Below are 144,179 nucleotides of genomic sequence, written 5' to 3' on the forward strand. Positions count from 1 at the left end.
TGAAGTCGTAATTCTGCGTAAATTCTTGTTCTGTACAGTTTTGGGAAATTGTTTTTTTCCATAGTAACGAAGTAATGGTTAGGAGAAATACAAACTTGTTAAAACACTGTCATTTGTTACACTTGTACTCGCGCGTTTCTGTTATGTTTTGCAGTCAAACCCATGTGTTGCTGTCGTGCCATTCCAGTGGTGTCACGAGATTTCGTCAAACTACAAGAATGCGACAGCACAAAGAAAATACCAGAACATTGTGCTCATAATTTTCATAAGACAATTTAATGATTTTCACTTGTTCCATTCACCTATATTTATACTCGAACTGTTATTGTTATTGTTGATGTTTGCTTACAGTTTATACTTAAAGATTGTTAGTAGCATATATTACAATATATGTTTGTACTGACCGTATATTTTAATAAGACTAATACTTAAATCCCATAAACTGTTGCTTGTTGTTTTTACAGCTTATTATTAAGTTATTTTTATTGTCAATAATGAGCCTTTGCACACACTTTTTCGAGCCAATGTTTGAAACTTAAACGGAAAAAAACGATCGCTTACATGTAATTTTACTTTGATTGATCGTGTGTTCATACTGTTAAATGACAAATGGTCGATAAAGTGAAGTAAGATCAACAAATAATACCCACTGTAAGAACGTGACCGTCGCGTTTAAACGTGAACTCAACGAACGTTTCTATTGTGGTTCGCGAACGTTATCTACATCGTATGCGTTAAAACAAGTTCTATCAATAACTGCATTAACCAAAATTAAAGTAATATTTTCATAAAATTATAATAGTTGATGACTTATGCATTTTTCAAAGAACAGAATTTAAAACAAAGTACATTAAACAAATCTTCGTTTATATGTTGCTTTGAACCAAAACAAGAATCATTTGTGGTTTGGCACGAGATCAGGACAGCACCATCTTGTCAAGAGATGACTTCATCATTATACAAGTGTAAAATTTGACACATTATAATCTGAAATTTTAGCTCTGAATTCCCAGGTGGGGACGAATTTGCGACACTTGTCATGTTTAGTCTTTAACACCGATTTCGCAAATTTTGTCAATAAAAGCCAAACGATTTTATGATATGCAGTGCATGTAATGACCTACCTTATGACGATAAGCCTCGCCACAAATGCCGTTGTAAATGGTTAAACTGCTTAACACGTACATTGGGCCGCAAAATGTAACAGGCAAAAAAAAACATAATGATATCATGGATGAAATGAAAAGAAAAATCCATCGTATTTCATAAAAAAAAATAAGATCATTGAAAGGCCATTACATAACATAACAAGGTATGTGTTTGTAAAACACAATACACAATTCCCCTTTTGAGCGATTTTGACCCATATATTTGACCTTTGACCTTGAAGGATGACCTTGACCTTTCACCACTCAAAATGTGCAGCTCCATGAGGTTCACATGCATGCCAAATATCAAGTTGATATCTTCAATATTGCAAAAGTTATGATTTTGACCCATATATTTTACCTTTGACCTTGGTGTTTTTGTAAAAAAGTGTGACATGTGCATAATACACCCCATTTAAAATCAATGGATGCAATGTAAAAAAGTACATTATTCACAGGGAGCTAGAGACAGACAGATTTGGAAACTAAAACAAGCAAATTTATTGACAATGTGTAAACAGTGCTGAGTGAGCATAGAATTTCTTGTATTCAAATGCTTGTGCAGAAACAACATAACATTTCTACAGTATATTCCCTTAAAATACTTTAGCATGCTTAATATTCATAATTATGGATGAAAGGCTGATTAAAAAACAGACACAAGATATACATCAATGCCATTATAACCACATATTCACCCTTACAAATAAAACTTTATTTTTAAATTCTTTGATGAAAACTGACCTCTTTAGTCTTCAATTAAATACTTGATATGTTAAAAAGGTCCATCACAAGACAATTACTGGGCAATACATGTATATAGTCCGTGTTACCACCCACACACAGCTCAAACTGACGGTTAGATGTAAACATGGTAAGGTAAGGTTGCACCAGGATCTGCCAGGTTCATTTGTGAAGATCTGCAATGAAAATATATAACAATGACTGATAATTATGACTGCAACGTTCCACAAACACATCAATAATACATCAATACAGTGGTAACCACATGTTATTTTTCCCTGCATTGTTGTTTTTCTTATTGAACTTAATATTTGTAAAAATAACACAACACATTATTAATCAAATGATACACTGTTATCAACATGAAAATAAGATTTTTGCTTTGTACATAATTTATTTCTGTCCCTCCAGATATGCATAGTGAAAAGAGCTAAGGCATTTTTGTTTAATAAATTCTGTTAGTTTTTATCTAAACATCCGCATGCCATGGATAAGATAATCAATAAATCATATGTTGTTTTACTAATGAAAAAAAATAGAATAAATACTAAACACAAATGAGGTAAACAATACATGGTGTGAGTCATACCATACCTGCTAATTACAGTGTAAGCACATCTTTTGGTACTATGTCATTATTCCCAATCAGTATGTTATGATGTGGATCAGCTTTGGACACATGCCCCTACATGTATATCATTGGAGTTCTTCACTGAAACAACAAGATACAGGCCTTAACACAATTATTGCAAAATATATATGTGTGGTTTTAGTTATATTTAAACATAATATATTACAAATAAAAAAAATGCCCGCACAAGTATTGAATCTGGTAACAATCTTACCAATATTCCAAAACATATGAGCAGACAACCTTTAAATTGTCTAAAACTGGAAACTATAGTCTCTAAAGTGACTTCCAAATTTGTGTTTTTCTACATTTTTTATTTCTATATTTGTTTTAATGAATAATTATCTTTGCGCATCACTGTTTTAATTTCAACTTGATCATGAACACTTAACTGACATTGACGCATTCATTAATCCTTTCAGTGCGGGAACCGAATTTTGAAGGCCTTTGCAAACAGTTTAGATCCAGATGAGACGCCACAGAACGTGGTGTCTCATCTGGATCCAAACTGTTGGCTATTCTGATAGTATTTTTTGAAAAAAAAATCGAAGAAATGCTAATTGTAGAAATTCAGCAGACGACATTTTAGCAGACGACAAATTTCCCAGCATGTAAAGGGTTAATTCTGGTGTTACAAATAGAATTGCGATTGCTTACAGTCCATTACAGGATTGCACACAGATTTGCAACACAAATTTTATAATACATGTACAGTCAAGTTACCATTACCGGATCAGTAGCATAATAAAGTTGTTCTGGTGAAAAGCAATAAATGTTTTGAGACTTCTTTTACATCAGTTTGATTAAATATTACCTTTGCTCACTGATTCAGCATATAGTCTTATTTTTAAACGCAGGCAAAATGTATTTGTGATACCTTTTTTTCGCTGCAGAATTCATGCATTAACAGATCAGTTGTAGCCATAACGGATCACGTGATCGAAACCACTCAGGGGGCTTCTACCACGCTATTTGAACTGTCGAAACATGAACTGTGTTGTTTACAATGCCCCAATTACATTGCCAGTTATAAATTATATTCATTTGTTTTTGTTATAATTGTTTTCTATATGTGATTGAAAATGCTGTGTTCAAAATATCATCCAAAACTGACAACTATTTATCGGGAAGCGCATTCTTGAACATGAAAGTGATCCTCTATGGGTAATGATCCGGTAATGGTAACTTGACTGTATCTTCTACAACCTAATTCCATATTCATGGGTCACACCCCAATTGATCAACAGTTATACAATCATCTTAAAAATAAATAAAGTGAAAGTAGAAAACTTTGAGAAGCATATAAGCACTAAAATTTATCAAAGATGTGTTACTACAGTTGATGTCATTTTAAAATCGTATAATAAGAAATGATTTGACAGATAAATTGTGAAGCGTTTTAGATTTTTGACAACTGTGTAACAGACAGAAATATCCGTTAAAATCGTCATTATGAGAGCCAATACGTCTCATAAACACGTTATGATTGATGAAATATATTCTTTTTTACAGGAAATGTTTTATCCACATACTACTTCTTGAAGCAAACACACTGAAAATCTATGAAAAAATATACCTTGGCAAAATCCAGAAAGTTTATCCGAAAATTTATGTTGATCTGCCATTCCACGCCCTACTGTTTTGATTGTTATATTAACTTAGGTTAATCTACACCATAAAATATCAAAATAAAAAAGGTAAACATAAATATTTAAGTATCCATCGTGTATTTTTAACATCAAAAAATAAAATTAAAATAACTAAACCATGATAAACACCATAATAACGGACAGCGATTACCGTCTGCAATTTCCTTCTTTGTTCATATCGTATGCAGTTTTCAACGTTATCTATATTGTATGCAAATTCCGTAAGCGTTTTAGTGAGACCCTATAGAAACACATGCCTACATAGAGTATATTTGTTTGATTTCGGGGTATACCCGCGCGAAGTGAGCCAATTCATATTCAACATGTTTAGTGTTCGCACTTTACCGAGAAAATAGTTCACGAGTATTCTAAAAAAAACAAACCCATTTTCCTTGTTATTGCTTTTCATTATTAGTTTCATATTTAGTTACGTAAACGCCGAGTTAAGCCCATACTATTTCCTCGTTGATAAGTTGTGGTTAAACCATCCGCATTCCAGCGCTATCTAGAATGTCACTTGAGTTATTCGTACGTAACACCAGGCACAAACTCAACATATATTATTGGGAAGACACGGTACTATATGACAACGTGCGTGGCGTAACACTATTATGTCATGAACGTATTCATGTAAATGCAATTATAATTGTAATTTAGTCCAGTATATATCCTACCAGTTAAAGAGATCAATTTGAATGTGATTTAGTTTTTGTATAAGTATGTTTAGGTATGAATGAATTATATCCGATACAAATATATTTTGCCGTGTATTTTTATCACTTCTGGGAAGAGTTATATCCAGACAAATTAAATTATCTGCATGTACATAAAATAAAACATACGCACTTTAAATATACATAATTGGTTTAAACTTAGACAGTTCCGGCTAGGCATTCAAAGTTACGCATGTTTTTTATACGTTCGAAACTCTCCAGTACGACACCTATTAAAATAATAATTACGATGTGTTAGTTCAGTGGATTTTTTTGTTTATTTCGAATTTATACGAATTGATTTAGTGTTGTATGTAGATATCACTTAGTATAATTAGATGGAATATGGTTCAACAAGGTCTTTCAGAAGGTCTGTACAAATCAGCATGGTACACAGACACAGCATATTTTACACATTGCGGAAGACATCCAACAAGTGAGATGCACATCGAAAGCAACTACTATGAGCCAGTTATGCGTTAAAACCTATAAATTGCTAAGATATGTACACAGCTTTGCTGTTAAAAAAATGTTTAAGTACATCTTTATCAAAACTTTGTTATTTCGAAAAAGCCGTAAGCAATTGCGTTTATCTTAACTTATTTATCCTTAAACAACTGTTTTAGTGTCAGCATTAAATACCTGCCATCTTTATATGGAGGCTATTCGTTGCCAAAAATCCAGCCTTGTCAACATGACAATTTATACTTAGATCGCACTGAATAGATGTGTTTAAATATGAAATATGCTTGTAATTGGTCGTTTGAATATCTTAGTTTTACATGTTCAATAACCACTTTTAACTTTGAAGTTGACATCTTTCAAATTAGTACTGCAATTCGCTTTTGTGACTTTCAAAACCAAATTCGCCACATGTATCAAATGTACGTACACGGCACGCTTTACACAGTACACCTTACCGTTGGTGAAATGATACTGCATCAGCTATCACTCTCAGGTTGACAACTTCACACTTGACTTTTACAAACATACGCGATCAACAGTAGTAGACGATTTTGCAACTTCAATATATGGCAATTTTTACGGAAATAGCCGAGGATAAAGAAGAGGAGCCAACATTCATGACATGAAAGTAAGGAAGATAACTCTGAAGTATTGATAGTGGTCGCACACTAATGTGACAAAAACCAGGTATATGTTTATTTATCAGATTATGGGTAGCGGGTAAAACTGTATTTGTTATCTCCCGTATCTTGAATAAAAGTTTTAAATCGAAAGTACGGTGTTTATTATTAGACCCAAAATTGCATTGTCCCTGTCTGATTAGCGTGTGTGGATTGAACAGGCTAATCTGGGACGAAACTTTAAGCACATACAGTATGCCTCGTTTTCTCAGAACGCAACTCAATAATTCACTTTAATTCACTCTTGTGATAATAAAATTGTTGTAATTGAGTGAATGGTTTACTCCGTACATACTCCGGCAGGTCGTTTGTTACAAGGGTTTGCAGAATAAGCAGACATTTTCTGACATGAATCAGTTTAAATGTGCTAAGTGAAGAATAAACCACATTTGAAGCATTCAGACGAGCTTTAGTGGAACCTCGTTTTCTTGTTCTCACCCCCAAACCAAAAAAAACAGCAACAAAAAACTGTTAAACATCCTTCAAACTCTATGGCACTGGTCAGACTGGGACGAAGGGTGTACAATATCCATTTTTACATTCCTCATAGTTTTTAGAAGGGTAAAACATATCCATTATGACATTGATCACAGTTTATACAAAGAGATACCAATTCACACACATCAGTGTATTAATATTACACACACTCACTTGTTGTTATCAATATTGCCTTGAGTTAAGCGAAAAGACTTTTCAAACTCAAAAGTGCGAACGCACTTACACTATTATTTAAGGGCTCAATACAGGAAACTACACAGGTCACTCTAGGAGAACGGCTCTAGGATAGGTGCCCCCCGGAGAAGTGAACCTTCAAAGATTTTTCACTGGGCGGAGAACTGCCCCCATCACTGTTTTTCACTAAGCGGAGTACTGCCCCCTCAATGTTTTTATTGGGCGGAGAACTGCCTTCCTGCTGAAAAATAGGGGCAGGAGAAGTGCCCCCTTGTCAGAATTGATAGGGAGAAGTGCCCCCTACATAAAAAAATTCGCGGCGAGTAAAGTCGATACAAAGAGCGAGTATTACACTAACAAAAACGCCAGTAAATTGCTTGCTAATATAGCTGGAAAGTGTGCAAAATTTCCAAAATAATATACAAGTAATAAAAGGTATAAAACGGCAAAAATACCTGCCTCGGTATGGACGTCGCCATATTGATAATCCCGTGATTATCCCCTACGAAAAAATCTCTGTTTGCTAATAAAATGTTTCGCTGAATAATTTGATATTTTCCCCGTAATTAAAACAAACAATTAGTATGCACTTTATAACATCCTTATGCAAGCTGAAAACAATAATTTATTTGTTTGTTTTTAACAATTACGGATTTCGACGGTTCAAAATAATTAACCCGTATGCGGCTTTCTTCAAAGGTAACAAGTGCTGAACAATTAAAGTCGGCCCGGTCTACCAATTAGTAGATTAAAAGATCGCGGTGCTTATCACTAAAGGTAACACGTTCTCAGCCTACATAATTAGATGCAAATTAATTAAATCAAACTGAAACCGATTTTGTTTTTTGGAAATGCATGACACACTCAGCTTTATATGCAAACTGTTTCCGTTAAATGTATAAAATACGACATAGACTTTCAAATATTACTAAAATATATCCATTTTGCCTATTGAATTTTATTTATTATTAGTAAATTAACGGATTTTTTCGCTATTTCAATTGGTCAATACTATCTTTTTGTGTACATTAATTCCGATGTAATTTTTCTTTCATAAGTACTACATGTACTTACATTTGTAGTTGCACGTCTTTATTTAGTTACGACACATGGTCTGTATTAACACACAGGCTTTTTCTGCGTGGACTATGTTTTGCGCTCTTATTAAAACACGACTTTTACATGGCATTCATGTATACTGATTGTTGCAGATGCGTACTCGCCATTAGTAATTGATTGCTCACCATTTGCATTGAACGTGTCATTAGAAACCATTGTTGTTTTAGTAACTATTTGCGGGAAAAACGTGTGATGATGATGCCCGACGTTATTGGAACATATTGGTATTAGTTGATATATGTACTTATTTACTTACTTATTTATTCGTTATATATTTTGCTTGTATTCTTATTCACTATCTACTCTTCTTCATTCTTGTATTATTATTCATTATATACACTACTTGTATCATTATTAATTTTCTAAACCACTCGCAGTAATTTCTATCTACTCTACTGAACATCTGAAGGTATTTAATCTATTGAACTTGATATATTTTGAACCCCGGGTAAGGAAATTAACTGCTACACTGCGCCAAACGAAACACCAAAATAACCAAACATATTGGCAGGGGCAACTTTTACACTAGTAAATGAAAAGTGAATAAAGAATGAACCAGGACAACACTACTTATGGCAAAGTCCACATTATTGCAAACAATACATCTAGATACTATTGAGTCAACTTTTATCAAATTTTAAAGTTCACGTGCCGCGATTAAAAAAAACCCGTAAAACACCTTTATTCATCGAATTAGTGCATATCTAAACTTTTTCGCACCTCACATCCTTTCAAATACGGTGTTATTAGCGAGAACGAATAGAACAAAGTCGCGAATTTTCACACATTCCGATGTAATCGCCATTTTCATTCAAACCGGAAGTGACGTCATAAATCTTCCATTGTTCATGCTTTCAATAACTTAATTCGTTTATTGGCAAAAACGGCAAAAGCATTGCCTTGGGCCATTTACAAAAAATATAAAGATTATGGCCAAGACACACAGAAAAATATCATATATATACACACAGTCATACATACATAAATACATAAACCCACATATTATATGACTATTTTAAACATCAAAATATATACATCAAATAGGTATATTCAGAGTTCACACAGCAAGCAATGCATCACGTAAAATCGAAGCATTATAACAATATTTAGCAACGCTGCTGATTTTTCGTTTAGATCTAGATGACATGAAATAAATAAACATATTCATAGACGGCCAGGAAGTATTTACTAGGTATTTTTTCCTAATGTTAGTAAAAGCTGTACAACATAGCAAGAAATGGTATTCGGATTCAATAGTGTTTAGTGAACATAATCTACACACTCTATTATTGCGATCTACTTTTCTGTATATTCCCGTTTCGATTTCAAGATTATGAGAGCTCAGACGAAGTCTTGTAAGTGATATTCTTGATTTTTCGTGTGATACATAGTCTAAATAGTCCTCATATTCAAAAGTTCTTTTAAATTTACAGTAGTAAGATAACTTAGGCATATTTGAAATGGATTCTAACCATGTTTGTTGAAACTGGTCACGGATCCGTTGTCTCACTGAGGCAAAATTAATGCTGATATTAGAATTTTCAAAAAGATCACCATTCCCCAGATAATCAAAGTAGGATTTGCATGCTTTAAACCAGCAAAAGGTATTAATATTTCTTTGATTTGTGAACACACTATACATAATGGAATCTGTCTTATTCATTATTTTTATATAAAATTTAAGAGCTCTTTCTTTACACAACACTGCTAATGGATATTTGCCGGTTTCACCTAGTACAGCCATATTTGGTGTTGATTGTTTTACACCAAGAATTATTTTCAAAAATTTAAAATGTAAGGCATCAATTTCCTTAAAGTTATATATTCCCCATACTTCTGAGCCGTACAGCAGAATAGGTAGAATCATACAATCAAATAGATATAATTTGGTCTTAACATCCATTTTAACATTATTAAATAAGCACAAAAGATTATGATAAGCTTTCAGGGCTTGATCAGAGAGAGCTTTGACAACATATCGCATATTACCTGTATAATACAATTTTACACCTAAGTAGCAAAAACTGTCAACAATTTCAATGATTTGTTCATTTAAAGTCCACTGATAATTATGATGGCTTTTACGCGTTTCAAAGATACATACTTTAGTTTTGTTAACATTAATTTTTTATCCACATGATGTGGAGTATTGCGATATACTATCAAGTTGTGCTTGAAGACTTATCGGATTAGTGGTAAACAGTGCGATGTCGTCAGCAAATAACAGAAGATACAATGATAACTGTTCAATATCTTTGTCTGATAGATTTACCATATCAATATAATCAGTGATATCATTAATGAAAAGTAAAAATAAAAGAGGTGAGAGTGGCTCACCTTGTTTTAATCCTATTGATATGTCAAAAAACTCTGAAAAGTTCATGGTCGAGCTTGAACGGACACATGCTTTTATGTTTGAATAGATTGACTTAATAATGTTCATAATCTTACAGCTCAGGCCTGATTGCACCAGTTTTACCCATAATATATCGTGGTTTACAGTATCGAAAGCCTTTTCATAATCTATAAAAGCAAATAACAAACCGGCGTTTTAAGGCTTCGAATGTATTATCTCTCGAAACTATAGTTACACAAATTGATGGAAAATGGAGTATGATAAAGATTGTGATGAGTTTTCCGTTCAACCGTGCATGTATGAGTCAGAATTTAGCGACAGTCTGTCAGATTTTTTATGATTATGACTCGGACAGCGAGGTTTATTTTGTGAATGCTCAAGATAACCATCGTGTTGGGAACACGGATTAGTAAATACATAACTGTGTTTCATGCACGTGTCTGGGGAAAAAATAATTTTTTTATTGTTATTAAAGTACAAGCTTGTTGAATATGACTTGGTTTCACAAAGCACTGGTTAATAATAAAAGATAGAGCGGATACTTGCACCGGTTTTGATTAGGAAGGAATGTTAGTATTTCTAATGACATGAATTTTAATTTAAAACATTGTTTCCAGTAATAATAAAAGAGTTTAAGTGTGAACACTTATATTAATTCATTGATAAATGTAACTTCCGTTATAATCACATGATAATTAAAACAATAGCATGGTGTAGGTCAAAGTGGGCAGAGTGTGAAATTTATGGGACATGGAGCTGCATCTCTTGGTTAGCTAAGCTGTAATACTGGTCTGATAGTAATACATTTTATGACTGTTTGTTGATATAATTGACCTTGAGATAATCTCTTATCTAAAATCATACTGTGTCTGCAATAATCAACTGTGATATATCCACAGATAAGGCACATTTCATCAGCCAAATAGCCATAAACTCCATGACACTCTGTATTGACTAATACACAACATTGGTAACCGATGTCAATTTGACTGGTAGCCAAGGAAATTCTTGAAACGTAAGAAGCATAGAAATCAATCACAGTGTCTATGTATATATTGTTGTCTGAGGCTATTAAAAACTGGACATTCGAGTAAAAAAATGAAAGATCGTTACATTGTTTACATAAAACCGCTTGAAAAGTCGAAATATTGTTCAACTTGTATTTCTGATAGTACGCACAAAGTAAATTTAATTTTCGGCTAATTATACGTGTTAACATTTGTTTGGCGTATACAATGTTTTAAGGTTTTGCATCTAATTGTATGAACCAATGGCCGTGGTGTCAAAATTATGTAGGAACGAACGTCCGCCATGCCAAAATTAGCGTGAGAGCGATTGTTCGTGGGAGCGATTGTTCGGATACCGATTACAGAGAAATACAAAGCTGTTATTGTTTATGAAATCAATAAATTGTACTAATAATTACAATCCATGCTCAAATCCTCCTAAATTAACATTTTTATCTGAATATTTCAATATAACATAATGAATGATGTTAGTAAATAATATTACTATTTTAATTAATACTTTTTCAATTCAATTCAATTCAATTTTTATTTTAAGGTAGCGCACCTCTAATGATTTCCCGCGATTTCTTCGAAGGTTGAAGAGCCTACTATTAGGTGCCGTAGCCTAGTGGTTAAGGCGATAGACTAGAAATCTTTTGGGACATTCCCGCGCAGGTTCGAATCCTGCCGACGACGTATACTTTTTTGCGACGCGTTTTATTTATTTTTTAACGTAATTTGATTTAATATGGCATGTAAGCTATATTTATTGTTAAATATGTTGCAATTTTTATGCACATTCTTCAATTATTAAAATTAAAACAACGTTATGGCGAAATTGGGTGATTTACTGTTGAAAATATGAACCATGCATGTTGCATTTTTATTTTTATTTAAAAAAGTAAACGGTAAATCTGTCTAGTTCTTGGTATTTTTGCTGTATATAGTGTTTCTATAAAAACTAAGTTTAAAATATGACTTAATTGATACTATTTTGAATTTTATGACACTTTGTTTTTAACCGACCCAATTTTTACTTGGCTGAAATCACTTACATTTCATGGCGCTCTTCCATAGATAAAAATTTGTAAAAAATAAATGTCTGTAAAAGAATACTTATTTCATTTTGTTTAAACTTTAAACACCTTTACAGCATCTGTACACACCAACTGCATGCCCATATTTGGAAATTTGAATGAATTATGGAACTTTTATATACCCCAGGGGTGAAAATAAACTGGAAAAAAGCCGAGCATGGGGGTGGTTTTGAAAAAATCGGTATATTTTTTTAAAGCATGGAAAGCCTACCTACAAATTTGCATGTAGTTCAGTGAAATGATGCTGATTAAGAAAATACTTAATTAGATTATATTTGGATATGTGCCCATTAGAGGTGCGCTACCTTAAGTAGGTGCATATATGTCAATATAAACATTAGCTATGTATAGCTATTTACCGACATATCATAACAACATAACATGTAACAATTAAACAAGCATATGCGAGAGTCAAAGAGAATAAATAAATAAATGACTATAAAACATCGTAGTATCATATACTGAAATGTAAGATCAAAGGTGGGTTTAAAATAAATAACATAAATACATTGTATGAATAAAAAATGTGTGTTGTACCTGCTGATCTTGACTTATAAATGTATAAAAGCTGCCTTAAAAGCAAATGGGTAAAAACTGAGTGAGAAATATGAGCACAAAGGTGCGACAGATACAAAATTGATTTAAGAAAACTGCTATTCCCTCAGGTCAGATCTGCGAGGAAATGATCAGCAGCTACATCACAAAGCACATAAATGAATGAATACATAGTATATATACCCAGACTCATCTTAGATATAATGTGAGTGAGTGTACATATCCTCAATAGCATACATCCATATAGTGATTAAGTTTTAAAGCTAAGTATAAAAGGCAAAATAAAAGACAAAGCAAATAACAAAACAAGAATGAACTAATCTAGCAGATTGCATAGGAAATGCAAAAAAGCAAGGTGGAATGAATGAATGAATACATTCCAATTCCATTTTAAAATGGCTTTTAATAATCTGTGTAATAGACAGTAATTAATTTGAGTCAAATATCAGTACTAAAATGTTATTTTTGATACTTTGTTGGTTATTTAGCTGTAGCTTAGATTGTTTATTTATCAAATGAAATGTATTTGTCCTTTTTATCGCGGTTTTACTGATTAACATATTTGTCCTTAATAATAAGAGCAAGGTTGTAATTTATTGTTTGTTACTAAGCCGTTAATACATACATGCGTGTAATATATTATTAATCCATTTCTTACGAGTAACATCATCTTTGGCCAAACCGAATAGCCCCTTGTTTCCCTTTCCGCACGTTCTTTGCACCCGAAAAAAAACAAACACGATTGTCATGCAAAACACACACACAGAAAAAGCACACGTTTTTAATAAAACTTGTATAAAAAGAACTGTATTAACATAGCACGATATTGATTGTAAAAGTTGACATAAAGCGCTAAGTGTTCACGTTTCGATCCTTAATAACAATGGACAAGTTTCCGTGTCATGCGCGTAGAGTGAATGTGACGTCACAACCAAAATAGGTGGCGGAAATACCCGGGCGGTTTACGGAAAACAAGATCATTGTTTTGTTTTAAGTATTTTAATATTTTTTGCAATAGTTCTTGATGATACCACTCGTTTTAGAATATAAATATTCATAAAAAAGCAGTTTCTGTTATAAAATCGGCATTGGACCTCAAGATATTAGGTATAAAAGAAATAATATTATTTAAGGGCTTAATGTATCCGATAATTAATACCCTGATGTTGATCCGCGACACTAAATGACTGATTGACTGAGTGAGTGACTTTGTTATTGAGCAACTGACTGTGAGTGAGGGAGTGAGGGAGTGAGGGAGTGAGGGAGTGAGGGAGGGAGGGAAGGAGGGAGGGAGGGAGGGAGGGAGGGAAGTTAGCGAGCGACCGACCGACCGACCGACTGACCGACCGACTGAATGAGTGAGTTAGTGAGTGAGTAAATAACGTATACGTGCAGTATAAGCACATGCTGATAGCCACGTGCAGTACTTTGATTTGTTTGTATTATTCGGCGTGCATTGATATGCATCTTTTTAATATTCTTTACTTTTAAGTTACATCATTATAATGAGCGTATTTGGTGCATACTTTATAAGCACGTGCTGATAGCCACGTGCAGTATAATTCTTTAAAGGGTCAATATATTGCAAAACTAGTACCGCAATCAGCTTCAGGGAGACAAAATCACATATAATGGACCATGTTATTATTTATTTCATTTGAATTTAAGTTATACTGGATTTTGAGCTTGTGTTAAAAGTGTGCTGCATTCTTATCGAATTTTACCATTTAAACTCAATAATTCTTTAACGAGGTCAAGATCTCGGAAATTTAACACCGGATTCGGCTTCAGCGAGCCAAATGCATATAGATTTCACTATCTTATTGTTTGATTTCAATGGAGCGACCGAGCGAGCGTATTTTGTTTTTTCACGTAAATAGAACGTAATTAGAAAATGGTGCTTAATGCAAAACATATATTGATTATAACTTATTTATCTTATCTTATTATCTTATAACAAAACTATACACCTTTTATGTTTTAATATAAAATATATATGGGTTTTTTTTAATAAATAAAAATTTAATAACTTATGTGTGTGTTTTTTTTTATAGTTTTTTCAAACTTTTAAACAACACTATAAACTAAATTGTTCACGTTTTATTAACATCGTTGTATTTCAAGCATAAACAAAACTGTTATAAATGTTGTTTTCATTAGGCGACTCATATCTAATGCAGATATTTCTGTGTACACTTTCCACCAGAGTAGACAATGTTTACAAAAACTTGAGTGTTTAAGTGCGTGGGAAAAGTATAAAGATCACGACTTCTATATGCATGCAAACAGCTGTTCAATCTGCTGCGGGTTGACCTAGTTTTCAGACCGATGCACGGAGCGTATATTACAGTGAAAAAGGGCAGCGTCAGTATTAATTGAGTGCCATCAGTAATATGTATAGTCCATTCGAATGAATTTATATCCTCAAGAGGCATCGTCGGTACAAATGCAGGGATATGTGCAAGAGGCAGTGAATTTATGTACTGATATCATCAAAAGAGAATGTCAAAACAAATGCGGTGACATCATCAACAGGCGCTGTCAGCACCAATATAGTGACATCATCAAAATACAGTTAAGAACGAATGAAGTGACATCATCAAGTCTCAGTGTCAGTGTTAATGCATTGATATCCTCAAGAGCATTGTACCACTGTAATGACATCCTCAAGAAACGGTGTCAGTAGCAATGCATCTTCAAAGGAATCGTCGGTACGCCATTCAATAACATCATCAAGTGGCAATGTCAGAAAAAATACAGGAACATACAAACGCGGTAGTTTTAGTACCCATGTAGTAACATTCCCGCAAGGAATTTGTGGCAATCCATTAACATCCTCAATAGGTAGTCTCCATTGGAATGCAGCGATATCCTCAAGAACAAGCGTAAGTTCCAATGCATTGGCTTCATCATGAGTTGGTGTCTCTACCAATTAAAAGACATCGCTTTAGCGCAGTGTCTGCACCAATGAAGTGACATCCTCAAGAGCTAGTGTCAGTGTCTGCACCAACGAAGTGACATCCTCAAGAGCAAGTGTCATAAAAAATCAGTGACTTCTTAAAGAAAAAGTATTACAACCAATTTTAAGACATCTTCAATAGGGTCACCACAAATGATGTCACATCCTCGACAGTCAGTTAAGTTACAAATACAACGTCAATCGAAAGAGGCAATATCAGTAACTCCACAGTGCCATCCTCACAATGCAGTGTTAGTATGTTTAAAGTAACATCCTAAAACGGCAGAAGTGTCATCCAAATAAATATCATAACTTATACACTGACATCCTAAAAGGACAGTGTCAATACCTATACAGTGACATCCTCAAAAGCTGTGTCAGTAAATATAACATGAAGTGTCACTTCCTGTACCATGACACCCTCAAAATGAAATACCATTAACTAAACAGTGACATCCCCAAAATGCAGTGTCATTATCTATACAGCGACATCCTAAAAAGACAGTTTCAGTACCTATACCATGATATCATCAAGGGGCAGTGACAGTGCTTATACCGTGCCATCCTCAAAAGGCAGTGCAAGAACCTATACATTGACATCCTAAAACGTCTTTGTCAGTATCTGTAAAGTTACATCCGCAAAATGCAATGCAAGTACCTTTATAGTTACATCCTAACAACAGCAGTGTCAGCATCTACATGTTCACAGCGATATCATCAAAAGGCAGTGTCATCACCTATTCAGTAACATCCTAAAAAGGCAGTGCCGGTATCTATAAAGAGACATCATCAATAGGCAGTGTCAGTACTTATACAGTTACATCCTCCAAATACATTGCAAGAACCTATAGAGTGACATCCTAAAAATGCAGTGTGAGTACCTAAACCATGTCATCCTTAAAAGGCAGTGTTTATACTTTGACAGTGACATCGTAAAAAGGCAATGTCCGTACCTATACTGTAACATCCTAAAAAGGCTGTGTCAGAATCTTCACAGTGTTAACCTAAAAGGCAGTGTCAGTACATAAACAGTGACAACTCCAAAAGCTGTGTCAGTATTTTAAATGCTTTGTTAGTAAGTACCGTTTATCTTATTATCGGGGACAGTGTTAGAAACGCTGTTTATTTAAGGGATTTGTTTTGTTGATTTTAAAGAGCGAAACATTTTTTTAATCCAAAATCAGGAGGAGTGTTATTTCGCTTCGTTGATTTAATGCTAATATTTAATTCGAATATATGAGAAATGTTTTTTTTTAAACTGTGAATGTATCTCATCGTTCACGAGTCTCATTAAAGCTGAGTGTTATTTTCTACAGTAGTTTAAAGAAATATCTAATAAAATGCATCAATGGTCAATACTAAATTAAAATAAGAAGCATAACGAAACAATAAACACGTATAAATATTGATCATCTCTGTTATATTTTTCAGTGTACGTTAAGACAGCTACGTTACAAAATTCTCATTTCAAATTTGGCTAAATGTCAAGCTATTTGCACATTAAGATACTTGATCTTGTGAAACACATTAAGCGAGGTATGTTTTCCACGAAAAATAAAACCATATATTTTCCTTCATCCTTTCAAAGAAAAACGGTAAATGATACAAACTATTCATCATTTTATCCGTTGGGGTAAAGCATTGTTCACGTTAAAAGATATGACTCAACATATCAAAGTTCAACCACGGTCATTATTTAATATCACTGTGTTATATAAATCAGGTTTGAATTTGAACTTACTTTACTGAAGGAGTTTATCTCATTCATAGGGACATGGTAATGATTATGCAGTAAAATGCTAAATATAAGAACAACGAAAGTATGTTGCAACAGCGGTTTTTTAATCAACAATTAAAACACACAACCAATTATAAATAGACAGTATCACTTGCCGAATTTTGCGACGCGACTTCAGAGTATTAGTTAATAATTTATCTATCCATCTGTGAACGCAAAATCAATAACAACATACATCAGGTATCATCACGATTATCATCATCATTCCCTTGACCATGCTAGGGGGACATTATTTACGACAACATAGATATACTCCGCAAGTCAGGTCGGTTGTGGATTGCTGTGAGTAGCTCAACCATGGGGATGGACTTCCACTCTTTTAAATTGTTCATCCAGCTTTGCCTCTGATGATCTCGACGGCGACCACCCTTTAGCGTGTCTTAGAGAACAGTATTGCCTGGTGAGTCGTGCCTGGTGACATGTCCAAACCAAGCCAGCTTTTAACGTTTGATGGATGCCAGGATAAGATCTTGTGGGCAAATAATTGCTACTGTCATGATCTGGAAACGTTGGTCGTGTGCTTCATGTAGGTGATGAGGAGCAGTCTTCGGAGATATTTGAGTTTGGCTAGTATCCTGCGTTATGTACCCGCGTGAAGCGTCTATGTCTTGCAGCCGTGCAGTAGGATGAAGACTACGAGGGACTTCTTAAGCCTGTACTTGAGGGGGAACTTGATGGGTCTGCATTTCTAACTCCTGCTCAGCCTGGCCATCGCTGCGATTGCCATGGCAATACTTATTCGGTTCTAAGCGGTTCGGGTGTCATCTTTGGAAAGGATTTCACCCACGTACTTGAAGCTGGTCACCTCTTCAGATTATCGCCGTTCACGGTAACGTCTGCACTGGTGTAGTTTGTGCTCATCATCAAAGTCTTCGGGTTTTCCATGATAACCTCATTACCTATTATATTGATGTTTAAAAACATTTTTCTTTGTTATTTAAATTGTGCAGTCAAAAGACGTAAAAATGTAGTTAACATTTAATTTCCATTGTTTTGATAAAGGCATTATGCCGAAACGTCAATTAAAGGAGTATAATCAGAACCTCATTACCGTTAATTTCGGCTCTTGAAGCCAGGTATTGGATTTCACTGCTGGGGCCACCCACGCGGTCAATGTTGGCAGAAATCTCTGGCAGACGCCCGCTGAAATCCTAAAAAAGAAACTCATCTGTCCATTAAGCAGTACTGCGCCTCTTGTGTTGCCTTACAGTTATTGGATGACTTGCACCTGCCCTTTGTCAATTTTGAAACTTATCAAAGCATTCAAAAGGCCATCATGCTACTCGCGGTCGGACGATATATTAGAATCGATGAAGTTGTGAATGAGCTGGTAATGTAGGTGTTTGTATATAATAACCCTGCAGTTGTCAATCTTTTCAAATGTGCTCTGACCACTCTAAATCCAGCTTCCTTTTCCGCCAGCAGTTCCTTGGCTTTACTGTTCAATCGGTTAACAATGATTCGAAGCTTGTCTTTAATGATATGGATAATAAGGCTGATGGTTCGGTAGTTCTAGTACATCTTGTGGTTGCCCTTTGTCGGTAGGAACATGACCAGATACTTGGTCCATTCCTCGAGGCTCCTCTTCTTCTAAAAGATATACGACATAGTACCGTCATTGCTGCAGTCGTTGCCTCCCATCCTTGCCTTATCAGCTTCACAGGAATGCTATCCATTCCCAGAGATATCCCTGCCTTAAGACACTGCCTCCTCCGCGTCTTCCTTATGGACGGACGGATTCTGGCTCTGAATCGTGCAAAACGAGACTGGGGTTTTGAAGAAGAGGTTAGTTATAGAGGTCACTGAATTATTCGGTACACCTCTTCAGGTAAAGGCGTTTCCATCTTAATATTACACCTGTATTGTTTGAATACCGACGAATCTGATTACATCAACGTCGGGGGATTATTTGTGATGGTTTTTGTTCTTCGAATTAATGCGAATATTATGACATTTCACGTGGATGTTTCAGTCATAGGTAGTATGAACAGCTATGCTTACTTATTATTCCAATACACAATCTCAAGCTTAACTACCAGACAAACGTGTTACACTTATACGAATGTTCATACTATTATGACCGACAACAGTTACATTCACGTATAACCGTCGCACATTTTCATGCAGGAATGATATTCGCTATTTACATAAAAAATGACCTGAAACATTTTCATATAGCTAGTCATTTTATAGACTCAGTCAGTAAAGATCTTCAACATATTAATATAATACTTTAATTTAATGCCCATACACACCTTTCTTTAAATGTAGGTAGTAATATCGGATACCACGTTCGGTTTACTGGTTATTACGAAATACACGGAGGCCTTGTCATTTGTGCTTGATTTCTGACGTTGGTTGTAAAGCCGTTCAAAAGGAAAGTGAGCTGTATTCGGCAATAATTTGATTATGGGTTTAGTAGCTGATGCATTGCGCAGCTGCTCCCGAACGACCACCCGTTTAAGACATGTCAACAGCATAATCGGACTATTAAATTCAGAAAGGACTTTATACATGCACGCATTAATTTAATGTGCTAATGAGTATTTGGTTCTTCGTAAACGTTTGGCATTGACCTTTTCATCCAAGTATTACCATGACAGTTCCTTATTCTATGACTTTCGATAACTTTTCACTAATATTATTCACAATTAATATACACCAATGAGCTTTATTATTAAACGCCATATACAGTACAGCTCACGCAAAATCAACAAAGTCCGCGGCTATGCCGCGGACAGATTGTTTTGTTTTCGAAGTTTCTCCGCATCCACAACGAGTATTCACTCGGCATGCCGCCGGAGCACTCGGCGATAATTCGCGGAGTGACGCCGCGTCTGTTTCTGCCACGGCATCGATCCGCCTTATCACGCCGAGTTTAATACGCGGCGATTCGCCGAAACGAAATATTTACAAATCTTGTATGAATTATAACAAATGTTAAATAATGTTCAAATTAACGAATATTAAAAACAGATACAATAATACCCTGATATATTAAGTTGTTCGCTTGCAAAGAACTAAGGTTAAGAGCAAGTTTTTCAAGTCGGTCTGCTCTTAACTACGCTAAGAACGATGACCACCGCATCTGCCTGTGCACACTGATTAGCCAGTTTATACTTCACCACTGGTACACTGCAGACAGTAAGAGTTAGTGTTTGTATGTAATCGAAAGTGTTCAACAGCTTGTGCGACGACATTGGCCAGTTTATCATTGAAATCTGTACATATTTGCTGCTTTCAGGGAAAACGGGACTTAATGCATGTCAAATAAGTGGTGTCCTTTGCACACTGATTAGCCTGTGCAAAGCACACAAGATAATCATGGACGAAACTTTCTGATTTATGGGGTTTTTCGTTAAAAGACAGTCTCTGGTACTGGGATGACAATTAATGCATATGCATTAAGCCCTGTTTTCTCAAAATGAAGCATGAATTATCTTATTATTAATGATTTGAAAAAAAGGATAAAAGTGATAATAACTTCAAAGTAACCTCGCTAACAAGGCAAATAAACAAAATCACTTTTAAAGCAAATACACAACCAATGAGTTCTACTTTTTTACCTTGTGGCATTTTAGTAAACATCTAAAAGGGACTTTTTTACAGTTTGTCATTAAATGCTTAATAATAATAAATGTAAACATTGGATCTTAAAAGCTCCATTAAAAAACAAGAACAAAAATAAAGAACCAAAAAAGTAACCCTCAAGTGGTCTCGAACCACTGACCCCTGGAATAAAAGTCTATCGTTCAGACCGCTCGACCATCCGTGCTCATAAAATGATAGATGTATTTTATACTCTATATAAGCAATCCTCATAGTATGAAAAAATATAAAGACAGCAACAGAACTCTCAAAATTATTAAATCTTTTAATTTTGTCAATTTACCAAAATGTGAAAAGGTCCCTTTAATGTCTTCAGACTTGCAAATTGAATGAGTTCAATACACTGTCAGATATTATATCATGAATAACTTACATGATTTTTGGTTGCCTGTTAGCCTGGGGCCAGTAGATTTCAGCCCAGCAAATTCAATTTCAAAAGTTGGATACAGTTAGGCTAAACATCAGGGCAACTAGCTTTTTCAAAGCTTTAAAAAAATCCAATTAAACGTAGAATACACATTTGCTACTGTGGATTAATTAGACATAGGTAATCATTCAATTCCGGCTCACATGATGCATTAAAAGTCTGTCATGTCGGCAAAATTGTTGCTCAATAATTTAAAGAAAATGAATGAAGTATTAGATACACATTTCACAACATGTACATGATTCTAGGCTTGTTATCTTTTAGCAAGGCAACCAAAATTCTTAAGATGGCTGCCAGTGCAGCAACCTTCTGCGAAAAAAGAGAGACATATTGTTGTTGCTTTGTCTAAGTTATCTCTATAACATTAATATGAGGATAAACAGTGCACCCACATCTAAACCTGTGCTTTGCGACACACTCTTTATAAATGTGAATGGGTTGTGTGCATTTCAAACTTGCGGTATAAAAAGCTATAACATAATTTTGAAAACTAAGATTATGCAATAGCGAACAACTTCAGTGCCTTCAGCGATTTGATATAATGTTTTATTTGACCGTACGATTATTAAACCTTTCACATAACATATTTTTTATAAATCTTAAACGTGTAAAAAAATCCAAAGTATGTATGTTATGTTCAAATACCCGTTATAATATAAAAATGAAGCTTGCACTCTGGTATATATTGTTGGGACGTTTTGGCCATGGCATGTATTACTAGTATGTATTTGTCTATTGTTGAAGATCGTGTACCTTAAACATGATGAACGGGAGGGCTTGTGCGCTTGATATTTCGTTTATGTTAATACACCCAATATTTATAAGACCCATGGCGAACACCTCATAAGTTTAAATTGTACTTGTGAAATCTGATACGGCTTTGGAAAATCCCGGTCTGTTGCAATCGATACCCCTGCAAAGCTTGTTTTTGTATATGATAATATAGGTTTGCAAGTACGTCCTTTAATTTTTGGGCTTGCTGTTTTAAGATTTTGTGTAATGGGAAGAACATATTTGCAATGCCAATTATTTTCAATGAATAACTTAAGTCGGGCAGACATAGCTGATATCTTATTAACTACTTTTATGTATAAAACTTCCGTGTGTAACACAAATGCTTAATATATATTTGTTATTCCAATTTTAGGACCTGGACATACCAATCGTTAAACTGATACTAGATTTGCACACTCTTAAATAAACAAAAGAAAATTCCCCTACAAGCTGGCCATTATTTACGTTATTGATAATACACTTAAAGTTTTTAGATGTGTATTTATATTCTTTTCCTACGAGACATGGTTTACTGGGATATACACGTAATATGATGAGTTATTTTATTAAGTGCGATCAGTTATCATTTTCTGTTTGAAACAAGCATCATAAAATCGATTAATTGTATAATAGAAACACATAACATATTTTTATTATATATATTTATGGTTTTGAATTCATGTTGCATTTTATTATGTTTGTTTTTTTAATAAAAAAGTGTATATCCTATGTACTGCAAATGACATTAAGTCTCGTCTTATTATCTACCGTGTTGTACTTTATATAATCGTCTTTTCCATAAACTCATTATAAGTATTATGGATATGTGAATAATAAAGCACTAAAATATAGTACCACATATAAATGGGGGACACACCTTCATATATTGGCAATACACCTCATTCGTTTTCTTATTTCATTCAAATGTGTAAGCTCCCTTTAACAGGCCTAGTTTTTTTTCCCGCGGATCATATTACAAGCGTAATGTTTACAGCACGCAGCGGTTACATGTTATGAAACTGCAACTAAATCGCATGTTAAAACCCTTTTAAAAATGCAATAATTTAGGTCAAGGCCTCAATTTCATTGTGGGAAAGTATACCGTACTTAGGCATGGCCTACGTGCATGTTAGCGCTGAAAACATGACAGTGCGCCCTGAGTTTGCAAACAAACATTTGAAAACGTATTGTATCTTTGCAATCTGATACAACGCCCGGGAATGGCGGTCTGATAAAATCAATATCCGAGCCAAGCCTGCTCTACATTAATATATTTTGCATACCAGCAGGCTGAGTATAGTTTCTTAATTGTCCATGACAACAGGAAGATAAGTATCGAATGTGTAGAATTTCCAACGACTAAACAAGAGAGTATTAACACTTAAGAACAAACAGGTGCATGTCATGGTGGTCCGATGTGTCATTATGCAAGGATATTTAATACGTGTTTCTTCCGATCATATTATTTTCCTGCCATTGTAAATGTTTTGCAATATGCATTGTATTATACATCAGGCCTTTTCAGACAACTATTTGTATGATCAAGAATAAGGAACATTCATGAACAACACGCTTTACATTGTAGTTTGATCTTTAATCCTGTTACTTGCAAACGCCTATGCGCCATAGTGTGGTTTTCAGTAGTTATGTGAATCACATTATATTACATGTTAACTTGTATAAACAGCCATTGTATTTAAGTAGGTCATGGTTGTATTGATTGCTGAATATTTGCTTGGAGAGGCTTCTTAAGTTACAGGCGCGATTATGTAAATTGATTATTTAAGTCTAAAATAGTGTTCAGATGATCATTTTCGTCGTAATTTTAAAGCTTTTTGGTAATGCGATCATTTTAAGTGTGGCAGTAAGAGCAGGTATAAATGCCAATTTTTTCAATGCATATTTTGCCAAAAAATCATGATAAAGGTTTACCACTGAAAACTTCACGTATCATTGCTTTCGATACGTATATGTAAGGCAAACGTATAATGGTGTTACGATTACAACCTTTTGGTAATTCATTACACGCAAGGAATTTTGTAAGAATAATGTAATGACAGTGTTCTTATTTTCTTAACGTTATGTTCAACACATGAATTTGCGGGGTACAGAAATAGCGCTATTTTGATTGCCGATGTGCTCCTGCGGTCTTTATCTTTAATACCCAGTCCATGTGAAGAAAAGCTACTTATTTTTAATCAGAACACTCGTTTAAATTGAAGCCTATTATGCTTGTTCGATGTACATGTATACACGTCAGTTCTAATGATTAGGGGTCCACTTCTACATCTATGTTCAAATGCGGTCGTGATATTGAACATAATCAGCAGCATCATCATCATCAGCAGCAGCAGCAGCAGCAGCAGCAGCAGCAGCATCGGCGGCGGTGGCGAGGCGGCGGCAGCGTCGTGGTCGTCGTCGTAATTTTCATCATCATCATCATCATTTGCATTTGATACGTCACGTGTCTGAGATATAATTATGTGGTTCCATTAGCTGAAATACAATAATGTTCTGTGAACAGCAGTATTTGGCATACGTACGTGTTTTTTTATGCCCCCGAAGAGTGGCATGTAGTTTTTGAACTGTCCGTCAAGCCGTCCGTCTGTATGTCTGTCTGTCCGTCCGTCAGTCCGTCCGTCCGTCCGAACACTTTATCATTGGTCATAACTTTTGCAATATTGAAGATAGAAACTTGATATTTGGCATGCATGTGTATCTCATGGAGCTGCACATTTTGTGTGGTCAAAGGTCAAGGTCATCCTTCAAGGTCAAAGATCAAATATATGGCTTCAAAGCGGCGCAGAAGGGGACATTGTGTTTCTGACAAACACATCTCTTGTTAGTTGTTCGCTTGCGAACAATTAAGGTTAAGAGCTAGTTTTGCAAGTCGGTCTGCTCTTAACTACCCTAAGAACGATGACCACCGCATCTGCTTGTGCACACTGATTAGCCTGTTTATGCTTCACCACTGGTACACTGCATACAGTGAGTGTGTGTTTGTAATCAATAGTGTTTAACAGCCTGTGCGACGACATTGGCCAGTTTGTCATTGAAATATGTACATATTGGCTGCGTTCAGGGAAAACGGGGCCTTATGTATGTCCAATAAGTGGTGTCCTGTGCACACTGATTAGCCAGTGCAGTTCGCACAAGCTAATCAAGGACGACACTTTCTGATTTTATGGTGGTTTTCTTTTAAAGACAGTCTCTGGTACTGGGTTGACAATTTATGCATATGCATTAAGCCCTGTTTTCCCAAGAAGCTGCAGTCAGTATACAATACACTAATTGTTTCAGTAATGAAGGAACTGAAACAGCGTAACGGTAACGATACAGTGTGTTTAAATTATATTTTATTAAGAGGAATTGTCCGAACTTAGTTTATCTACATTTAATAAACATCATGATTTCGGAACTTGTAATCAGTTTCTATCCCAGGTAAATTATTGCTTATAAGATTGTTCGCCGAGTGACTCAGCGTTATATCACCAACAATTTCCTCGGCATTATGCCGAGGCGTGCCGCGGCGTGTCTCGGCGAACATATACGGCGACTCGGCGAACAATTGATGTCGTCAAACTCCGTGGATCGCGGAATTTGTTGGTTTTGCGTGAGCTGTACTGTAAAGGTGACGAATCCAATTATTATTCATATAAACTGGTCTAATTTTTTACCGGAGTTCAGTTACTCTTGCATAAAAAATGCACATAACACAGCTTACGTGCAACGTTGTCAAGAATTATGGAAGATATACCCGTTTCATAATTGGAACAAATGTTTAGAACTTTGCAACTAACGTGTTGCGTAGCCTCAAAGCAGTGACGTATGCTTAAAATATCCGAAAGACAATTATTTAATTCTGATTCTATTTTAAACAACTTATACCAGCACAAAGTAGCTTATTATATCACTACAAACGTTTTAACCATTTAGAAGAGACCTACTTTGTTAGTGATACCATAAAACGTTGAAAATCAACGATATATTTTTGGTGACCTGAGTCACTTTCACTTTCGCTTTCGCGAGTAAACAGCAATGTAAATAAACTGCTTGTTTGTAAACACAATTGATTTGGAGGACACTGTATCTTGAGCTCAAAACAAGTTGCATTGTTCATTTGTTTATTGTAATGTCAAATAGTATATATATGTTGTTTTTTGATAACCATTATAAATAAAATAATGAAAACAATATTTAAAAATCGGTAAATAATTACGGATCGTCACCTTTATAGGGCCTTTAACATTCAATGATGATCTCAAATGTATCCATACAAGACTTATGTTTGCACTTTTAAACAGTGTTCATCATTGATACTGTCATTTATTCTTTAAGTCAAATATTTTCTTGTATTCGATATATTCAAACTATTATGACAGTTTCTTTTCACTTAAATTTAGGTTGTTTGAGTCTCAAACGTAAAAATCTAAAAGTTTCATTAAAAGGTTATACATTGAAAGGCATTTCTAACGCAACACTTCCGTTTAGCATATTTGCTCAATTATGAAACACCAGATGTCGTCAAAATTTGAAAAATGAACAAAGTAGTCATATTTTTATTTACACTTAGAAAATGTGTTCCATTTCATCCATGATTCGATGGCTTATCTGACAAGCAATTTTCACGCTAAAATGATTTAAATGTTTCATAAATGATGTATTAAAATACGTGAATACCAGGTGAAAGTTTCAATAAACCATTTTTACATCAGCGTTTAAAATTTTAAAATACAAATTTTTAAACGATTCGCAAGTGACATAAAAAAGTAACATATATTTATGTATAATGGCATTGCAATATACAGTTTTTTTTTATGAAGTATCGCCTATATGTTCTGCAATAAGGGTGTACCTTAAAAACATATTTTGCCATTATATGGTGATCCCTTGAAGATCTTTTTTATTTCACCCCATGATAAGATCACATTTCGGCATATAATTTAAGCAAAGACACTCAACGGATAAGTATTCACTTATGGTAAACATATACAACAAGGTTGTAACATTTTCACTTGTGTGCTTAATAAATCATATGTATTTGTACATTTGCAATAACTAACGCGTCAGAAATCGTTCAAAAACGATATGAATAATTTGTGTAGACTTCTGAATGAGTCAAAAGTATATGTTGTCTCTTTTAAATGAAAATATGTGGTCAATATTTATGCCCGCATTTTAAGGTTCAATTTCGAGAATGTGTGCACATTATAAACGCATGAAATCCCTTGTTAAAAACAAACATGACGATTGCTCTATATATACTTATGTTTATGATAGTGATCTGATAAATAATAATGGGATGAAACAATAATGAAATATACTAATGCATACACGAACTTTTCAATTGGATAGTTTCATGAACAATAAAACTCACATAATGTATAATTGTCATATCGGAAGGTAAACACCTTAATTGATCGTTTCAGCCATTTAAAAAATACAGCTTCATGCATTGGATATGCTTTAAAAATTATTGCAAGTACATTGAAATATACACAAGGCGTTGCTCGTTTAACTGTTATATCAGATTAACCGATAGTGAGACAATTATTAAGTGTATTACTGTAGCGTTTATGCAATTTTAATATAGCGAAGCTGTAACCCGATCAGGGTGCTGGATCACTTGAATTTGTGGGGTTCACAATTAAACGGCAAGTAAAACTGAATTGTATGCACTAGCTTTAGCTATTTGCAAACATTCAGTTATTAACAGTGTGTTTACAGTCTGTCCAGCCGGTGTGTAAATCCCGGAAAACCCCCGCTGATGCTGCACCCTGGATACGTTCGTAATTTCTCTAAAAGAGGAAAGTCTACCTGACCAATCAGTAAAAAGTAGACTGATCAAGTGTTGATGGTACGTGGTTTGGTGCACACTGCGCATTTGGTTTGTGACCAACGAGTGTGTAGGTCGATTACGAGTATTTATATTAATCCTTGAGAAAGAAATTATTATTCCTGTTTAAGGTAAGTACACTGTTTAATTAACTCTTCATTTTTTAACTTTAAATTTCATAAGTTGTATTTTTAATGAAACAAAATTATCAATGTTTTGATAAGAACCAGCTAATTTGGTTTGTCATTGTCTCAGTTTTATACAAAGAGGGTTTAAGTATCTTAAAACTGTTACATCACAGATGATTCGACAAATAAAGCCAAGTATAGGTGTATGCTATGTAAATAATACGATACTCATCAAAGTTTGTCAACGAAGTTTGACATATTAATATAAATGCTATATAATTTATATCGACACAGCCCTTACAATAACAATCTAAGAATATGTGGTCTGCGATTGGGCGTTTGTACTTTCGTATATTTAACGGCATTCCAAATAAGTTCTAATTGGTCATTTGATATGAAAATTGTATACAATATTTTTTTTTGCGACAGAAACTCAAATTAAAACAGCTATTTTATTAACGTTGCAGAATTGTTGCATTAATTTGCGCCTTTTTTAAAAGAAATTTTCTTAACGTTTAAAGCCACGTTTACACTCAAAATCAACGAATATTTCTTAAAATCAAGTTAACCAATATGCAATCAGTTTTTCATATAGCAATCGCCAAAGTTTCAACGTTAGATTAGTTCTTGTAATATAATCAGGGGTGGCGAAATCAAATGTCCGAGTTGCCCGAGTCGTATATTTGCTTGTCTGGGCAACTGATTTTTTTCAATTAAGTTGTCCGTGGACAACCAGTCGGGTTGAGAAATACAAAAAATAGATTGTATAAAAGCCGTTATTAAGTTTTACAAAACCGGATGTTGACACCCGATAAAATTGTCAGTGCTATTTGCGGAGCAATCAAGCTAAAATATGGACACTCTCCTGCACAGTGGTCTCGCTTATTCTATCAGCATGATAAGAGACCAGGAGGCTAGCATGCTGCATTTTCAACATTCGGCCCGTCTGTTTAATAGGCAGTGTACAGACTGGTTTGCTCGTTCATTCCGTACCTAAATGTTGAACGTTCGTCTTAAACTTGAAAATGCATTATTAATAACAAAGGGGAGGTATAAAACCCGGAAATGTCCGGAAAACCCAGAGTGTGTCACATCGCTCCTACCTAACTAAATTTCTAGACTCACAAACGTCGGGACGTTGGGACGTGAAAAGCCGAAAGCCTAGTTGGATTACGTACAGTTCCGTTGATTGGGTGAAGTGTTCCGTTTGAATCAACTACAATTTATATTAAAGTTGAACAAAGACGGTAAAATAGTCATTATGTATATATATAATGTATAATTTGAAGATTACATTTCCTGGCTTATTTCATCTGCAAAAATGAAAAATAAATATTGAAATACTGTTTTAAAACTCCGCTAAGGTTTTAACCGAGTGTAATGGTAGAACTCACTACATACAATTACGACTGACTTATAACATCATGACGTATTTTCAGGTGAGCTTATGAAGCAATATTATACATTTAAAGCAAAATCACACTTCTTCCTGAAGTACAACTCACTCGCGTGTGCTTGATTGGTTTTCCAATTTTATAATTCAAACCCGAAACTAAAAAAGACAGGAAGAAATTTCATTCAAATTCAACTGACATGGATGTAAAGACCGGAATATTATGTTGAGATAAAACACCAAATAACACGTAAACAGGAAAAAATAGTTTTCTCTGACAAAGAAGAAAACTTGAACAATTGATCATATGATACGACACAATTGGACAGGAAGAAAATTCATTCAAATCCAACTGACATGGATGTAAAGACCGGAAGAAAAAGTTTTCCCTCACAAAGAAGATAACTTGAACAATTGATCATATGATACGACACAATTGGACGCGTTTGGCCAATCCGAAAGCAATGGCGTAAATATTGAGCGGAGATATTTGGTAAACAAAATAATTATGTCAGCAATATATAGTGTTTTACTCACACTATTCCGCTTATAAATCCGGTTGTGTACGCAAATATAAACACGTGTAATGTTTCAAGACACTTCATTTTTATACTTTGTTAATCAGTGCTTGCTAGTCTTCCTAATGCTTCATTTCTTATCAATGGCGTTGATACCATTTTAAAAATACTGTAGTACGTGTTAACCATGTAACCAACAACCCAATACGTTATAACATAATACTACTGTTCTGAATGGTTTGATATAATGCAACCTTTGTGTCATAAACGCCTCATAATATTGTGAATAACCAGGATGACTGACCAAAAAGGTCAAAACACAAAATGCATTTGCAAAATGTGAACTCCGTTAGCCTGATGACAGGTTATCAACAACTATGCTGGTTTTGCAAGTCTATTATTTTAATAAAATACTTTTAAATACGGTTGCTCAAAAAGATACAGGGCAGCGTATACATACAAGTAGTATTTAAAGACGAATGGGCTGTTCATGTATAACTTGGTTTGAATAAATATAAGATAATAACAATGTCAAAACAAAAGCTAAATGGAAGAAGTTCAGGATTTATTTCGTTATTTCATTTAAAAACTTGTACTTTCGTAGTAATGGCAGTCATCACAGTTTTGAAATTAACCTGGAGATATGGTATGTATGTGTCTTGTGTTAAACAAATTTTATTTACAACTTATTTTATTTGTTGTTTTTAAACGTGTATTCGAAAACAAACCATGCAAAATACGAAATTTAATATTGATCAAGTGTTACATTAATAGCTGTAATTGTATAGGTTAATAACATTTAAATGATGTGTCAATATTATATTCATGTTATTACGAAAATATGCTATGACGTAACGTCAAAAAGTCCGCCCATCCAGAAAATTGCGCATGTGATGTACATGTTTTCTTAATAAAATTTTAATTTTTTAGCATAGCGTCATGATAATTATATCAAACGATTAAGCTCAAAAATGCGCATTTCACAATATATAAAACAAAAAAAAACCAGAGATACCGACATTTAAGGAAAACCTATGTTTAAGTGATTATAAAAGCTATATTATTTTTTCCAGATTAATTATAATGGTATCCTAGTAGAGAGGCCCTCTAAGGTTTGTAAAACATTCAACAATAATGTTTTACAATATCAAATTAGCACTCTTGTTAGCGTCCAAAGTTGGTAAAGTTTTATGATTTCTAATGCCTAATTATGTTTTGCGTAAAATTCGGAAAAGATAAAAGTAATTATAAAAGCAATATTTTCTACCGACTTGAATTAAAATAATATCGTTGTGAAGAAAAATTTATGACGTTCCTAAAATATGCAAAAGTATTTTTTCAATATCAGATGTGCGCTGTAGGTTGGTATAAGTTGTTTGATTTCCCTGCCAAATTATGACATTTTCTGTTTTAAAGGTACAGTTTTAAAGCGTAAAATTGTTTCCGGTAACCCGACCCTACGTTTTTTTCTTCCCGACCCTAAAATTTAGTTTGGAGTATTTAAAGTCGATTTTCGTGCAACACGCTTTTCTTTCGACATTATCACTTTACATGCATATAATAGGGATATAAGGCATCCGGATAAAAACCCTCCTGTCAATTTTATAGGGGCGGACATAAGCTCTCCCGTCTTTTATTCGGAAATTTAAATATCGCTTACCGTTAAACTGAAATAATGACCCTTGGATTATTTTTTCAATATACTAAGTATAAGAATAATTTCTTGTGAACGCATCTCCTCTTATAATTTCAATGGATTTTCATTTATACTCGTGGACATTCTTCAGGGCGACATGCAGTTGTACGTTAATGCCGGAAGTTATATATTGCCTATTATTTAGGAAAGTCTGGCCCTTTTAATATTTGCCTCTATTAACCTAAATTGTACAGGAATCTGTCGGACTCTACCTAATTCCCCCATACAGAGGCTATATACTTATGTGTAAAGCTAATTCATGCTAACAATTCACTGTCGCAGTAAAACGCTATTACCGTCAAAAACAGAATGTACATTAAAAATAAAGTTTTCATTTTGGAATGCATGTATGTTTCCTAATTAATAAAGAACACAATAATTTATATGTTGAATAAGGTTGAGAATGTAATTTTGATCGAGGAAATTTAAACACCCGCTTGTAAGTGATAATGTTATTCTATTATATCATAAAAATATCCCTGTAAATGTTTGGCAAATATGATGATCTTCTAAACACATCTAGAATATCAGAACAATACTACGGAATTTAAAAAAAACTTGTTTTTTTTTTTAAAGATCGATTGCGTATATTTGTAAATACTTATATTAAACTATGTACAGTGTAATCCGTATCATCTCGCCATGTCACTTAAGTTTCTGTTTCTGGATTTATTTTCATTTGCATTGTTTAGTCGTACAATGTACGGTGTGTCATACCAGCAATAATGAGATTTGAGCCATGAATACACTGTATCAAAAATGAACACACAAGATTCTTATTAGTTAATTCATTGGGAATTGGTCAACACTGGCCTAGCTGCTGATAGGATCTTCTCCAGAAATGAGATACACGGTAGATTCGCTGCAGCCAATACACAACTCATAGTGACACATATTTGTTATTGAAAAAAAACATAAACACCATAGAAACGTCATTATAACGATCATGTGTCTTGATATAATTTGTTCTATCGCCCGTAATGAAATGAGGACGAGATTATTAATGGCACTATACGGATTCCGTACTTTGATAATACTTGTTAAGATTTTCAAATACATTTTTAGAGTCCCCCAAACCGAAATTTTCATAAAGCACCACACTCGTGTCACTTATATATAACGTTATATATGCCCAACTAACGATCGTTTGGTCACGCTTTGGTCAAGATTTGTGCCCGCCTCCGCTCCTCCCCTGTGATAACCCCAACAAGTTCATGTAAAACTAAAGCGGTGGTATGCATGCGCGATAAGGATCTTCATCCTGCTTTGTCCCCACGACATAAAATGTCACATTTTCACGAGACTGAAACTAATATTTCTCAATTTCTCTTGTAAATACGGAAAAGGGATATATTATCTTTTATTCACATCAAATCCTGTTCATTGTACATTAAACCATCATCACAGGTTGTTGTGTTCGTTATCGGTTCAAACGACATCGGCACAAAGACCCCGGTAATTGGGCAATGTTTTACACGTGTTGTGCATGACGTAAATTACATTAGCTGAGGTTTCTTTAATCTTAATTGCTGTTTTCCACATGTTACAGTAAGTAAGTAAGTAAGTAAGTAAGTTGTTTATTATCGTGACATGTGCAATTTAACAAAACATCATATTAATATATATTCAAATATGCTTTGCACCCGACCCGATGGGTCTATATGTTACATTTAAGGGACTTGTGATATCGTCGAAGACATATAAACTTACTTATCTTCTTTTTTACTATCGGTTACAAGTACCATCTTGGAAGTATAGTTGACTCAATAAATAATACAACTCGAACAGAGGTGGCGCTAGAGATAACTGAACGTGATATGAAGCTCAGTGTTTTCATCAATAATAACGAAAAGCGGGCAATACAAGTCGTTTACGCAAATATAATTAGTTAACGCGTCTGTCAGGATTGTACAAAATATCGTCATACTATCATAATGTACGATTATTTTGGAAACATACACAATAGGGTTTGAAAATTCTAATAAGATACATCGCTTCATATTACGTTTAGCGAATTTATGCTGATGAATGTACGCTGTTTAATAATTGTGTATTATGGATGAACTAACAGATTCGAGTCCAATATCAATTATAAATAACGTTAATATCAAGTTGCATCTGCAGGAAATTATTGTATCGTCAAAACAAAGCCGGTCATTTTAGGCATGTGGCCAATTGCAATTTGATTAGACACAAGACAAAAAACACGGCACACACTGGGATCACCGCATTAACATGGCCAATGCAAAGCAACGCATAGCCTGAGGTTAAGACCCGGTTTAAGGGCGCCGAAACATTACACTTTGCCAAAAGAAAAAAAACAACTTCAAAAGCAAAACACTAATTAACCTAATTGCATGACAATTTCAAACAAACTACAATAAAAGAGAATACGCTTAATTTGATTAAACTATTCAACTACTCAATGGTTGTATGTTTCCTCTAAACCACTTTTACCTTTTCCGGGTTTTCCATTAGGCATTTTTTGTGTGCGAAAAAAAAACACTAACAGTAGACCGACTTTGACCGCGATTTACAGACCGACCCCGACCCTGCCATACAATATGTTTACATCGTTAGAAGCTTTGGAGGCTCTTCTTTCCAACGGTACCATTATAATTCATATCGGACGAATAATAATGCATTTATAACCATTTTTACCTTTTCCGGGTTTTACCTAAAACAATTCCGGGTTTTCCGGACATTTCCGGGTTTTATACCTTCCCATACCAAATGTTGGCTAAATTCTAGCATCATTTTTCTCTCATGTTATTTCATACCAATTCGAGCATTGCCGGATAGTTACGTTGCATATGGAAATGGCTGTCATTAAAATTCAGAAGTGTTTGTCGGATTACACATTGACTTATGCTCATTTGAGACTAAAACAAAACGTTAACAGTTGTGTGTAATTAATTCAACGAGTCAATGACTGCCATCATCAGTTTTCTAAGAAACTGGCCACTATTTTATCTGATTAGAATGGTACATGTGTAGGTATAACAATAAATTCGTTAATAATTTATATAAACATTAAGTTTAACGGACAAGTGCAGTTCAGAAACGGACAAGTTAAATTTCCTAAATTGTTGTCCGTGGACAAGTATAATTTTTTGAGATTTCGCCACCCCTGGACACATACATACACTGAAAGGAACACTTGACATTTAGGAAGCAGCACCGGAACAGCACACACATGTTATCCGGTTTAATCAGGAATGATTTGTTGATATAACAGTAAAAAAAAATGTTTATCTCTTTCCTTGGCTATGAAGACGTATCCTGTCTTTTTCTTTTTATCAAACTTATTTAAAATTACCATACACCGAAAAAGTGGTTACTGATTTTTTGAAATCCATATTTAAAACGTTCAAGTCAAAACTCAATCAATTGAATAATTCACTTATTTTGTGAATCAATCACTTTCCATCTTATTTTAATTAATGTTTAAAATAAGAATTTTTCTTTCTGATCAGTGAGATGTTCTTAGGCCATGCGGAAATTTGGATATTATTAAAGACAAATGAACCTTCGAATAAATTTACATGGCTTAAAAAATGGAATTATATTATAAGGACAACGAATCTCTCTTAAGTATGTACAAAGATATGACAATACTACAACATCATATTTTTTGTTGTTTACAGGTATTGAGTATCACATGATTTATTATGTGTGTAAACCAAGACCTCTGAAAATAAAATTATTTACTCATATTTAAATACTAAAACCTATTGTATTTTGAAGTCATTGCCTTTTCAGATAAATTATTCACTTTAAATTGATTTTACAATCTTAGAATTATGGGGCACTTACATACCAAAATTGTATGGGTGCTATATTTTAATATAATTACACATTAATTTGGTCCGTTAAAAGTATGGTTTTCATTGTGTCTAATTTGTCAAGCACAGTATCATGCTCAGAGAAATCCCAGCTAATCAGGTTTTATTATTTTGAACTGGTGTTTCAGGACTAGCTCTGCTTAAAATGTTAAAACACGGCAACCAAAGGAACTAGCTTACCAATATCTTGAACACATTCACGCCGATTTTCTGTGTGAGGAATGCCTGCTAAACGATTGAATAAACGTGTTCAAAATGCACGCCAAAATTTTAGTTTGATTTAAATCTTACAGATTTTTTGCAAACGTGCGCGTGTTATGAAATGTATATAATATATATTGCTAATTGATAATCGAGATGAAAGTCGCATTATTGAGATACATAGAAAGACCCAACGCATATATAAGTTAATATGACTAAAAAATTACAATGATTTTCGTAACATAATATCAACAAAAAACAACAAAATCGCGTATTTAGGGTATTGCGGAAGCTTTCAGACAAAACATATAAAATTGGCATAACCTCATTGTCCCAATAAATGTAACCTTTATCATGAGTTGGTACTTGTATGTATTTGACAATTTAAACAGTTATAATAACAAGAACTACTGGAAATATATAGAAAACTATTAATTTCGCAACAAGTAGTTTTTGTTCTTCTCAATCATTGGTTATATTACGGTATGTAAATGATGTTATTGAAATGCCTTATTCGGTACCGCGTGATATATTAAAATATGTTCTTATATCGAATAAACCATATTGTAAACTACCCAAAGAAATTTAACAATGGTGTGGCTGACGTCAGGCGATATTGAAGATTTGAATGCTACATAATGATATCTCTAAGTGCTCATATTACAAGTCTTTATAAAGATCTGCGTTTGCCTATTCGCTTTGTATTGAACATTTGTAGACTGCTGGGTAAAGATCGAACAGTGTAATATATTGAGAATTAGGAGTGCGCAGGTAGGTTTTGTGTTACTTAATGAATTCGTCTTAATTCTACTGTTAATATAATTCGTATTCTTTAAGGGTAATATTAGTGATTGAAACTGTATTCCGGCTAAACCATATCAATTTGAACTCAATTGTCCATAAGTTCTTAGTACACTACGAGTTTTTGTCTTTTGTTTAATCGCTGACAAATAAACATAAATATCTCGCTTGACAAAATTTATATTTTTATTCAAACACAGTGTTGTGAGCGTTTTCAATAATAAATGATGTCTTAAAACGAAGTTAATATCATTTGCCTATAACGAAATTGTTGGTTTAAATGAGCATTGTAATGAGCGTTCTTTTATTCTTTTAAAACATTATGTTTGCATCTTTCTTCAAGAAGAAACGGTATTGCCAAAGGCTTGGTCTTTATATTATGTTAAATGAGCGTTAATAATATGCGTTAAGTCAGTATTTAAGATTAACAAATAAATGCCACATCATAGTAATATTTCGATGGTATCCTATTACTAATAGGCCATTGTGCCGACAATCAGAAACACGTATCGCAGTTAGATGTCGGCAGACAATATCGATAACGTTTACTATGGTTGATTTGGTTCGTAACATAAGTATCATGAAACGTTGTGGGGCACAGTTGTAGTCCACTCGCTTACGGAGATTGACGACATGGGTTCGATTCCAGGCAGCATCAGATTTTTTAGAACTTATTTCTAATTATAAAAATTAGTTAACGCTATTGAAAAATATTTAATATTTTTATGAAATTTTATTTGTTTAAATTTGAAAAAAATCAGAAATCTGTGAACATATCTCTTAAAGACGTGGATGGGAAAACGATTTTGATTTTTTTCCAAATATACTTTAAAAACATTAAAAATATGTAAACAATCACATTTAATGATATTGTAAAAAGGGCCAAAATCAATTAACTATAACTCAAACTCAACTCAGTTTATTAAGTAAATAAAGGCCGTTGGCCCAAAATACACAGTATTTTATACAAAATATAACACATGTTTGTAGTTGCGAACACATCATCTTAATACTAAGACATGTTAACATATTATATTGTGTTAATATTACACCAAAAAATGTATCAGCTTATTAAATTTTTTTCAAAAGATGATACACATACAAACACAATTTCAATAGTGTATCATTATCTGTTTTGCTCATCAGATTATAAAAGTCATGTACAGTATTTCCACCTATATACCAGTTATATAGGAATTCTCTACGGATAACGTCATATTTACTACATTGAAAAAACGCATGGTATTCACAATCAATAATAGATAAATTTTTCTCGTTAAAACAAAAATTACAAATCCTCAAATTATGTGAAATATGCAACTGCCTACCAATTTCAATAGTTAATTTGTGATTGGAGCATCTAAACTTGGCAAAGGCTATCTGATATTTTAGCGGAATTTCCAACTGCAAATATCTTTCGGTGTTCAGAAGAGATTTATAATTTTTATAATGGTTACCTCTAGATGCATTGTTAATGTCACTGTGCCAATTTTGAGTGACGCAATCAATTATACGCTGACGAAAATTACATACAAATAAGTCTACGTTGCAAACATCCTGAGAGATCCAGACGAAACCGAAACCATATCTAAATATTAAAGATTTTACATGTGTTGCCCAGCAAGTACGCCCGGCGTTATCTATTGATATTTACATATTATAGCATTGTTTAGGAAATCTGTTATTAGGCATCATTACCAGTCTACACCAATTGTTAATGCAATTAACAAAATATGTAATAGATAAGGGTAAACGACCACATTCGCAAAGGGCGATACAGGTATTAGAATTTTTTTCTTACATGGAAAATACGTTTACAAACTTTATTTTGGACAGTTTCAATGTCATTTACATATTCATATCCCCATATCTGTTAGCCATCACACACTATTGGCTTAACCATGCTATCAAAAAGTAAAAAAAGTTCTTTAATAGGGAAGTTTCCAAGAGTCCCTTTATAAATATAAATTGAGAATATTGCTTTTTGAGCTTGTGAACTCAGTTTTTCTTGCGCCGCATTCCACGATAATTTGGGTGTAAACAATATTCCCATGTATTTATAAGCGGGAGTGGTATTTATTTTCGTACCCCGATATGTCCAGCGCTCGTAATTTATTAAAGGTCCGCAATTTTTAAAAACAATAATTTCAGTTATATCTAAATTAATCTCCATTCCCGTGTTAATGCAAAATTGATCAACAACGTTTAACTGTTGTTGAAGCTTAAATGCCGTTTCCGCACAGCTAGCAATATCGTCCGCAAACATGAGGCATAAAATGTCAGGTATTTCATTTGACATAAAAATTCCGGATCCACATGTTTCACGTAGCATAATTGAATTGTGTCAATCGCCGCTTCAATATTTGTAGTAATGAGATTCATTATTATATTATAATTTTCATTAAAGAGAGTATTTATATTAACGCGAAAGACATCAGCAAATCTTTCTGGCCATATGTATTTATTTACGCGCGAAACTTCTTTATTATTACCAAATTCATTGCGGTTGTTATGTATGCGTTCCAAGTTTATTCGACAGTAAATTGGAAAATGATCAGACTCTGAGCGGTCAAGTAGTTTAAAGTCAATAGTTTTCGAAAATAATTCTTATGAAGCAATCATATAATCTAAAACACTTGCCCCTTCGTTTGAAACACATGTGAAATGGCCTTCCTTATCGTTCGCGAATCTTCCATTTAGAATATGTTCATCAAACACACAGCATAAATTGACTAACGATTTTTGAAATTATTTCCTCTTAAATTATCTCTATATCAAAATCACTGCCTTCATAATCTATGTCTCCAAATATATAATATAAATCATCGCAAGGTATGAAATCTAAGTAATCTTAGTTCTAGAATTTAAGTCTCCTGATAAGAAAAATAGAGCATCGGGATATGCAAATTTTAGCTGTTCTAAGTTAGAAAACATACGATGTATAACATTCTTCTCATCTGTTAGGTTTTATATTGATGACCCTTCTGGAGAGATATAAGTGTAATACATAATGACATCTTTTGACTTAAACAATTTAGAAAATTTACAGTACAACACAACACAATCATGAAAGTGAGTATCAATACGTGAGATTATATTTAACTTCTGTAAATGGCTAGAAATAAAAACGCATATGCCTCCACTGTTGCGTTTGGGTTTAACTCTCTTACATGCTCATAAACATGTGTAGGATTCTAATAATGAATTAAATTCATCACAACAGTTTCCACAAGTTTTACATAGACAAATAATATCAAAAGAAGATAAATTAGTTTTAAATTCTAGATTTGTTATGTGTTTACGTAAGCCTGCAATATTCCAGCTAGCGATATTTATATCAGAACATATTTTATTCACGTAAACTTTACAGTTTTTTGTGTTATATATATATATGCATACATATAATAATTAATACAACAAGATTATACAGTGAAGTATGGGTCATTATTTAACAAATCTATTTAACAGGATGAACTTATATACAACAATATTCATGCTTATTTGGTACAATGATTAATTTCATATGGTAATAAATATGTATTGTTGGAACGAAAATAGCTTATAATCAAATAACTAGCTGTTATTGTAATGTATTCTTTCAATAAATAGTCTTGAGTCTTGTATACAATGACCAGTGTTATAAATCCGTCAATGCTACGTTGCGAATTTTAAAAGCTTCAGATATATATTTACTTAACATAAACAATTCTGATTTGTTGTTTGTATTAAACAGTTGTATCAACTTAAACATACTAGGTCTATTTCTATAATAATGTTTTAAATAAATTGGTCTTAAATGAGCATATGCTGTACATTTAAACATCAAATGAAATTCGTCCTCGATCTCATTGGTAGAGCAGATTTGACAAATACGTAAATGTCTATCTAATTTTTCGTATCTACCAGTGTGTATTCTCAAGTTATGGGAACATATGCGTAATTTCGTAAATACAACTCTGAGATCTCTCGACACAATGAGATCTAGATAAGATTCAAATCCATGTGACATGTTAAGTGTTTTATACAAAGTTAAAATTCCACTATCTGTAACATTTTCTTGCCATTGTTGCAAATATTCATCAATTAGCCTTTGCCGAAATGTACAAATAAACTGGTTAGTATTTATAGGTATGTCACTACACCAAACATAGTAAAAACCGTAACGTGTAAGAAGGTTCTTAACTTTACTAAACCATTTCGTTCTATTTATACTAACATCGCACAAAGCATCTTTAACAACTGACTTGGTAATAATGTTATCACTATCCTTTAACTTTAACCAGTATTTTATAATACGTACATAGCGGTTTATATACAATGGGTATCTACCCAGTTCACCGTATACAGCTACATTAGCTGTAGATTGTCTAACACCAAGCGTAGCTTTGCAAAATTTTAAATGCAGCCTTTCTAACTGTGATGATTTGGTAAACCCCCATACTTCACACCCATACGTAATAATAGGAGAAACAAAAGCATCAAATAACTGCAGTGCTACTCTTGGTTTACATTCGTATTTTTTCAGATTTGACAATAAATTATTCAATGCTTTTAAGCCTTTAAAAGCATTGAATAATTTATTGTCAAATCTGAAAAAATTATATCGAGCGATTTCCTCGTGCTGTCATTGTTTGTTGGGTTACGGCCAAATTCCTAATCCATGAATGAAGTGTCGGAGCGTACGTCATCCTCGTGAGAGCCTATAGATGTCATCACTCCAAAAGATATTCTTCGGTTACTGCGTCTCGAGCGGTTAAGGAAACGAGTAACATAATTTCCGAATCGACGCAAGCAATGCAACAATAAACGATTTATCTTCAAATATTTATATAATTTCGGTTAAATCGATGTCACAATTGTTTATTTACAGCGTGTTTTACCACACAAAGCCGATCGTTCCATACACACCCGAAATAACATTCACTACGTGCGTGGTTACCTCGTATGGAGATTTCACACTTAAAATGGTAAGTTCGCGATTGCTATAGGCATTAGGCTAACTAAACTAAACAATTGAATTCACTGAACATATTTATATTAACTTACACAGTTGAAAATGTTTTAATAAACTGACTCGATGTGCGCGTGAAGTTCGTATGCAAGATTTTTTTATTAAACATTTTCTGAGAATAATGAGGCAGTAAAAGTATATTTTTTTAAATAAATGAAACTTGCTGCCGTCTGCTTCACTTTGCAATTTAAATGAAGAGATCCAATAAAATGTATGGAATATGGATACATTTGGATTACTTTTGTTGAAGTAAGATTTTGGAAAAGCAATTGTACCCCTTTTCCCCTCACTGTGATTGTGTTTGTATTTCTTCTTAAGTGTAATATAAGTGAATCAAAATGTTCTGAGCGCATGCGTGTGACGTCATCATGAGTGCTCCTTAATGCCAGAACAATTATCGGTATCAGGAGACCGTACGATTGGTTACTAATACTATAAGCTATTTGTTTCCACACTTAATTATGTGTTTTAACAAGGTGAATCGCGTCGTCTTTGATGCTTTGATAACATACTTTTTCAAAGTATTTATTAATGAGGTACGATACTCTAAATAGTTTTAACGTATACATAATTGTTATTGTTTCTTGCAGAAGAATGGCGAGTTTTTTTAAGGGTTAAAGTGTCGTTAAACTTTGTGACGGTAAACATTTGTGATGTAGGGTGGCAAGAGAGGGTGTCAAATAGAAGTATTTTGGTATAAATCTGCAAAATATGTTGCATTGTATTTGAAATTCTTTGAATACTTCAAATAAGGATAAAACACTTTATAACGTGTGCTCAAAAATACAGCGTGCAGGTAATTTTTTGCGTTAGTAACGCGTTGAGTAGTTGTAACATCAACAACAAGAACTCAACAACAACGACGAAGTGTGCCTTTCTGCTTAATGAAAAGAAAGCGACAGTTACATTATAATGAGAAGTAATAAACACAACAAGAAAAAGAAAACTAAAACTTTGACCTTAGCTTCCGAATGAAAAAGTCGTTAAGTTTCGTAAATAATAATGAAGCAATGATAACGTAAATTACCACCTATTATAAATAGTAAAAAGGGGCCTTTACAGGGACCGTCAATCACAAACGACGAAAAAAGAAAAATAATAAAATACCGTACTTTTTTACAATTATTAGTTTATATTGATTAAAATATCATGACTGGTATATTACATTATTTTATAAAAGTTAATATTTTTAGTATATTCGGTAATAAAATTTAGCGATGTGAAATCGAAAATACATCGCGAAAAGAGGTGACATAACGATATACACACACACACACACACACACACACAATAATAACGCAAATATATTGATCATATATATATACAATTTACTACGCATGCACTATTTGAATTCCTGGGTTTACCATGTGACGATGATGATCAATCTACTTGCGCTATCTATAGTTAATTGGTAATTACATGGTACCTGTACCCAATACAATTATACCGAATATACTGAAAATATGAAAACTCAACAATGTTTCAAAGAAATGGAATATACCAGTCGTGATATTTTAAGCAAAATGAATTAATAATTGTTAAAAATACTGTATTTTAGAACTTTCCTTTTTTCGACGTTTGTGATAAATATTGACTTCATCGTTTCAATTAAAACACAACGGACATGTCTGTGGAGGGAACTATATTTCTCCAATTTCAAACAAGTGCATAAATAAACGTTTAACAAATCAGAAATAAGATACTTATCTCCATGTATACGTGTTTCTGATTTTCCGATTGAATTAGGATGGTTTGTAATATTTCATCACTTCTTGTTTAAAGTATTTCGACTTCATCTTTAAAAGAAAAACAAACTATTTTTAAAAGCCTTTTAGATTTTCATTCAGTCAACTGTTCCTTTATTCTTTACTTCAGCAGAAACTTCCATGTATCTTGCCAATAGACTTTCGACGCCGTCGGTGCTTTGATGATGTTTATGTTTTTAAATTAATTAATTGTATTTAAAAACACGTGCGTCATGCTCAAACATGGTTATTATCCTTCTTCCGATTTCAATTATAAAATGCTTCATTTGGGTAAATACAATAGTCGTATACTACCTATAGTTTCCATTATAATCTACTGGTTATATGCAGAGAATTTGCAACTAATATATCAAAATCGGTTTAAAGATTTTAATAGTAAACAATAGCCTCAACTAATAACGCAGGTTTTCTGAAAATACATGAAAGTTAATACATGAAGCTATTACTGCTTGCTTTCAAATAAGTCTTAATGTACTTTTTTAAATCAGTGTTGTTTACCGTCCAATCAGTTCTAATTCTGAGAAATATGTTCACGCGAGCTGGCTTTAGATAAAAGCTGTATGTTTCAATGGCAATGCTCATATGTATAAGTAATAAAGAGTGCAAATTCTGTTATATTAATTTATTATACAGCTGTTTAAGGCCTCTTGTCTGTATGAATGTGACAAACAATAAATAGTTCCCCTTAAATATCAAAGTAACGCATGTTAATTGACATCTCGCCTTGACGATGATCGCTCCGCCCACTTAGTCACGTGGCTCAGCGGTTAGAAAACCTAGTCAAGCTAACACCAAAATGGCTTCTTTGTCAATAGACTGCATATAGATTTACGAGATATTCCGAATGATTTGTATAGAAACTTTACCACCTATAACACTGGTAAAGGGGTTTGTGTCATATATCAATAATGCAAATGCAAAAACATGAGTGTATAAAGAACATAAGATTTGTATAACGGGTATTTCGGTACTTTAAATACGCTCCACAACGCTTGAGCGCTTATCGAATTTTAACCTGTTACTACGTGTAATAATGGTATACGTAATAAATTAACACCTTTACACTGGTATTAACCCATGTCATTTACGAACATACGAAACATTTTGTCCACATGTATTTGACACGAATAGCGCTTTGTAACTGGAATTTCGCTTGAGTTTTACACGCTTTCTGACGCCTAGCGTGTACCGATATCCCCGCGGTTATTATGTATAAAAGTGATATTAATAATATCTAACATTACTTATGGGACAATCATCAATGATTTTAACAGAAAGTGCAGAACAACAAAATGGTGGCATAGATACGTGTTTATTAAAATAGTAACATTAAATAGTTTTCAGTTGTCTCCGACATAAAAAACGATTTATAAGGTCGATTTGTTTAAGTAACGCAAATACCAATATTCCCTATTAGTTTACATATACACGTGATATTTATATTTAATATTGCTTATATGAAATTTTCAGTTTCTGATATAAATTTATTTTGAGTATGGTGAATTTGGTAATTTTGGTAATTCTACAAATTGAAGCTTCCACTCGCACTTGCCAAGACCCTATTTCAGCGTTGTAAATTGTATAAATTAAATTCGTCTAACTTGTCTTTCTGGCTACCAACTTTCCAAGTTACATAAACATTATGTACACCGTTTCTTTATATTTCATTTATTTTTTTCGAACAAAATAAACAACACTTGTTGAATAAATGAGAACTAGGCATTCGGATTGTCTAGAAAATGGCGGACAGGTCGTTAGAAACCGGCGCGAATGATTTATCGATCTCTGATAAGTCGATCGATATTTAGATAAGAATGTGACTGACCGTTTCTAAGATTTAAATTGTCCATGGCAATGGAAACGTCTTTTTGTTGCAGTTATGTAATGTATTTAAATTAACACTGACTTACATAATGATTCAATGGAGCCGCTATCTATATTTGTACACATAATTAGATATTGATACGTTAACAACCAAATCTTCCTTTTCAGATTGGCCTTAAATAATCTCTAATAAAACCTAATTAAATTGAATTTGAAAGAATGACGCGTTTTTTTTATAAATAAATAGTTTACAGGTTCGCCCAATTACTTAAGAAGTGAAAGACGTGTGTATATACATGTAAACGCTATACCATATTTGTTAAGCGTGTAGATTGCTTTATAATACAAATATTAAAATATCTAATATGACTAACGCTCACAATGTACACATTAATTGCGAATATTTCAAAGAATAATACTACTTTAAGTGAAATTGCGCATCAACGGTGTTTATCCCTGGTTTTTTGCGTGGAGCTGCGTCACGCCACCGTTACGAAGCGCCACTTTTCCATTTTCAAAGGCAAAAGCCGACACGCGCCCTTATCAGTAAATTTACATGAAACACTTACCCTGTTTTTGTGTGTTAGTCTACCTACATGCCTTACAGAGAAAGTTCGAGTTTTGTTCGTTCCATTGTTTTTTTTTCGAGGTTACGTGTCTTGGACTTAATGATATCTGCTGTCCGGCCTCAAAGTGTAGTTGCTGGCATATTGTCACACAAACATAGCTCTTGATTATATTTGAAATTATTTATTGTATAATTATACAAATCCAACTCGAGGCTATTACACGTTCAACTAGCGACTGATTAGTAACTTAGTTTAATTATTGTTCAAACGCAACGTCTTCTGGAAAACAAAGATCAGCGAAACCGAATTTAACATTCTATTTCTAGTTCACTTAAACGTATTTCATCATTAAGAATAGAGCAAAGTGTTCTTTTCTTCATTTAAATAGCAACAAACAATGTTTATTATAAAGCAGCATGGTCTGTTGATGGTCCCAAATGCAGAAGCAATATAATATGTGGTGTCAAAAATGCAAATATTGAATACATAATCGTACTATCATGACATGATTGAATGAAGCAGAGCTCATATGGATACAGTCAGCCAGTATAAACTGAGTAAAAAGATAAACTTAATGCTTATGTACCAATAGCATAAACAATTTAGGTTAGACGGTTGTGATCTTTACCAAGCTTATAAGTTTTGTAACTGAACGTATTTTATTGTAGATGATGAATTCCACTCAAACGGTCGTATATTCGGATTCTATGATGAAAAGATGAATGTTACATATCAGGGAATGAATGTTGTGTTTATGCTTGTTGGTTAACAAACTCACCGGTGAATGCTAATTGTGCAGGATGGCCGCTAACACAAACCTGCTCGGCGACAAGGAGACCAATAATTGGTTCAAAGCGTGCATAGGACTCAATATTACAAAGGAAGGCCTCACTAACTTTCTTTGCACAGAACTACAGAAAGTACACGCCGTTGTTGGTAGAAGTTGTGGAAATTGCCCAATTGAAAAACTCATACAATGTCCAACAAACCCATATTGTAACAAAAGAAATCGTAATTATTGTCCTTTTCACAAATCCCAGAAACCACAGCCATGCGCAATATGTGATAATGTAAAACATAATATCATATTACAACACAGATATGGTGGACCTTCCTGGAGGAATACCTGTGCGGAAAAGTGGGCACTAAATTATTGGGAAATAGGCAAATGCTACCTCCCTCCGGACGGATATAGCAGCATTTCCTCGGTCCATGAATCAGACTTTAATGGTGTTATAAGCATCATGTTGAATTGCCTACATTTCCAGACATGTCTGTCCTCTTCGTGGGTATCACCTCCACCGCCTGATAAACAATGTCCACTAGAAAAGGTAATAAAAAGCACGAGTCAAGTGGTTACACAGTAGTGTGCCTTTTTATATGACTCATAACGGAATGTGTATGCGAGAATTAAAGAGTAATTAATAAGTGGTTTCATTTTATACAAATTTTATGTTATAAACTTCTATTGTATGACTATCTAAATATTGCATAAACGCGTACTATGCATTCCAAGTATGTGTACACCAAAGCGAGTATTGACGATCTTACAACTTTTTTCCAAAACTGATTTCATTTATAGAGTGTTGATTAGTTTTATCAAACATGCATCCGTTAGTTTGATACGCTGGTATAAGATTGTGAGAGAAAAGTGTTGACATCGAAATCCTAAATAGTCGGTTTAATGTTTCAAATGTTATAATTGTATTATATTTACCACGATGAGTTTTTTCTTAGGTCCGTCAGATTGGCCGAGATGTACGACACACATCCGACTGCAAGGTTACAGATGCTGATCTGCAGGACTATTTGCGGACTCTGTCCGCGCTCCTGGCTGACCCACAATACTTACAACATGATCCTTCAGCAGCGATAGCATTCGCGAGACTTAGTGATGTTAGTCAGAGGGACATGTTTATATATATTTACAAACTCAAAATGGTTTGTGACGCCTGTCAAACATATTGCAGATTATTAAACTACATAAAAATGAACAAAACTTACCCTCAGGCAATATTAATGTTTTATAACATGCGGCTGTCTTCTCAACTGAGATTTTGCAATAAGCATTGCACGTATCGGTCCGTACGTACGCTGTCAACTTTCCAAAATCTTATCCTGATATGATCAAAATATTCCCAGCTTAATTATATAAATGATAACTTGATTGCAGAAACAGTAATTTCGTCTGCGAAAATGTTTGGCAGAATTATGGTTTCATGTCTGTGTTTAAGCTATACTACTTGGTTGAATTCGCTTAAACTTGTATATTGCCACAACACAAACAACACATAATATTTTGAATTTTGCTTGCAGGTGCAGAATGATTGCATTTCAATCGAAGAACTTGGCGATCTATTGAAAGAGGTCTATGAAACACTCGAAAATGCACAAGAGGTCGTCGAACGTTTTTCTGAGGAGGCAGAACGAACCTTGTCAAATGCTCTTCAGAAACTAGATGCTACCATACTGTTTGGAAAGAAACGCCTTGAAAGGGAGACACAAGTTGGGGAACAACGCATCAAAATCAAGACAAACGTTGGGAAACAACGCCTTGAAAGAAAGACAAAATTTTGGGAGCAGCATCTTGAACGCAAGACAAAAGATGGAGAACAATTCATTGAAAGCAAGGTGCAGGATGGAATTGTGCGCTTGGAACAGACAGCAAACAAAACTGCACAAGCAGCATACGAACGAGCCGTAGCAGGTTCGTAAACTTTCTTTTGTTTCACACCAGTTCGCCTCAATATTAGTAATAATTATCTTATATACCTTTCATTTCAAAAACAAAACAAAACCATTTGGACTTAAATGTGGACATTGAGAATACATGGTTGGTGCCGAGATGGAGAAAGTGTATCCGGTGAGGCTTAGAAAAAGAAAGCTAAAGCTCGCCCTATTTTTCTTTTTTCTCGGGCCGAACCGGATTAACTTTCTCCATCTCGGCACCCATTATGTATTCTATGTATCCTGCTTCATGTCGTTGACACATTGTATCAAAAACAAAAGATAAATTGAAATAACAATATAATTATTCTTGTCGAGCCTCCTACATGTACACAACATTCCAGACGATCGAATAACTACCGATTAATTGTGTCACGTAAAAAAGTTCCACTTTAAACTGTTCCTTTTAATACTTTCCTATTGAAAACATGAGAAGAAATAAAAAACGAATCGAGAATGTGATATTTTTCTTGGTAAAAAAAAAATAAACAAAATGCAGCAGCAAAACAAAAAATAAATTTTATTTACCTTAATGACAACTTTAATCCATTGGTTATAACAATAAATTCACAACGATATACACATCCATTTTCTGTTATTATATTTCTTTTCGAAATCCATTTTCGGTTTTCAAATCCCTATAATCGAAATTTATTTTAAACCACACTATTTTTTGATAGCGTTTGTATTGAATGCTAACCACACTGACCCAAACCCCGATTTACGAGATCGTATTCCTGCCGTAGCGAATTATTTAATTCCTATCGAAATTAACAATTATGAATGACAAACACGCAATCCGAAATACGTATATTATTCGTTCATTGCTTTAAAAATAAAAAATAAAAATACTATTAAAACACCTTGTCCAAATCGTTGCCCCAAAAATCCTGAGAGAAACTAGTTAGTATGTTCCTTCTGAAAAATAATGTCACACTAGATACGTCATAAATTGCGTAATCAAGTGCATGAAAATGATAAATACGGAAAGCTGGTTCGGTAATATATTTTAATGAAAAAAAGGATGATATAAAATATAACGATAACATTCCCAATAAATTTCAAATGTCAAATATTAGAACATAATCGTCACAGCGTGCGTAGGAATACACTTCTTCCTGTTGACCGGAGATAGGAAAATTAATTCAACCCTGCTTTATTCGGTCAATGTTTGCAACAAAGGCAGGATACACATGATTTTTATATGAGATGTTGGAGCATGACTATTAACATCTTCGTCAGCCTTATGTTCTGGTTAAGTTGATTTTTCTGATTTTTTTTAATATATATTTTACTCACTGGGAACTAAAATATGTCTTATGTTAGGTCTCTAAAAAGGCGCTTACATATGCCATGCAATTAAGCAGCACTATCACATTTTTTAGTTCGCTTAGTATGTATCATTGATTAAAAATGATTATTAATATATACATGATATGAAATTGTCATCTTTAACTATGCTTTAGACTGTAACGAACGACTTTGTTTGCGAGTTTCACTTTCGTGTTTTGCAAGACATTTAAATAGCGCACTTTACGTGTGTAAATGTTAGTGATTGTTATATTATTATTACAGATCTTCGCCGTCGTTTGGTGGATCATTACCATGACAATGCGAGCAATGTGCCTCTTTCAGTATTGGATCAGAGTCTTGATAAACGTATAGCAGATATATATGCAACACCAAAAATTCATCGAATTGAAATTACAAAAGATGGAAAACGCGTTAAAAAGGAGCAAGTACTGGCATACAAAGAACTCTTTTGTTCAGACGATTCAAAGTCAAATCGACGTTTATACGTACAAGGCGAGCCCGGAAGCGGCAAGTCTACGTTTGCAGCTAAGTTAGTTCATGTTTGGTGCGACGGTTATCGGCCCTCAACGGCAGCTCCCAACGTAAATGAATCGTTTGATGACGTGTTAATCATTCAAAAGTTTCAGTTTGTGTTTTACATCGCGTTGAGAGAATCGAGAGGTACAAAAGACCTAACGCATATGGTAAAGAAACAACTTATTGACACATTGTATTCAGATGAAAAACGTGATGCAATGTACAAACTTCTACTCCAAATTATAGAGACGGAAGTGTGCCTGGTAGTGCGAGACGGTCTAGATGAATGGGTGGCACCTGACGGTAGTAACCTTGCTGAACCTTCTATGGCGGGGTTTCCAAATGACAAGTGCACGGTACTTACAACATCTCGACCATGGAAACTGGCTGAGGAACGAATCAAGAACTCACAGATCGACATTCTTGTAGAGATCGAGGGGATTAATGACCCAAATACATTTTGTGAAAGGGTACTGCGCTGCATACTTGACGAGAGCAAAAATCTTAAGACAACGGCTTTTGAAATTAGGCGCTTCATATCAGATCGTAAACTGACCTCATTATCATATTCACCGATGTTGTACACGCTTGTTATTTGCACGTGGACGGACACTTTGGAGGATATGGAACATTTGAAAGGATTTTCACTGTGTGCATTATATACTTCTTTGCTTGAAAGCCTTTGTAAGAAAACGAGCGATATAATTGGCTTTTTTAATGATTTAAACCCGCCTCAGGTGAAGTGTTTTTCACGCTCAAGATATCTGCGGCCGATCATTCAAAAAGTAGATGTCATTTCAAAAGCTGCTTTCCATCTTTTGTTTTCTCCTGAAAAGGAACAGTCTATTGTATTCAACGATCACGAATTGTCAAACTATCTTACACAATCTGAACAAGAGTTTGCCCTCAAAGCAGGACTGATATCAAAAAGGAAAACTAAAAAAACTTTTAATTCGTCTATATCATTTCTCCACAAAAGCATTCAGGAATTCCTGGCTGCTTATCATATTGCCCTCAATGCTCATTTGATTGATGATGTCATTTTCGGATATGTGGGTCGTCATTCGAATGCATATCTCGACATATCCCAGGTGTTCATATTCCTATGTGGACTGAACATATCGGCTGCCAATAAGCTATCTGGCATGATGAATGAACATAATAATAAGTGGCATGACTACCGTTCGTGGTTTAAAAGTACGTTTCAAAGCATCATAGAGGCAGGATACACAGAAGCTGTTTCAAATGACCAAACTGACATTCTCCTCCGGCTCGATCAATTGGAAATCCATGAGGACAACTTAATGGACATGTACAACATATGGAGAGAAAACAAGTCAAATGTCCTTCGTTTGGGCATACATGTAGGCGACAAAACTTATCGTGACATACATAGTTCATCTACACATAGCGAGGCAACATCGCAGGTTGAGTTTGACCTGTCATCGTGCATCAAACTGAAATATTTGACACTTAGTGGAAGCGGCATGCAAATAAAAGGTAATATATACAACAAAACAACATAGTAGGTTTTCGATCAATTTTTTATTTCTCAAAAATGAACAATAAATAGAATATCATTTAAATGTATATCAGAGTGTTTTGTTGTGCTATGCAATTAAAATCAAAAGTTCATAAAGCCATTCTATGCATGCATAATTACGTGCTATGATCGCTATACGTAAAGTGGAAAGAATAATAATATCCCGTATCACGTAAATCATGTCAAATGAATTTTCCTGAACTGGATCAATTACTTATTTCTTGTTTTGAACATTATTTTCTGGAAATACACACCGTGCTTTTTAAACTTTTGATCATAGGCACCATAGCGCTTGCAAAATGATACTTTTAGAGATACGTGTTTGTACAGATGGAGTCGTCTGCCATTTTGTACACGTTTTTCGTGCATTTCTTATTGCAGTTTGTGTCGATATCTTAATGGGGTTTTAAAAGATTTGAGAATGTATTGAAGTTTGGTATTAAATGTTTAATTGATAAATGTAAACATTTTATCTAAAACGCTTCAGTAAAAAAAAAACAAGAATAAAATAAAAGAAAAAACAACAATATCCCTTAACTGGAATCGAACCACTGACCCCTGGAGTAAAAGCCAAACTATTAGACCACTCGGCAATTCGTGATCATACAAAGATTGTTGTATTTTATACTTTATATAAGCAATCCTCATAGTGTAACAAAACAAAACGATAACAACAGCACTCTCCAATTTATTCAATCGTTTCGTGTTGCAATGCTTTATAATTTTCAGGTTTTTAAAGCGTAAAAAGATTCATATTATGGATATTTTAAAGCATGGTAAATGTGCATTATTACTGTTTACTCACAAATATCATAACTACAACGAATATTTGCGAATCCGATTTTTCATTGTGTCAGATAACCAAAATGTAACAAGGTCCCTTTAAAATTTTAGAATATATTATTGAATGTTTATGGAATTGATGCAAACATTTCACGTTGCGTGCAGCATTATCGTTTATACATGTATGAATTGCTGTTTACATCGATTTTTTTGCCAATTACACAGGATAATTAAATAAAGTAATTCGGGTGGTTTTCACATAACCATTAGCTGCATAAAAACTGTAATTAATGCACAAGTTAAAATTCTTTTGAAAACATAGTTTTCAAACGTTATTTGAACAAAGAAAGCAACACTTACCAGTGTATCAACAGCCATTAACATCAATTTGTGAACCCCATAAAGTTATGTGATCCTGCCTTCTGGTACAGCACAATTTTATCCGAAATCCAGAGTTACCTTATGCGAAAACATTCAGCTATGTGATAATATATCAATTCGTTGTTATTCCATCTGCATGCATATTATTTAATGTCGAATTTCTGTTTTGTTTTAAAAGTTGGTTTGTTATTTAAAACACACACAAATACACACGTCGTTTAGGGAGTCATTTAAAACCTCACTCATACTCCATTCTTGCAATTGATACGGTCAGGTTTCGTTATTAGCAAGAATATTTGGCAATTAGGAAATCCTTATTTTATTTAAGGTAAATTAATGTATAAATCGGTATTTTTTCATTCAAAATTTCAGTTATCAGTGTAGATATATGTTTTAAACGCTTAATTTACCACCATAATAAATATAATTGCAATATATGATTCAAAATACAATAACATACTCATCTGATTTATTGGGATGTGTATTGATTAATTTATTTCGGATATCTCAATATATATTTATTTAAAATTTATTATTCGATTAAGAGATGTCTCTCAGCCTTAAAACAAAGAGTTTTGTGTCATGTTGGGTACAATAAAATCCATATTGAGAGTAATTATGTGATATAACTACATAATTCAGTCCGTCAGTACGCCCACCTTATTATTGGAAATTAACTTGTCTTGGGAGAACTAACACACTTTATTGTTGGGTTATTTGTGTTAACATTTCCAGTAACTAGTGCAATATGTTCATATTACTTCAGTTTAAACTAGCGCAGAAACAGGACATTCTATGAATGAATTGCTCATGTATTTAACATGTGTATGACAGTAACCTCTGCTAAGTATTGTACGTACATGTATTTAGTGGAAAGGTCGGAACACAGAAAGAAATTATCGTATCGATAACTTTATAGCTTGTTTATTTAAATGTTATTATGAACCAAATAACGTCATTTAAAATGATTTTTGTGAAAAATATCAATGTAGGCAGGGGGCACTAAACCCATCCATAATGTCACTGGACGTTTGAAAAAACAACCTGTGCAAAGCCCGACATAGTGTTAAAAATACGTCCGTTTCTTATCATCTGTACGCTAGTGATGGAACAGCAAATAAAATATATATGTTTCATATCCGTAATAAATGCACATTCACAGTAACTACTGCATAGAGTTAAAAAAACATAAGTTTTTTATAAGGTGTAAACTTTCGATCAAACATGTAATTATATTAATGGTTCCTACTTGTTAAAAAATTACGCTGGTCCTTTACTACCATTCGTTGATATTTGGCATATCTAGAAACGAATGAGCATAATCCAATTACGGACTCTTTAACGCTCGAAGTGATCGGTGAGGTGAACCCTATGATTATTGGTATGAAACGAATTTTTGATCATGCCAACCTCATACATTTAGAATTCGAGATAACCACGCGTTATCTTACGATATGTTTTTTAATCTAGAATTGTACTTTTATTTTTGTGTTCGAGAAGAAAAATGTACGACATAATAAATGTCCAACATGTATCTTTCCAAATAGAGCTCGCAATCTCGACCGATGAAAATGCGATAATACACGAAAGGACGATGCGAAACCGTGATAATTCATGACGCAAATTAGCATTGGGTTGACTGGAGTTTATATCGTATTCTAGCAATATTGCGTCATACACAAACATAATCTTGTGCGCGAAATTATATTCGCACGTGATAAAATGTTTAGACTCACAATGCGATTGGTGAATGCGAACATACGATGGAAGATCGCAAGATAATCGTTTGCGTTTACTATAATATGATGCGAGATTGCGAGATATATTGCACAACATACATTCGACTCCGTGCTGTAGGGTTTTCTTTAAGAGAGCAATCGACGTATTTTTATTCAAGATCGTGTTATTAATTTTAATGAACTTTCTAGGTTATCGGGAACTGTCGCATCGCTCCACATTCATACCATTTTATGATCGGTTCTTTTTCTTGTACTTCCGCGTACCAATACAAATTATTGAAAGTTAGACTAGGTTAGGGTGTTTTTCAGCTCATCTTACCATCACGTGCTCATAGTGATGTATTGTACCTGCCTTTTGTTTGTTATTCGTCCTGTGCCTTGCTTCTTCCGTAGACAATATTAAATTTGTACACTGTTTTTTTCCAAAATTTCATGAAACCTGGTCAATATGTTTGTTCCAGAATATATTCAAATTGGTCGAGTTGGAAACTTGATCACACAGGCAAAGATTAGCCACTACGTATATATGTCAAATTTGAAAAAAAAGCCTGTTAACGCCATAGACGTCACAATTAAAGTCGAATCGTCATGAAACATGGTCAGAACATTTGTTGAAATGATGTCTCAACTCAGTTTCGAAATGTGTCGTGCTTTTCGAAACAAAAGGCCGACCGGGGTAGGCGCAAATTTCCTCATACGGCTATAATGATACAATGTTTACTCTCTAGATGCCTCATTTTAATCTTATTTGTATGATACGGTGTCAGAACATTTTTTGAATAGTAGCGCGCCCAAGTTAAAAAAAAAATTGGTTTGGTCCATTTAAAACGTGCGCGCCAGGAAGCGGCGCAGATGTCCGTATATGTTCATAGTGACACCGTGTTATGCGCTATAAATGCGCTATTTGCCACACTAAATGTCCAATATGTAATAAACATGTTCAGAACATTTCTCCCGTTACAACTTTGACCATATTTGAAACCAGATTATCTGACGTAAACAATTAGGTGTATAGTTCAAAATAACAAAAGGTCACATTAACATAAACTGCTTTCTAATTCAGAAGTTTTAATCGGATCATCATTTATTTTGGTAAAAAAGTCAATGTCAATCATTTAAGTACGGAACATCATGACATATAGTGAACATTAATTTTAGCATACTATTTTGACAAAATTTGATTATCTTAACATTGCCTGTTTTCAATAGGATAATTAATTATTTTGGCGAACATGTTTGTGTGCGTATTGTATCAGTCAAGTTCGATTATGACACTTTTATCTTAGAAAACTCTTTTGAATTATGGTTCGTTGATTACAAAAATAATTTGCCAATTTAAGCAAGTTTCATAACCAGCATGATTGCCAAAAGTACATCCGAATTATTGCCCCTTAATAATTTTAAATTTGTTTTGTTTATTTGATTGCTTTTTTGCTAAAATATTTGATATATTATTATCATAAAACTGCATCAATGTTAGTTGGTATTCTTGCTTTTTAAATCTAAATCTAAAACATTAACGCAAAAATGATTGATGATGATGATGATGATGATGATGATGGTGGTGGTGGTGGTGGTGATGATGATGATGATGATGATGATGATGATGATGATGATGATGATGATGATGATGATGATGATGATGATGATGATTATGATGATTATGATTAAGATGATGATTATTATGATTATTATGATGATGATGATGATGATTATGATGATGATGATGATGATGATGATGATGATGATGATGATGATGATGATGATGATGATGATGATGATGATGATGATGATGATGATCATGATGATGATGATGATCATGATGATGATGATGATATTGATGATGAACAGTGCCTTTATTGGATCAAACGCACACTTTAAATATGTGAAGTATGTTTGTTTATTGCATATTGACCTTTAACTAATTCACAACTTTCACTTAAATGAAATATGATATGGTGATGTATGAATGAGTACTATGCAATCGTATTTAGTCTTATTAGTTAATCGAATTAAACCTTAAGTAGCTGGGAACAATTTGAAACTCGACTTAATCAGCCTAACACTTAACGCAGCTCTGTTTGTTTACGATCTTCTCCGATATCACACTTCAACTTCTGCAGATTGTTATTTTTTGGTTTTGTTATGATAATTATTGACACTGTGTGCTTATTTTGACAATGTATAAATTTAACGCGGTGAAACAAAAAGTAAATCTAAATAATTAACTGAAATCATACATAATGAAACAAATATTATACTTGATCACCACCACATGGTTACTTACACATCTGGAATTTGAATGAGACCTAGTTGTAGAACAAATCAAAACTCTGTGCGGACGTTAAACCTTCCGTTCTCAGTTTATTTTGTGTTTTTTTCAGTATACACGTTTTGCATGGGGTATACACACATGCTTTTCGATAAAGACAAATAAACGCATAATTATTAATAATACAAAGTGATCAATAATAAAAAATGACGTATTTTGCGTTAACAGCACAGGAAACTGTGTATTTTTAACTCAATAAGAGTTACTTATACTTGTTCACACTACTTCGTGATTTGTCCCATTTTACAATTGTGTTCATTTAAACTGCGTTAAGAATGGAAACGTAGGCGAAGTGAATTCGATGCCATATTCGAAAAAAAATACACGAGTGAGGTTAATATAAACACAACATTGCGTTATCAGAAGAATATCTAGATAGTATACATGGATGTTTGTTAAGTGCGGTATGTTAACTCATAATAAGGTAAGGTTAATATATACACGCCCGAATACATGATATTAAACATCAACAAATAAGTTTAATATAACAGTAAAAATGTACATTTTGTTTACTCCGTTTATGGCTGCGTAATGCACTTGTTAGGATTTATATCTACGCTGTTATTTGATTACCACGCGATATGAATCTATTCAAATTATAATTCTATTATAAAGATGTTAACAGTGTTTACTTATATTTCTTTGTTTTACATTTTGAAGTGCAGACAGCATTCTTTATTAGCCAACTATTTGTTTCCGATTCGTATTTAAAAAGAGCACATTACTTATTAGCAATCGTTTCATATCTGGAAGGATTGTATTTGTAATGGCAGTTGTAATGTTACAATTTATAGGAGACGTAACCTTAAATTATTTGTGTTGAATAAGTCGTTCAAAAACTAATCACATATTTAAAGCATTTAAACAATTAAAAGTGTGTTGAACATGTTTACAGACGGATATATGATAACTCTGTTTTTAATAAAAACATGAAAAGACAAGCATATACTGACACGTATGTTATATCCGTTCATGTTATCCACGTAATAATTCATAAGCTAGTACATAAATTTCCAGGTAAATGATAATAAACATCTAAACAAATATTAGAGTAAAAATGTATAAACCGTGTAGCACATTTCTTTAAACTTGCTTTACATGTTGAGGATTTGCTGTCTACGTTTTCAGTGAGACTACAATGTGAATATATGCAGAGTTTATTCATTTTTTAAATTGTAATATGTTTTTATATTCATATGTTATTCATAATTTCGAAGTTCTGATTGAATTGTGTAAGCTTCTTTCCAATAATTACAAATCTTTTACTTGTAATGTAAGTTGTAATGGTACAACAAATAGGGGTCATAAGCGTTATAAAGAGTTTGTTAAAAAAATATTGTTGTCTCCTTTGGATAATACTATTTCATTGAAAACGAATATGTGTTGAATAATTCGTTTTTAAATACTGATCAAACAATTACAAGTATGTGAACATAGTTCACGACATATACACGGGAAGGACAATTTGATAAGAAACATAAACAACACGCATATGATACTTATGAACCGATTGAAAATGTGAAAGTAGTATTGCTCATTTCAAATCAAAGGTTATAATGCCCAATGCATTGTATTTTGTTATGATGATAGGTTCAACCGTTTTAAATCTATCAAAATTATTACCTACGTTAACACTTGTTACCGAAGTAAATATGTTCGTAACTGTTATAAATGTAATTACATGTTTACAGATTCGTCGAGTTCGGTCTCATCGACACTTCCGGTGTGTATCGTACTAAATAGTGAAAATCCAGCCCAGTGTGCAGATCCTCCTCCAGTGCTGCCGTGCATAGAACACATTGAATTGAAAATTATTACATGTTCGTCTACCTGGCTACGCAGTCGTCTCAGCACACTGCTGACACTCGGTCATGTCGTGTACTGTGAGCTGACGAAATGTTACATAACATCTTGTAAATCTGATGCAGTTCCATGGACAGATACAGCGACAAACGTAACATTAATGTGTTTCAAGAATGCATTAAAACTGGTGATCATTGAAGGTTGGTATGTCAGTCGCAGTCTGTGGGAGGCTCTCCATGGTCTGAATATCAAGAGTCTGAGTCTGAAAGTTGCGTATGGAAGTGTAAACGTAAATTATCCAGACTCGATGTCCCAGTCACTTTCATCGCTCACTCATCTTGACACGCTTAGTATTGAAGTGAATGATGACAGTCCCGGTCTGTGGGAGGCTCTCCATGGTCTGAATATCAAGAGTCTGAGTCTGAATGGTGCGTATGGAAGTTTAAACGTAAATTATGCAGACTCGATGTCCCAGTCACTTTCATCGCTGACTCATCTGGACACGCTTAGTATTGAAGTGGATGATGACAGTCCTGGTCTGTGGGAGGCTCTTCGTGGTCTGAATATCAAGAGTCTGAGTCTGAGACGTCGGTATTCAGTGTTAAACGTAAATTATGCAGACTCGATGTCCATGTCACTGTCATCGCTTACTTATCTGGACAAGCTTAGTATTAAAGTTAATCATGACAGTCCCGGTCTGTGGGCGGCTATCCGTGGTCTGAATATCAAGAGTCTGAGTCTGAGTGTTGAGTATGTTGGTTTAAACATAGATTATGCAGACTCGATGTCCCTGTCCCTTTCATCGCTCACTCATCTGGACACGCTAAGCATTTACACGGATGGTATAAGTTCCGGTCTGTGGAAGGCTCTCCATGGTCTGAATATTAATAGTCTGAGTATCAGTGACGGATTTTTTTATGATGATGATGATGATTCGATAGCACAGTCACTATCATCGCTTAAACAGCTTGAAACGCTTTCTATATATTTTTATTCTATATATTTCGACATTTGGCTACCTCAGTCATTGAAGCATTTAAATAGCTACTGTATGCAATTGCTTCCATCCGAATTACGCGAACTTGTGGATGCACTGTCTGCATGTACTCAGACAATTGAGAGTAACCTAGACTTTTGTTGTGCGTCTATGGACGATTCAACTTTAAAACGAATTCCACCTGAGGAATACATTGTCGTCAAAAAGGAACTAGAGATGAGGAAAAATGTTGCAGTGAAGCGATTCCGAATATATGACCGGATATGTAAAACCTATAGGTATGATCATGATCATGATGATGATGCCACATCTCACTGGTCTGTACGTGACATGTGTGGTGTCCATGACGATAATCCGGATGATGATACCGTTAAAGATGAGGCATATAAAAGATTCGTTCGCGCAATTAGTAATGAAATCATTAATCGAATTTCAATGCGTCTTCTGATTACCCCATCCTCAAACTCATGAATCGTCAATAAATTCGGCAGCAGCATCTGATTATAATGAGTACAATTGTATTTATAAAGTCTCGAACATTTCAAATAAGAATGATATATCCCTCTTGGATATCATACATAGACAGTAAGAATTGTCAAACATTAATTTAACAAGTATAAATAATCTTAAACATTTTTGTGACGTTTTATTGGTGTATAAAGGTTAATGGAACATGTTTGATGAATTACATGCAATTTTGTTTAAAGTCTATGAATTCCAAAACGCCACGCAGTTTCATTTCATAGCCAATACACGATATCATGTACTGTTGTTGTTGTTTTTTTGCAATATTTATGTGCGAAGCAAATTATATGTATGCGTTGTTTCTAGTTCGCGTTAAAGCACATATATATATATATAGATTCTACATCTTGTGAACAAATTCCAGAACTGCTTTTTAAAAATGTTGCTATACCCATGACTAGTGCAGAATATCAAATACATTTGATCATTAATTGGCTATCGAAATCAAACCGTTTGTCGTCTTAGAATAAATCTTGCAGACGGAGCGTGTCATGTTGATCTTAATGTTTGTCATTACAGATTACAGTAACCACATATTGTTGTACATATATATATGCTAAATGTTTAGATGCAACAAGAAAAATGTGCAAACCTTTAGATTTCATTTAGTTTCAGATTATTTTCAAGTATGTAATAGTATATTATTCTTTTTTGTATTATTGACTAGAATGTATATCTATATTTTTGTCACGCATGTACTTTCTTTATAAACACATGTTTTGGCTGTAACTCTGAGTCAAATATTAGTTTTTGACTCCTTACATCTGGTCTGCATTATAAGGTTTGGACTCCTTACAACCGGGTTTGTATTATAGGGTTTGGACTCGTTACAACCGGGTTTGCATTATAAGGTTTGGATTCATTACAACCGGGTGTGCATTCACCGTTCAGAGGCGGTGACCCCTCATACATTCATGTGTGTTTTTGTTGTGTTTTTGTGCATTTTGTCTATCACATTCGTACACTTGTGTTTTGCCTATACATTTGTAATATAGCAGCTATGTAGTTTCTACTGAAAAAATCAATTGTGATGTGGTCTCTTGTGCTGTGTGGAGAAGTCGGAATACACATAGGAAATTCAAACTTTCACCTTATTTCAGTTACCTATATCACATTCGTTATTGGTGACTTCCGATTCAATGCCAACGTTGTTTATTCTGTGGTAAAAACGAACAGCCTGCACACGAGAATTTCTGATTATGTATGTAAACGGTTATTTGTTTATATTATTTACTTGATATAGATGACATCATTATTAACTTTGTTTGTATATAACATTTCGTCGCTGTCGTTCTCAAACCTCGTAGCTCCAAACTTTTCAAAACAGTTTTTTCGTCTTTTCCGAATATATGAAGTCTGTCGCGTGTTTTGTGCTATATCTCGTAGCTCTACGCCAATCAGAGCCCTTGAAAAATGCACGTGACGAAATGTTGTAGCTTGACTGGTGGCTTTTTTCCGGCGAAAAGTCGTAGCGACGTCAGTTCACCTATAGGTACGTCATTTCGTTTTGGACAAATTTGACAAAAACGTTTTTTTATATTTGCATCTACCAGGTTTCCTATCAGGACGAATTGTCGTACCTCATACCACGGACGCTCCGTGCTCATACAAATGACAAAACTGTGGTGACAAAATATCGTAGCTACCATTTCTGAACATCAGTATGACTTACGCGTCTACGGCTTATACCGTAGTTTGCGGCTTCATTTGTTTGGTATTTTTACAGAATTTTAATTTATAAAACATCGTTATAAAAATGAGACGGTTTTTTTCTCTCTCCTGAAAACTTGACATTTTGGAGCTACGAGGTTTGAGAACGACAGCGACGATTTGTTAAAAGATGTTAACCATATATAAACTACAATATAAAGATTTACGTTGGCTAAAGCGCATGCGATAAAATGCATTCAATATAGATAAAGATTGAATACCCATATATATATTAAACATTAACATGTTGTCATACATTGTAGGAAACTTATGAGCATATATTTATTTAGTTTCACATCGTTTTGTAAGAATAGATATTTAAACGAGTGGGAGTTTTATATATCTGGGTTTTATTCAACGAACGAAAATTTACAAATTAATAATAAGTCTGTAAGTATTCAAAAAAACAATTGAATACAAATGAAAAGTGTTTGTTAATATAAGTCTGATTAATCATTTTATCATTTTTTTTCTCGGCGCGGGGTTATTTCTTTTTATGTGTGTTTGTTTCGTTTTTGTCGTATATGATCATATGTAAATTAATATGGATTTCTGTATTTTGCATTAAATGACACCGTGTTGCAAATTTTAAATTATTGTTATTATTATTATTATTATAACTGATTAGTATAGCGCTCTTTTCACACATAGTTGTGCGTTCAAAAGCGCTTCACATGAAATTACATGACATAATTCAGTATAAAATACAACACAAGCATATAACAAGATGTATAACATAATAGGTAAAAACATACAACACGATTGAATGAATTCATCTAAAAGTACTAGAATTAAACATCAATTGATTAAATGTACATTCCATAGATAAAACGGACCCTTAAAAGAGCATGATACACTCTGATAGTTGTTAAAACAAAGACGTAACCCCAACGGTAGCAAAGCGGGTCCTACACAGAGAGCTAAAATGTGTACCTTAACGAATAAATCATTACCTTTACAATCAAAACATCTGTGTCTTACTCAAATACCCTAAAATTATGAATGGACGTTTACTATCTTCATATCTTAATCTTAAAAATAATTTTAAAATGTTTTTGCATATAATATACATTAAATACATAATATTACTCTCAACAAGTGAAATATCACATACAACAAACAAGTTGTAATTGTGTATACCATATTTCTTTAGAGAAGTAAACGATGTAGACGATGTCAAAAACAACGTTATTACAGACAATTTATAAAGTAGCAATTAACACCGTAGAAAAAACGTATATAATATGGAAAAAAAACAGCAAGCGCAAAAGTAACAAACCTTTTAAACTTGAAAATTAATTAATACAACGAACTTTTTACTGCAATTTGTGTTTGTTTAATTAATATTGTTTGCAGAATAATAAAAACATTGTAAGTAGTTTTCGCATGTTTATATACAGACAAATATGCAGAGGATATAAAAGTGTAGAAAAACGCATGCGATATGAAAAGAGACAGACACAATCAAACGCAAAGAAATCATCCAGCGCCGTAAAATTAATATAAATAACAGTTTTCACTAATTGTATGTGTAATGCTTTTTTATTATGGATTATTGCACAACAAGTATTATAATTATTTAATCACAGTATAAGATAATTGTTATTCATTTTCGAATTTCGCTTCTTAAATGACCGACTTTCTGTGATATTGCTGATATCTTAATCGCGGTCGCCATATGATACTTGTTCTGGGAAAACTGGGCTTAATGCATCTGCGTAGTGTCGTCCCAAGTTAGCTAATGAGGGAGACACTTTTCTGCATGAAGTTGATTTTAGGTAAGAAGATACTTCGTTTAAACAAAACATTCCATAAAAGCGGAAATTGCTGTCTGTGATTAGCCCGTGTGGACTGCACAGGCTAATATGTGATGACACTTAACGCACATGTATTAAGCCTAGTGTTTCCAGATCGAGGTTCATAAATGACCAGTCGTGTAGAACAGCGGTGCTATTTAAATGGCTTAATAATTCGGCCATAGGTGGCCGGACTAGAATACTGGTGATTCTATTAAAAAAAAAAGTTATTTTAAATTACCATGAATGCATAAAAATCGCTATTGACCGAAAACAAATTCTTTCGTTACCTTTTATTAACTGTCTTTTCAACTTTTATTTATTTGTTAAAGGGTTATATTTGTGCGTAAAAACAAACATTACAAAACTAAATGTATCGATATTTATACTGTTATCCTGCATCTGCATGCAAGATCACCTCTGACATTTCCAGCATTTGCATACATATCATCATAATGTCAGAAATGAACATATTGGTTTATTGGAATAGTAGTGGGGTTTTGGGAAGAAAAAGGGAGCACAGGGACAAATGAGACAGCCACACATGATACTACAGTTACAGTGTGATATAAACCTTCAAAACTGTTCATTTGAACGAAAAGTTGAAAAGATTTAACAGTGTATATAACCCATTATTGATTAAACAGGCTTTTGCCTATGGTGTGGTTTCTGCAGCAGATGTTGTTTCCTAAAAGATAGGCATAATTTTAACCAGAAGAAATTTCTACGCACATCGACGCGTGGTAGAGCCTTCTTGGCTAACTAAACTTATAAACAAGATAAATTATCACACACCAATAGGTATGTTAAGAAGCAAAACACAAACCAACACAAATACATTGCCAGTGAGGTAAGGCGGTTGAAGTATATTCGAGATCCAATAAAATACGTAACATTTTCTCACCAAATTCATTTGATGTAAACTATAATATACTGACACAGAAACTTGCTACTTTCTAGCAAACACAATTGCAATTGTAACATTAAATTTAATAAAATGTGTTAAATAATTAGCTGAGATAAAACTTGCACATTTTTCTAAATTTCATATATTTGAATAGCTCATTGTCTTTTAAAGCATGTTTAAGTGCATTGTATTAAGTTGCCGTTCAACCCGAAAACAAGAGTACCCGGGTTGATGTCTTCCGCCGCATGTATTGAGCGTCCGTGCTACTTGAACACTAGTACGTTCAAATGACGAAAAAACGAAGCATACGTGAAATACAAATGGCTATTATATTATCAAAAGGAACTGCGTCCAGCCAGAAAATGCTAAATGTGTCAGTTATATTTGCCAACAAAATACACGAATCATACGTTTCGAAAATCAACCAGTAAAGGAACATATATGAGCATTGAGAAAGAGCAATATAAACTACAGCATCGCAAAGTTCAACAACTGTCGTGTTAAATAACGAAATACTGTGCTGAATAAAATCATCGTGCTTTTAAACAGTTTGTTACACGTAAATAAACGAACGTTTGACGAGTAATAACGGGTATTACAGCTCCTTATTATTGAGTTTAATGTCAGTTAACTATATTTGTACCCTCAGACAGCGGACCATACGGACGCATGATCTTGATGTTCTACATGAGAAGCCGCGTCTCGTTTATGGATGCAGACTAGCATAACGGTTTTGTGCTTTGATAAAAGCCCTGACATCTCTTGCAGCCAATGCTTATTTATTAATAGAAATTCCACATATAAAATTAATACTCTTTTGAGCGAAACATGTGTTTCATATCATTCTATAGTTTTAAGCAGTCACCGAATTCGATTATTGCGTTCCCGGCAGTTTCCAAATTTTGTAAAGATTGTTATCAAACCTTGTATTTGTTTAGTGCAAGACTAAATCGACGATGCTACTCCAATAATCTGGCATTCCAGTACATATTGTTCAATTTAATATCTTACATTTGTGGATAAGTAATTTTCACTCGATATAGTTTTTAAATCGTATAGTTTAACACGCGATATATCGGGTTTTATACCTTTTCGTTGTTGCCAAAATAAGTTCTCAAGTAACGCATATTTTCATTTCTTCCAACAAACATGTAAGTTGGAGTGTAGGGAAGTGTAATCCAAAAAGGGTGGTCGTGTACGTAATTCTGGCCTGTACGTAAAAAATCGGCCACCCTATTAACAATGTTTCAGCGATACCGACTACAATTTTTTTATCCGTATTATCAAAAGCACTTACCATAGCAACAAAATTCCAAAGATTGCACAAATCATGTAAATATAACCATATTTCCGTTTGGGTTGAAAAGTCAATTTCATAACAGGAAATATTTGATCACGTGGGGAATATGACGTCATCGAGCGCGCGCACTGATAATGAGGTGCGACATGCGGGCAAACTTAACTTGTCTTCTAACAGTGGACCATTATTCATTGCCGACGTAGACAACCTTATGATATACAATTTTAATTAAATATATAAAGTCCTTTTTCGCAATACGTATTTTTGTTTGAACTCGTTTATCTGGTGTCAAATAGTACTGTTATCGCTAAATATTATGCACTTGAAAAGCTAAATGAGTACCGGCGAAGTCAAGGGAGGCAACTCCAACATAAAACCTTGATTAATCATAACACAATTCACTCCCTTATTAATGCGTATTATAATAGAGAATGGTTTATGCAAACCTGTTGAAGAGTCGTGCTATTTTATTAAACGTGTTCTTTATACTTGCACCCATCGAAATATGTCTTACTCATACAAGACATTGTATGCTTCGGAAAACATGAGTATGGCGATAAGTGCCGTGCGCAGGAAAAGATTGACTTTACGAAGTGCGGCCAAAGAATATGGCGTGCCGCTGTCAACACTAATGGACCGGTTGAAAGCCCCAGCGATGGTTTCAGAAGGCCGTGGGCGTCACAGGGACCTCACTGACGAAGAAAAGGCCGCTCTTGCCAGAAATCTGAGATACATGGCTGGACAGGGGTTACTGGCGAGCCGTAAAGTGTTGAAGTCCAAAGTTAGAGACATAATAAATGCATCTGGTAAATATAATATATACTTTGAGAATAGAGAAACAATGCAACTTCAGGAACGTTTTCGGGAAGGAGGCCCTTATTTTCCACCACCAGTCCTTTATTTATCAATGCCATGGAACGGTCAATGCAAACCATCTGAATGATAAAGTTATCATTTATATAATTTTACAATTTATCAATTCATATTACTAGACTTTTGTGATAGTGCTTTATGTTTTTAACAATTATTGATCTTCGTTAATTGAAATATATTTTCATTTCATTCATCCCTGTAATTATCCTGTTGTTTTTTTTGTATAAGTCACATATGTAATTTGTAATTTTAGACAAATCCTGTCGTATCAACCGCACGTACGACCTTTCTCTGAAATGGATTCGTAAATTTCCAACTCGCCACCAGCTGTCAGATCGGTTAGCGGAGAACATAAGTGCATCAGCGCGAGGGCAGCGATGTCCACTCAGGCTGTCATAGACGAATTATTTGACTTGTTTGAAGCAGTGTTGGACGAACATGGACTGAAATACAAACCTGGACAGGTAAAAACAAATTAAACCTAAGTGTGTTCATGTAAAAGTAGAAATATTCAAATTTTTAGAAATGAGTATTATCAGTATTTGCATACTAATTGCATGGAAATTGGTTATTTAATTTAAATAAAATTTAAAGTCGAACATAGTTTTGCTGATATTCAACGTCGACGAAACGGGCTGGACTGGAAAAGAAAGTCTACACGGCGTGTTATCGCTCCGAGAGATTCCAGCCATGTGATTAAGAGGAAGACGTCCGTGAATGGTAACATCACCGCTCAAGTGTGCGTCAGCGGCAGTGGCAGATTTCTTCCAACAATGGTAGTGTACAAAGTAAGTCAGAATAGTCATTCCTGCTAGTAATAAATATATTAATTATAATAAACTTTTAAATATGAACACACACGTAATTACACAAATCTCAAAGATAAAACATTTATTAAGAGTTAAAATACTAGTATGATTAATCCATCGTATGACTTTTTATAACCATTGTAATGCTACAACTCTGGCTTGTTAATATAACGTGATTGTTATGGATGCTTTATATTTTACAGCGATGTCTCCCCCATACAGAGATCGAACGGCGACTTATTCCACAAGTGGTTTACCCACATATTCGTCCCGCACTGTGGCAATGCACGACCAGTCTTATTGGTCATGGAAAACAACGAAAGCAACGTGACGTTATCTACGATTGAAGAGGCCATAACAAATGATATTGTGTTGGTGGAATTGCCCGGCAACACCAAACACATTCTCCAGCTGTTAGATGTTAAGGTAAATTTACAAAGCTGTAAAATAAAACGTTTTACTATGATTTTTGTAACATGGTGTGGTTTTCTTTCTGTACTGTAATTATACAAATAAGTCAAACACGTGTTTGGTTGGTTTAGTTCATACCAGTTTTTATTACCTGTGTTTATTTTGATATTGTTTCTGTTTTACTAATTTTCAGATATTTGGACCTCTCAAATCCAGAGTGGACACCATCTGCTCCAGCCTTCCATACGCCAGAAAGGGGTAACTGGTCACCAAGGCGAAGTTTCCTGCGGTGTTGAGGCACGCAATGGACCAGGCAACCCCGGCTTCCGTACAGAATGCGTTTGCTGTGTCGGGTCTGTGTCCAGTCAACCGCGGAGCTATCAACACGTCACAACTGGCGGCTCCGTCATTCGTCCCGACAAACATAAATCGTAAGTCAAAACGCACAGGGTTACGTATTAAGCATGTACATTCGTTAGGCATTGCATGCGTTGCTGGTATATTTTAGAACTTTAAAGGGATCTTTTCACGCTTTGGTAAATTGACAAAATTGAAAAAAATTGTTTCAGATTCGTAAGTTTTCGTTTCAGTTATGATATTTGTGAGGAAACAGTAATACTGAACATTTACCATGCTCTAATATAGCCATTATATGCATCTTTTGACGATTTTAAAACCTAAAAATTATAAAGCGTTGCAACGCGAAACGATTGAATAATTTGGAGAGTTCTGTTTTTGTCGTTAAATTTTGTGAAACTACGAAGATTGCTTATATAAGGTATAAAATACGTCAAGCATGTGTACTTGGCGGAATAGCTCAGTTGGCTAACGCGTTTTTACTTCAGGACTCTGGCAGGACTCTAGGGGTCACAGGTTCGAAATCTGCTCCGGGCAATGTTCTTTTCCTTTTTTTATGTTTTTTCTTGATTTTTTACTGGAGCTTTTACGATCCAATGTTTACATTTATCAATATAAAGCATTTAATGAATAAGTTAAAAAAATGCCAAAATCTGTGAAAAGGCCCCTTTAAGACCAATGTCTTGTAGTATATTATTATGAATTGCTTTAACTGGAAAGACGGAGGTGGAATCGTTTATTGTTTTTGCACCGGTATAAGGTGGTGAATAAATGTCAATTGTTCAGAAGCGCCAACATTCGTTGCTGAGACGTGTCCAACGTGCGGGAATTATACAAAAAAAACACTGTTTGAGATGGGCATTGTTCCCGCACGGTTGGGCAACATCCTGGCCCCAACTCCAGTGGCATCAATGGAGAAGAAAAAGGCATGTGCACAAAATCTGCAGAAAGGCCGAGTTTTGACTAAAAGCCAGATTGTTGACGAACTGAGAGTACATGACGTAAAAATATCGATACAACATTGAGTTATTTGTGGAATATACCAATGAATACTTGTTTATTTGTTTAACATCCGCAACTCTTGCAATCTTTGCATGAACATATATACGATGGCATTCGTATGTACAATGCTTGTATTGGCATTATTTCAGGAAAAAGAAAGACAGGAGAAAGAGAAGAGAGACGGTATTGAGATGAGAAGAAACAAAGCTGAGGAGAGAAAGCAAAAGAAAGAACAAGAGCGTGTTCAAAAGGAGCAAAGAAAAACGGAAAGACTTGAGAAGATACGACAGAGAGAAGAGGAGGCTGCAGAACGCAAACGGGCACGAGTGGAGGCCGTGGCAGAGGCGGCTGCTGCGCCATATTTATGCGCCAACTGTGGGGAGAGAGGACGTGTAGACGATAAAGAGAGGGGTGTTGAGTGGTATGGGTGTGACGGATGTGAATGCTGGTATCATGGTGGGTGTCTGACGCAGTATGAGCTGATGATGGCGGTGACAAGTTTGTGTGATGGGGAGGAATGGGCATGTAAGTGGTGTAATCCTTGGGATTATGAAGAATGAGGTACAGTAAGTATGTACTTGAGATTGCGTGCGCGCGTGAAGGCGAGAGTGCGTGTGTGCGAACGCGTGCGTGAAGCTGTGTCTTTGCAGTGCGATGATGTATGTTTTATTGTATACAATTGAATATAAAGAAAACAAACTATTAAATCATTTTTTTGATAATTGTGAAGAATAAATAATCGATATATATTTTAATATTTGAAAGTTTTTAATCTTACACTTCCATAGGACCTTCAAAAGAACGTCGCATTAACAATCCATAAATTATGGTGTTTTGTAATCTTTTCCTCCCGTGGTGGACCTCCCACCAAATACCAAGAAGTTTAATGCTATTTATAGCTGTTTCTAGCTATTTTTAATACTCACAATGTAAACATTTGATCATTTGTAAGAATTTTCATCAACATTTTATGATAAACGGACAAATAAAACAACATCAAAGCGATGAAGGCACTAAAGCTGTTCGCTATTGCATAATCTTAGACGCAACTCAGTTTTAAAAAATATGTTATAACTTTTTATATCGCAAGTTTGAAAGGAACACAACCCATTCAAATTTATAAAGAGTGTGTCTTAAACCACAGGTCGAGATGTGTTTGTTTTTTCATCATTAATAAAAAACATAATTTAAGCTTCATTTTGGGAAAACAGGGCTTAATGCATATCCATTAATTGTCATCCCAGTACCAGAGACTCTCTTTAAACGAAAAAACACCATAAAATCAGAAAGTGTCGTCCTTGATAATGTTGTGTGTATTGCACATGCGAATCAGTGTGCACAGGCTAATCTTTTTTGACGTGCATTAAGCCCCGTTTTCAATGAAAGCAGCCAATATGTACAGATTTCAATGATAAACTGGCCAATGTCGTCGCACAAGCTGTAAAACTCAAGACTGACCAATGTCGTCGCACGAGCTGTTAAACAATATTGATTACATGTAGCTTAATTATACACAAACTCGCGGTCTGCAGTGTACCAGTGGTGAAGTATAAACAGACAGATGTTGTGGTTATCGGTCCTATCGTAGTAGAGCAGACGCTCATAGCAGTATCATTAGCTGTCCGCTGCGCGAACAACTAAAACAATTAAAGGGTTTCTCACTAAAACTTATATACATAACGCGTTAAGGGTGCATCTACGGCAAATATGCGATGTCGCTTAGTTGAGTTTACACATCTATCATAATGTTACCTTACGTAAGCCTAACTTAAGATGGTATTTGTATTTGTTCAAGTCTATTCGTTTATTTTGACGCGTACACAAACATGGCGTTAAAAGCAATCGCAATGGTTTATCAGAAGTTACAATTTAACTAAATAGTGTTTATTGTTGATGTATTGTACATGTTATTTATATAGTTTTGTCTTAATTAACATTAACATTTAAACATATAAAACTTACCAAGCTGTTATTGGGTGGTTTTATTATAATAGATATTCTTTCTTTGAAAGCGCGTTTTCTCGCTCTAGGATTCCTACGTTATATTCGGCGACCTTCACTATTAGCGCACGATTAAAAGTCGTGGAAACCGACAAAATGGCACTGTTCTTGGTGGTTGTAAGTCATATTATTTGATAGTGCAACTGGTTACGTTTTCCTTATTCAGCCGCGAAAAAGGCACTCGGTTATCATTACAAAACAGAACTAAGAAGAAATGTACTGTAATAAATACATATGTTTTATTCTCAACCTACATGTACAGTGATTTTTCTTGATTTATGCGTCTCTTTATTCATATTAATTTATTTGTTAAGTAAAAAATACCAGTTCCTTATTCGATTTGAATTAGGAATAAGGAACCAGTTGGTTCATTTTGATTTATTATTTATAGAAAGAACATGCCAGTTCCTTATTCGATTTGAATAAGGAACAAGGTACCAGTTCCATATTCCTTATTCAAACTGAATAAGGAACTGGATAATGATCACATCAAAATAAGTACAAATGTATTGCAATTAGTATTTTAAATATACAACCTATATATAAGGATGTTCATTTATATCTGGTTAACGTTGGATCAATTTCATTGATGTTCAATTAAGAAAATGCCAGTTCCTTATTCGGCTTGAATAAGGAATAAGGCCCTGGTTCCTTTTTCCTTATTCAGCCGCGAAAAAGGAACTGGAATATAAATAAAAACAATCATGTTGAAATGTACAAGATTGCGCTTGTATATCACATACATATAAAATAATGTTATATGTTTTAGGTTTTGTGGATGTGGAGTTAGTATTTCAATTTGAAAATATCGGTTCGGTTTAAACAAGAAAGCCTATGCATGCGGGAATAAGAAACATAACTATCGTTTACTAACGTAATACATTAAGTAAACGCATTCTAGTTATTTTGTTTTGATTAACATAATTGTATGCATTAATTTTTCTTTAAAACCCTATATCAAATATGTTAAGCCTGAGTTCCTTATTCCTTATTCGAATAAGGAATAAGGAACCAGGAAAAATGAACTAACTTACTCTCCATTACTTATTAAGCAATATACGCACACTTACACATAACTACATTGCCAGTCAAATTTAAACCAATATTTTCTAATATTTTCTTATGACTTTTAAGTAATAAATAAATTCATTGGAATGATGCTTCGCAAATAAAAGTGTGAAGGTTAATGTCATTGTACAGCCTCTCCGATATATAGGGTGAATGAGTACGATTAGTTAATATGTCGATTATGTTGAGGTTAATAATCTACATTTGCACGATGATTACTTTTGTACTGCTGCTACTGAAGCTGCTTGTGATGATAATGCTTTTTTGTTGCTATTGCTATCGTTTATAAAGGTGATGAAGATCATGACAACATGAACACGAAATGATGACGTCGACGAAAATGACGACAATGACGACGATGACGAAGACGACGAAGACGACGAAGATGACAACGATGATGATGATGATGATGATGATGATGATAATGATGATGGCGATGATGGCGATGATGATGATGATGATGATGATGATGATGATGATGATGATGATGATGATGATGATGATGATGATGATGATGATGATGATGATGATGATGATGATGATGATGATGATGATGATGATGATCATGATCATGATCATGATGATGATGATGATGATGATGATGGTGGTGGTGGTGGTGGTGATGACGATGATGATGGTGAGGAGGAGGAGGAGAAGGAGGAGGAGGAGGATAAGGAATAGGAGGAGGAGGAGGATTAGGATGAGGATGATTATGTATTTACGTCAATACAATACATAGTCATCGTGCGTATTTTTAAATTAAAAATTGACTTGCATTCATTATTTAATCATTATTTAATCTCTCGGTCGACCATGGGTCTTATAAAGGATGTTCGTTAAACGCAAAATTGCGATGTTATGTAAACGGTATTCATTCCAAATACAAGTAAAGTTCACCCAAAGTTGCTTGTTATAATGATTCATTTCTCAAAAGATAGTCTATTTTTATATTGGTGTTATAAACTTTTATTAAAGGCTATCATTTTTTTCCGTTAACAGGATTTCCACATAACATGCTGCAGAAACAATACATCTAAAAGATTGATGCAAAATTACCGGTATAAGGATATATACCAATTTTTTTTTTCGGAATGTTAATATTGAAAATTCGCATAGGCGCATGTGGTTTCTTAAATGGTATATCCGTTTATTCTCACGTGCAAACGTACAAAAGTGAAGTTGGGGAAATAAAAGCGAATTAAAAAACGATATAAAAAAATCATCACAGTCGGCGTCGGCTGCCCATTTAACGTCGTCTGCAAATTTTTCAAATTATATAAGTTTCTGAAATCAATTGCTATAATTGGCACGTTTCGTGCGCGGTGATTCTGAAGTTATGGTAATCTTAATTAATTTAAAATTAATTTTTTAAACACAACAATAGATAATATACATTAATGACAATTGTTTTACCACTGGTCTGTTTTCTCTATGAATCGAACATAATAACCATTCGAGTAAACAGTTAATTATACTTGCCGAAAGTTTTATTTCTGGTACGCACTGATTTTACTTTAGGAAAATACCAAAATATACGGTAAATATCAAAACAACATATCATACTGTTGGCAAAACAGTGTGCCAAACGTGAGTAGGCCAAATGTAATTTAACCAATTATTATGGTATTTTTATTTTAATAACTTGCTGTTTGACAGAAACAGAACGAGAACTTCACTCATATTATATAAGTTCAAGTTAATAACTTATAACCTTAATCAGTTGTCAACTGAAGTTAACTTATGTTGATTCGACATAACGTGGTTTCATAATAACTGAACATTATGTCATCTTGACCCAAAATTATGAAACATGTAATACGCATTTTGCCATTTCGACATCTCACTTGACTAAACCTTAATCCAGCTTTCCGAAACAAAACAAAAATTGACCTCAATGTAAAGCACACTTGACCAAACATGATATCAAACCGACTCATACAATTACCGACTTTATCTAACTTAATATCAAAGTACAAAAAATACCAGTTCTTTCAACAAAAATAATTTTTTGAGGCTCATGTTGGGAAGTCGCAACATATAATAAGGGTAACAAGCTCACAGAAAGACATTGATATAACCTTTATATTAAGAACGGCCTTATCAGAAAACAACACGGTTATGAACATAAATGCGTTATTCCGGAGGAACGTTATGCTATACATCGATTTATTATTCTTGATCGTTGAAGTTTTATTATACCAAATAAAAAAAGGCAAATCAGAGATAAACTGCATGTAATTTTACTTTGAGATCGATAGTACATGTAGATCTATACGACATTGGCCGTTTAATGAATGCTCTAATACTGAGGTAAGTAACAAAATAATTTAAGTGGGAGCGTTTGACGTAAAGCGTTAAGCTTGTTGCCAAAGTGTACCATACTCGTTCAACGTCAAAAATGAGCTGTCAGTTGTAGTGGCAGCCATTATGTGAATATATTAGAAACCATTTTACTGCTTCAGGTCACTGTGGCATTGGCCGTTGACCTAGTGAACTGAAAATCAATAGAGGTCATCGGCCAGTCATGATCAACGTACCTATGAAGATTTATGATTCTAGGCCTAAGCATTCTTGAGTAATCATTCGGAAACCATTTTACTGTTTCGAGTCACTGTGACCTTGACCGTTGACCTAGTGACCTGAAAATCAAAAGGGGTCGTCTGCCAGTCATGACCAATGTACCTATGAAGTTTCATGATCCCAGACCTAAGCATTCTTGAGTTATCATCCGGAAACCATTTTACTGTTTCGAGTCACTGTGACCTTGACCTTTGACATTGTGACCTACAAAATCAATAGTGGTCATCTGCCAGTCATGATCAAAGTACCTATGAAGTTTCATGGTCCTTGGACTGAGCATTGTTGCTTTATCATCCGGAAACTATTTTACTGTTTCGAGTCACTGTGACCTCGACCTTTGACCTAGTGACCTGAAAATCAATAGGAGTCATCTGCCAGTCATTTAGTTTCATGATCCTAGGCCTAAGTGTTCTTGAGTTATCATCCGGAAACTATTTTACTGTTTCGAGTCACTGAGGCCTTCACCTTTGACCTAGTGACCTGAAAATCAATAGGGGTCATCTGCCAGACATGATCAATGAACGTATAAAGTTTCATGATCGTAGGCCTAAGCGTTCTTGAGTTATCATCCGGAAACCATTTGGTGGACGGACTGACCGACGGACGGACGGACGGACCGACATGTGCAAAACAATATACCCGCTTTTCTTCGAAGGGGGGGGGAGGCATACATATCAAAAGTAAAATGATAGTATTAATTCAACTTTAGATATAAGATAAAAGTCAGTGAACAAAAGGTAAAGGAGTTATTATTCTTGTTAAATATTAAGCCACTGATGGTGAATTGAACACGTCGGTCCGTGCTCATTATAAGTTTGTTTTCCCCAAAACACCTGATGTTTAGAGAAGCTTTGATTTTCGTAAGCTTTATATTAAACTTCCATATTTTTTTTTTGTAATGCCAAGATGATGGTATATACAATTGCATATTCCTGTATTGAAGAAATTCACTTGTCCCGGAGGATATGTGTACACGGATGAACATTATTTTGCGTACATGTTTATATCATTCAGCAATAAACACACTTCATTTTGCACACTTTCTCTAAATAAGTAAAAACCAACTCACAGCTTGATCCCACATGTCGCTCAGCTAATTATTAACATAAACTTCTATATCTGATCATGTATGTTACATTAAAACATCATAAGTCAGATCAATACATCTGTGTGATATACATGTTGTTTGGCCTATTTATTATTTTTTCCTCAACCAATGAATTAACATTTACATCAAGTTTTAAAATACATTATTTAACAATAACTTAAAAAAAAAAGATGCAAACTTTTAGATGCAAAGTTCAATATACATTGACTACATGGTTGAAATGTCATTTCTAGGTCGTTCCCGTCTTCCCGCTCCCTAGTATCTGTGCCCTTAGTAATCGTATCTCGTTATCGAGGCTACACAGATCTGACGGTCGTTGTATATTGTTTATTGACTACTATTCACATTATGTTAAACTTGAGTAGCATCACATTGTTTCCGCGATATGAGCTGTTAATCTGCTTGGACATTCATTTAATACAGGACTCACACATAATTGCATTACTAAGATGCATACATTGTATTAACATATGTAATTATACATCCCACATTTGCAAATATTGCGTGTTTATGAAGGAGAATTATACTTTGGATGCTGATATCAATTGTTGTCCGCGTGTCCGTGACCTGATTTGATGATATAAGATTAAACGTGAAAATTCACCTGTTGCTTTCTGATATTAGCTTTTAAGTGCATATCCAAGAGCTGTTGTTATTGATGTTTTCAGGAATGAAATTCTCTTTGCCGTTGATGCTTTTAAAGCACCAAGTAAACATGGTAAGAGAGGTGTTTGGATGCATTAAGTTACTTGACTCCTTTAAATGTTCTCATTTTGCAAGTTGTAAAATTTTATCACATAATATAAAGTACACGTGAAACCAAACTTTTTTAAAAGTACAACAATTTTTAGTTAATAATTAAAAGTGGACTATATGATTAAAAGTTTGCCTTCATTTTGCTATTTAAAGCTTAGCTTTTTGAAAAAGGATATCACAATAAATTGTCTGCATAAGCGTGTGCTATGTTATATGTGCGGTTTCTTTCTTGTCTTGGAAACCATGCTCTTTTCTAGAAATAAAGACAGGCTTTAAATGAGGGAATACCATTAGCTAACACGCATTGAATTTTGTCAATGAAATGCATACACTTATTCACAAATGATTTACTATTGTATTTTAAATACGCCAAAACAACAGCCGAGGACCTGATTTTCCGGGAGGCGGGATCAGCCGACAAACAGGCGGTTTTATCCCTGCGTACGAAAGCGTATCAAGGCCTCGACTATCTACCGTATTACTACAACTTCTTCGTCGCTGACCGGAATCTGAAATGCATTATAGGAGAAATAAAAAAAACAACCGTTATATCATTTTGTTGTTGCTAAATGGCTAACACACACTTTAATGTTAAATTATCTTTGTAACCGTACATTAAAAGGCAAGAAATTAACTTTAAATATAAGAAAGGTGAAATAAATGGAAAAAGCTATCCTACCTATACATTATATTTATTGTAGATCTTTGAGTAATTTATGAATGTTATTTATTTAACTCCATAGAAAAGAAATTAAACAACAGTAGAGTGTGCATTATGTAAGATTATCACTCTAAGTAATGAACAAACATGTGAATGTCGTCAGCGGCCTTTTTGCAGACACTCGCATTTTGCAATTATGTTTTTTTTTGCACGCTATTGAAAGAAATACATTTATTGTGTCCTATGCTGAAAATGGTACTCCCTGTCCATGCACAAAATAAACGTATCGTTGTTAGCTATTCAACCAGCAAAGCCAGAGTCCCAACCCTAGGCGCAGTGAAGTCAAATTTAGTTCTCCTTTAATGTGCAAACAGCCAACTTATCAGACTTATAAGACCAAAGAATCGAACATGTTTTTATGTTTGATTTCCGATGCAATAGATCTCCAAGAAATGGATACAAAACTTTTAATCGAAATTCTTTTTTAATTCAAAAGGTCGTCTTTGCTGTTATGCACGTTATTGACGGGGGTCGGTGCTTGTTTACACAAGATGGGCGAGTTCATGAACACTTTGAAAGACAAGGAATGTTTAAGTATGTTTTACCCCACAATATATAAAATTAAACAACTTTAAAAATAATATATCGTTTAATTAAAGCTTAAGACGATATCCAAGAATAAAAACTACCAATATATTTACATTTTAATAAACGTAAATTCTATGCGGTGTTCTTCATTATGCAAATAATTGACTAATGATTTGCTTGTATACAAATGATTTTTGCACTAAAGTTTTCATTTCTTCATTTTTTGGTTATGTGTTTTCGTCATAAATATAACACAATTGTTTAAACAGGAAAATATAAACTTACATAGAGGTAAACAATTTAAAATAATGTATCGCCGTTATCAATTACACAGTTAAATGTGGTGATCAACAATTTTCAGAGCGATAGTTGAGTACTGTAACGCCTATGGGCGGTCTCTCGGCTGCAGAGCCCGAGTGGCCACGGTTGACACGACCCTCAACAAGTATACCCGCTCTGAATTGTTCAATCAAACACACACCAAAATTGCATCGAACGTTGTTAACCTTTTTAAAAGTTTACAGTTTTACAACAAAATGGCACAGATTTCACAAGTGTATATGCATATTAAAACAAGCTTAAAATACTTCTGAAAGGGGGAAATATTACAAATGTTGTTCGTTTATTGTTAATCATAAATCGACATCGAACAAATATAAATGCGCTTGCAACGCTTTTCATCAATAATTATATAGGAAAATCAGTTTCCAAGTCCCTTCCATCAAATGTAATTTATCATCATATAAAAGGCTTTATTTCACTTTATGTTGTTTTCATTGGCGAACTGGTGTAAATGGTTTTCATTTTTTAGTGGGCAAACAATTTAATCCGCAGGTACAAACACGATGGCCCATTTAAGTTATCTCGATAAGACAATTATCATGGATGCCGTATTAAAAAGTAAGTACGGTTATATAAACAATGCAGTATATGTTTCAGTTAGATTATATTTGCGAAATCAACCATACAATGCGAGGCAGTCTTTAACGCATTATGTCATTGTGCGATTATTCTGCCGATATTCGAACAGCCTCCCCCGCGGAAATCCAGCATTTAGTGGAGGCAAAGCATCATCGAGAATATTTGTTCCCAAACAATTCCATGCTGCTCGACGAGATTCCTTATAAGAGCATTCAAGAAAATATTCCCCTGCTTTTCAATCATAACCTCCATTTTTTCTCAAATGTCTTCTGTAACGAAAGTAGTCCGAGTGGTCTATTCAGCGCCGGAAGTCTTTACCAATGTTGTAATCCGCCAGAATCCTACACAATTGACGTATTTGGAGCCGATTTTTCGCAACTTGAAAATCATATTTTGCATCATGTGCTCAGAGTTATTCAAACCACTCACGGGGAGTTATGTTTGCAAATATATGTAGAAAAGGACTACATAGCGTAAGAACATTCTAAAATTCTCGTCAAACTGGACATCCCAAAAAGCAACTGGTACGTGGATGGAGGAGAAGCGGAGATTTGTTGAAGAAACGCTGTAAAGGCTGTTCATGACTGTTTTTGAGTCTTATTATATTACAAATGAACATTCTCCTTGCAATCATTACAACTTGAAAATCGTAATACTAAAGCGAAACAATGATACCTCGGAAGTCAAAACCTAACTGTGAAGACAGCTCTTGATGTCCTTGCTGTTTAATGTCAAAGTTGGTATTTCATTTTCGTAACACTATTTTGCGGCAAATATTTGTCCATTGTTGATTTATGTACGGTCAGTTCCCTGAAACTCGACCACATCATAACAATTTATTGTTATGTGACGTTATGGACATGGTGTCCTCCTAGCAATCGAGGGGTCACCGGTTCGATCCCGACTCGAAGAGCGTGCTCTAGATCTTCCCCTAAGACACTAACTACTGGTAATGGCCCAGGAAACGGCATCGGGAGCGTTTCAATAAGCCCGATACTTTCGATGCAATCGAGCTAATAATTAAGTTTACACTAATATACTGTTATTATACTTTTCCTATAATACCGGCATATATTAGCCATATACTGCTGCTAGACAAAAATACTCGTGTATATAAAACATATTTATACACAACAATAAAATTCCAACAGGAGAAGACAATGTACTAGTTTTTCAATATTGATAGCTCATAATGGAAAAGTCTCCATGGATGGGGTTTTTAAACCGCAAAAGATTCCTACCATCAATGGTTGTAAGTAGGACTGGCTTACGATATACTAGCTACAAGTAATTTGGTAAATTAATGAAAATATGCGTCTAAGACAAATGTACTTTCTGAAAAACTGAAAAACTATTTTGGTGTTGCAATGGCATACACGTTTTATTACGATACATCAATCCTTCTATTTAAATATTTGTATATTTAATAGTTTTGATTGTAAAATCTAGTTATTAGGACCAATGTATAAACAATCTAAGAAGCAATACATTTGTCTTGAAACAAATGCATTAACTTATATTTTGAGACGTAAAATGGTAATCCCTATAATTCGTGATCTACGAAGGAGCTGCAAACTAGCTTTGCACTTATATAAAAAAAACATTTATCTTTTTTTAAAGGTCGGGGGTATAAGTTGAGTCTGTTTGTACTTTAAATTTAACGTCAATACTATCAGTGTTTAATAAATATTATATAGCTTATGCATGCATTATAGTTATATGACATCTTGTACCAAATTATTACATCGATGTTTGTTATAAATGTTATTAATATACATTGGCGAAAAAAGAGTATTTATCGAAAAAAAAGTGGTTTTAGATATGGGAAGGGGTGTATGTGAAAATAATTTTGTTCTGGAAATATGATACCATGCATTGAATGTGTTTCAATAACACATCGAATTTCCGAATTTCCGAATTTCCGAATTTCTCGTTTCGATCCTACCATGTAAGGGCTCTGGTGGTGTTAAGCAAATTATTGCTGAAACAGTATCAATTCAATATATAACAGAGACATCAACTTACCTCTAGCTTAATACCATAATTGCCAAAACAATTACTACTTCTATATTTACTATTAATATATGCAATACTAATTGAGTAATTATACTCCGACTACTGACACGTATACTGCTTTGAAAATTCTTACGTTCACATTTGAAGTTTTGGTTCTTAAAACTGTCAACTGTAAGACATTGCATATAATCTCTATTGTTGTCCGGCCGAAACCCTTCATTGCATTTGAGCTTCAAGACCTCTTGAAACTGGTAGACATGTTTGTAGTTTGTAATGGATCCATCTCTTATGTTCTGATAAGACATCGCGTCACATGTGATTTCTATAAAACAAATAAATTGGGGATATTTGTTTATTTCAGTAAACATCGCATAATCATGATATTATTTATCAATCTAAAGCTATCGCGTGATAACTTTATGAAATCTGCGATAACATTAGTTCGTGTATAGTTTTGATCAAGCATGTGAAGTCATATGTTTGCACAAAATGTCGCTTACTGTTGTAGCGTGAAAATATTGCTATGGGTTCTTCATCGATATCGCTTAAATAATAGACTAAGTATTGTTATCATTTTTTTCTCGTTGTGTTTCTTTTTACAATGTCCGGGTTTTAAACGGACGATAATACTATTCACTGATTGTCAAAAATGTTTAACATAGTAAAACAAAGTACCGAATCCAAAGTCAAATGATCATTTGAACATTAAACTTGCGCTAGTCTAAAAGATAAATGATTGAGTTGTCTGGTATCAGGAATTCCGCACCCATTCAGCGAAAAGCATGAAATCAATGTCATTTACGACATCTTTTACATTTGTATATACATTACTCATTAATAAAAGGCACACGTGACCCGATACACACCGAAAACTTATTATTTATTCATTGAGCTTTGTTCGCTTCAAATAAATCAAATTTGAATTTTCAAACCAAAACGATCATGGTGATTTACAGCAAATGTGTTAATAAGCTGTTTCTTAAGTTGCTGAAAATATTTTTTCATTATAGAACGCAGCAGTAATTGTATACCATACGATACCTCTACACATTCAATATTTAGCGCCTGATCCGTGGTTCAGCAAACCATCCTTATAACACTGAAGCGATGTTGTTAGAAAATTCTCCTTTTCCTCACCTCTTTCTTCATAGTTGTAGTAGCTATTGCTATACGATTGATTGTTTTCATACTCGCGCTCTGCTGTGCCTTCAAGGACATACCTATTGAACGGTAGGAAATTTGTTTTAGGCGGTGAGTTACGACATTGTATTTTTGCGAAAAGTATACTCAGCGGGAAAGTTAAACGCCTATATAATTGCACACAATTGCAACAATGGTTTAATGTATGCGATGTAGATTAATATTAACATGTTTGTTAATTTTGTCGTAAAAAATAAGTTATAGCAGTTAATATTTTATGAATATATATATATGAAACAACAACAAAAAACAACGATAATATATTATTCTTACAATAGCACATAACATATTTTAAATTTTCCTTTTCAAATCTTATTTTTATACATATTCAAGTGTGTCATTTAAACAATCTAAATCTGACAATCGTTGTCATTTCATCCAAATTTTAGTAAACTCATCAAGAAAATCCTGTCATTAATCTAATCAAAGGCTCAGTTTCTTAAGCTTAACTAGTTCAATGGTACGATGTGACCACTTGTATCGGATCGAATATAATGTAAAATACCCTAATTATACATTCGAATAAAGGCGCTAACTCTATGCATGCTTTGCAAATACAATTATTATCTGTCAACAATTACAACTTTATCGTGTTCTTCACTTCGTAGTATTGGCTGTTTTGAATTTTTTTACGAATGGCGTATTAATGTGTTTGTTTTTTTAATTTTTTTAAATTCCAATTTAAAGCTAAACAAAACATAATTTTCAACAAACCAAATAAGTGTGTCTTACGACATCAAATACAAAAGTACATACATATATTTAGATAAATTGTTTAGTCCTTTACCTGGCGTCTTAACGAACGTTCTATTCAGTTTCTTTGGCAAAAATTGAAACCTAAACAGGTGGATACTTACCCATCCTTACAATCCAATGTAATGATGTCCCCATGAAGGAAATATGGATTGTCTTCAAAGGGTACACCATTTGCATTTAACAGTTTCAGTTTGGTGGTGCTGTTGACTTTAAGTTCCATATTGTCGGGGAACTTGGGTTTGGGACAAGCTGAAAATAAATATGTATTATAAGTACCCATTACCCATCACAACATACGTGTACATATATAACGACTGTACAGTCGACATCTGTTTTCTCGCCGTTTCACGGTATGAATTCATTTTTTATTGAAAAGCTTAATAGTCATCGTCAGTCATCGTTTTGATAAAGCAATAAATCAGTATGACATGTTTTTACTTCAAAACTATCGGCATATATATTTTTAAAATAATAAATTGTAATAAATAAAAGTTTGAATCAGCTTGTCGACAAGTCCAGACAATTAGACGGTCGTTAACAATTGTGTCTACTGATTTCAATGATGTACATGACTCAAAATGTTAATGATAAATACATTGGTAAGGTTAGAATCAACAACTTTTTCGGTTTATTACAGTTTCAAAATACATTTGGAGACATATTTTTAACGTTAAAATATACGTCAAGTTTATCGATGACAACATTTTACCACCGAGAGAAAATAAGATTTACAGTATACACATTTCATCGCTTTATTGCTATAGTGCTCTATCTCAATTTTTTTTAAGATGAGTTTTTATATTCCTGTGTTCGTGATAACGAGATCTTTAATATGACGTTAAAGGGTTTTCAAGATTCAGTCGTCACTGAGAAAGTTTTTGGATTCCATATTGCTCTATCTTCCACATTTTTACAAACGGGTGAATGCTGTACTGCACCATCTCCGGGTCTTAGAGCAAAGTAGAATTCACGCTCAGTTCAGCATTAACGATTTTTTTACCAGAATGCTCTATCTCCATTCATAAAATTGCAAATAATATTAACATATTAACATTTTGCAAATAACATTAACACATAATTTACCAGAGTAAATATTTAATTATATTTATATACCGGTACTCCGTTTGCTGATAAAAACTCCGGTATATTTCTGTCCATATGCGTGCATAAATAAGTGAGAAAATAATTGTTCAACCTTTAAATGCGTGTTTTTCCCAAAATATGAAAATGGAAGTTAGAGCACTAAAGCAATCAAGCGATTTGCATTCTTTTATAGGTTGTTAAAAACTGTTGAAAATCGAAATCCACATACTACCATCCTATGCGCTTTGAACTGTTCTGTTGAATTTACAATAAGTTTATTCAACTGATTGTTATGAACAAAACGAACGAGCATGTGTTATGAAGTATGAGGTTGGATGCGACAATAATCCCGAACAATACGTACACTGTTCATTGTATTGTAGCGAATACACAAGGTGTTAATTATTTAATAAACCAAATAAAAGTTTAATAATTTGCAGAAAACCATGCGGATAATCAAGTGCTCACAACTTCGGACTTAGAAGCCATGTATATTACGTTTGATTTACATGTCTGATTTGGGATTAAGCAAGGTTATAATATACTACAGAAGAAGATCTCCTATATGAATATGATATAAGCCACTTTTAAACAATAGTTTTATTAGTATTTTAATGCTTAATAAAATCCTGAATAAAAAAAAACATGAACAACTTTACAGCAACAGGTCTACATGTTAAGTTTAAAGTTGCGACTTCACAGAAAACATGAAACCAGATACCGCCTATCATGCTTATACCAAAACAATTAAGGTAATTTAAATCCTAGATATTATGGTCTACAATAAATATAATGTTCGAGATAATTAAGGTTAATACGGAATGCAATTTTATGCCGGGTTGGAATGTAGAAAATAATTTGACTTTACCATGGTTTTACTATTTTACGTATACTAATAATACCTAATAATAATATACTAATAATACCTGATAAACATGTTATATTTTAAAGATACAATGGGCGTCTTCCATGCCCTGTCTCAACTCCAACTCCCAGTCCTTTCCAATCCGTCTCATTAAGTGCTTTATTGAATTCGCATTTGAACCATATGTCATGTAAGTTCGGAACGTTGCTCTTCAAACCTTGTCACCGTGTCACACTCGAAGCGGACTTTATTCTTGAGTTTATCACCATCTTTTAGCACAATGTCTTTGTGCTTCAAATCGTCCTCAATAATACGAACACACTTCTCTGCTATAAATGTATAATTGTATTAACTAGTAATATACTTTAGTGAGTGAACAGTATAATACAATTACAGCTTCTAATATTTAGTAAGTACTTTTGCAGCAAAAGTAGTATCAGAACAAGCCGCAGCGGCAGTAATAGTAATCGAAATAAAAACAATAACAACAATAACAAAATTAATATTCAGTACAAGACTACGAAGAAAAATGGACTTACTATCTTCCGTCAAACTTTTATATTTGGCTCCCGATTCCTCAAACTTCCCAAAATCTTTCAAAATCGCACATAAACGAAAAAGTGTACGCATTTTAACGACAAACATAAATAATAAAGTTTCATATTAAACACATCTATGTCAGTCAGCTATAATATGAATAATGCTGTATTTAACAAGCAATAAACGCATCGCACGCAATCTGCAATCAGTATCAATAAAATACTTCGTAACGACCAAACGTTTAAAAGTGAAACTAAACAATTAGTCCTCTAGCCAAGTACCCAAAATTGAGGTGGGGTGTACCAGTAAGGGGGGCAAAACTCCACCTATATATCTTGGAAGATGAATGCCAGTAGCATATAAAAATGGTTGATAACAGTCTGGTACTGGCAGCTTTATGTATTTTTTTCTCCTTTGAAGATGGGGCCTCGATCAGCTTAATTTTCATAAATTGTCTGGGAGAAATTGAACCGAAGTAGGGTCAATATACACTTTGACCCCCAAAAATTGCTACAAAACGTATTTTAACTGATCCTGGTAGTGTAGAAGGTCCTTTTAAACATATTAAAAATATACCACAATCGTACCTCCGGAAAGTTTTTTTTTCAAGATGGCCACCAAAATGGCCGCCACGACCTATAAATGATCATAACTATGTAACTATCCAATCAAATTTGATAAATTTGGTGTCTATACCTAGGTTTCAAGGGGCAAAAAACACATAATGATCATCAGAAAATGTTTAAATTTAATTCAGTACACACAAATTCAACATGGCGTCGAAAATGGCCGCCAAGATGGCCGCCAAAACCTATTTATGATCATAACTATGTATTTATCAACTTAAATTTGATGAATTTGATGTCCATACCCAGGTTTCAGGGGGCAAAGAACACATAAATATCATCAGACAAAGTTAATTATGTTACACAGAAATTTAACATGGCGTCATAAATGGCCCCCAAGATCGCCGCAAAGATGGTAGCCAAAACCTATAACAATGATCATACGTTACTATCCACTCAAACTTGACGCTTTTGGTGTCTATACACAGGTTTCAGGGGGCAACAAATACATTAAGATCATCAGACATTGTTAAAGTTTATTATATTACAAATCCAACACAGCGTCCAAAATGACCGCCAAGATGGCCGCCAAAACATATTTATGATTATAAAATATAACTATATAACTATCCACTCAAACTTGATGAATTTGGTGTATATACCCAGGTTACAGGGAGCAAACAACACATTAATATCACATTTATATCATCAGACAAAATGTAAGCTAATTATGTTACACAGAAATCCAACACGGCGTCCAAAATGGCCATCAACACAATACAAAGGACCACAAGTCCATAACTTGTTACTCAAACCTTATGGTTGTTATGTAAAATGCCATAGTTTATGAGACAAGAAGCACTTCAATCGAATTGAGGTTATCACTAAGGAGTTGAATAATCATAAAATCCAATTTACGACATTTGGGAGAGAAAATGAACCAGCACATGACTTCATGATAGGATCAGGTTTTACTATCGTCTGTAGTCTTGATTTTTTACCGTTGCTGAAAATCATTGAAGATAAAATACAGCCTGAATAAGCATAAGTTTTTTCAAGAGGTTAACATTATACACTTTGCGTTCCTTTGACTATTTATTTACATAAAAGCGGAAGTAGATGGTCTTATTGTCCCTTTCGGAGTAATGCAGGATCAAGATGAGCAAATCTGTATCCTCGCCCACCAACGTTGTGGTGCTACGACGGGATCGTTTTACTGTATTTAACAATTTGAACGTCTGCATCCCTTGAAGACAGAACAACATATCATCTCATTTTAGTCAGAGTTGTGCTGATCAGAGCAATCATGCCGGCCCTGTTTCTGTCACGAGACAAACAGTCTTCCTTTTTTTACATTAGCATTGTATATTTTTGCTGAAACTCACAATATGATTCAAGTTTCCGTTTTGTTTTTGTTATAATCACTGTCTTTGTAGCCATCGAACCCCACTGTCGATTTTCCGTAATGACTTTCACTGAATCTTTATAAGACTCGGCTATTGCGTTATATGAGTCGCCCTTCTCCATGGTTAACGATGCAGCAAGGTGCCACCATCATGCATCTGTTCCATGAATACAGTTCATCACAGCCTTACATGATGTGTCTACAGCATACTCTCAAACTGCCTGAGCGATATGAGGCTCATCTGCTGTACAAAGTATGTTCTTGGCTTCAAAGAAGGCAGCAGGATGGGAGCTCAGTTCATAAGACAATACGACTGCAAGGGAAGGATCTCCATAATTTGACACCACTAGAAAACGCTGGAACATAAGAGCAAGATCAAAAGAATTGTCAGGAGCGATCTTAACAGCCAAGTTATTCCAAAGGGATTTTGCTCTGTATTTTCTCGTGAATTTATAAGCAAAGACCGACTTTCCTATGCTATCTCTTATGATCGTTTTCCCAACCGCCTCAATTGCATGAACATTCACATGTGACCCAGCCACTATCTCATTGACCATGTTTCTGAGTTTCTGAGAGTATGGTCAGCTTTGTATGGTGAGCAGGTTGTAATCTGTGTCTGCATTTTCTCTAGATCATACGAATCCCCTTTGATGCACGCCTCAGTTGAGTCGTGTCACAATGTGCACAATAGCATTTCTCAATAGACAGCCTCAAGTATGTTTTTGAGAGCGGTTTCTTCCATGAGGGATCCTTTGTCCCCCCCCCTCGCAAGTTCAAACGTTTATGAAGCATCCCAAATTCTGAACAACATTATGAACTACTTTTTGGCGCATTAATGATGATTTCGGCAACTTTCCAATACAAGAGTTGGTCAAACGTTACAATGGTGTGAAGGTTGTGGCAAACTAAGACTTATGTTAACAGAATGCACGCGTTGTCCCCATTGTACATATTAATCATAGGCAAGCATTTGACTGACAACAGCCCAGGGTACTGGCTTTGCTGATGCAAGATATGCATCATTCCCTGCCAATTCATTATTGCCTGAAGTTGAAAAATATCGATCCTCTTGTCAAAATCCAGAAATTGCGGCAGGTCCAAACTATGGCGTTTTACATAACAAGCATCACGTCAAAAGTACTGGACTTCGCATTGTGTCATTGGACGCCATGTGAGATTTTTGTGTAACATAATAAACGAAAACTATGTCTGACAATCGAAATGTGTTCTTTAACCCGCGAAACCTCGGTTTAGATAACAAAATCATCTAATCTGAGTGGATAGTTACATAGTTATGATCATTAATAGGTTTTGGTGGCCATCTTGGCGGCCATTTTAGACGCCATGTTGGATTTTTGTGTAATATAGTAAACGTAAACAATGTCTGATAATCTTAATGTGTTATTTGCCCCTTGAAATCTATGTTTATCCACCAAAAAAATCAAATTTGAGTGGATATTTACATAGTTATGATCATTAATAGGTTTTGGCGGCCATCTTGGCGGCCATTTTAGACGCCATGTTGGATTTGTGTGTACTATTGTTAAATTAAACAATGTCTGATGATCTTTATGTGTTATTTGCCCCTTGAAACGTAGGTATAGACACCAAATCCATTAAAGTTGAGTGGATAGTTATATAGTAAGGATCTTTAATAGGTTTTGATGGATATCTTGGCGGCCATTTTGGACGCCATTTTGGATTTGGTGTAATATAATTAACTTATACAATGCATGATGATCTTAATGTGTTCTTTTCCCCTTGAAACCCATATATAGCCATCAAAATAATCAAATTTGAGTGGATATTTACATAGTTATGATCATTTATAGGTTTTAGCGGCCATTTTCGACGCCTTGTTGGATTTGTGAGTACTGTTATACAAGTAAACAATGTTTGATGAAATTTATGTGTTCTTTGCTCATTGAAACTGTGGAATAGACACTAAATTCATCAAGTTTGATTGTATTGTTACATATATAGTTGTGATCATTAAATGGACTGTCAACCACGAATGACGAAAAAAGAAAAGTTCTAAAATACCGTATTTTTTTACAATTATTAGTTTATATTGATTAAAATGTCACGACTGGTATATTACAGTACTTAAAAAAATCATATTTTCAGTATATTTGGTAATAAAATTTCGCGATGTGAAATCGAAAGTACATCGCGAAAATAGGTGACATAACGATATACACACTATAAATAACGCTAGTAGATTGATCATTTTCTATATTAGATGTATACAATTCACTACGCTTGCACAATTTGCATTCCTGGGTTTACCATGTGACGATGATGATCAATTTACTGGCGTTATTAATTGTTAACTGGTATTTACCTGGTAGACATACCCACTAAAATTTATTACCAAATATACTGAAAATATCAAACTTTAACAACTTTTTTCAAGTAATGTAATATACCAGTCGTGATTTTTGAATCAATATATAGTAATAATTGTAAAATATACGGTATTTTACAACTTTTCTTTTCTACGTCGTCGTGGTTGACAGTCCCTTTAATATGTATTGGTGGAAAAAACAACTTCCGGAGGTCCGATTGTGGTAAACTTTTGATATGCTTTAAAGAAGCTTCTACCCTACCAGGTTCAGTTAAAATACCTTTTGTAGCAATTTGTTGGTGGTTGAAGTTGTTTTTTTTCATATATTGACCCTACTTTTTTGGAACTCGCTAGTTTTTAGGAACTTTTCTTGCAATATCAGTAATATTCATAGATATGCAAATGTACTAATTTGCAAATGTACTAATTTGCATATTAAACTGCAGATCATACTAAGTAATAATCATAATCTTCATTTTAACACCAAACTTTTTTTTCTAGAACCAATTTTGAAGAAATATTTAAGAATTATACTAGCTAAACTAGCTATTTAGTCAAAGCCTGACGGTTGCAATAGAAACAGCTTAATAATAACTTATTGCTGCCCATCTGAGATTGTTATCACACATTTTGTTTTTATATTGAGTATACAATCAAGTAAGATAGGTGATGTTTTGCCCCCCTGAGTAGTACACCCCATCCCATCTGGCTGATAGACTAAATCGACAATCCCAGAATCGATAACGTGTTTTCATGAACCAGGCTGCATAGACCTATGCAATCCAGCCAATCATCTCAAGTACTTGCGAAAGACGCTCTCGGAAGTGTTATACGATCTTAAACGATACAAGTAATTCTTACAGTTTATGAGGCCCTACTGCTTATTTTTATAAAATATATTTGGACAATCCTTTGTAGTAAGTAAACACATATTTGTTTTAAAAAGTGAAGTCACCAATAGTTTCAAACGGAATTATCTTGACAATTCAAAACTTATCAATATAGTCAATATGTAAGATAACGCAATTTAATTTCAATAAATACATTACGTGTAATGATCCATACATTGTTTGTTGTAAAGACCTTGGATCTATCCTCTAACTATAAGGGATATTCATAAATGTCTAAAAGTCACTGTATTTCGTCGCCGTAATCGAAATGATTCTTATATTTATGCCATGTTGCATCACTCTCGCAAGTTTAATATTTTGCTAGCTATTGATGTCTGATATTAAAACAAATTATACTTTAAAAAATATAACAAATAGTTAAATTCTTGAACATAAGGGCCTCCTGAAAGGATCTTACTTTTATATATTGTTCAAGTGTTTTGTTTTCCTCACAGATTTTCCACTGAAGTACTGTTTATTCACAGTAATTGGAAGATTTTGAACGTTATACATTTTGACTTGCGTGATAGTTAAGGCCTTTGGAACAGCTTCATCAGGCACAACAAAACACTTAACTTACAGCACCGGATTGACGCACTTGTACATTGCTCAAGGAATTTGACGCCGAAAAAAGACCAGACTTGAGCATTATTAATTTAGTAGTTTTGCGTCAAAAAATATACTAAATATTAAGTAAATATAATTTAAAACATTAGTATTGTCTCTCAACCAGAAAAAATTGAATTGACCGTTCCAATACGGTGATCCCGGTTTCAATGATGTTATTAATTGATACAGTTTCTGGAGTTTAATTGTTCTGATATAGTTTCTAGAGTTTTAAGGTATTCTATATTTGCAAAGACTCTCAAAAGGTATATTTTATAAATGATTTACATGCAAAAGTTAAATGTAACGATCGCGAATTTAAATGTTGAAAGTTTAGATCTAAGTCATTTTTGTTGGTTGGCACCATAGCGCCACGGCTCCGATGTTATTTCTTATGCATATAAAACAATGAGTTTTTATTTTCGATTTTGTCATATTCATGACATAATGACATAATATTGGTATATATAATTACAGCAAGTATCACAGCAATCGTTAACACGAAATGATTTATATAAAACGTGTTATTTAGTCGAATCCTTTCCCATTCGTCTGCTACTTCGATGTTTATAACATATGCAAGAATATGTGCGTTTAGACGACACCAGCCAGTACGCGCTGAAAATCATTATTTGTATGCTATTCTACGTAGTATGACTTTGTGTGGCATATCAAACTAGGCTTGTGCTTTACGCAGGTTCCGGTTGTTTTGTAATGTCGGGGATGGTATATTGTTTAAATCAGATACGGTGTTGTCACGAATAACGCCCGTGTGAAGATGATCTTGATTGTTTGCATTATGTATTGGAGTCTTGTTGCGGTGGTCTGGACTGAACGAGGTATGTTAAATTAATATTATCAAATATGCAGCTCCGTGTTTTATTTCCAATACACAATGAAATCTATACTAGCCACGTCTATTATTTTTTTAACGTTGACATTATATAGATATATTGGTAAATGTATATCCATAACTTTCAAAATCTTCAGAATCGCTACACGTATGTCAATTTTTTTTTGCATCGTTGTAATTGTTAATAGAGGCAATATAGAGCTCTTTTTCATATTTGATTACGAGATTGTCAAATGTAACTTATATCGGTATTTGTACTCCAGACTTTGGCCAACCTCCAAAGGCAAAGTAATGGGGCAGCATTTCACATTGGTGTAGATGAGGACCCAGCGTTTTACAAGGGAACGACATTTTCACACGGGCAAAAGATTCGGTACCGATGCAGGCAAGGTTTCTACACGACATCGTTCAGTGGTTCCATGACTGAATGCAAGGACGGAACCTGTACACCAGTGTACAGGTGTGTTAATTATCATTTAGGGATGATATTGCCTTGACCGCTATGCAAGCCAGACAACATAAGTAGAATATTGCGTTCGCATCGACATATAGGTATGGTTATTGTCACAGTGCTCAGTATGGCGTTTATTTTCCTAATACACAAAAGTATATTAAGTAATTGTACACGCGTGCAAACATATGAAGTGCTGCATAGTATGCCTTGATAACATCTGCAAACTAGTATGCGTAATAGTGCCCACAGTGCGGTTGAATAGGCAAATACTTGGCTATATAATTGTTGATGTCCCTATGGATATCATTTATCCAACACGACTTGCATACATGAAAAGCGTAGCAATTCGCGTGCTATCGCGTTGACTGAACACCAAAGATGTCATATACATTTACTCTAAACAGTGCACATATTCATAAAATATCCGTTTCGGCTGGTCCAGAAATACGGTAAATGAAAAATGTAGCGCACGTGCACAAGCGATGCTTAGTTTTCATGTACACATGGTGTACAAGATATGCATTAAAAGCGCGACGCCTTTAGTACCAAGTTTGCATGCACAATGTTTAAACAGAGGGGGTAATCACGCGAGAGCTGTTATTTTTCAACCGTTCATATATAAACGCTTCTCACTTTCTTGCCGATATGGCTTGAAAGTGGGCTTCAGTTTACAATTAATTAAAGTGATAAAGGGCATAAAATGGCGAAATATGCCTTTCTCGGCATCGACGTCGTCATAATGTTTGCCACGTGATAACCCCCTCTGTTTAAGGCGCAACGCATGCAGTGCTGAGTGTGTATGTACGAAAACTTAGAAAAATACTCAAAGCAATTTATGATATACACAAGTATGTCATGTTTTAGTTTGCCTCCACACTTACTTGTTAAGATAATAGAAACGGAAAAGTCGTTGTGGTTTCGTGGTTGCATAGACAACTGGGTTAGGTACAGGAAGAATAATTGCGACACTGACATATCTAAATTATCCTTAGTTTGGATAGCAAACTCATAACATGTGTATGCAAATCGTAAACGTGCTGTAGAGTATTAATAGAGTTCTGAGTTAGAAAGACAAAACTAGCTGAAATTAACAGTACAGTGGACATGCGAACAATGTGCTGTGTATGTTTATAAAGCCAAGTTTTACGAGCAATTTTTTGGAGTGCCAACATATATGTAGATTTCAATGACAATTTTTTAAGAAAAGAGGAAAACAATTCAACTGTATATGGTGTACATACGTAGAAAACTAAAAGGTTAGATAATTATCTCTCAATAAAAAATATCTCTAAGGTTGAAAACACAGCTAGGATTAATTCGTTTTGCTTGCAATACGAATATGTTCATCTGAGTTTTTGCTAAAACTAATAAATCGCAGAAATCTCAAACAAATTATATGTACTGCAGATTTGCCAAAAACATGACGAGGAAAAACATTTACACTTGCAGACGTTTCGAACGCAACACTTTTCAAACTTGATTATCTCAGTAATAATTTAAGATTTTGATTTAAAATTGAAAATGTGATTATTTGACTACATTATGTGCAAAACAACGATAAAATCATTCATGCCTGACAAATGGGAGCTTTTGCACGTGGAGTAGGTGTGGTTTCATATTTTTGTCATTTTGCACGTGGAAACGGTGCAACGCGATGTGATACTAGTTGTATTGCCATTTCATACACCAGGAAAACATAACATTAATGTAAAAATCAATATTTCTCGTATAAAATTTCAGGAGCGCAGCAGCGCTGTCGACATTTTGAAGGCTACCTTCCCCACTTGCCGAAGCATCCGATCGTCGTGGATGAATTATTTTATCGTTTGCTAGCACATACTGTAGCAAAATTATCACGTCTACGATTTTAAAGGGGCCTTTTCACGTTTTGGTTAATTGACAAAATTACAAAAAGTTGTTTCAGATTCGCAAATTTTCGTTTTTGTTATGATATTTGTGAGGAAATAGTAACAGTGAACATTTGCCATGCTCTAAAAGATCCATTATATGCATCTTTTGACGATTTGAAAACCTGACAATTATAAAACGTTGCAACGCGAAACGATTGAATAATTTGGAAAGTTCTGTTGTTGTCGTTATATTTTGGGAAACTACGAGGATTGCTTATGTAAGTAAAAAATACATCCGCTTATAGCATGAGAACGGATGGTCGAGTGCTCTAAGCGGGAGACCTTTTACTCCAGGACTCCAGGGGTCAGTGGTTCAAGTCCAGTTGCGAATTACCTTTTTTTTTATTGTATTTTCGTTTCTTTACTGGAGAGTGTTATGTCCAATGTTTAAATTTATCAATATAAAGCATTTAATGAAAAGATTCAATACATGCCAAAATCTGTGAAAAGGCCCCTTTAAATCAAAATATTTACTCATAACTGAGATAATTAAGTTTGAGAAATGCTGGGTTCGAAAAGTCACCAAGTGTAGTACAACGCTATATTATTCCAATTTAATTTCAATTTCATCATACACCAGAAAAATATAAGATTAGTTAAAAAACAATATGGCTCGTATGAATATTCATGAGCGCAATGCTGCAAGCCGGTCGGTCATTAAGACATGTAAGTAAATGTGTTTTTCGTTTCAAAATATTGTTTTACGATTTACGATTTTAAGAATTTTACGTTTTCAGTGATTTTGTTAATGTGTTATGTTTTATAGTTGATCAATTTCAATTAAATGTACATGAAGTATTATATATGTGTTGAGTTACTCTGTGTCCACATTTTAACAAAATCCGTTCTTAAATAAGGATGCTATATTTATTTGAATACGTGTTGCGTAAGACGTAAGATGTTAGTCTCCAAGTGTATATGACAGTTTTTAATTTTATAAAAGTGAATGAAATGCTATAATATTTTGCTTACCGACAAACCGTTGTCATATAAGAAAACCTATAGGTTAGTTTCAATCCTCTTCTTAAACATACGGGGAATAAAATCAGTTAAATATACCATAATACAATATAAAATAAAAGAGCAAAAGGTGTTCCGTAATACATTGCCTCAGTCCGATTTGGAATTAAATGTTGTTCTTAGACATTTTCTTACACTCGATCTCCAAAAACATATGCAAAATTGTTTAAAATAATTATGATGACGATGATTATGATAATGGTGATGATCTTGGTGATGATATTGGTGGTGATGCTTCTGCTGCTGCTGCCGGTGGTGGTGGTGGTGGTGGTGGTCGTGGTAATAGTAATAGTAATAATATAACTAGTATTAGTAATAATATAACTAGTATTAGTAATAATAATAGTACAAGTAGTAGTAGATGTTGTTTTTAAAGTAGTAGTTGTTGTTGTTTTAGCAGAAGCATCCCAACCAGTAGAAATCGAAGCAGACATACATTAAACCATAATTAATAAGAATAATACACTTTCTTTCTTCAAATAAACTTTTGAATTTTGTTGGACGAGAATCCGACAATTGCTCACAAATAACACATAAACGAGAAAAAACCTCGCCATTGTCATTCACAAATGCTTTGAATGTATTACATTGAAATCGAGTTTATCAGTTAATTGCATTAATAATAACGTTCTATTTAAAAATTGTGCAAAGAGTCAACTAAAAGAAATGTTCAACCAAACTTGTTGAATTCCATTGGTTTATGAAACTGCCAATCGAGCCCGTACCACTTAAAATGTCATTAACCGAAATTAGAAGTAAGTATTTCGCAACATAATAGTCAAAATACCACGAACTGACGCCTGGAGAAATGCACGAGACTTTTATTTCAAGGGCCGCGGTGTTCTCACCACTCATCAGGACTTGAACCTAGAAAAGAGAACACTTGAGAAGCCCGTTTTGAGAACACTTATACGAACTCGGTAAAATATATTGCGATACTTTATTAGGCCCGTCATCTAAAATATAAAATACAATGAGGAATAGTATTGTTTTTCTACAAAAGAAAAATATATGTTGCGATTCGAAATCAAAACATCACAGTTTAACAAAGTGTGAGCATGTACCACTGCAATCTACAGCTACATATACCTGTCTGGAAATTTACTTCATCTTTTTATATGTTTGGGCATAAACTGTCTTATTCAAGGCCTTACATTGCTAAATTTAAAGATATAAACTACAGTAAAGAAAACATGTTCGCCCTATCAGGGACCGACCCAGTGTTCGTTGGAATAAAATAATATCGCATAAACAGCTCACAGATTTGATATATTTAATACGATATGCATTAAACACTTTATATAATTTTCCCACATGTTTTCACAAATGCAAGCGAAATAGACAGCATCTTTAACCAAAGCCTCTTAATGATTTGATTGCTCTTGTGATTTTTATCATCTCTTCCCTTCTAAGTACGGAATAGTTTGCGCGATACGCTCTTTGACGGCCATTACTTGTTAGCCTTATGAAATAGCTTTATTACGAACAACAAAACACTTGCCGATCACCTCGGGATGTTAGCAAATTGCCACTTGACATTGATGCTGAAAAGGCCAGACCATAATTTAATTGAGGAAAAAACCCGTAAACAGGTTATCTCAAACGACAGCAAAATTGCAAAAACACTGTCAGATTTCTAGCATGTAAATAACGAGTTAAATTTATAATCACATCGTACCATTCGAGAAAAAGACATTAGGTTATTATATAGATAATACTTTTCTGCATTTGTTTAAACTCAATGCTATACAATGTCAACGTTGATACGAATTTCAAACAATGCGTGAAGAGATAAAAATCAGTTATGTGTTTGCATTGCAAATAAATATTTCTTTTGCTTGGCCTTTAAGACTAGGCATGCGTATTCGAAGGTTCTGGTTTCGGCTTTAGTGTTTTTGTGTAAATCAAAAACATTGTTGACGCGTATGGCGCCTTATTGAAGATGATCGTGACTTTTTTCATTAATTTTTGTATTCTTGTTGCTGTAGCATGGAGTAAACAAGGTACGTCGCCATACTATAATGCTTGCGCATAAGCCGCACCATGCTTTTTCTAAAGAATGTACAATGGTATCTATAACGTGAAGTTATACGTTGAAATTGAATGTTTAACAATTACAAATGTACATTCCTAGGTTGTTCAATACTCTGACTTGCTACACTCGTAGAAATCCAAATTCGTCTTATTGTAATTGTTTAATGCTTTTCATACAATTTTTTTTTATAATATTGGATCATGAAATCATCATATGAAACTGATATTGATATATGCTTTAAAGAATGCGGTCGACCCCCGCAGAGTCGTGGGGTAACATTTCACATTGGTGACTCTGCTGATCCCGCGTTTTACGACAAACTGACATTCCCGCATGGGCAACGCATTCAGTACCGATGCAGGGAAGGTTTCCACACGGCATCGTACAGATGGTTCATGATTGAATGCAACGATGGGACCTGGACAAATTTGACCTTACAATGTGAAGGTATATACAGTATAATTAAGTTACGAAATGGCCTCGACAACATAGTTAGATAGACACTCGTAGAAACATATACAGGAAAATATTGCCCTTGCATAAAAACATGCAGCGCTCCGTTTGTTAAGGCACAATTAGCACAGTATTTTGTTGGCTTAGCAAGATCGATGGTTCACATTCTCAACAATTCACAAGTATGTTCAATATCACATTTGGTAAGAAATGTAGCAGATCACTCAATGATGTAGTATTTTGATGTGTGTAGATAATTATTACGGCATATAATGCCACAATGAACACGTATATGTAGTTATAAGTCTGCATTGCACACTAAAACAAATATATATTTAAAGCTTAATAGTGTGCTGAGTATGAAGGAAAAAACAAGCTAAAATATGCATTACTTTGAACATGTCTTTGATGTCCTGTGTTTGTTTAGACAGACAAATTTGATATGGTATATTCACACCACACATAAATAAAACATGTACCATCAGGGATCATATCATATGTGTCCTCACACGGCTTATAATGAATGTGTTTCTTTCACCTTCGAAATATATAGTATTGAAATATTTGATCAACACGCAGTCTTCTTTCGACACATTCAAATCACACTTTAAGAACCGCGTCATGCGAAAATGGGTCTTATGGCACTTTTGCTAGCGTAGCTCAAGCCCAGTCTGAGCAATTGTGTAGTCTGGTTAAGAGCTGCGCTGTCCACTATAAATCACGTAAGGTTTCGTGGTCTTATTAGGTATCTCCTGACCAGACTACGAGATGCTTAAGCTGGGCTATAGCTACGCTGGTCGCATATGGCAAAATACCCATTGCCGCATAACGCGGGTCTTATAAAATCTCTTTGTATCTTTTAAATGATGTATCTAAGAACGCTACTTTTCGATAAAAAATTTAAGTCAAACTGTGTTAGATATAGAAAACTGGCAAATTTAGGTAGCCTATTCAGACTTTCAAGAACGATTTGTTAACCGAATGACCGAGTACGACAACATTTGTAGTTAGATAATGCAAAGATTTCAGTCTTTTTATAACACTTTCCGTAGTTGTTTCCCTCATCTTGAAAGCAATGCTGTTTTACCGTTTAACGATAGTCCGTTATTTCTTCCTCGGACGATTAATTGACGGAGTACCGAGTCAAAATACGAGACGCTGGTTTTAATAGTAATATAAGTATTATTTAAACATATATTCGGCACAATATTATCGAAAATGATCAACAAGCGTTTTGTTGTAGTTATCTGTTGAGTTTAAGCGAATATGGATAAATTATTTCCGATTATCACGATTTTCTCAATTAACAGCGCATTATTTATCATCATGATACAATAATCAAATGGAATGTATATGTCTATTAAACAACTTTGTTCTTTAAATATTTTGTATGCTTTACATAATGAAATAATGGTTCTATTGATCGCTTGGTAAATGGTATTGTATTTGTCCGTTTGTCTCCGTTGATCTGATAAGGACTAGGCTATTATTAAGGTTGCTAAATAATAGCCTCAGCTGCTGAGCTCATTTACAGGTCCGCCGCGTCTTCGCGAATGCATCTATTGGCTGACTTGTCCCTGTGACCTTTAAAGAGAGCTGTGCTACGCGGTCGTAACGTAACACGCATTGGACTATTGTCATAATTCAACAATGTTATGTAAAGTATACTCTTTCGCGCCGCGAATTCATTCTCTGCGCTTATGCCGCTTGAGTGTGATTTGGTGAAACGTAGTACCATGCACACCGTTTTTTTTTAAAAACCACTATCAACATTAGTTGTTTTTGCGAAAAACTACTAACCGAGACAACGGTGCCTCGTGATACTTTGCCTTTTTTATGGTCTGGTACTTAATGTCGTTCATAGATATCGTCTTTAATTCAAACAACAAGGGCATTTTTAAGGAGTAAAATAATAATGATCTGGGTGCTTCTGATGCTGCTGTTGATGATGATGGCGATCATAATTATGTTGAGAATCTTGCTCAAGATGGTGATGATGATGATGGTGATGGTGCTGTAGTTGATGCTGATAATGATGATGATAATGATGATGATGAGGAGGAGGATTATGATGATGATGATGATGATGATGATAATGATGATGGTGATGATGATGATGATGATGATGATGATGATGATGATGATGATGATGATGATGATGATGATGATGATGATGATGATGATGATGATGATGATGATGATGATGAAAATGAAGATGCTGCTGCTGGAGCTTCTGCTACTGCTGCTGATAATGATGATGATGATGCCTAATAGCCTATGATGATGATATGGATGATGATGATGATGATGATGATAGCGATGAAGATGATGAAGATTATAATAATGCTGCTGCTGCTGATAATATTTATGATGATGATATTTATGATGATGATGATGATGATGATGATGATGATGGTGATGATGATGATGATGATGATGATGATGATGATTATGATGATGATGATGATGATGATGATGATGATGATGATGATGATGATGATGATGATGATTATGATGATTATGATGATAATGATGATGATAATAATAATGATGATGATGATAATGATGATGATGATGATGATTATGATGATGATGATGATGATGATGATGATGATGATGATGATGATGATGATGATGATGATGATGATGATGATGATGATGATGATGATGATGATGATGATGATGATGATGATGATGATGATGATGATGATGAATGATGATGATGATGATGATGATGATGATGATGATGATGATGATGATGATGATGATGATGATGATGATGATGATGATGATGACGATGATGATTTTGAACTTCGAATAAGGCACGTATAAATATTTGAAATGTGAATGGAAGATATGCGCAGAACAAAACAACAACCGTAATCTTTTATTTTTTTAATTCAATATCATACATACAATGTAAACATATATATGATCATACAACATAGTGATTGTACAAAGAGGAATAGTTATGAAAAATGATGAGTTGTATAAAGTCGAAAGAAAGCATACTGGACTTGTGTGTTCTGTTGTATATTCACAATGATCTTGTCAGATTGAAAAATATAAAAAAAAAATATAAAAAAAAATAAACAAAACTATTTTAGAGAGATAAACTAACATTAGAGTGAAATGTATATAAGTGGACAAAACATTATGAGAATTGAATCCGATTCCATTTTTGTTCAAAGATTTGTAATGTATCATTACTGAGGGCTATTTCTTTTTCAATCTGGATTTTTAGTTTAAGACTGTGGAAAAAAACAATTAAAATTTGGTACTTGTTTTTTGTACTTCATGTTTAAGATAAAATATTTCATCAATATAACCATAAAATTCACAATATTATTACAGTCTATTGATTGCAATGAGTTAATTCCGAAACTTACATTTAAGAAAGATAGTTTAACGTTTAGTTGGTGTTGTTCAAGAAAAGATATTAATTGATTCCAAATAGACTGGATGTGTTTGCACTCCCAAAAAAGATGTTCTATAGTTTCAATGATTTCACTGCAGAAGTCACACAGATTTGAGTTAGATAATTTGCATTTAAAGAGATATTTATTTGTAGCTATAATTCTATGGATGTATTTGTATTGAAAATTTCTCAGTGTGCTTTCAATAGTTGCTTTATATGGCATGGTAAATATGTGTTTCCAATTAAGTTCATTTTCTCCAAAAAGGACTTGCCATTTATTTTGGATTTTGGAGTTTTCTGTAGGGTTTTTAATTTGTAGTGTGTAAAATATTTTATTTGTTTTGTTTTTTCTTCCAAGTTTGTTTTCTACAAATGTTGTTTGAGTACATGGTGTATTATTTGTATTGATTTCAGATTTAATATGTATAGGTATGCTTTTGATTAGTGTGTAGTATTTCAGAAAATTATTTGAAGGTATTCCATATATGTAACATATATTATCAAAAGAGTAGAAATCCTTAATTCTGTAGTCATATAATGGTCGACATATTTAATGCTTCGTTCAAACCAGTCTTTATAGAAAAACGTCTTATTGTTTGAAGTTATGTCTTTATTGTTCCATAAAATTGTTTTACTGCTGGTTTGGGTTTCTAAGTTATGAGTGACATCACTCCACGCTGATAGAACATCAGACAGAAATATGTTTTCGTTTGCAATTTCATGTAAGATAGTATTGCTGATGTTACATTCAAAGAGTAAGGAGTCACCATATTTTTTTAGGATTTTCTGGTAGAATAATTTCCATTTACTCGTATTGGTATTATCTAGGTATCGTTTAACCCAGCTGCATTTGATTGCATTCAAGAATGAGTCAATGTTCGTTAATTGGATACCTCCATTTTCTACAGATTGAATTAACTGAGTTCTTTTTATTTTATCAGGCTTACCGTCCCATATGAAATTAAATATTGCTGATTTTATATCGTTAATAACATCATTTGGTGGATTTGGGAGAACTGTTAATACATATATTAATTTAGGAAGTGCAAACGTTTTCAATACTGTGTTTTTTCCAATTAGTGTAAGTTTACGATGATGCCATGATTTTAAGCAGTTTTTAAAATTCTGTAATTTAGGTAGTATGTTTTTAAGAACTGTATCCTTTTCATTATTTGTGAATGTAATTCCTAACGTTGTGGCTTCATCGGATGTCCAATTAAATTTCATTTCTTTTTTATATTGAACATTACTTTGTTTTAATTTACCCCGATGTCATTCCGTAAAGGGTTAGCGACTCTATTAGGTTATGGAAAGAATCGTAATTGTTATTTAAAAAATAAGTTGCATCGTCAGCAAATAGGGATTGTTTGATTTCTTCGTCAGGTTCTAGTGATATGCCTTTTATGTGTTTATTTGATTGGATGTGATGTGATAGGTACTCGATGCAAATAATAAATAGCGATGATGAGAGTGGACATCCTTGTCGAAACCCTTGTTCGATATTAAAACTGTTTGAAAAGAAGCCATTGTTAATGATTATACTGTTAATATCGGTATAGAATAGTTTGACCCATTGAATGAGACTTTCACCAAAGTTCATATTTTCTAAGCAAGAGAACATAAATGAGTGATCAAGCGAATCGAATGCCTTTTCAAAGTCTGCAAAGAATATTAGACCAGGAGTATTTGAATTGTTGAAATAGTTTATGCATTCTTGGATAAGACGAACGTTTTCACCAATGTAACGTCCTTTTATGAAACCAGATTGAGATGTTGAAATGATTGATGGTAATTTTTTTTTTTTATTCTGTTTGCTATACTTTTAGTTGCAATTTTATAATCATTGTTTAGTAAACTTATCGGGCGCCAGTTTGATAAGGATTCTAAGTTTTTTCCCGGTTTTGGAATAAGTGATATAATACCTTGTTTTTGTAGCGTAGTTAAGTTTTCGTTTTTAAATGAATAGTTAAGTGAATTAATTAGATGTGTTTTAATATCATTCCAGAATATTTTATAAAATTCGATTGTGATGCCATCAGATCCTGGGCTTTTGTTATTTTGCATTTCTTTTAGGGCTAATCCACATTCATATTCATTAAGCATTCCGTCGCACAGTTGTTGTTCCTCCTGGTTTAAAGCGTGATGTGTATTTTTAAAAAGAGTGTTATTTTCAACATTTTTTCGTTTATAGAGGGTTTCGAAAAATAATCGTTGTTCTTCTAGTATTTGAGTTCTGTTTGTTATATCTTTGCCATTGACTACTAATTTGTGTACAGTTTTTTGTTCACTTCTACGTTTTTCAATGTTTGCGAAATATTTTGTATTTTTTTCATTGTGTTCAACATGCTGTGCACGCGCTCTTAGTATTATTCCATTGAGATGTGTATGATAGGTTCCATCTAATATTTGTTTTTTTAATGTTATTTCATTTTCAATGTCGGTGGTATCATTTGTGTTTGTTTGATGCAATTGTTTTTCAAGTGTTTCAATGGTTTTGATGGTTTCAGTTTCAAGTTTGTGTGTTTCTTTTTGTTTAAATGATGTGTATCTAATTGTTGTGTTACGTATATTTCCTTTAATTACTTCCCATAAGGTGTTTGGGTTTGCATCTTTATTATTTTGAACTGTATTTAATATTTCCTGTTTTATTTGTGTTTGATATTGTGTATCTAATAAGATGCTGTTGTTAATTTTAAAGTATCCTGGGCCTCTTTCAGGTTGTATATTGTGCAGTTTAAGTTCAACTAGAGAGTGGTCAGTCATAAATCCTGGTTTTATGTTACATGTGTCAATAATGTTGCAAAGAGATTCAGATATTAAAAAATAGTCTAATCTACAAAATATTGTTGGTTTTGTTTTTGAGTGCCAGGTGAATTTGCTTTCGTTTGGGTATACTGTACGCCAGATATCTATCATATTGTAGTTTTCAATTATGTTATTTAAAATGTTTCTATTTTTAGTATGAGTATAAAGGTTTCCATTCTTTTTATCTATTAATGGGTTCAGGACAGTATTGAAATCACCACCGATTATAATATTTTTATCTTGGTTATTAATTATAAAGGATTGTAATGTTTCGTAAAAAGTGGAATCGTCTATGTTAGGGCCGTAGACGTTGATAAATGTTATTTGTGTTTCGTGTATTTTGATATCTATACTTGCTTGTCTGCCAATTATTATTTCGTTAAAGTTATCGACTGTGATCCCTATATTATTTTATATCAGAAAGGCAATGCCTTGTTTATTAGTATATTGTCCACTGAGATATATGTCTCCGTCCCATTCATCTTTTAAGTTTTGTGCTAAAGTATGTGTCAAGTGACTTTCTTGTAATAGGCATATACTATAAATTTTTTCGTCTAACCATTTGAAGATTTTTATGCGTTTGTCTTTATTGTTTAGCCCTTTTGCATTTAAAGTACATAATTTAATCATTTAAAGAGGTGTATGGAGATGTACATGATAAGTTGTGTGTCCAGTTGGTTTCTATTTTAAGACATAAGATGTGTATACATACAAAGAAAAAATAGAAAACAAAAATTAGGGATTCAAAAAACAGAAATTTCTATAGAAATGAAGAAGTAAAAAGAAATATCACAAAAGTGAGAAGAAAAAACAAAAAGGGAGATAAACACATAGCTCTTGCTTTATAGATGTTAGAAAATTGTTGGAAAGGTAGTCTTATTTCAGGTAGATACAGAGAGGTGAGTTCGAGTGATGGTAAATAATAAGTGTATATCGTAAATAAAGATATGTGCAATCAAATTTACAAAGAAAATAAACAACAACAACACAAACAAAAAGCTATACAAAAAGGCAATTAAACACTACTTGCACAGGTATATATGATATGTATATAGTTTACAATAGTTACATGGTTACATTGTTGACTTTTTTTGTTTGTTTTTTTGTTCAAGGTGGGTATTCTTAAAAAGAGAGGTTGCGTACTTAAAACAATTTTTTGGATAAGATACGTCTGCCCATACAAATATGGCAGCAACATTAAATATTTTGTTTTCTTAAGATAACTATAAAACAGTATTTAATATCAGTATAACTGCTCTGTCTTGCTTGCTATTCAAAATATACTATATCATTTAATAAGGTGATGTCCTAAAGCGTTAAAAAGTATCCAACTGCAACTACCGTACATATATAGACATAGAGATATGTAGACATATGCTCATTACAAATGTAGCAGTTGAATTAAATGTATATTTGATGTTCCTAAGATAAGTATATAATTACATTTAATATGAATATAACTGCTCTGTCTTGCTTGCTAGTTAAATATATTTTATAATTTAACTAGGCGATTTCCAAAAGTGTTAAATAGTATAAAAAGGCAAATACCGAACATGTATAGACATAGGCATAAACGCCAAATTTTACATGCATTTTTTATGAGCTGCTGTTAGTATGATACAACATATACAGTAATGCTTACACATTTCCTACTTTGCACACGAACAATAGAAATGACATTAATTGCAAAAAAATAGTTTACAGAGTTGATCTATCAATTAATTACAATTTTGCTTTTTGTATAATAATTATATAATTATTTTACAATCATATGTATTCTTATTTGTAACTGTCTAACATAGTATGCTTTTATACATTAATAATAATTCATATGTGTTGTAATTTATGTTCATTATTTACGGTATTGTCAACAACAAATTATTTTTTTTATATGTTTTTATTTGAAGGTTGATAAAAATTGCTTATTTAACACGTATGGCATATCTAAGTATGTAATTATACAGAGCGATCAATAGTCTTCCAAAAGAAGCCGAATAATATGAATTCGTTTGCAATTATTCAATTTACCAGCAATGTCACTTGATATCAGAGTAAAAAGAGTTTAATCAGTTCATCTTTTCGATTTAATATCACGTGTTAGAGAAAAAAACTCTATTATGATAAAAGCAATGTAAATAGAGTGACACATATTTGCTTCCCTTTTATTTTAGATTTAATGATTTATTTGTCCAGTGTGCGTCTTTGCATGTACTGTTAATGTTTTTAACAGTTTAAACACAATAGTTGTCCTTATATTATATAAGGACTCCTGTCAAGGATAGTGGTAACACATGATTTATTGGATTTATCTCTTACCTTCGAAATCTAAAAGGGCAAGAGATAAATACATGTACATCGTTTTTGAGTATTTGACTGCATTACAAAAATGTAAATACGTATTTATTTACAATACATTTGGTAAAAAAATTTAATACTCTTTGGGTACACCTTGTTTATAATAGTACATATATATATAGATAATACATGGTGCATAGATGTAACACAATCAATGGTGTGTTAAATTTAAGAATGTTGTCAAACATATGCACCGATATATAACATGCATTTAACTTGCTTGCTTTGCATTGTGTACACATGCTTACGTAAATTGTAAATACACTGTATTGTATTGTGCATTTGTAGTCATGGTGTGTCTGAATAGCCACTAATCCCTTGAATAACCACTAATCATTCGTCTTCATTGCACCTTGATAATGGACAGCAGTTAATTATAGTATACTTCCCAAAGTAGAAACGTTTGTAAATGTTATGTTTATGACCATGGTAGACTAAGCCAATAATTAAACTCCTTATAAAGGACCCTGTGGATGCTTCCGTTCCGGTTTTTGTAGAAAAGTTTTCCGCTTCTACTCCATACTGATTCTACAGTGTCTTTTTTCTTCAAGCGGATTGAGTTGAAAACTGTTTGGTTCAACTGTGTTAGGTGTTCGCTTGCTTAAATTTTAACTTGTTTGAGTTGCTTGCTCATTTTAAGGTTCATGTAGAGGCTTCATTTTGAAAAATGTGGGACCCCTAGCATTGAACTCAAATTTGACTAAAGGAAGAGTGCCACATTGATAATGTATACATATATGCTTTAATGGATGTTTTTCCTTCAAACTGCTACCAATTTTGTACATCAACGTATCATAACATCCACAAAATCAATCAAAAAACAAAGAGATTTTAACACTAAAATATACATTATTTTCAAAAATCTGAATCATGTTTATTCCACGTATTTCGGCGGAAAATTATATAACTAGTGAATGATATCGACATTGACGAGGGCAAGTTACGCTTAAATAGTAAAAAAAGTTTGCATATCTAGAAATATCAAAACTCGAACACATGTCATTTCATCACCATGGGGGCAGCCATTTTTAAATTAATAAAATAGAAAGAAACATGCTAAAAACTCACTCATCGCCTAATTGACATTCCATACGGTTGACAATGACAAATGCATTGGATTGTAATCTTTCCGTTGATGTTTGCAAACTGCACGATCAGACCTCATAAACACTCAAAAGAATAACTATGTAAGAAGCATTTCACCAATGTTTACAATCGTTGTCGAATCACACGACATATATTATTGCGCATAAAATAGTACGCTTACAGACTGACAGAAAGATCTAGATTACTCCATTCAATTCATCACGGTATACTATTCTATTGATAATATATAATAATACATCGCTTTAACAATCTAAAAGTAGTAATAATTCTTTTAAACGGAGTTTTTAATAACGAAAGTGAAAACAACGGAAGTTGGTTGGATATTCTGTGAGATGCACTTCGGCTCCAGAAAAACAATACAAATTAACTAAAAAGACGTGTGGGGGACAATTTTCAGCTGGAAACTATTTCAAATAGGGTAAGTGATGATATCTCTACGCGGTCATTTCTGTTATTTAGTGCGATCTCTTGCTGATTAATGTTAATAGTTGTTTTACAAGTTGCCACCAAACTGTCAAAATAAGCATGTGTTATCTCAGGTATGTGTATACACATACCCGGTTTTCTCACCACTGCACGTGGTTTCGACCGATTTGTTTTGCACGTTTTTCTACGGATCACAGCGATGGCCACGCTTTCAAATGGGTAGAAGGAATCGAAATATAAAATCAATCGTTTTGCCAATTTCTTTATATTCCTTAACAATTTTATATGTCGTCTGCAATCTATTTCAGTTTGAGATGGTTTAAAATTTGCAATTTGGTTGAGAGGTTAATAACAAAATTGTTAAGCCTTTGAAATAGAATTGTGACTCTTATTATCCACCATACCTGGATTGTTAGAAAGTAGTTACGTTTTAGTTATTTTTAGAACTATGTTTAGGATATTTATCCAAAAAAGGCAGTTTAATAAAAACTCATTTGTTGTTTTATGACAATAATTTTCTGTGAAATGTTGCTAACTTGACCTTGTATATGTATATAGCTTTGTATTTATTCAACTTAAGGTAGTGCATATCATTCCTAACTTTAGATTGAGATTTTGTAAATTAGTGTAAAAAAGTATTGGTTTTAAACCAAAATACGAATAAAGCACACAAATATTGAATGTCAAAAATGTGTTTATGTTATTCTATCCGTCTTTAGCTTTAAAATGATATATAGTTTGACCATATTGTACCACATTCAATGAAGAAAAACCAAAGCGAAGTTTTAATGAATTTTATCCCCCCCATGAACCTTAAGAATTTGTATTTTCTTAGATCTAGAAATGAATTTTATAACAGCTGGTCTGCTTACAACCGTAATCTTGTATCTTTTATCGGTTGTATATAACTGATTATCTCCCACCAACCACATCATCGTCGTATATCATTTTATAAAGATATTTCTTGTTTACAAGAACTTTCCAAGAAGCATGCATTGAAACATGATCCTGATACGCGATTACAATTCTCGGCAATTTCTGATAAGCCCAGCGGATATTATGATGCAGTCTAAACTGAACACGAACCCGAAGAAAATATTCTGATTAGAGATTCTTAAGAGAAGTGAATGTATTAGACATGTCGATTTACTTTCTCGTTTTGATAATTGGAAGTGTGTCTGTTAAAGCGACTGCAAAGGGTAAGCTAATTATTTTTAACTGAGTTTTTATAGCAAATATAACATTAGTATACGTCTTTTTTGATCAGATAATAACAAGTTAAAATTTATTAGAATGGACATGTACCTTATATTAAATTTCATTTCCTTATGTTGTGAAACTGATGTATATCGGTGTTGTGTATTTTATATTGCTAAGGCAGTTGACTTCTTCAAGCTACTTTATTGTTTACAATATAAAACTTTAAAGTCAACATCCAGTTGGATGAGGTGGCACCTATCTTTCATGCAGTAAAACAGAATCTACAACATTACGAACTTCCTCTATTAATGTATTACAACGTAGCATATGTGTATATGTTTAACCGTGTTGTTTACTGCTATAAATTTTGAATAGTCGGCATGCCTAATCTGATTCATGCAGTTCAAATAAAGCTAAAATATTAAAGACTTTCTCTTTCCATGTACTAGTATATCAAATTTGTATATATGTATATGTTTTATAATATTGTTTACTAATATAAACCTTAAATCGCCGGTATGACTAACCCAACAATCATATGTGCACAGTTCTGGTTAAGACCCATCAAGGTCAAACGAGGCAACCACAGCCATGTCAATCAATTGCAAATGGAAGGATTATAGACGATACGGTGGTATGTAATGACGGCTTCAGTCTGCATGTAGAGAGGCGACAATGCACATGCAACCGTGTTGACGGATCTTTGAAATGTAATGATGTCACAATGGCTTGCAAACAAGGTACACACATTGATCCGAAAAGATTGCAGAGACATGTATGACCTTTCCGAATATAACTCGCAATGTATTATTTACTATGACAAGATGATATAAAGAGTAGAGCTACTTTTTTGAATGCGGATCAATTATAATTGATTGAAAAAACAAAGTTAAAATTGCAGTATGTTGTTACTTAATTTTATGAAAAGGTGCATGAATATCTAATTTCATACGCAAAACAATCCGCGTCAAATATATTTTTCGAATACATTTTGTTGAATATTACTTTCACATATTAACACGCGGAATGTTCGGCTGCGCACGCGCAGTAGAAATCTCATGATGGTACGTATCACATTTTTGTTTTCATAAATGTTCATTGGTACTGCATTGGTTTTATTTTCCAGAGCAAAATAAATGCGTTGTTCCGGAAAGCCCGGGCTACACATACATGTCTCTTGACGGAGGTCGCGAGTTACGGAAGGGTGCGACTGTGAGAAATATTTTAAATATTTTAATCTAAACTTTTATTTTATAAACTCCACGAGAATATTACAAGGACTAGAACAAATGAGTATGTAAAATTGAGTACTAGCACCATGAAGCCGATGCATCTGTTTAAATTTTATGATCTATACACCGGAACAAGAACAGAAATAAGGCGACAAACGTACAATTATTTGAAACAATGGAAACGTCGCTGATCGTACTCAATGATACAGTCACTATTTTAGAAATACTACGAGTAGATCATAGTATGGTGTCGAATAATCCAGACATTTAAACTTCCGACCGCAATTATTTCTTTTCTAACACGGTTTTCAGCTTATTTGTTGTCATCAGGTGTCTTTTCAATACAAAGGAATATGTCATACGAAGCTTCGTCCATAATCGTTAGCTCCGACTGTTCCATGGATAAGTGTACCCTCATTTCTTATTGTACGTGTACAGTCTCTAACATCGGAAAAAAAGTAAATCAATATATAGATGTACTGTAAATATATTCGTCGTAAGCAAAAACAAAATCAACTTTAACGACAACTAAAGTGTTTAGAGTGAACAGTGTATGCTTTTATAAATCCACCAGTAACAACAATAGTGAGTACAATCATGCAAAATGTATACTTTGTATTGAATCTCAACACACCTTGTGTTTTCTACTGTGCGTTTATATTTTGATTTTATTTTGTGACGTTTGGTATAATTGCATGTACATTAATCAGGTCTGACACACTGCATTTGTTTACATATTATTTCGGTGCGTGACATGCATTAACCCTTAAAGCGCTGGAGCTGAATTTTAAAGGCCTTTGCAAACAGTTTGGATCCAGATGAGACGCCACAGAACGTGGCGTCTCATCAGGATCCAAACTGTTTGCTATTCTGATAGTATTCTTTGAAAAAAATCGAAGAAAATGCTAATTTTAGAAATTCGGCAGACGACATTTTAGCAGACGACAAATTTCCCAGCATGCAAAGGGTTAAATAAAGTATGAGATGGGGACGAATCCACCATTTGATGTAACGCGAGCTTGGAATACGTTAGCTCCGCCTATCGGAAATGCAAAATAATCTAGGGTTGTTATAAATGTTTGTTTATATGAAAGTTTTTTTTGTACCGTGCTTAAATAAATAACAGTTTGTGTAATCTGGACTATTATTTGGGAAATCATATTTTACCATAATTATAATGGTTTAAAACATAAGTATGAAATATATTTGTCGGGAAGGTGGTGCTTTATATTTCTAATTGTTTGCATAGTCATAATACTTTGTGTACTTGTAGGTACCCAGTGGTACAAGGATCCGTGTGGTTTGTCAGAGCAGAGGGAACGCAGTTAATGGCGATATATTGGCTGAGGTAGATGGACAAGATGACGTCATTCAATGCGTTGATGGAGTGTTCGCAGACCACAATCTGAAGTGTGGTACAGGTAATTGCATGACTTTGTTCGTATATAATGAGATCAATCTCATAACAACTAACTCTTTACCTTCGCTCAATCAGCTGCCCTTTTTAGGATCAGACGATATAGATTTTTTAAAAGGCAACGTGCAGTTGATTTATCCTAAATACATCGCGGGCATCCGTTTAGGTATTAAATAGAATATCTAATTATGTAACGGCGTTTAGATTTTATCCTCACCAAATGAACACAAACTGTTGAGCACATCTTGTTTAAGGTGGCGTTTTGATTGGTTGTTGAAAGGTCATCTTAACGTGACCGCTTATGCGATGACATCAAGTCTAGTTAATGGAAAATATATAAGCGTCAGACTGGAGATGATTTTTATGTTTAAATTTGTTGGATAAAAAAGGCCTGTCGAGCATACACACGTTTATTTAATCAACATATATCATGTCATTACTCACCAGACGATTTTTTGTCTTGATTTTTAAGACAGGGGATATGCAAAACTACTAAATATCACATGAAGTTTACCATTTTGCCGTGATTGGCAACACAACACTGTTATTATATTGCGTATGTTTCCGAAACATATTGAAAATGGTGAAAATACAACAGAAAATACCACAGAGTACACGATCTATATAAATTGAACTGTTCTTTAAATTTAGATGGATGTCAAGTGCCTTCGGTGTTTCATCCCCAACTTTCTGTTTACGACATTTCCTCGCAAAGAAAATACGTGTCTGGCAGCTCACTTTACATAAGACAAAATGACAGTCTTGTTTTCAATTGTGAATCATTCGGAGATACCGTCTATGAACCTCACCGGCGATTGTTCGCCTGTGACCACGGCTCCTGGGTCGTTCAACAAAGGCCAACTGATGAGCCATGGAGCTTTGAAAACAACGGGTCCTTCCCCATATGTCGTCAAGGTACAAGTCTCTCGATATTATATATATCTATATAATAAACAGTGTTGCATATATAAACCCTTCAATTCTAGTTATGAAGGAATACCTAGTGATGAGATCAATATGGTGTCCATCTCGCAGGTGTAAGAATGTAGGATCCATTCCTTTTATGACTTCTTCCGATGCAATCGCCTACGAAGAGTTGTCTCCTTTCCGGTGAGTAAACATGGAAATTTACTTTGATTTGGAAGTAACTGATGCGACGAGGTTGCTCCAAAAGACATCTTCAAACAGATTAAGAAATTATAAACAATAACATACTAATTTTGATTTTCTAAGAATAATAAATATAATTATTGCTATTATGTGCAGACCATAGAGTACGTCGTAAGGCGTGTTATGTGAGCAATCATTTTAGAATGACGTACATCTATAAGTTATTTCTAAATTACTATAAATATTTAAACGTGCATTTTTATATACAGTACTAACGAACGTCACCTGCGAACTTGCAAGAAGTAACGCACATACAGATGTTACATGTGTCGCACACGAAATCAGAAACAATTGCATTAATACAAATATTATAAAACATATACGCACACTCATGTATTAAATGTCAGGTTATTTATTACAATATTTAGATAGTGCAATTATATTAATTACTAATATGTATAAAGTAAGATGCTCTTCAATAAAAGGAAGAATCGCTTGTCATATAATGACGACAGTCAAATAAGTTTGAATCAAACGGGGCATTGTTTTATATATAAATCAATCAATTTTTCACATTGCAACACATGAACGTATTTTCTACTATGCAATCAATTCTGTGCACACACCAGAAGACAATAACATCAAACATGTACAAATCAAACATAAGCAAGAGTTAATACGCATCTTAACGCTATAGAATGTAAAATATAAATCACAAGTTGCTTTGAAAACATTCACCTATATACAGTAGATAACCGATATATAGTAAATACTTTATGACTAAAGAAATACAAAAGTGAACTGTACAAAAATACAGACAACACGTTTTTAAATACGCACACATCCATAACTGAAAATGCACTCATACAACGTGCACTTAAAGCACACAGTGGACAATTAAATGTCAGCCTTTAAAGTATGTCAATATATATGGGCTGTGAAAAGTGGGTTTAATGAATGTGCGTAACGTATCAGGGACGGCACTTTCCGCCTAAACTTTATTTTTGTTAAGAAGAAACTTTCTTTAAACGAAAAATATCATAAAATCGGATAGTGTGTCTCTGATTAGCCTGTGCGGACTGTACTGGCTAATCTGGGACGGCACTTTACGCGGATGCTTTGAACCCACTTTTCACAGAGCACGGCCCGTATACAGAAAAAAACGTATAAACGCATATTATCCACACCATATATGGCTCCAATAGATTACTCTACACCGGTCGCAAATTTTTAACACCATTTATGACTTCAATAGATTACTCTACATCGGACGCGATGGATAACTAAGAGGAAGACTGTCTTCCATAGAGGATAAAGCGTCTGACGATGGGACGATTTCGCAGACATAATCATTAGAACTCGGTATGGGAATATAGGGCTTAATGCATATGCGTTAAGTGTCGTCCCGGATTAGCCTGTGCAGTTCGCAAAAGCTAATCATGGTCAACACTTTCATGGATTTTTGTTTAAAAGAAGTCTCTTATCTGCGAAAATCTTTTCAAGACGGAACGTTCCGTTCCTGTTAAGCTTTTGCGGACTGCACAGACTAATCTGGGACGTCAAATTACGCGCGTGCATAAAGCCCAGTTTAAACCCGAACGAGACTCATTATAAATCTAGAACAATGCACACCTTTACATGCATTATAATTGTATATGCCGTATCAAAACAATTATGTACACGCTTCTACAATATCACTATTACCATTTACATCTATTCGTGAGCAAATATATAACATTATTGATTATCATTTATCAAAATGATTGGATGGATTCTTAGTAATGGCACTTATTGGGAAAATAAATGAGTACATTGTGCAAATTAATTATCTAATAAAATGCTATATAACAACATAAACACGAAAGGAAACAGGAGATGTGTTTGTCTGAAACACAATGCCCACTACTGCGCCGCTTTGAAGCCATATTTGACCTTGAAGGATGACCTTGACCTTTCACCACTCAAAATGTGCAGCTCCATGAGATACACATGAATGCCAAATATCAAGTTGCTATCTTCAATATTGCAAAAGTTATGGGCAATGATAAAGTTTTCGGACGGACGGACGGACCGACGAACGGACAGACGGACGGACGGACGGATTGACGGACAGTTCAACTGCTATATGCCACCCTACCGGGGGCATAAAAGTAAATATAAATATCAGAATACGCATTGCTTCATCTAAACTACATTTGACTAATCATAGCATATATTGTTAGCAAATTAATTGGACTTGATAACAGAAAAAAATACTTAACGATTAGTTTTAAGTTACCGGTAAACTTAGTGAGCGATACATGCATATGATGATCGTATCGTGCACAACTTTTTTATCGGTGACTTCGCTGTTCAAACAAAGAACGTTGCACATTACTATATTCAGTTTTGTAACTTAACAATTTTCCATTCTGGAACTATTTGACGTCCCGAGTGATGTTTGGTTTCTCAGTAAGAACTAAATAATAATAAAACATAATATTAAGATAACACGAGTACTGAACTGCTATGTTTTTAGCTGTAAATGAGAACGCATCTAATATGCCAGAACGCTTTAATAATTATGTTTTGTCATATAAACCACACACCAAATCCAGTGACGGGGCGGTTTTTAAGGTTTTTGTTCCCATTAGGTCGGAATGACAATTCTCCAACAGTGTGCACATATTTAAACATTAACAGACCGCTTTACATAATGTAGCCTAATAACGCTAATGACTTTGATAAATTCATAATATATTGACCGTGCTATGTGGAAAATGAGTTCAATGCATGTGCGTAAAGTGTCGTCCCAGATTAGCCTGTGCATTCAGGGACGACACTTGTCCCAGATTAGCCTGTGCATTCAGTGACGACACTTGTCCAAGATTAGCCTGTGCAATCAGGGACGACACTAATCAGGGACGGTTTGTATGATATTGCTTGTTTCAAAAAAGTCTCTTCTCAGCAAAAATCCAGTTTAGGCGGAAAGAGTCGGCACTGCACACGCTAATCTGGGACGACACTTTACGCACATGCATTTCACCCCATTTACACAGTGCAAGACTCAGACGTTTTCTTTTATGAGTCAGCTTCAGTCGAAATTTATAAAAGTGCAATACGGTTCAAAGACGAAATGAGAATTTGTGTTGTTTTCGTTATAGGGTTGTTACAATACGTAGAATGCATTTACATTGAATCGAAAGTATCAAAACCATCACATCACAGATGACCGCGTGGTTATGGCGGTAGCTTTGTAATCGTAAGATCATTACGTCTGTGCTAGTGGAAAAGATGCTATCAACTGTTCTTTTTTATTTTCTTTCTTATAATCTCATTTTGTTATATGCCGGAGCCTTTTACTTCAAATTTTTACATGTATCAATTTTAAACGTCATATGACGATCTTCAAAAAATCTCAAAATCTGCGAACAAATCCCTTTATAGCTTGCAGAAGAAAAATGGCGCGCTTTGAGATTCTCACTATTTGCGACATAATTTCGGATCAAAATTCAAGGTCATCCTTTTGGAACTTCAGTTTCGGTGAGTTTTCCGAGTAGAACTGGGAGTACCAACGCCTGTGCCGCGCAATGAGGCTGTCTTCAGTCGACTTCGCGAACACAGGTTTGCCTGCGTACTTTTTATTGTTCCAAATCATGATGTCTCGCTCAACCTGAAACCCAAAACAATATTCAAGTAAACATTTTTGAACCACGCTATGGGAAAATAGAGCTCAATGCATATGCGTGAAGTGTCGTCCCAGATTAGCCTAAGCCGTCCGCACATACCAATCAGGGACGACACCTTCATAAACTGGCGTTTCGTTTAGGTGAGACTTTCGTTCAATTATTATTTCATAAAAGTGGAACGTGGCGTAACTCGTTAGCCTGTTCGGACTGCACAAGCTAAACTGGGACGACAATGTGTTTACATGCAGTAAGTTCAGTTTTCCCGAGCGCGGCTTATATGAGTCTCGTTTTGAGAAAACCGGGCATAACGCATGTGCGTAAAGTGTCGTCCCAGATTAGCCTGTGTAGTCCGCACAGGCTAATCTGGGACGACACTTTCCGCTTTTACTAGATTTTCGGTAAAAAGGGACTTCCTTTAAACGAAAAATACCATTAAAGCGGAAAGTGTCGTCCCTGATTAGCCTGTTACATATGAGCCGTGCTCTGTGAATAAGGGGTTCGCACAGGCTAATCAAGGACGACACTTTCCGCTTTTATGATATTTTTCGTGTAAGAAAGTCTCTTCTTACCAAAAATCAAGTTTAGGCAGAAAGGGTCGTCCCTGATAAGCCTGTGCGGACTTCACAGGCGAATCGTGGACGACACGTTACGCACATGCATTAAACCCCTTTATCACAGAGCTTGGCTCATGTAAACGTGATAAATGCCACAAACCAACTGCATTATAAAATATACGTAGCCGACGAGGACGTAATCTTGTTTCACTATCCTTTTAAATTGTCCGCATATACATTTATCAATATGATTCATGTGCTGCTTAACCCATTTATGCCCAGTGGACTCTCCTATTCTTCTAAATTGGATCAATTTATTTCCAAAATTAGGGGTGTCAAGTATATTTATGTCTATATTTAGAATATTTCATAAATAAATTCATTTAAGCAAACAGCGCAGGCCCAGATGAGACGCCGCATCATGCGGCATCTCATCTGGGTCTACGCTGTTTGCAATGTCCTATTTTCAGGACGCTAGGCATAAATGGGTTAATTTGTTAAACAAAAATCATGTTCGGTCAACGCTTTCGTGATCAATTGAACTAATTGTGCAAAATCATCAACAGGAATTTTGAAAACCATCGGTGCATGGTCTCGGGGTATTTGACTTCCGTTAAGACACAAAATTGGATGTGAGTTTTAAAGTTTGTGTATTTCTATAATACCAATATGGGGACAACGAAACACCTGTAAGTCATTCCTGATGTAAACTCTTTATTTTCTGATTTCTCAGAATCATGGAACAAAATGCAATCGCACAAGGTCATAATAAGCACGTTATGCTCAGTTGATATTAAAATGTTTAGTTATAAAAAATTGAAGAGAAAACAAAACTCAACGTCAATGGCACAACTGTTAAATGACATTCAGCCATACCTGACCTGATAAAAGATTGAACGTACATGTTTTTATTTCAACACCATCACTCGTCAACATTTTTCAAAAGAAAAAATCAAAGATTGCATATCATAAAAGCACACAGCATATTTTATTAATTCTTCCTCATATTAGGCATGAACGTTAGTGCTGACAAGGAAAGCACAATCTTGAATGATTTGATACGATCTCATGATAATAAAACGTCTTTCTGCTGTTTAGACAAAAGGCGAACCAAAATATAAACAAAAGCCATGATGGTCTCTTAAGCGCTAACCTGAGTACAAAGTTCACCAATTGTCAGAGATATAAAGTGGTGACCTAATTGTTGTGTTGCCGTATGGGCGTTTAGGGTTCTTTCTCCGAACAACACGTTTGGGTTTCTAAATATATTATATTTATGATTTAATATCATAAACATACAGGTTGACAGCATGAATGATATGCAAAGAATCTCTCTCTTATAATAAGTATACATTTCAATTATATGTAAAATGATGTGTTCCGACGGTAATATACCAACAGAATTAATACACAAATACAACTATTAAAACAAAATAAATACAATAATACAACCGACAGACATGAATATAAAAGATGTATAAGATGCATATTTACCTAAATATATTATATTTATGATTTAATATCATAAACATACAGGTTGCCAGCATGAATGGTATGCAAAGAATGACATTCGAAATAGTCATTCATGCACACGGATGTGGTTGAGTGAATAAACTCATGATTGACAAGCTAATTAACGTATTAAAATGTTAGTAAAAACAGTTCACCTTTCTACCCAGTCTCTACATACTGAAAACTGATCAACTACTACAAAAGAACGCTACTAATCCTATTTACAGTTAAAATATACTCTGTCCAACCATTGAACAATCAGAGCAATATATATATATATCTTTATTGCCTCCATTTTCTGAAGATGTACATGCTACAAACAAACGATACAAACATAGCACAAATACAAAAGACAGTCAATGTAAATAATTAGAGATTAAGTCAAATTGTCATATACATGTATATATGCATGTAAATACATCATTAGTTTCCAAGAATGACATTGGAAGTCGCAAGGGTGTACTTTATTTTTCAGTTCTTTGAACGCGTCATATTTATACCCTAATCAGCGTTCAATGCACTTAAAAATAATTTACTTCAGTATCATTCAGAATAAATATATTTATGAACTAAATATATTTACAACAACGACAATTAAAATACGTCTGTAACAATTGGTTGCATGTTAATCATAATCCAACTTGGCCTATATACAGTGAAAATAAACATTCGGACAAAGTTACATCGTTATTAAGTTGTAAAAGTGGATACTATAGTGGTCAAACGTGTTTTTAATAAGATTTCAACTAGTGTCCAAGTTTTGGACGCAACTGACCCAGATTCGACAAAGGCATAGATATTGTCGAGATAAACATTCCAACTAAGCTTCTATAATGGTAACTTTGTTTTCTCATATGTGGCCGGTTACCTTGTTTTGGGACGCACGTGCCATTCGAAATCGGCCTAGGTGTTGTCAAGATTAAAACATTTCCTACGTTAAACAAAGATTTGATAAAACATAGGGTCTCTAGAATGTTAAAGAGCTAGCAGACTGCAAACCGCTAGACGCACTGTACTTGACGACAGACGCCGCAAACAAGCGTCGATTTGAATGTACACGGACAAAGTTGTCAGTAAAATAATAATGATGATGATGATGGTGATGATGATGATGATGATGATGATGATGATGATGATGATGATGATGATGATGATGATGATGATGATGATGATGATGATGATGATGATGATGATGATGATGATGATGATGATCACTGGCAGCAACTGAACCAGCGGTGTACTGATGAAAGAATTCAAGAAGAACTAGCACGTGTATAAGTGCATCCGTTTCAGTTGGCAATAGTTTGTTACATTCAGCGATAAATGAGAACGCAAGCAACAGAACAACATGGGAGAAAGACACTTACCGGCACGAATTAATGTTGATTATCCATATAATATCTTTAATTTCTTAACAGCCCATCTTTTTCCACAAATGATGAAAGTCCGCAATTTTCATGCGAACGCCTTCATGCATAGATCCGAATGATAGTGAAATAAAAAAAAATGAAAGTGAAAGTGGAACTTTAAGTAAAAGGAAAGTAATTATGGTAAGTAGTTCCAAAATGAGTTGGTGTTGTCATTTTACAGATTGGTAACTGAAAGGAGACGATATGTGCATACAATCATTCTATGTTTATTGAATGCAATATAATGTAAAATGCGAAATCTAGTTGCACCATTAAAATGCAGCGTATGACGATTGTCTGGGCATGCGCGTATGGTGGAATTATTATGCAAATTATGGTGAAAAAAGCACACGCACACACACATACCGGTACATATATATTTCCTTCAGCACGCGGTGATTATGAAAAGTAGTGCCTCTTTATAAAGAGGTCTCTTCCTCTTGGACGAAAGCCATTTTGCGATCGTCCCTTTCCTTGTGTGGTTTTTTACTGTATGTTTGTTCTGCAACATTTGGGTGCATGTCATTGGGGACTTCGTTGAAAAATGAACGTTTGGTGTGCGTTTATTGAAGTTCTGTGTTTTTGTCGAAATTTCACTGCCGAAACCACGAGGGCTCTATTTATGGCAATTTTTCATAAAAGTTGCATGACATGTGTTTTTGATTACTACTTTCGGAATAAGACATTTATCTTTAAAACTGATACTATCCTTGCACACTCGGGTGTGAAGACAATGCAGGAAAAATGCATTAAACGTTGGCCATTCTATTATGGGACCCTCTGGGAAATCGGAAACTAAGCAATAACTGCGTAAGAATGACATTCGATATGATCTTGACCAGCCAGGCAGCCCCAAATTGTATATTGACCGAAGCCGAAGGCTTAGCTCCGCATACAGTTTGAGGCTGCCTGGCCGGTCACTATTTTGCCGCTGAGCCCGATGTGGGTTTACTCTCATTCCAGTGTGTACCGAAAATTTTCGTCCAGTGTATCAATCAGTGTATTATCAACGATTTTAACATTAAACAATGTCGGTTGCTTTTTCAAAGTCCACACTGATAATTTCGTCTATAACTAACGACCGCATTGTCCAACATTAGACCAAGATTCACAAATGGAAACCATTCGACGAACCTATTTCGCTTTCCGAGAAACACCTGCATTAAATATGAGTCGCGTTATGGGAAAACCGGTCTTAATGCATGTGCGTTAAGTGACGTCCAAGATTAGCATTTGCATTAAAACCGTGCATATGCATCAAGTCCGGTTTTCCCATAACGCGACCTTAATATATGTATATATTACCTGTCACGAAATGCTCATTTGTAAGTTTTACATCAGCACAACGCATTTGAAAGAAAAAATAAGCTTCGCTCTGTGAAAACAGAGCTAAGCATATGCATGTCCTTTCAACGCAGTTATCGGTACACACGCTTCTCAGCAAGGCGATCCGGGTTCAATCACAGACCCATTTTTGTATGACGCGGGTCTTTAAGTTTCTTAACTATATTTGAAACGTGTTTTATAATGCAGAACTGTTTGATACTATCCATAACATGATCAAGAAGCGATAGTCCGTAATATTAAAAACATAACCTTGTTTGAAAATAAATCAACAATTATTACCAATTTCTAATTGATGCGTAGTTAGTCATTATGACACATTTTCAGTTAAATTCGTCTAATAAGGCGTGATCAATTGCTATCAGACGTGGTCAGTTATTATCAGGCGTTGTCAGTGATTACAAAGCATTGACGACTGTTATGAAGCGTTGTCAGTCATCGTGAGACGTTGTCAGCCATTAGTAGGCGTTGTCAGTTAATATTACACGCTGTCAGCAATTATTAGGCGTTGTCAGTCGCTATAGCACGTTGTTAGTCATTATTAGGCGTTGTTAGTCGCTATAATACGTGGTCAGTCGTTATGAGGCATTGTCAGCCATTATTAGGTTGTCAGTCACTATGACACGTTGTCAGTCATTTGATGGCGTTGTCGGTCGCTATAACATGTTGTCAGTTATTATTAGGCGTTGTCAATATCTATAACACGTAGTCAGTCGCCTCTGAGGCGTGGTCAGTCATTATTAGGCGTTGTAAGTCGCCATTACACGTTGTCAGTCTTTATTAAACGTTGTAAGTCGATATAACACGTTGTTAGTAATTATTAGGCGTTGTTTGTCGCTACAATGCGTGGTCAGTGGTTATGAGGCGTTGTCAGTCGCTATAACACGTTGTCAGTTATTATTAGGCGTTGTCAGTCGCTATAGCACGTTGTTAGTCATTATTAGGTGTTAGTCGCTATATACGTGGTCAGTCCTTATGAGGCATTGTCATTCATTATGAGGCGTGGTCAATCATTATGAGGCGCTTTCATGCATTATAAGGCGTGATCATTTGCTATGAGAGGTGATCAGTCTTTATGAGGAGTTCTCGTTCATTTTTAGGCGATAGTCGCCATCGTATCATCGAATTGTCGCCATCGTACTATCACATTGTCGCCATCGTACTATCGCGTTGTCGTACTGCCGTCATCGTATTATCGCATTGTCGCCATCGTACTATCGCATTGTCGCCTTCTGGATTTGAATGTAACCACGATGGCCGAACGGTATTCCGTACGGTGCCAAAACTTTAACATGCAGTTAAGGCTACGTTGAGCTAAATTACAAGCTTTTTTAGACTTTTGAACTATTGGTTAAGTTTTCTTTTAGCCAGATTTGTCGTATCTCCACAACTTATTTATAGGAACATATTGTATGCAGAGCTGTTAGACTCGTTTGTGCATTTTTCTGCAACTATAATATGTGTTTTTTGTTTCAAGGCATAGCATGCTATATCCAACGAAACCGTTCTGTTGTTGGTTGAGGCTGCTTTCCAAACTTCCTGAATACATACTTTGCTATTCGAATGATGCTACAGCTTCAACATCAAGTAACTAAATGAAGCCAAAGCTACACTTGAGTCAATTCAGAGTTGCACGTTTATCAATTGCTCGTAAAATTCAAGCTTTTTCTTACTTTCGTTTTCACTTTAAGAAAGAACATTTACACAGTACAACATTAGAATTGTATCTGATTAACAAACCCTTTCATAGCATTTCATTACAATACTTAACAAGGCGAATCAATATTACATTGTATTATCTATCTTATTATCGTGTATGTGTACATGAAAGCATGTGACGACAGCTCTGCATGGGCATTGCTCAAACTTATGTCAGGACAAACACACTTCGCTAATGCCCAGCATTTGATCTCCGCTGTGAATGGAATGCAGCCGTCGTGCAAGAGGTTCTTTTTTGAGGCGTATTTTTCACATATTGTGGGTAAAAATCAACTATACTACTAAATTTTATTGATAACGTATGAGTTTAGAGACATACATTTTTGAAAGTAAAGTATACCATGTTATGTTCATGGTTATTTATCACACGCACACACGTGTCTTGTTTATATCTGTTTGGTATCGTTAAAGTACAGAGCACTGCTCAGATTAATTTCAATTTCGTAATTCCGACAATATTGCGATAAAAACCCGAGTTAACAATAAGACAATAGGACATATACCTATTCAAAACAATTAAATTAATTTACTCAAAATGTTTAAGAGAACTATTACTTTTATACTCCGCGTACACCGTAATACATGTACATTATCAACACCGCGAATAGGATAGAGTTTTCCAGTAAAGAAACATCAGAGTAGTAAAGAGGATCACAAATATTTTTAAGGTAGCGCACCTCTAATGGGCACATATCCAAATATAATCTAATTAATTATTTTCTTAATCAGCATCATTTCATTGAACTACATGCAAATTTGTAGGTAGGCTTTCCATGCTTTTTAAAAAAATATACCGACTTTTTTCAAAACCACCCCCACGCTCGGCTTTTGTCCAGTTTATTTTCACCCCTGGGGTATATAAAAGTTCCATAATTCATTCAAATTTCCAAATATGGGCATGCAGTTGGTGTGTACAGATGCTGTAAAAGTGTTTAAAGTTTAAACCAGATGAAATAAGTATTCTTTTACAGACATTTATTTTTTACAACTTTTTATCTATGGAAGAGCGCCATGAAATGTAAGTGATTTCAGCCAAGTAAAAATTGGGTCGGTTAAAAACAAAGTGTCATAAAATTCAAAATAGTATCATTTAAGTCATATTTTAAACTTAGTTTTTATAGAAACACTATATACAGCAAAAATACCAAGAAATAGACAGATTTACCGTTTACTTTTTGAAATAAAAATAATAATGCAACGTGCATGGTTCGTATTTTCAACAGTAAATCACCCAATTTCGCCATAACGTTGTTTTAATTTTAATAATTGAAGAATGTGCATAAAAATTGCAACATATTTAACAATAAATATAGCTTATATGCCATATTAAATCAAATTACGTTAGAAACTAAATAAAACGCGTCGCAAAAAAGTATACGTCGTCGGCAGGATTCGAACCTGCGCGGGAATATCCCAAAAGATTTCTAGTCTATCGCCTTAAACACTAGGCTACGGCACCTAATAGTAGGCTCTTCAACCTTCGAAGAAATCGCGGGAAATCATTAGAGGTGCGCTACCTTAATTGTCTTCCAATAGTAGGCTATGTAGCCTATGCTAGACGTCTGATGCGCTACAAGCCGTCTAGACGTGAATTTACATTGTCTGCATTCGAGGTCGCGTGATCAGTGGTGCGGATTTAAGTGCACCAGATGACCTGATGACCTGAATGTTTACAATGTCTGCGTCGCTGATAAAAATGTAAACAATGTGCCAAGAAATTGGGGTTTAACGTCATATAGTTCAATGAACAAGATAAAGTGGTTAGTGACCCAAATTGTTCAGCTCTTGAAACAGACATAACTCAATGGATTATTATTATTATATTTATTTATTGCTTATTAATGGACAAACAATATGTAATTGTTGCACTGAATTAAATTGATTGATTGACGCACGAAAATGTCAAGAGACACTATTGATTGACGTATTTTGTTTTGTTTGTTTTGCACTTATTAATTAAAATGTCGCGTAAGCCGTAAAAAATTGCTTACCGGGTATACAATTAATTCGCCGGCCAGGAAATTCGAGTAATATTTCAATTGAAAATAGTTTACTCGTTTTTCGGGGCCAGGGAACAGAGAAAAGCCTGAACAGCCAGGACGAAAAAACCGGGAAGATGAAGTTCTAGAAGCGTTTATGAAGACAAAGTTTGGAAATGGCCTTGAAAAACAGCAGTGATGAATTTAGAGCGAAAGACGACGCATTTATAAATGTCTGCAAACAGCGATACCACAGAAGGGAAAGTGAACTTGGCAGTATCGCAGTCTTGGTGGTAAAAAAGCTGACATTTGCAACCTACAACAAAGGGTTGATGTGATGGTGAATACCTGCCCTGGCAGTCTCGACCTCACCATGTTGGCGACATCCAAGACTCTGCTAGCTCGAGGTTGTTTATGTGAGTATTATATTTAATGTCGTTGCTAGTGATTGCTGTAGTTGTAGACGAACCTCACGGAAAGATAATCGTGAAAACCCTACAGAAAAGAAGTCGATGTTTATCAATAATGAAGTCAGATCGAATCACGAATCAAAGACGAACTTATGTGAACCATGTTTGTATAACACAAGGGAAAGGCCCATAACCGGCTCTCCACACTCAAATTTAACAAATTAACTGCGCAAGCAATGTGAGACATTTGTCGATGTGCACATTGAATCACAATTTAACAAATTAACAAAGGTCTTTCAGATACAGTTAGATACTTTGAGGAGGAATACATTGAGCAGGAGCCTCCATGTAGCTTCGGCACAATTCCAACACCGGAGAGGAACTCCAGTTGGGGCGAGTGTCTGGATTTCGTTGGTTATACAACTTGAAAAAGGAAACATTAGAAATAATTAATTGTTCTTAAATCGGTTATCCACACAATCCACGAAAATTAATGTCACACGAGTAATAATGATTTTGCAGCAAGAGCTTAGCTAGCTCATTAATGCGCCCGTTGCACTGAAGGAAAAGCCCATTTCTTTTGCTGGAAAAAGCTGCAGTTTGTAGTTTTTTGCTCAGATGGCAGAAGGTTAGTGGAGGTCCTACACAAGGAAGAACAGAGGCTGTTCTGCGTTCTCTTCGTCCGACCATTGATTCAGTTTGGAATACCGCTCAAACTCAAGGCGCGGAAATAGCTCAGTCGGTTAAATAGCAGGGTTTGGAGACAGAGACTGTTTTTGTGCTCTGAACGTCAACCTGCGAAACAGGAAGATGTCAGTCTCCGTGGAATAAAGCCATATCATCTGTAATAAATATAAACAAAGAAGCTGTTTCGTTCTGAAACTAGAGGGCGAACTCTATGTCAACAACTTCTCCCGAAAAGGAAAAACCAAAGGCTGTAGTCCTTCTGAAACTAGAGGAAGAGTTCTATGTATTATATAATAACCTAACCTTTATTATCTAAATAGTTAATGATGAATACTTAATATATAATAGTTTTATTCATTATTTTTATTTTAACTGGGGTTACTAACATGTTTTGGCATACAGAATTACATTATTGTTTACATTATTTTTACATTACATTATTCTCAGCAATGACACTTTAACAGAGGCAGAGTTCTACAGTGAGAGTTGTTTTGTGACCAGTGTGTAAATCTGCACAGTCTGCTGTTTACAAAGCACATCACCTATAACAAAAAGGGATACGTTCAAGTGGCCGGTGTCGTAGGCGACGGAAGAATTTCTATTTATTTGTGATAGTCAACACTGCTTGGACAGGAGGGATACTTATGGCCGGAGGGTTATTAGTGGCTAAGGGGTTATTTGTGGCCTGACAAGACACAACAGGGGAATTGCTTGGAACCACGGGGTCCGGCTGCAACAACAGACGCCCGGGGAACAAAGGCCCGGCAAACTGGGGAAGTAAATCGTTAATTTGGAGATAGCCTCAACAACTCCAACCTGGGAGGGACGATAGCCGGTCCCCAATGTGAGGAACATAAAGGAAAGATAATTAATCCATGTAGTATTGACAGGAGGCGCATATTTACTTTTCCTGCCCAGAAAAATGACTAAATAACTTAGGTAAATAACAGGTATACATACATTATTAAATAATTATTTATTTATGGACTTTTGTTTTCCTCCATTTACTTTTTGATATACTATTTATATGTCGTGTTATATGTATAATTTTAAATTGTATGAGTCTCTATCTTTGTGTGAGTCTTTATATTTGTATGAATCTTAACATTTGTATGATTTGGCAGAAATGGGTATTTCCCAGAGGAATTAGATATATGTATATACTGTACGACAATATGAATGTTTACAATTGGTAAAATTGCGCAAATTCTGCAATAACAATACTTCCACCCTCACTGCCAAATTTTTAGGCGGTACAGATTCTGGAAGTTAGACAATGTCTGTTAGCACATGCTTTGTGCATAATTTTTAATTGTATGAGTCTTTATATTACATTATTAAGAAAATGATCAAAATAACAGCGAATCCGATGCTTTAAGTGTGTTTTGTAACCCACAAACAAAGTGATTTATAGCCATTTCCAGAATGGCCGCTAAAAGAAATGTGGAGTTGGGCTTTGTCGAAGAAAAAGAGATATTCCTTCTGAAAAGTAGATTCTTTCCGAGCAAAGTATGCGGTTTGCCCTCATGGCTGTCATTGAATCTACTTCCAAGCGCAGAGGAGCTGACATGTCGTGTTTGTTCGAAACCAACCGTGTTTCTTTTACAGTACAGGTCTACGCACCAGATTCTTCAAAAAGTTTCGCTTTCCATTGGTCAGTTTTCATATGTATTTGCTGCAATCATAACTGTTGCAAATCGAATTACGCAGACAATTTGATTGTGTTCAGGTCTCAGCTGCCAAAAGTAAACGATTTTTTTAGTTGCCAGCCTCCTGCAGAGTTTCCCATCGAAAATGAGATAGATGCCTCTAAATATGCCAAGCTGTACAGGGTAGATGCATCTGTTACGATGCAACTAAATTTTCACGACTAACAAGTGGACAGACTGTTGTAATTAGAGAATTTATCTGGAAAAAGGAAGATCAACCTTGCATAGTTGCTACAAGGAACACTAAAATATTCAGTACATCTAGTTAGTTCTTCTTGAATGCTCTGAGCTCTTGTGCGGTGTCAGTATCGAAAGCCGAACTGTTAAATTGCAATGCTTATGTATGTATGTATGTATGTATGTATGTATGTATGTATGTATGTATGTATGTATGTATGTATGTATGTATGTATTTTTGTATGTATGTATGTATGTATGTATGTATGTATGTATGTATGTAAGTATGTATGTATGTATGTATGTATGTATGTATGTATGTATGTATGTATGTATGTATGTATGTATGTATGTATGTATGTATGTATGTATGTATGTATGTATGTATATATTTAATTACACTTTCCGGCCTGTTTTTTTTTAAATATATAATTACTTTCTATTATAATTATCAAATTTGGAATTGAGGATATCATACTCATTGCTTGACAGACAAGCTTATATGCGGATTTATTTCATTACAAACAGCTTCAAAATTTAATTTATTGTTTATATAAGTGACGATTTCGGCCTATTTTTTTTTTCAAAATTTGGCTCTTACAAGAGGTGGCCTCCACGTGGCAAGAGCTGGGCAACATATTCATTTTGTTGGCAAACTACCTCATGTATATTTAGAGAGAAATTGAATAGTATTCTGCTATTTGTTTAAACTTAAGTCAATATCTAACGAAGTTATTATTTACTAAATACATATATATTCAGTCACCTAAAAACACTATTGTGCTTTATATTTAAACTTAAATAACTTAATATTTACTTTCAAATATTCAGTACTAAAACATAACGCGAGAACAATTACAAAACAATTGTTCAATAACAATCCATATCGTCTCCTATTTCCTTCTTTGTTCATATCATCCGCTCTTTCCGATAATCCTTCTTTGTCTATATCATCCGCTCTTTACTATATACCCTATATCATCCGCTCTTTTATCCGCCTTTTAGTACGTGCCTATTTTAAACATATTAAACATTGACGAGTAAAGAACAAGCATTACACGAACATGATGTAAAATAATTATTTTTGAAAGATTCGGGTATATTTGATGCCGATTTGGGTAGATTTAGGAAGTTCAAATATTAAGTGGTGTGTAACCTATATTTGATTAAAAGTATTTATTTTTTTTTGGGGGGGGGGGGGAAATCAAACATTGTGACGAGTAAAGATGAAGCATTACACAAACATGCTGTAAAATAATTATTTTTACAACATTTGGGTATATTTGATGCCGATTTGGGTCGATTTGGGAAGATCAAATAGTTAGTGGTGTGTAATTATATTTGATTTCAAGTATTTTTATTGGGAAATTAAACATTGTGACGAGTAAAGATGAAGCATTACACAAACATGATGTAAACTAATTATTTTTAAAAGATTTGGGTATATTTGATGCCGATTTGGGTAGATTTGGGAAGATCAAATATTTAGTGGTGTGTAACCTATATTTGATTTAAACTATTTTAATTGGGAAATTAAACATTGTGACGAGTAAAGATAAAGCACTACACAAACATGATGTAAAATAGTTATTTTTAAAAGATTTAGGTATATTTGATGTAGATTTATGGATATTTGATGTAGATTTGGGTAGATTTGGGTAGATTTGGGTCGATTTGGGTAGATTTGGGTAGATTTGGGTAATTCGTGTCGCCCCTTTTTGAATGCTCTGAGCTGTTCTTGATTAGACCAAATTCAATGTCAAAATAATAAGTCTCAAGTTTGTCTATAAATTCGAATTCAATCAACCTAAAACAGCGTAACAAACACAATACCTGTTACCATCGATATAAATTTGCGTGTTGTTTGTTGATAAATGCTAAAAAGATTTTTTTTATAAAAACTGTCGTTAAACCGAAAGTCCAAGTTTTGAATTGACCATTATCTATCTTACGGAGGTTCCGTAGAAAGTCAGTGTATTACAATTGGTTGGTTAGACACAAGATCTGTCTAGGAGAGGATTCCGGTGACAATCAATAGCGTATTTTTGAATTCAGAATTTTCGGAGTACTCGGCTTTTTCAATTTCAAAAACGTAAACATTTTTATAAACTGTTGACATGTTTTAAACATTAGGGAATAATATGATTATTATTCGAACACACCACATCATGTAACAGGGCCCTCGTTTGGCCGTTTTTGGGGCCGAAATTCGGCCCCATTCCCCCCTTAAAATAGTATACTTTTTTCCCCTATTTCAACTAAAAATTCCCCCTCCAAAAAAAAAAAATTATTTTTTTTTTTTTACTTTTATACCTATGTTGCCAGCTGGTATTGTGCTATGAACCTTTGATAACATGTATATTTATGTAAATTACATTAAAATATAGCAATTTTAAGTGTTGAATGGTTGGTGATAAGATTTTCTAAAAGTCCCCTTTTCGCCCAAAACGACGCAAAATTCCCCCCTCTAAGGGCCCGGCCCCAATCCCCCAAAGTGTAGAAAGGGCCCTGCGTAAGTTGTTTTAATTTGTGCATTTGTAATATATATATGATCTGTTTGTGTTTATTTATGCCAGAAAATAGATCATGTTGCTAATATTACAAAATAAAGTAGCGCCCAGATTTCAGGGAGGAGACTTGACATGGAATATTCAAATAACCAGTTGCAACTCCCAGCGACCCGGAGTTTAGTGTTTTCATTGATCAGTCAATTTTATAATAAAGTGAACGTGCATGCAACTGGAGCAGGCCAAAAACATCACTAATTCTTATGTGTTGACAAGCAACTTTGCTTTGCCATTGTTTGAGGGATTGTTTAATTTTAATATTTTTAAATTTTTGACTTGTAGAGTTTCCCTTAAGGTTGACCGCTATGGGGCTTTGGGACTTGATGGCTATGCCATACCTTCCAATGAACCAATACAATACTAACCTCCCATGCATGTTGACATTATTTATTCCACATCACAATGTGCAAGTTATCAACAGCTTGTTTTATAAATGACCATGCTGTGCATGGTTATAAACCTTTATTGGAAGAAAAAATTACAAAAATACTGACTTCTTTAGAAATAGTTGCAGTTTTGGTAGTTTGAATGTATATACCAGTATGTAGATATGGTACATACATTAATTAAGCTGTGTTGTAGTAAATCACCTGATGAAATCAGTTTTCTGGCTTATAGCTGTTTAATTTAAATCAAATTCATTTAAAGAAAACTGCAGCAACAGCCCATAGATATTTAAAAATGAACATATCTGCTTGTTGTTTAAGATCAAATAGTTGTTTCAGATTGTTAAGTCAAGCTGTTATCTTTCAGAAAATGATATGCCACAAGCGATTGAGCAGCCATCAATGGACATTAGTGCTGAGCTGTCGACAGAAACTGTCAGTCATCATTTGCAGCCTCTTGACAGGCCTTTGGCTCAAAGAGACTCTGATATGGCATCAGACAATGGTATGTTTGTGTGTGTGTGTGTGTGTGTGTTAATGTAGCACACCAAATGTGCTACATAATAAGCAATCTTTTAGTTAATCACCTGATGGAATCCATTTTCCGGCTTATAGTTGTTTAAGTTTAAATTGATGTAAAGAATGCTGCAGCAACAGCCCATTGACATCTGCTTGTTGTGAAAGATCAAATAGATCTTTCAGATTGTAAAGTCAAGCTGTTATCTTTCAGAAAATGATTTGCCTCAAGCGATTGAGCAGCCATCAATGGACAGTAGTGCCAAGCTGTTGACAGAAACTGTCAGTCATCATTTTCAGCCTCCAGACAGGCCTTCAGGTCAAAGAGACTATGACATGAAATCAGCCAATGGTATGTTTGTGTGTGTGTGTGTTTATGTAGCACACCAAACATGCTACATATTAAGCTATCTTGTAGTTAATCATCTGATGGAATCAGTTTTCTGGCTGATAGCTGTTTAATTTTAAATTCATGTGAAGAATGCTGTAGCAAAAGCCCATTGATAATTATGTTGAACACATCTGCTTGTTGTAAAAGATCAAATAGATGTTTCAGATGGTAAAATCGAGCTGTTATCTTTCAGAAAATGATTTGCCTCCAGGGATAGATCAGCAATCAATGGACTAGTGCTGAGCTGTTGACAGAAACCATCAGTCATCATTTGCAGACTCCTGACCGGCTTTCGGCTAAAAGAGACTCTGATATGGAATCAGAAAATGGTATGTTTGTGTGTGTGTGTGTGTGTGTGTGTTTATGTAGCACACCAAAAGTGCTACATGTTAAGTAATCTTGAAGTTAATCACCTGATGGAATCAGTTTTCCGGCTTATAGCTGTTTAAGTTTAATCAAATTCATTTGAAGAATGCTGCAGCAACAGCCCATTGATATTTATATTGAACATCTGCTTGTTGTGAAAGATCAAATAGATCTTTCAGATTGTAAAGTCGAGCTATTATCTTTCAGAAAATGATTTGCCTCAAGCGATTGAGCAGCCATCAATGGACAGTAGTGCCGAGCTGTTGACAGAAACTGTATGTCATCATTTTCAGCCTCCAGACAGGCCTTCAGGTCGAAGAGACTCTGACATGAAATCAGCCAATGGTATGTTTGTGTGTGTGTGTGTGTGTTTATGTAGCACACCAAACATGCTACATATTAAGCTATCTTGTAGTTAATCATCTGATGGAATCAGTTTTCTGGCTAATAGCTGTTTAATTTTAAATTCATGTAAAGAATGCTGTAGCAAAAGCCCATTGATGATTATGTTGAACACATCTGCTTGTTGTGAAAGATCAAATAGATGTTTCAGATGGTAAAAGTGAGCTGTTATCTTTCAGAAAATGATTTGCCTCCAGGGATAGATCAGCAATCAATGGACTAGTGCTGAGCTGTCGACAGTAACCATCAGTCATCATTTGCAGACTCCTGACCAGCCTTCGGCTAAAAGAGACTCTGATATGGAATCAGAAAATGGTATTTTTGTGTGTGTGTGTGTGTGTTTATGTAGCACACCAAAAGTGCTACATATTAAGTAATCTTGAAGTTAATTAAGTTTAATCAAATTCATTTGAAGAATGCTGCAGCAACAGCCCATTGATATTTATATTGAACACATCTGCTTGTTGTGAATGATCCAATAGATGTTTCAGATGGTAAAGTCAAACTGTTATCTTTCAGAAAATTATTTGCCTCCAGCGATTGATCAGCCATCAATGGACAGTAGTGCTTAGCTGTCGACAGAAACCATCAGTCATCATTTGCAGCCTCCTGAAAGGTCTTCGGCTCAAAGAGACTCTGATATGGAATCAGGCAATGGTATGTTTGTGTGTGTGTGTGTTTATGTAGCACATAAAACGTGCTACATTTTAAGCCGTCTTTTAATAAATCACCATATGAAATCAATTTTCCAGCTTATAGCTGTTTAAGTTTAATTAAATTCATTTGAAGAATACTGCAGCAACAGCCCATTGATATTTATATGGAACACAACTGCTTGTTGTGAAAGATCAAATAGATGTTTCAGATGGTAAAGTCAAACTGTTATCTTTCAAAAAATGATTTGCCTCCAGCGATTGATCAGCCATCAATGGACAGTAGTGCCGAGCTGTCGACAGAAACCATCAGTCATCATTTGCAGCCTCCTGAAAGGTCTTCAGCTCAAAGAGACTCTGATATGGAATCAGGCAATGGTATGTTTGTGTGTGTGTGTGTTTATGTAGCACACCAAATGTGCTACATATTAAAGTGATATTATATGCATTTTTCACTGTTGAATTAAGCTGAAAATAATGAACAGGTCAAAAGAGTTAGTTAAAATGTGGTTTCTGACCAATTATCTGCCATTCATCTTTCTACCAGTTGTTTATAAAAAGTTTATATTTTATTCGATATTTTACATGACAACCCAGTCCTCTAAGCTGAAATAATCCGTAAAACAAAATAGTGTCTTTGTGTTGAATGAATGAATCTGCACTAACACTAGATTTAGATTCACATCGTAAATCGAATCTTGTGTGTCATCAGTTGTCAAAACGAAAGTACTGTTGATGTTTAAATGCATTATTTTTCTCTTTCTGGGATATTGTTTTAGTATGTTGATGCTGCATTAACAAATATAAGTGTATATGAAGTGAAAACACCAAAAACAAACAACGGTTGCGATAGCCACCTATAAACTGTAATATGCCTATAATACAGCTCCAGATAATTTTTTCAGCCGAGGGGTATTTCACTCATGAAATTTTTAATTGATGAGTAAAAATCAAAATCTGATAATTTTAAGGAGTAACTTTGTTCAAAGGATCAGAATTAATAATACACTGTACATGTAATGTTAACTCGCTATAACAAGCAGTTTGTACACAATAAAGCAATCACTTTTGTTTTATTTAACAGTTTTTCTGATTTTTTTTTGCCCTTGGCTTATAAGCAGCCATTAATCCCTTTTTTCCGTCTTGATTTGGCAAGCCACTGTTTAGCACACACTGTACAGCCACGATCAAAATCTAAGCTTGGCCCACAAAACTTGTTCATTATATGTGTATTTTGGCGCCATTTAAAAAGGTGCTTGAAGGTAAAAGTTTTTTCCATAGTGCCACACAAGAGATCAACTGATAGCAAAAATTATATGCTTGAAGTTGGGCGATTCGGGTTTTATCGAATGTAATGTCAAATGTTTTCACCATGAGCGTATATCGATGCTCAACATTGCAGCGGGGAGCCCGTTGTATCAACATGTCTCTATCGTGGGCCAACATGAAATGATACTGTTCTGACTGAGGAGTAAATGAGGTCGGGAACCACATTCTATACATAGATGGTGATATCACTACATTTTTACCGGTGAGGACACAGTATCGGAAACCAGTCATGTTTACATAAAATTAACTGCATGTATAAACGGTTAATACGCATTGAAATTGCACACGATGCGTAATCCTAATTTAGTCAGGAGTTTTTTTACTCAACAAAATTTTAAGTCGTGCGTATTTTCTTTTTTGTCATGCATACTTTACGCAAATACGCATCTTATCTGGCCCTCTGGCCTATAATATCACTTTAAGCAATCTTGTAGTTAATCACCTAATGAAATCCGTTTCCTGGATTACAGTAGTTTAAGTTTAAATTAATGTAAAGAATGCTGCAGCAACAGCCCATTGATATTTATATTAAACACATCTGCTAGTTGTGAAAGATCAAATAGATGTTTTCGATTGTAAAGTTGAGCTGTTATCTTTCAGAAAAAGATTTGCCTCCAGCGATTTAGAGGCCATCAATGGACAGTCATGCAGAGCTGTCGACAGAAACTGTCAGTCATCATTTGCAGCCTCTTGACAGGCCTTCGGCTCAAAAAGACTCTGATATGGAATTAGACAATGGTATGATTGTGTGTGGGTGTTAATGTAGCACACCAAACGTGCTACATATTAAGCCTTCATGTTTTTTGTTAGCTCTATTTTATAGCCGAATCACAAAAAGTATACTTTTTCCCAAAATTTGCTTTAAAAATTCCCCATTGGGAAAAAAGCGCTAATGACAAAGTCTATTTCGATTTTTAACAAAGCGTAGCCTGATCCAGTCTTGCACAGTTTTTAGCTCGACTATTATATATAAAATATACATAGTGGAGCTATCCTACTCACCCTGGCGTCGGTGTGAGTGTTAGCATGAGCGTAAGCGTGAGCGTGCAAATCTTAAAGTTTGCGTACCACCCCAAATATTTCCTATGTCCCTTGACATATTGCTTTAATATTGTGCAAACTTCTTTACCAACTTGACCCCAATTTATAAACAAGAGAAGACAACTGTATCAAGCATTTTTATACGCCCGTCTATGACGGGACGTATTATGGTATACCCCTCGTCCGTCCGTCCGTCTGTTAATGTCGTACGCTACGTCAAATATCCTTTGACAGATTTTCTTCAAATTTTAACACAATCTTAATATTGATGAACCCTGATCCCCTTTCGTTTTTGACGGAATTCTGAATTGTCGTTCCAGAGTTATGGGACTTTGTTCGTCAAAATTTCGTGATTTCATTGAATGTCCTACTGTAGCTCAAATATCCTTCGATGGATTTTTTTCAAATTTCAACACAATCTTAATATTGATAAACCCTGATCCCCTTTCGTTTTTGACGGAATTCTGAATTGTCGTTCCAGAGTTATGGGACTTTGTTCGTCAAAATTTCGTCATTTCATTGAATGTCCTACTGTAGCTCAAATATCCTTCGATGGATTTTTTTTTTTTTTTTTTAGTATCCCTGAAAAATTGAACAAGGTGAGCTTTTTTCTATTCCGATTGTACACTACCACTTACCCATCTACATTTCTCTTTTATTATTGGTCAAAATATCTATAACAGGTTTACTTCAACTCCATATCCTCTAAAGAAATGCATACATATACTCAAAAAAAGATATGGTATGAATGTCAAGGAGACGGCGCTCCATGCTCATGTACTTATAAAATAAACCATGTATTCAAATACAAATAAACTGAAGTAAAAAAATGATTCAAAGGGTTATTTATTACCTTACTACTTCATTGGCGAACAACGGGCGTATCATGCGCTCATGGCGCAGCTGTTTATTTAAGAATTATGGCCCTTTTTCCATTTAGAGTATGCATATTATTGATAAATCTAAGTTAAATTTTGCGTACCACCTGCAATATTTTCAATGTCCCTTGACATTTTGCTTTCATATTTTGCAAACTTCTTAAACAACATGACCCCAATATATAAACAAGAGCAGACAAATGTATCAAGCATTTTGTAAGAATTATGGCCCTTTTTATGCCCCCTTTTAATGTCATAAATACTGACCTGTTATCGTATGCTTATACTTTCCAAGGGGAAATAACTCATCCGGAATTTTAACTGGGAATCCGCCACCTCAATACCGTAATACAGGCCAGGTTAAACATAGTGCAATGCAACCTAGCCAAAAATCGGTAACCAACCCTCAATATTCTTTCCGGATCAACCAGGTGTATACGTGTCTTTTACGGCTCTGAATTAAAATATTGTTTTTCACTTGGTTGATTGGGGTTTTGAATAGATAAATTGTGTTATTTATCTTTTTATTTCTCATTCGGATTAATTTGTGTGGATTTAATGGATTTTGTTTCATTTGTAAAAGGTAAGCCATGCTTGTTTTTATCGAACAATGGTTTATTTCTACCATGCTGGGTGTTTTCAGGCGCGAACGACCACGTGCAAAACGTGCTCTTCTAATACATTGCTAGAACGTGCAAAGCATGTTCTTCTAATGTGTTACGAGATCGTGCAAAGCGTGTTCTTCTATTGACAGATTGTTTATCATTTGCCATTGTGTGCAAAAATGATTTTAACGTTCCGTATGACAATCTAATTGATCGTCATTTTATTTTTCATCTGTTTTGAATTAAACTTTTGTTTAATTTATGATCTACGGCAGTATTATTATAATTTTCATTATGGTCAAATAATGATTTTATGTGCCGTATGATAATCTGGTCTGTGACCAGTTTATGGTTGAATATGCTTTGCTCTTGTTTTTCATATATTCGACTACATGATGGTCGCAGAAACAAGAGTGGATAAATACCCGGTGACTTCGCAGATCATGGATGATAGTTGCAGTATCAGTCACCGGGTATCGGGCACGATCGCGACCGTACTATGCTAAGTCTCTTAGACAGTCGGTCAACATCAGACCATATGGCGACACCCGTCAGCCGGTCTTTGCCCGATGGCATTGGTCAAGGACATCGACCAATGCCGGACCATTTGGCATCCGCCATACGGTCATTATCCGGTGACAACACTGGTCATGATATGACCGGTACGTCACCGGGGACGTTGATCACGGACCATTGATCGACGTCTGACCGGCCGGTCCGGTCACCGGTCATGTCACCGGTCCGGTCCGGTCATTGATCACCGGTCCGGTCACCGGTCATGTCACCGGTCCGGTCACCGGTCATGTCACCGGTCCGGTCCGGTCACCGGTCATGTCACCGGTCCGGTCCGGTCACCGGTCCGGTCCGGTCACCGGTCCGGTCATTGATCACCGGTCCGGTCCGGTCACCGGTCCGGTCACCGGTCATGTCACCGGTCCGGTCACCGGTCATGTCACCGGTCCGGTCCGGTCACCGGTCCGGTCACCGGTCCGGTCCGGTCACCGGTCCGGTCATTGATCACCGGTCCGGTCACCGGTCATGTCACCGGTCCGGTCACCGGTCATGTCACCGGTCCGGTCCGGTCACCGGTCATGTCACCGGTCCGGTCATGTCACCGGTCCGGTCATGTCAACGGTCCGGTCCGGTCACCGGTCCGGTCATTGATCACCGCTCCGGTCACCGGTCAACAGTCATCAGTTAGGCCTGCCACCGATAACACCAGTCACCGGTCAAGAAGAAGAACTCGGTCTTCTTCATTGAATTATTCTCCTATTCTTCGTTGAATACATCGTCTTCATCAAGGATTAGACATCGGACACGCTCTTCTTCGTCGAGCAGTTCTCATCGTCGCGGCTCTCGTAAGCGATCACGTCGTCACTCACGGAGACGTTATTCTAGAAGATCTCGGTCTCATCGCAGCCGATCCACATCTCGGCCGATCCAGATCTCGACATCGCAGGAAACGAGGACGTCGTCAACCTTCACGTAGACATCAGCGGACTGCATTGAGCACCACTGGATATTTATCGAACATACCTCTCCTTCATTGAGCAGTTCTCGGCGTTGATACGCTCGTAAGCGATCATGTCAATGCTCACGGAGACAATAGTGTAGAAGACAATATTTCCAGCGTAGCCGAACAATATTTCGGCATCGAAGTTATATGGATGTCGCCACTTCTCACGTAGGCGTTAATGAACCTACTGGTCATATCGACGTTCTCCATTTTATTCCTTTAGGAATATCATGTCTCCATTCCACGTGTGATGGTTCTTCTTATGGCATCCACACATGTTGCAGTCACCGAGCCGTAGTTGTATACGAACACTAGTTCGTTTAACATTCAGGCTTCGGGATAAGCTGTTCTTTTCTCCACTACGACTACAAGGACACTTATGCCTATTAATACTGATAATCTACCGTTGTTTTCCGGTTATCATTATCAGATGACTTCGTGGATGGTCATTCTTCTGCACCAAATATTTCCATTCTGACGCAGTTATATTATACCGGTCCCGATCACCGGACATCGGTCACCATTCATCGGTCATATCACCGATCACTGATCACCGGTCAGAATAAGTGATGTCTCATCGCCATCGGATTGGATTTTTTTGGCATGATCTTCTTTTCCGAGCAGTGCTTGACATTGATAACAGACCATATGGATTCCACCATTTTTCGGTCTTTAACTGGTAACGTCACCGGTCATATTATGACTGGTCCGTTCACCGGGCTACAGTTACCGGTCATTGACCGTTCCGGTTCGGTCACCACTTACCAATTACCGGTATTCCACTGTGTTTTCATCGGTCAATTTTTAGTATCACGGGTATCGTCTACATTACATAGTTGTATACCCCTGGCTATGATTGTATTGAATACTATATTTTATGGATTCAACAATCTACATGACTTTTTGTGTTTTTCAATACTGATGTTCTACTGGCGACGGTTACCAAATCATGCTATATCTGTTATTTGTACTTCTATCTCAACCGGCTACATGCAGACTACTGGTCTTGCAGATAGATCGGCTGAAGTGGGCTCGGAGACTAGCATTGAGGTCGAACATTACTATTTGACTTCTATTAATTTATGTTCGAGACCCGAAGGATGAATTGTTTTAACCGCCTTTTCCTGTCGGCTACAGACTTTGCAGTCAGTGTCACGGAACAGTTGGGACACATTAATGACGCTAACAGGATTAGCAAGACGACATTTGTATCGACTTCTGCTTTTCTATTGCTCCTACGGCAGTGCATATTTTCAAGCTACTGGAATCAACAAGAGTTCTGATACATAGGATTGCCTATCAGATTGACCGCATAGCGGCTACAGTCTTGTAGATGGCTTAGGACCTATTGAACTCAGATCTTAGATCCTAGGATCTGGAGGGACCTCATCTTAAAGTTATTCTTCTATTACACTTCTGGCCATAACAGGCCGTCTTCCTATAACTGGTCGTATTCCTTTCGGAATTCGTCCAGGTTAGAAGTCTTGAAGTAAATGGATTAATCAAGTCAGAATTTAAGACTTCCATGCATTCTACCGGCAAGCGTGGACCCGCTTAAGGTTACCCCTAGGGTTTTCACCTTTTTCTGCCATCACACCTCCGATTCCGGAGGTACCACTATCAATCATATTTCCGTACTTCGCAAATCGATGACTTCGCGACCTGTATTATCCAGGATTTTAAAGGCGCCTGTTATTGGTTCAAGAAGAGGCTATATTCTGTAGATAGGTCATAAACTTATAAGTGTTAAACACTGTCCTTTTCTACCAATTTTCAAGTGTGTTTGGAGTGGGAAAGTTCGGCTTGCCGTGGTTTCTTTGCCCACCCATCCTTGACAAATGGTTCCGGTCACCGGTCGGTATTTACCGGTCCGGTCACCGGTCCTTCTGCTGAGACGTCATTTCTTACGTCCGTTTCAGCTTTATTTTTTAGATAATTGTATTAATCTCGGGATTATTTAATGACACAGATTTCCATCTTTTTTGTCATTTTTTTACCACTATTCAGTGGTCTCTAGACTAGAAGATTATCTTGGCAAGAATATAGTTTATTCTACCACAACCTTCCTTACATCTTATACAGATGTGAGCAGATAAGGTTATGGACGATCACATAGAACAACGTATCTTGATTTTCTCAATTATGTGGTATCCTAACGAATATCACCTGCACATCTACATCTTGAAAAGCGAAAATTCTTTTTAGCTGTTTTTCATTTACAACACATTTTCACGATTCCTTTGTGATGGTTTCAACTATCACACATCGGTCGTGGTTTACTTACAGACACGGAGGTGATCATATTATCACTCCTTGTAACTGGAAATCAGGAACTTATTCGTTCTTTGCAAGAACAACAAATTTTCTCTATCGTCTTTCTCATACCAGTTCGTCTCAACGCCCTGTTGGACCTTTTGTCCTGCAGTTCTTTCTTTCGAATTATTTTTCCGTTGGGTTCAATAATGTAATTGCGCATGCGCGGCAGTGAAGTTGCAGACGAGTTGCATGGTGTACATAGTATATCAAAGAATGTTGTTTATCATCAAACGCTAGTTATTAGCGTTATGCGATCGTATATCGCAGTGTATACCGGTATGCTGAACAACGTCAACAATGCAGTTCACAGAAATCGATCCAGCAGGGTGTGCGATTGTTATACATTCGTCCATTGACATAAACTGGAATATCTTGCCTTCTTGGTGAGTTTTTGCAATAACTGAGTTTTTGCCATAATTTCATAAAATATACTTAATGAACCATGGGATTATGGTTCTACGACCTATTAAGTCTCCTGTACAATTATTTTCAGGAAACTTCTTCACAGGTCAAATATCATATCTCACTGAGACATATTTTTACTGATCCAAACATGTGCCACTTCATGTCTGGCCATTAATAACTTTTAGTTATCTCTACAGAAGTACGTTTTTCTGTTAGAGTTTCAATCCTTGTTACTTGTGCAAGGATAATTCCATCAGAACTGTATAAAGGTTCTATGGAAATTCATTTTTTACTGGGTAATTGAGAGCATAGTTATTACCTTAATCACTCTGCTAGATACATAGAGGTTTTTCTCATCTTTTTCTTGATGATAAGAAATTTGTTCTTTTCTTCATCAAAGGATAGAGATTATGCTTTCGTATACCTTGTTTTGTGTAAGTCATCGCAACTCTGTGCTGTCTTACCTATTTTGGAACTGATCCAAACTATGGAACGTCAACACTATGTTTTTCGTTCCTTTACCTTCTTAAGCGGTTTTGACTTGTGTAACATGTTGGGATGCTTAATGAGCTCCCTATGAACCTTTTTCATCAGGCTTATTAACAGTTCCAATATAATTTTAAGACGGTTTTCCTTCTTATTATGGCTTTTACCATACGGAGAAGTGAAATTCATGCTTTTTCTGTTGAATACGACCAATTCCAGTTGGATCTATTGTCGTTTTCACTTTGTTGTGTCAGCCAGGATTCCTTGCTTAATATCAAGTCCTCTATATGGCTTCTACCTTCAAGTTTCCAAGTTTTCTTAAACTGGTAGTCATGAAGATGAGGATAAACTTCTTTGGGCAATCAGGGCTTTGAAGTTCTATCTCAGCAGTGTTAGTCAGAAGTCCATTCGAGGTTCTCAAAGACACTCTTCATTTCCCCAAAAAAGGGGGGGGGGAGATGTGTCTGCGGCTTCTATTTCTCGGGGTTAGACCTCGACTAAGGAAAGTTAATCTTATCCTATCTAAGGATTCATTCCTTTTTAGGATCTGACCGCATGAATTAAGAGCTCTGTCTGTTTTGTGGGCATATATTAATCACACCCCACTTTTTGACGTGCTCTAAGCTGTTTACTGGAGGAATCCGACCACCTTGTCATCTTTTTATCTTCGTTTTCTGAAGTGCCAACAATACAATTTGTATACGTTTGGGCTTGTTGTGGTTTCACTAACGGTAGTGTCTTCTTTACGACATAGACATATTACTCTGTCCGAGAAGTCATAATTAATACCGTTTTAACGAAGATTACTTGATATCATTAGCTGATAACCCTGTTTATGGGTTCTACTGTGTTGGGAAAATATATACGAACCTTCCCACCGCAGCTGCAAAATCAGCATACGATAACAGGTCAGTATTTATGACATTAAAACAAATTTTTTAAATAAAATTCATTTTAATTATTAAATACTTACCTGTTATCGGTAAGTCCCACCTCCCACCCCGCTATTCGATTAATATTTTTGTATATATATTGAAAGAATATTGAGGGTTGGTTACCGATTTTTGGCTAGGTTGCATTGCACTATGTTTAACCTGGCCTGTATTACGGTATTGAGGTGGCGGATTCCCAGTTAAAATTCCGGATGAGTTATTTCCCCTTGGAAAGTATAAGCATACGATAACAGGTAAGTATTTAATAATTAAAATGAATTTTATTTAAAAAATTTGTTTCAAAGAAAAGGGTTCATGTAGTGATCGGACTGTCCATCTGTCTGTCAGTCCTTCCGTCACACTTTGCGGTTAGGTTTTGAAAAAGCTAATAACTTTTATGTCCCTTGAGATATAACCTTCAAATTTGGTATGCATGTGTATATAGACAAGGCCTTTCCATATGCAAATTTTTTTTTACCCCTGGGACCTTGACCTGGAACTTAGGGTCCGCGTTTAGGTTTCGAAATCTGCGTTTAGGTTTAAAGAATTGCTCATAACTTCTATGTCCCTTCAGATATAACACCTGCAATATTTTCAATGTCCCTGGACATTTTGCTTTCATATTATGCAAACTTCTTAACCAACATGACCCCA

The 144,179-nt window shown here is 34.7% G+C and overlaps 5 protein-coding genes and 1 long non-coding RNA gene across 16 annotated transcripts in view; 5 read left to right on the forward strand and 1 right to left on the reverse strand.

Annotated features, from left to right (window-relative positions):
* Positions 1-1,634: 1,634 nt before the first annotated feature.
* LOC127838609 (uncharacterized) lies at positions 1,635-4,221 on the reverse strand. The gene is made up of 3 exons (XR_008029876.1): positions 4,100-4,221; positions 2,487-2,604; positions 1,635-2,068 (listed from the first exon to the last, which is right to left on the reverse strand). It is a non-coding gene; the product is annotated as an uncharacterized LOC127838609 (long non-coding RNA).
* Positions 4,222-15,493: 11,272 nt separating this feature from the next.
* Positions 15,494-62,809, forward strand: LOC127839808 (uncharacterized). The gene is made up of 7 exons (XM_052368195.1): positions 15,494-15,547; positions 19,139-19,378; positions 47,260-47,322; positions 47,729-47,887; positions 48,308-48,698; positions 50,294-52,048; positions 59,018-62,809. Exons 1-7 carry the CDS (start codon positions 15,494-15,496, stop codon positions 60,595-60,597), a joined length of 4,242 nt encoding a protein of 1,413 aa, XP_052224155.1. The 3' UTR covers positions 60,598-62,809.
* Positions 62,810-92,338: 29,529 nt separating this feature from the next.
* LOC127837315 (neurogenic locus Notch protein-like) overlaps positions 92,339-144,179 on the forward strand; it is a 516,941-nt gene continuing 465,100 nt past the window's right edge. The window contains exon 1 of the mRNA XM_052364277.1: positions 92,339-92,612. The gene's annotated coding sequence lies outside the window, so the exon portion shown is untranslated. The remainder of the gene's footprint in view (positions 92,613-144,179) is intronic.
* The window catches only part of LOC127837312 (neurogenic locus notch homolog protein 1-like), a 141,340-nt gene continuing 95,013 nt past the window's right edge, over positions 97,853-144,179 (forward strand). The window contains exons 1-6 of one of the 10 annotated variants that reach the window (XM_052364263.1): positions 97,853-98,013; positions 98,289-98,492; positions 110,358-110,549; positions 110,936-111,021; positions 112,315-112,462; positions 113,110-113,373. In XM_052364263.1, the coding sequence (XP_052220223.1) occupies positions 97,953-98,013; positions 98,289-98,492; positions 110,358-110,549; positions 110,936-111,021; positions 112,315-112,462; positions 113,110-113,373 (955 nt within the window). In that variant the 5' untranslated portion in view covers positions 97,853-97,952. Of the gene's footprint in view, positions 98,014-98,288; positions 98,493-109,655; positions 109,809-110,357; positions 110,550-110,935; positions 111,022-112,314; positions 112,463-113,109; positions 113,374-144,179 lie in introns of all 10 variants that reach the window. The other 9 variants (XM_052364262.1, XM_052364258.1, XM_052364264.1 and 6 more) reach the window with 9 other exon arrangements.
* LOC127837326 (uncharacterized) lies at positions 128,187-134,271 on the forward strand. 2 transcript variants are annotated; one of them, XM_052364289.1, is made up of 5 exons: positions 128,187-128,504; positions 132,057-132,194; positions 132,420-132,557; positions 133,544-133,679; positions 133,884-134,271. In XM_052364289.1, exons 1-4 carry the CDS (start codon positions 128,276-128,278, stop codon positions 133,585-133,587), a joined length of 549 nt encoding a protein of 182 aa, XP_052220249.1. In that variant the 5' UTR covers positions 128,187-128,275; the 3' UTR covers positions 133,588-133,679; positions 133,884-134,271. The 2 variants fall into 2 exon arrangements, with proteins under 2 accessions (XP_052220249.1, XP_052220248.1); XM_052364288.1 differs by lacking the exons at positions 132,420-132,557; positions 133,884-134,271 and adding an exon at positions 133,170-133,307 and having other exon boundaries at positions 128,207-128,504; positions 133,544-133,785.
* Positions 135,978-144,179, forward strand: part of LOC127837329 (uncharacterized) — a 14,406-nt gene continuing 6,204 nt past the window's right edge. Inside the window, exon 1 of the mRNA XM_052364294.1 lies at positions 135,978-136,084. Coding sequence (XP_052220254.1) covers positions 135,982-136,084 — 103 coding nt within the window. The 5' untranslated portion in view covers positions 135,978-135,981. The remainder of the gene's footprint in view (positions 136,085-144,179) is intronic.

The sequence above is a fragment of the Dreissena polymorpha genome, chromosome 7 (genome assembly GCF_020536995.1).
Source record: "Dreissena polymorpha isolate Duluth1 chromosome 7, UMN_Dpol_1.0, whole genome shotgun sequence".
NCBI lineage: Eukaryota > Metazoa > Mollusca > Bivalvia > Myida > Dreissenidae > Dreissena > Dreissena polymorpha.

Bases quoted from the DNA above. Each gene is read 5' to 3' on its own strand.
- LOC127839808 (XM_052368195.1), top strand. From the start codon at position 15,494: ATGACATCCTCAAGAAACGGTGTCAGTAGCAATGCATCTTCAAAGGAA. The intron at 47,323-47,728 runs GTAATAAAAAGC...GTTTTTTCTTAG, and splicing joins AACAATGTCCACTAGAAAAG to GTCCGTCAGATTGGCCGAGA. The intron at 48,699-50,293 runs GTTCGTAAACTT...TTATTATTACAG, and splicing joins ATACGAACGAGCCGTAGCAG to ATCTTCGCCGTCGTTTGGTG.
- LOC127837326 (XM_052364289.1), top strand. From the start codon at position 128,276: ATGGCCGCTAAAAGAAATGTGGAGTTGGGCTTTGTCGAAGAAAAAGAG. The intron at 128,505-132,056 runs GTCAGTTTTCAT...GTTATCTTTCAG, and splicing joins AAAAGTTTCGCTTTCCATTG to AAAATGATATGCCACAAGCG. The intron at 132,195-132,419 runs GTATGTTTGTGT...GTTATCTTTCAG, and splicing joins TGATATGGCATCAGACAATG to AAAATGATTTGCCTCAAGCG.